General features: G+C 36.3%; 5 protein-coding genes and 1 long non-coding RNA gene across 7 annotated transcripts in view; 4 read left to right on the top strand and 2 right to left on the bottom strand.

Moving 5' to 3' along the window:
* Positions 1 to 10,974: 10,974 nt before the first annotated feature.
* On the top strand, positions 10,975 to 71,897 carry LOC133515542 (paternally-expressed gene 3 protein-like). Its single transcript, XM_061848092.1, has 4 exons — positions 10,975 to 11,098; positions 65,908 to 66,030; positions 66,883 to 67,044; positions 69,492 to 71,897. The coding sequence occupies exons 1-4, from the start codon at positions 11,081 to 11,083 to the stop codon at positions 70,755 to 70,757; spliced, it is 1,569 nt and encodes a 522-aa protein (XP_061704076.1). The 5' UTR covers positions 10,975 to 11,080; the 3' UTR covers positions 70,758 to 71,897.
* A 7,762-nt stretch (positions 71,898 to 79,659) lies between these two features.
* On the top strand, positions 79,660 to 87,210 carry LOC133534545 (cytochrome P450 6k1-like). The gene is made up of 5 exons (XM_061873710.1): positions 79,660 to 80,454; positions 82,003 to 82,227; positions 82,600 to 82,874; positions 83,164 to 83,344; positions 84,897 to 87,210. Exons 1-5 carry the CDS (start codon positions 79,821 to 79,823, stop codon positions 85,061 to 85,063), a joined length of 1,482 nt encoding a protein of 493 aa, XP_061729694.1. The 5' UTR covers positions 79,660 to 79,820; the 3' UTR covers positions 85,064 to 87,210.
* Positions 87,211 to 91,206: 3,996 nt separating this feature from the next.
* Positions 91,207 to 93,887, top strand: LOC133534544 (uncharacterized). The gene has a single exon (XM_061873708.1). It carries the CDS (start codon positions 91,635 to 91,637, stop codon positions 93,675 to 93,677), a length of 2,043 nt encoding a protein of 680 aa, XP_061729692.1. The 5' UTR covers positions 91,207 to 91,634; the 3' UTR covers positions 93,678 to 93,887.
* A 4,844-nt stretch (positions 93,888 to 98,731) lies between these two features.
* LOC133534547 (uncharacterized) lies at positions 98,732 to 114,013 on the top strand. Its single transcript, XR_009802052.1, has 2 exons — positions 98,732 to 101,913; positions 113,687 to 114,013. It is a non-coding gene; the product is annotated as an uncharacterized LOC133534547 (long non-coding RNA).
* LOC133534546 (uncharacterized) lies at positions 106,148 to 118,192 on the bottom strand. Of its 2 annotated transcripts, none has more exons than XM_061873711.1 (6): positions 118,052 to 118,192; positions 113,812 to 113,936; positions 113,030 to 113,153; positions 112,496 to 112,615; positions 110,196 to 110,438; positions 106,148 to 106,543 (listed from the first exon to the last, which is right to left on the bottom strand). In XM_061873711.1, the coding sequence occupies exons 1-6, from the start codon at positions 118,070 to 118,072 to the stop codon at positions 106,211 to 106,213; spliced, it is 966 nt and encodes a 321-aa protein (XP_061729695.1). In that variant the 5' UTR covers positions 118,073 to 118,192; the 3' UTR covers positions 106,148 to 106,210. The 2 variants fall into 2 exon arrangements, with proteins under 2 accessions (XP_061729695.1, XP_061729696.1); XM_061873712.1 differs by lacking the exon at positions 118,052 to 118,192 and adding an exon at positions 117,838 to 117,861.
* Positions 118,193 to 128,871: 10,679 nt separating this feature from the next.
* Positions 128,872 to 144,179, bottom strand: part of LOC133515547 (activating signal cointegrator 1 complex subunit 2 homolog) — a 26,167-nt gene continuing 10,859 nt past the window's right edge. The window contains exons 2-3 of the mRNA XM_061848098.1: positions 134,727 to 134,991; positions 128,872 to 132,575 (exon numbers count right to left, since the gene is read on the bottom strand). Coding sequence (XP_061704082.1) covers positions 132,019 to 132,575; positions 134,727 to 134,991 — 822 coding nt within the window. The 3' untranslated portion in view covers positions 128,872 to 132,018. The remainder of the gene's footprint in view (positions 132,576 to 134,726; positions 134,992 to 144,179) is intronic.

Here is a 144,179-nt window from a genome sequence, read left to right on the forward strand (position 1 = left end):
GAACGCTTTTTTTTACGGTTGGCAAGATTGAACGTCACTGCCAGTTTGTGATTTGTGTCCGAGGGATAAACCATGTCGATCGATGAGAAATAAAATAAAATATGTAAGTACTAGTTTTGTGTACTTTTAATAGCCTGTATAATTTCTAATGTAAAGTGTTTTATATAGTAAATACATAAATTTGATGCAATTCATTGAATCAGGCATGTAACGGCCTATAACATCGATTCTTGTTGCAAATCATAATCATGGCGGCCATTTGTATTTTTTCGGATTTTGTGGTATGGGGTGTCATTGATCGCTTATAAGGGTTTACTTTGATCACTGATCAATGAAACCCCGCGAAATATAGTTTTTTTTAGATTATTTAGTTAATTAATGGTTTCTTAACTGATTTTTGTTTTATTGTTTTAGAATAATGCCTCGAACATTTAAAAAACGATTAGGTTCCCGAGTATCAGAACTACTCTGAAAAAGTTTTAAACCTGTGACAGAAGAGATCGAAGGCAGGTTTTCGATACGCCAAGCATTCGAACATCATGATGTTGTCGATTACATATTGTTGGTAAAGTTTCATAACTTTTATTGTTCAATAATTATGCTTCTAAACATAAATAACTAAAATATGATACTGTTTTGAATTTTTGAAATAAAGTTGATTTTTCTTAAACTGTCCTTGTTTTTCTTTGTCAAAGTAACCCCAAATGCACAAAAATCGTTATAAATCCTAAACCTGCGAACGGTTTTTTTAAGTGTTTTAAAGTTTTACTCTCTATAGGGGTTACTATCGAATTCCGTCGAAAAAAGGGGGTATCAAAGTAACCCCAAGTTCACTTTTTTATTTTATTTCAAGAGATACATAAAAAATATAGTGAAATCGATATAGGGGCAAAAACCGATATTGTTATTTTTTTTTAAAGTTTTCTAGATTCTATATTCGGGAGATAATTACATATTAATTTTGAAATTGATCAAAGTAACCCCAATCCGCGGTACCCACAGAAATGTAGATGCTGCATCTAAAATAGCCTCAGATTAAGATAAAAATGCTCTAGTTAAGGTAGGTAGGTCATTTGAATGTCGTTTATTCTAACCTGTTTTATTTATCGTTAGTTTAACCTTGAAGTGGGTAATTAGTGTAAAAACTTACAACATTAACATAGAAGATGGCTAGAGACACTTAAAATTATTACACCTTCGAGTAAACTTGATCTGCCACCTTGATCGCTTGTGTAAGTAGTAACTAATACACCGTAATTACATGATATTGGATTTCTCGCCACCAACAGTAATGTAGCAATACTAATATCACAAATGTCTACGAGTAGGTATACATTTTAAACGTTAGGTACAAAGTTCTACTACATTCTAGAAACCGGACAAGTGCGAGTTGGACTCGCCCACCGAGGGTTCCGTACAAATGTATTAATTAATTTTATTGTTTATAAATTTATAGTTACGAGATTTTTCCCTGTATTTGTAGTGTAAGATGATATTACAAACTACCATATGAATTTTGGTACCCTTGAGACTTTCATAATATACGTCTTTTGCGGCATTTTATTTATTTATTCATATTAATTAACATAAACGGCCGTATCTTTTTTTAAGTTAACTTAGAAACTTGATTATTTTACAGCTTCAAGGAACTGTAGACCTGAGTATTTGGTTTTAATTTCAACTCGATACCTCCACGCGTTCCCGAGATAGAGTCTTCACAGACAGACAGACAGACGGACGAACGGACAACAAAGTGATCCTATGGGTTCCGTTTTTTTCCTTTTGAGGTACAGAACCCTTTGAACCCGGAAATTGATACATTACGTAGGTATAGGTATTGTAGGTTAGTTACCAACTCTTTTTAGGGATTATATGAGTAGCTTTATAGAATTTCAAATAAATAACAATGTTATTGTTTTATTTCATAAACTGACCATCGCGTAATCCTAGTCTCATCCGTTGGAAAGTAAAGACAGAGCCAAAGTCTACTCACTCTGACTACAAACTCAATGGTCCAGTAACAATTGAGAGTAATAGTTTTCAGAATATAAAATAACCAAGTAGTAGGTATAACCAAGTAGTTACTTACCAAGTAGTTATTTGTATCAAAAAAGTGTTCGATTACAGTGGTTATATTTAACATGTGATCATTATTACTTAGTTGGTTTAGATTTGAATCGAAGGTGACCAGGGGATCCCTGTATCTAATCGACGTAACCCTTATTGAGTTTGGGCTCTTTAGTATCGTCTCGCTTAGCGACAGTAAGTAGCTAATAATTTAAAGAAGAGTACAATCGGCAGTAAATCTTGTATAGGACATTATTGACAAATTTACGTTTTGGTATACCTACGTAAGTACGAGTACCGATTATCCAATATATAAAAAAAAAAAAATAGCCTTTATTATACCATAATTAGTTTTTTTTTACATTTCCTTTGCATGCATGATAATAGATTTTCAAAAACTATTATCATGATTATCCAATATACTCTACATATAATACGAGTACGTATATGAAGTCAGATCCATGTTAGATATACGAGTATAGTATCACATTATATTGTTGGAATTGGCCTGATAGTGTCGGACGCCACGGCCCGGATCCGGATCGTTCTAGCGTGAGTCGTCATTAAGTCTTAAAAGTATTGTATCTGTGAAAATTTGTGTTACGATCCAAAAACCCTGGTTGTACTCCGTCAATCATATCGTGATCCTAGATTACAACCCAGACGAAATCTAGGATCACGATATGATCGAGCGGCAGCAGTTGCATTTTATTGGCATAATCTTGCTTTTACTGTTGACATTGACATATGAATACAAAATACAAATACAAAATACAAAATAGTTTATTTGGCTTAACTTATAATACACATAACATAAAGGACTGGAATCTCCCATTAAGTATAACAATACTTGTGTCGGGAGACCCCGCTCTTCCATTAGGAAATAGGGTAAAAACAACAAACTGTACTTAACTTAATTAATATACAATTTACAAATCTGATTATTATTTACTATTACAATTTACAATAAGTATACAATTTCAGACCCGATTCAATTGTGTTATTACAATTAAGGATCTATAATATTTTATAACAATAGGTAACACTATTAAATTAGATTTTAAGAGTAAGTGTTTGTGTGTGTGTGTGTGTGTGTGTGTGTGTGTGTGTGTGTGTGTGTGTGTGTGCGAATGTGTGAATGTGTATGCGAGTGGGATTCATAATAACAGTGCCTCCGTTTCTTCATAATCTAGTGTTCTTAGCCATGATCTTACTCTATCTCTGCACTTTTGGTATGGCATTGGGTAAATGTTAAGTATTTTATTGACAGAATTATATAACTTAGCCGATTGAGTTGGAAATTGGCGTTGGGCGAATTTTGATTTGGTAGATGGAATTACAGCAACATTGGGTATTCTCCTACGTTGAGTCAAGGTGTCATTCACAAATTGTATGGCCTTGGGTTGTTTAAGAAGCAAAGCTTCTATATAGAGTTTTCTTACGGAGTGGAGGTCGCTAGTCCTATATAATTCAGTGGTAGGGAATCTAAAAGGTTTAGAATATATGACTTTAAGCAAACTACGTTGTGCCCTTTCTACCTCTATAAGTTTCGTTTTATTAGCCCCGCCCCATACTGGGATGCAATAGGTAATGGTAATGGTAATGCAATGAATGACATTACTGAATATTTATCATAAATAGCAACACATGGAAATTGCACATGGGGTTAATATTCCGTACCACAGTTTAAGTGCCAACCGTCCCTAAAAGGACCAAGACGAATCAGGTCGTAAAGCGACCAACATACAATACGATGCAACAAATTGGACCCAGTAGGCAGCTACCCGATAAATTATTTATAAGCGATTAGCATGCGCTAAGTTACGAGTGTGTTGTAAGCGAAACACTAATGACTAATTAATTATATTTGTTTAACTCTAAGCTTAGACACGATTTAAGTACTTCAGGCTGAAGTTAAAAACTTAAAACCCGTGTGTGCATATAATTAGGTTTGTATTATATCATGTATATTCTACAGTAAAAACTAGTTTATGGGAAAACGCAGTTTTCTAATTAAGTTTTCGCAAAGAGCTTTGGTGAATACTAGTTTTAACTGGGATTTCTCAGTAGTAGTTAGTAGTCAGTAGTAGTTAGTACTATATAGTTTTTATAGTGATAACCATTTTTGGCCATGGCCTACATGCATTAATTTTTGGAAGATGTCAATCGATTTCACTTCCAGTGAGATTCAAATCCAAAGCACATTCCCAGTTTTTATTTATTTACGCCATTGATAAATGCGTTTGAGTATACACGGTGAAATTTCATCGGTGATCATGAATCAATTTTTCTAATCCAGTCATCGATGATGATCACATTTATGAAGCACTAACACAATTATAACAATAATATCCAACAATATTGTATTTATAGCATGTACTTATGTATCTGTGTTTTATATTTATGGTATGTATGTGTGTTTGTACTTATGTAATATTATGTATTTAGTTTATAAGTATAGGGAGCGTGCATGAACTGTAGGAGGCAGCACAGGAGCCGTCAGATTTTTGGCGCGAGGCGTAAATGTGATGTTTATTGTTCCGATGTAGCCCACAAGATGGCAGAACTACTATGCACAAGAAAACACGTGACGTGTAAATGTACATGTTTATGGTTCCGATTCAGACCACAAGATGACAGACCCTCCAACGCGCACGGTCCCTATAGTTTGCTATTCTTATAGATTTATTGTTTTTTTCTCTCTGCACCAATTGTGAGTATCTCTGCTTGGCCCTATGGTCGACTGGTTTGGCCATTTGGTATTAAGTCCGCCATTTGGATAGGGTTTTCGCGCTGGTTCGATGCCAAACGTCTAAAATATGTAGCCCTCGCCGAAGACAGCATATTTGCGCCGCTTGTTTAGTTCCGCCGTTGTGGCCGCAGCCCCCGCCTTGACGGAGGTCGCCTGTAGGTGGGACGGTGCGAGTGTATCAACACAGGTGGCGTTCCACACAAGCGTACTCCCCAGCTTGAGCACAGAATGAGTGTCATCCTGTCGAGCCGCTTGCCATCTTTGCGTGCGATACTGTTCATCTCTAAATAGGATGGCCGGCACGCTGACAGAAGCAACGCCCTACGGATGATATCATTCAAGGACGCATAGCGAGAGATACGGTATGGCCCGCGCTTCTCTGGCACGATAAGCCGTGGTGACCCAGCTCGTTTACCATGGTGCCACAGGTCACAGCTTATTATAAAATATAACCTGATATTCCTGACAAAACCAAGAATAGAACAAAAGACATCAACGAGCCTCTTTTTGGGGTTTCGTAGTCACCTAGAAACCCTTAATAGTTTCGCCATGGCTGTCCCTCTGTCCGAGGCTTTGCACCGTGATCGTTAATGCTAGAAAGCTGCAATTTGGCATGGATACATAAATTATTCATTGTGACCTAACGGAAAAAAAAACTATAAAAATAAACTATAGGGTACCTCCCATACAAAATGATTTTTCTGACTTTTTTTTTTGCTTTGACACAATAGTTGGGTATCGTTGGATAAGTCTTTCAAAACGAATAAAAATATGTGTCCTCCTTCTAACTTTTGAACCGTGGGTCCAAAAAATATGAAAATAATCGTGAAACAAAAGCTTAGTAAATACTCTGAATGAAAACTATAGCGAACATGATCGGTCCAGTCGTTTTTGAGTTATTGCAAAAAACCTTCTCTTCTTAGTAAAAAGACGTACAAAGCGCTGCAAAGGCACTCTCTTATGCTTGTAATGTAAGTAAGTAAGTAAGTAAATATTCTTTATTGCACCAACAATTATACATTTTACATACATGTAAAACTACAAATGAATTTTAAAGGAAAATAAAACCAGGTAACAACAGGCGGTCTTATCGCTAAAAAGCGATACATACACACATACAATTACATACATACATACATGATGCTTAATAATAGGTTAGCCTATTTTGATAGAATGGTAACTACGAAACCCTACACTGAGCATGATTTTTCAGTAGATACGTTTAGGTACCTAGTTTTCTTTAATTATTTAGGTTGTATTGTTAAAAAAGTGTTATTTTAAATGACACAGGTGTACACAAGTGATATAATCAAGCTTTTCAATCCCGTACCTTACTTAGGCCACTTAATAAGCTTCGTGGCCTTAATGGTCTCGACTGAAAATCTCTCTATTATATCACGATTGTATAAAATACTTTTTTAATTCGAATACCGCTCAACGTCCATTCAACGTCTTATGTATTTTGCATGAATGCGCTACGAGCTTTACTTTAAATGCTACGCCGCGCCGTAGTACCCTTAGGATAGGTACATAGATATATAGACCCGGCAGATGTTAGTTCCCTGTGGGTTCAGGTTCTTCTTTCACTTTCACTGAACGTAAGTAGGAGCGAGATGGCTGTGCGTGCCCTGGATCGCGGATAGGATATAGGGGGCGTGCATGAACTGTAGGAGGCAGCACAGGAGCCGTCAGATTTTTGGCGCGAGGCGTAAATGTGATGTTTTTTGTTCCGATGTAGCCCACAAGATGGCAGAACCTACTATGCACAAGAAAACACGTGACGTGTAAATGTGCATGTTTATGGTTCCGATTCAGGCCACAAGATGGCAGACCCTCCAACGCGCACGGTCCCTATCATGTTTTTGAGATGTTAGTAAGTTTTACCAAAAAAACTAACTAATGATTTCAATCAAAAATAACATTGCGTATTTTAAAAATAAATTTCATATTTTTAGTTTTTGTTCAAAAATTATTATAAATTATTAAGTTGCGTTTTAGACTCAAATCGATGAAGTTACTCGAGAAAGGCCTTAAAATTGCTTTCATATTTTTGGAAACCGTATTATTATCTAAACAAGCGCTAAGATTAAATAAAGCTTTGCTGGCATAACCTGCTGAACCTTAAAAAAGATATGATATAAGGGAGCTCGTGAGCACCTAAGTACCTAATTGAAATAGCTATACCTACATACTATATATTACCTGGTACACAAATATTCGTTTTGACTAAATGCGGACAAAACCGTCTGCGGGAAATTCCGTACGTAAACGAGAGTATAAATAAATATGACAGGGACATTCTTACACAAATTGACTAAGTCCCACGGTAAGCCAAGAAGGGCTGTGTTGTGGGTACTCAGGAAAATTGACTAAATCAATAAGACAGATGAGGAAAAGTAATAGTATATTATTGCAGAGGACGGGAAATAGCAAAATGGTGAATGAGTTTCGAGGTTTTCGTTGGAGGAATTCATTGATAAGGACGACGCGATACGGAGTTCGACAAAAAAGACAAATCCACGAATTGGTGTTCCGGCCGAGGCATATATAGTGCATTTCTGCAAACAGGCGAGGACATACGGTAAAATAATCATAATTTAATCAACCAGCACTCAAATCGAACCTTCACATCAAACATGGCAAAAACAATGAGGAGGCAAACTGACATTTTTTCACGCCAGGTGGCGACTTCACAACAGTACTGCTGTCACTGTCAAATCACATACATTTTTTCAAAGAAATTGTAAACATTCTCCATTTTCTCCAAAATACTTCAATGTTGTGCGACAAATTGTGGAAATATAGGACCTCACTTTTTTCCATGGACCCGATATGCATAAATCGCGAGAAAAAGCTTTAAGTATCAAAAACTAAGGCAAATGACAAAGACCGATTTTATAGGCTGCATTTTAAGGAAGATACATATTTTGGAAATGAAAGTAAATACAAAGGTAAGTAAAATTTTGATGAAGTAATACATAATATAGGGCATGTGTTGGCCACACATGCTGCACTCCGTACGCATCAAGACTTAGTGTACCTAACTAATAATGTCGTAGGGCGGACGTATATGAAACGTCCTCTTGTCCATCCAGGTATACTCCAAAGCTTTGTTTTCCATCGAACATTCATAGTATAAGATAACCTCAAATATATTAAGTGATTACATTTGTATAAAATCAGCCTTTATTCCACCAGCTGTAGCATTTCTCCTTCGAAGCTCGGTTTGAATTTACTTTAATAATCGCAATTCATACTAAAACAATCGCAACTATACACTTGACACGAATCATAAACAAAGAACGGTTGAGGTGGCGACATCTGTTCTAACCTTTCAGTGCGCCTCCACATTTCCCTCTAATTATTTTTAAAAAGTTAAAGTAACAACTTATTCTCTATTCAGTACCATTCAATATTCGTTCGTTCAATATAATGAGATCCTTAAAAATATATAAAAGTTATATATTAGTCTTTGATTTTATTAAGCAGTATTCGCACGATCATACACGATGGTCTTGTAAGAACGCGATATGTAAGGTTGTTTATTTTACTATCTCTCTCTATCCTATAGCTTGAAATGATGTTTACCTGGTCGTGTAGACGCAGCCCGCGGCTATATTAATGGGTGTTTGCGTTTTTCTTAGTGGATATTTTTAAAAAGTAAAAAATAATACAGTAGTAACTTCCCGTCCGCTAAAACACGACAATAATGGTTTGAATTTTTTAAATTTGAGTTTGACCATAATGAAGGACTTCCCGTACTATTTTTGCTACAATAAGGTGAACATTTCCAAGCATATTGGAGAAAAAAATATATTTAGGACATGGCAAACCTGCATAGTGCAGCTATCGATCGTGCGCACTGGCCGGAGGTAAAAAATCTAAGCCTTTCCATGCGTCTTTTGTTTTTTCTCATAATTTTTCTCTCTGAATTATTGTATTCCTATTGTATTTATTTAATGTTATTCGATGTTCATGATTTATTTGTGATAAAAGTTAATAATTCTTATATGGGCTGCCTTTAACGCAGGTAAAATTTGTTTGATTTTATATAGTATGTATGTTTCTGTTTATGTTTAAGTGAACCTAATCCAAGTCTTCTTTGTACGTCACTAGTTTTTCTCACAAAATGAGATGAGAAATTTAAGCACGCACGCTCGTTGCAGCCTTTAATTCTTCTTTTATCTCGAGACGTACGACGGCCGCTACTTATTTGCCCGATTTTTGCTGCTTTATTTTTTATCTGAAGGTGCCTTGGTGAGCGCACTTTGTAGGACATACAAAGACATCCGAAGCCACATCCGTTCGGTTCCGAGTTACCTCAAGAATCTACGGATCTACGGACGTTAAGGCTAGTGACTATCTTTTACTTATACATAAACGGCTCACGTACTGAGGGGTATAAGTTTGTTTTATTCAGATATTTTTACTACTATATTGTTTTATTATAAGAACTATTTACTGCTCTTTTAGTCAGCTAGATATTTTCCGTCCTGAAAAATAAAATTATTTTTTTATTTATTTAAACTTTATTGCACAAAATATATACAACAATGTACAAATGGCGGACTTATTGCCAAATGGCACCAACTCTACCAGTCAAACAGAGACACAATTACAGTCGACTCTCGTTAATTCGAAGGACTTTTGAAATATTACGAATTATCGAGTTTGAAATATCAAAAGGTTCGAAATTTTTGAGAGAAAAATATGCAATTTTTTTAACAATATCAAAAGATTAGAGGTACATAACGCGTCGTTTTGTTACGAAGCCATGATCTTTTTTGTTCGAATTACCAAGTGCTAAAAAAATGTATAGATTTTTTTTTCGAAATAACAAGAGATGTTCTAGGGAACTCGTGATAACTTCGAATTATAGAGAGGTTTGAATTATCGAGAATAGATTTGAATTAATAATTGAATTAACGAGAGTCAACTGTATAATAAATGTTGAGGTAATACCAAATAAAATATCAACAATTTTATTATGACATAAATAGTGTTAGTCATGTAATACAAAACACCAATACATATTTATAAGTACCTTTTTTACCATATCCTTAATTCGATTTTTTTAAATTAGATCTGCGGTGAAAGACATTTCCACTTCCGCATTTTAATTACAGTATTCGGAAACTGATTAAGAATTTAACGCAATTATGAATTACGTAACCTAATTTAATCAGCAACAGTAGCATATCACAGCGTTAATTACGTTAAACACATGTGATTTAATGAGTGTGAGCACGCAATTCGTATCTTTGTGTAATACGGGACGACCATGATTATGCTAATGGTACTAATGAGCGAATAGTGGATTATATCCAGCATAGAGCGTTCATCCCACGCGTACGGGTGTATTTTCAGGACTCGACTCACCCCATCCGACATCCCGATGACCCTGGACGAATTAATTATAATCATGGAAGAATATAAAAAATGCGTTTAGTTGCTATTCATCACACTTGCTTGAAAAAGTTCTTATTTCATGCAGGTGTACTGAAGGACAAAGGCCTAAAAAAAAACTTTAACTCCCTAGGGAGTTATAGCTTTATTTAAATTATGTCACTTATTCATACAAACCAAGTAGCATAAATGAGTTTTATTTTTAAAATACTGTCGTTTATAATTAAATATATTGCTTATGTTTAAAATTAAATAATTTGATTAATTTAAAAGAAGTTTAAAATATTTTTACATAATTTTTAATCGTGACTGAATGCCGAATATCTAATCCTCGATGCTAACCTGTCAAGAAATTACAAAATGGTGGACGAATGTTTGATATGTCACCGTATTTAAGAATTATTTCGTTTTTTCTTCGTAAGTGTGATAGAAATCATTATGTGTAACTCCGGGGGTAAGAATATTGCAAACTCGGGTACCTTCGTATCCAGAATTTCACTTACCCCCCTCATTGCACAATGTACTATATCGCTGCCTGTAAAAATACAAACAAAGGAAGTGTGCCGTTATGGTACCTTGCCTTTATAGAAGCAACGACCGCAGCGTCTTCCTATAATGTATTTAGGGCATATGTTAGTTTTCGCAAAAAGCATGGATCCAAAATACTTTCATCCCTTTTTGGATAAGGAAGCGCTTAATCCAGATCGATCGACTAGTGAAAACGTAATTAATATAATAATTCATTGGGGGGGAGTTTATAAAGATGGCGCTGGCCGGCGGCCGCCATTCGCCGCGCGAACCCTACGCGCATGCGCCCGCCTCGCGAGTGAACCGATAATTGACAGTTAAACTATCATGGCGGCCAAATTTTACGTAAGTGTCAAACAAAACAAAATTAAAAGTGTATTCGAAATTTCAGAATTGTGGTTTGGAACACACCCCGGATATTTGAGAAGTGTTTTTTCAGTGTTTTATTGTGAATTTCGATGTGGTTCCGAGGTGGTTCGAAGCCACATTTCTATGGTCATTCTTGCGTGTGATTAAGATTGTGCATTTGGTTCTTGTGTGTATTGTAATGTAGTGTGGAACAGGGAAAAGTATAAACAATTTATTAGCGAGCTATTTTAATTAATGCAATTCTCAATAGTTGTATCGCTGCACGGGCTATCAAAGCCTAAAGGACTAAAATCATGACATATCACGAATGCGACAGTTAAGATTTAAAGTATGATTTCCAATCTGACGTCTTGTTGTAAAAAAGTTTACAATATTAGACTTTATTTGATTTCGTTAAATCATTTTAGACGTCTAAAGTTCCCTAGTTAATTCGAACAAGTAGAATTGATAAATAATAAGTATTATGAACAAGAACTTGACTGGTATAGGATAAACCTAACTTAAATGTACCTATAATTGATTAGTAATTTAAAGTTTAAACAGAGCATTCGTTTTATATTTTCAATTGAGAAAAATATATAGCATGTAGATAGATGTGTACATAAATTAAAAGGGTCTGTAGTTAAATTGGCACACATCGAGGCTGCAAGAGTTAGGCAACACGAATAATGCCTAGGTTGTCTAGGTTGGCTTAGAAAGGACAATAGTCACTCCGGGTCATTCACCCGCAGCCCTTTAGAAATGTATCAATTCACATGCAGGGATAAAATATTCAGGCGTATGCAAATGGGGAGAGGGGGCATTTTCGGAAACCCTGAAATGCAATCGATATAAACATCCATTGTTCAATACTGCAAAGTAAAGAGTCCGCAGCAAGCTTGGCCGGATTTCACCTTCTCATACAAACGGAGTTTCGTTACTACGTGTTGGATTAGATCTATGCCTGTAATTAGCTCCAGTTTATAAAACAAACGCAATACGGCAAAAACAAACGTTGTATAAAAAACTAAAATTCGCTGTATTTTTTTTTTATCTTTAGTATCTGAAGCTACACAAATTAATTACAAGCATAGATATACCCTATCCTATTGTAAGTAGAAAAAATCAGAGCAGTCGTTTCGTCTAGTCGTTTTAAAATGAGAGCGTTTGTATGGAGAACGGAGTTGTGGACTCTTAATGATCATAATTACATTGAGTAGGTGGAAATAAACTATGCACCTATAAAAAAGATATTTATGGTTTTCACGACAGATGATAAATTTTCATTGTAAAAATATGGGTTCGTAAGTACGGTTACGTGAGGCTATTTGGGGACCAAGACGCAGTTAGGAATTTTAATTATCATATGTATATCGTTGAAGATGATAACGATTAGGTATTTCTTATGATAATTTTCAATATGCAAAAAAAAAATTGTTAAGGAAAGAATGTGCAATTTGATATATTTGAATAGGGATATATACACACTTATTCAGTTAAAACGAAACACAGATAAGTACAGTAATTTCAAACAGCTGATTGTCCAAGCTGCGCTAACGAGATGAGTTCACCGCATTGAAAGTGAAAACACAAGTGAAACGCGAATGCGAGGAAGTCGAGAAATAATTATGTATAACCGGCCAGTCACCCTGTTCTAGTAAAGCGCTTGAAATCGAGAGTTAGCAGTACTTGCGATCGAGTTTATGGCGACGATTTACGATGGCTACGGTCGGTATCGTAATGTTTGTCGGTAACAGAATAGATTATTCTGTAAAAAATCTAGTCTCAAATAACTATTTTATACCGTAATAAAGGAATGTGTGATAAAGAACTCCGTACGAGAGACAAAATAAGGGCTTACAAAATAACGCATCAATAGTATACCTACAGGAAAGAAAACAATTTTAAACTATGCAAACGTTTTCAATTGATCGTCTTGGGGTCTGTTTCGTTAAGCTTCATAAACGAATGCTTTTATCGTAAAAGATAAACTTAACATTTAACTAAACTTCTGGTATGAAGCGGACATTGTCTAGACGGCCACGATCTCACGCTAATGTTAATAGGTGCGTTAATTAATTTAGTTAATTACGTTACCGCACGTTATGTTACTCCGTGTGTTACTGATATTGTTTAACGTACTAAGTAAAATTTTATAATAACAGCTGATTAGTGTGTATTAATGGAACCACTGGCCTAGATCAGCGGGCAAGCTTGACTTCACGTACTCATGGATTATTAGGGGAAAAATATCACTTCACAGCCAATTCGACATTATGAGTGGGCATTTGTTGAGTAGATATTATCAAAAATCTTAAATAATAAAAATGATACGTAGATGCGAGGTTATTATTGGTAGTTTTATTACTATATATTTATCTCTACAGTTCAGACAGTATCACTAAGTATTAACATGTTTTAACACATGAATTGAGAGTGTTTTTGTAGTAATGTTTCGTACCAGGTTTATGTTTTTTGTGCATCAGTGAGTTATGAAGATTAAATAGATAATAAATAAGAAACAATGATGTTTTATATAATAAAGAAATATTCTAAAATCATTTGGGTTTACATGGGTACACAAATGAACTCGAGCTAAAGCCCTTTTCCACCCACTGTCTTCAATCTGGATAATTTATTGCATTACACTCTATAATGGTTCATAATGCCTGTAAACTCAGGCAGGACCAGTTATCCTACGCAGTAAAACTGTGAGTCACAATTTGGGTTAGCAAACTACTCAGTTACATTTTTAAGAATATAATCAGTATTGAAACACATACATTGATTACTGACGCTACACTGGTCTCTGTTTAGCCCCATGATCGTGAAAATCCAGACAACCCCAACTTTTTCTAAATTGTGTTATTCAGATCATGTTTTAATGGTAATATTAGTAAACACCCCTATAATGAAAGTACCATAATAATGAAACGTGAACTACGAATCCTGTAAAGGCCTAAAAAGAAAATGGCGCCAATCTCATCTAGCATCCACACGTACACAATTTAATTTTAAAGGCCGAATTTTGCTCGGAAAACATAAAAACTCAAAAATGCGCGCTTTCCTAGAAATAAGACCTATGTAGCTAGATCGATATTTCGACCCCGAAACCCTCCATATAGCAAATTTTATCGAAATCGTAGGAGCCGTTTTCGAAATCCCCGAAACATAATATACCAATAAACAAGAATTGCTCGTTTAAAAGGTATACCTAATATATATAAATGAAAATTGTAGATTTTTCTACTCGTCGACTGTTATGGTTGAATAAGATTTCGTATACCAATTATACCAAACTATAATTGCGTACTTTTCATGTATGGGCTCCTAACTCAACTACTTATAATATTTGTTTCGCTACGCTGTAGTCAACTATAAAAAAATACCAATCACGTGCCGCCGCGCTCCCATAGAAAAGACTAAACGGGTGCGGGGCGGGACTAAATAGTCGCGCGTTTATGTATTATTAGTCCACGAACTGTCAAATCGTATGGGTTACCATAGCAACACACTCATAATATTTGACTGATACCGTTCCAGAAATGGGCCCATGGTTCGAGAAATGGGCCCCTGTCAAGTTGTATGGGTTACCATGGCAATACACTAATATATTAGACTAATACCGTTCGGCAAATGGGCCCGTGTTCTAAAAGAAATGGCGCCATGCTGTTCATTATTGGAGGTATAAAACATAGTTTTAATTTTTTAATTACGTTGAAATCAATTGCATTATCTTTCATTTAATACGTCGAAAACATAAAAGACACAGGACAGTCAACTTTGAACGCGCAAAGCGGTAGACATTTTACAGGTATCAGTGAAATATGACAATTACATTCTGATAAACGTTTCATGATTGGTGCCGTTAGTAAAGGTTTATGTATAAATTTACGTTACTATTTATAAATTTATACCATTGTTTTATTATACTTCTCTGTACCTATCCTATCGTCACTTGTCCCCGTTTGTTAATTTTATGGTACAACGTGGTGTAACTATTTTTAACTTATTGTCTTGGAAAATTAAATAAAAAACAGATCCTGCCGGCAAAATTGTGTAATGGGTAATTTGGAAAATTCTAAAGTTTTTCAGATAGGTATTTGTTTTCGATTGCTTCAGGCTGATGGAAGTCGGATAGCATAAAAATATGTAGAAAAACGTGAAATTCTTCATTATGGACAAACTGATATAAAATAAATAAATATAAATCATTCATGTACCTACTGTTTTGATGGACGGGAAGTTGTACGAAAAACCATAACTGTACTAAACAACCTTTATATTTTTTAAGTATCTCAGGAGGCTTAGCCAAAAAGACTTGCCCCTGACCTTTTAAAAAATAATTAACAAGGGAAGTTGGTTTTGACGTTTGTAGAATGATGGTTAAACATTTGATTATTATATTTTACCTTATTTCCTCGCATGTTTGAAAAAAAAAAACACTTAATATATGCCTCGGCTATACATATACAAATTGTACAATGGTCTATATACTATTCATCTTCGCTGTCGGACTCAGCAAACGAATTCCATCCACGACTTGCCATTTCCAAATTTCGAATTTCAATATGTACTGTTTTTGTAAGCGCGCCAAATACTCCGGGTTACAGGGGGCGTACGATTTTGTGCCCATTGCTGTTGAAACAGCCGGACCCTGGTGCAACGAGGCATCCGAATTGTTCAGGGAACTGGGTCGGCGGCTGAGAGAGAGGGGGAACGATCCCCGTTCTGGGTCTTGGCTTGTCCAACAGGTCTCCATCGCCATACAGCGTGGCAACGCTGCGAGTATCATGGGGACTTTTGGACAAGGCATGTCACAGGACTGGCTTTAGGTTAGTTAAATAATTTTAAGTTTGTGTTTGTATAGTGGTGCTTGTTTTTTTTTTCTTGTAATATTTATGATTTATTTAAGTTTTTTTTGTAATTATTTTTATTGATTATGTGTGTATTCCTAGGATTTATAAATTAATTTTATATACCAAATAACTAATTTCTGTAGAATTATGTATAAGTAAGTATATAGTGTCAGTCGGTGCAGCGCTCGCGCATTAGCCAGTGCTCCCGCGTAGCGAAGATCAACGCATGCGCCTTCCGCATCCCGCGTGGGAATCGGGCCGCTTGCGACACCCAGCGCTGGGACACGACCTCTGCTCGTGCGCTCAATAGCAGGGAAAAATATACCGCACTCTGGTACGCTGCATGTTACGTGCTCACAAGAAAAAGATTCGCTTTCGATAATATAAATAGAGTAATTCATTTTACATTTCAAATAGTCCGTTTCATAATAAACAAGGGTAAAAATATATTGCAGGTATGAAGGAAATTAGAGAGAAGAGTTATGAATGTTATTATCATAACATTCATAACTGTTCATTTTCCTGGAGGGTAACCATTGTATTAATTTAATCAATAAACATTTTTTTTCCTGTAGTGTGGTAACATATGAACATAAAATTATTTAATATCTTTTACTTATATTATGTATAAAATGCCAACTCATAGCGAACGGAAAACGCTCATAAAATTAAATTTATCTAAATATACCTACATGTTCGTATTAAATAACCGGTAGGAAAAATTCCACTAAAAACCAGCTTTGCTTTCATTCCATTAAAGAACTTTCAAAAATACAACGTATGTATTAGAATTTATCAAATAAAGTAAAATCCGTACAGAATAAACAGTGTTTTGTAAAAGTGTCGAGCACACGTTAATGAGACAATGTGCGGTTTCGCTCTTCCCACGCACGCGCAAAAACGCTCAATTATACCCATTATGTTCATTATTCATTACTTGTGTTTCCCTTCAGTATCAGGGCTTGTATGGTAACTTAGGATTGTTTCGGAACAGTAAAACCAACACTTTGTTATAGTTTACCTACCTGTGTTTTTTTGTGTTATAAACTTATAAGTTGAAAGGTGACACATCTACCTAATTAGGGAAGTTGCTAGCTAAAAATGTTAAAGATGGTACAAAAATATATGTCGTATAGCGTCCCGTATAGTTGTACCAAAAATAATAGTGTATATAAAACATTTTCTTTAATTTCTGAATTTTCCACTTAGTTGGAGTCGGGTCTCTGATATAATGATCGATTGGCATAGGTTCAGGTATGTAGTATATAGGTACCTATTTTTCTTTATAATCAAAAAAACATTTTTTTGTCATGAATTCCATATTTTTCAATAAATGAATGATGTAATGCAATGAGCATTAATATCATAAATTAACGGCATCGAATTTATATTATTGGAGAGTCGTCTAAATAAATAAAATTCTAAATACTTGGCCTAATTATATGTAAAAAGCACGTCCTCCCAAAAAACCAATAAATCTAAGTGTTAAAAGTCCTAACCCGCCGTATGTAAGTATTTTGAGCCATAGGACTAAAAACAAAAAAAAAATGCACTATGAACATTTTAAAGCTTATGTATCCCTCCATTTATTAATGAGAGCAGTTGCGTAAAAAGTTTAATGATTTTTTGTGATTGTTTAATTTTCACCATCGTCGTGATATGGCTCTAGGTTAACAGACGAATAACCTAAATTATATAAAATGATTGCACTAATCTCATTTTAACTATTAACATAATTTTTATTTCAACTTTTTTTGGGGTTTAGAGGTCAAGTGTTATTTAATAAAAATGCATTTTAACACTTGGTATTCAAGTTTTTACGTATCTACGCTAAGTATTTTATTTTAAGTTGCAATCGTTTAATAGTATCCTATCTTACCAACCAGTAAACATTAATATGTAGTTGATCTAAGTTTGCTAAAATTAATTATAGCAAGGAACATAATACATTATTATTATTACCTACATAATAATCTAAAATGTCAACGGCAAGACTTTTGACTCGCACAAATATGGTTCAGGTTAATTCAATTAAATTATTTATTTATTTCGAATGAAGAGATACATATAGTGTTAGTTGGCACAACACATATGAAATTTTAAGGCTAAATATCTAGAGGCTATAGATATAAAGTAAATATGATACTTATGAAAATCTGTAACCTGAAGAAATTGGGTCGAAATTATTTTCGTTGCCTTGTATATGTAGATGTAGTGTAGGGACGCCCGGCCGGAAGCAGGCGGGCTGTCGATCGCATGTTGCGTTCATTAAGCCCAATTCCCTGAAGTTGGAGCTACAGGTTACTGTCCCGGCGGCCCTCCCATACCAATCTCCTCAAATCTTCTTGTTTTCCTGCAGAACAGAAGGACATCTTTAAGTTCGACGTCCTTTAGTTCGTTTTCTATTAGTGAGTCTCTACCGAATGTATTATATCGCAGTGCCGCGTACATGATACATTCTGCTAGTAGATGGATGCTAGTTTCCTCCATACCACAGTGTGGACAGGAGGCGTCTCTATTTATTTTCATTATCTTGAGATGTCTGTTGAGAGTGTTGTGACCAGTAATGATACCTGTCAATATTCTCAGACTGCTCTTACCTAGTTTCAGAAGATACCTGGTTCTTTTGTGATCAATGCCCTTGACCATCATCTTAGACTGTCTGCAGCTAGTCTCTTCTTCCCATTCTCTCTGTGCTTCCATTTCTTTTACCTTTTCTATAACTTTTTCGTTGCTTTGCCTTGGACCACTCTGTCACGCTTGTATTTCTTTATTTTATCAATTAAATAAAAAATACGAGTGCTATTGCATGTATTTTTAGCTGTACATTACATTTACCACGAGATAAATCAAAAAATAAATTTCATCTCATACAAAAAGCTACACACCGTCACATTTTTTGGGGACATAAAACAAGATAACGAAACTAATTTTGACCCAATTAATATAGATTGTACAGAGGACCCTAACCGTACAAAACAAGATAGGTACAAATACTATGTACTTACTAATAGTTTTTGCAGCGCTGCGATGGTGGCCAAGTGGTAAGAGCGTGCCACTTGCAATCCGGAGGTCGCGGGTTCAAAGGTTCAAACCCCGACTCGTACCAATGAGTTTTTTGGAACTTAGGGCTTGTGCACAAATCATGCGAGGTTTTTTCGGCTATTAATCCCCTTGGTGGTATTTGTAGAGGTTCTTGGCTATCCCCCCCTTGTCACGAAAAAATCACGACAGTAGCCCCTATAGAACCTCGCGTGATTTGTGCACAAACCCTTATGTACAAAGTATCATTTGATATTTACCAGTCGCTTTCAGGTGAAGGAAAACATCATGGGGAAATCGGACTAATCCCATTAAGGCCTGGTTCACTTTCTAGGATGGGAGTGTAAACTAGTGCCTACGCCAGTTTTTGGGATTAGTTGGCAAGCGGACCCCAGGCCCAGGTTCATGAGAATGAGCCGTGACAAAATGCCGGGAAAACGAGAGGAAGATAAGATGACTTACTAATAGTTGTTGTAATAATGTACTTGTAATTATTTAGTATTACTTGATAAAAACAAACAGATGTAAAAAAAGTATTCATAAGCTCTCATACTATCGATTGTGTAGTAATGCGAGCGCAATTATTATCGAGTTGTATAATATTAATCGGTCCATCGATTGGGCAAGTAGGTACAGCATTAAAATGAGAATTGTTACAGTTTTCGAAATGTCGGGTACATGAAAGTATTAAGTACGTATTATGTAAATTGAGACACCATTTGCGCACAGGTAAATTTTGCAAAAGGCGACATATGCTGTCGGTATGCAAGTATGCACTTACAGCACTTTTTTGGGAGTTTTCAGAAAATAGTATACCCAATTAGCGTGAGTAGTTAAGAAAACTTAATCGCTGTCAGTTTTGTTTGTTGTTTTAAGCATGAAATCTATATGGGAATCAACGATTTACCTTTTTAGGGTTCCGTAGCCAAATGGCAAAAAACGGAACCCTTATAGATTCGTCATGTCCGTCTGTCTGTCCGATTCTGTCACAGCCACTTTTTTCCGAAACTATAAAAGCTATACTGTTCAAACTTGGTAAGTAGATGTATTCTATGAACCGCATTATGATGTTTACACAAAAATAGAAAAAAAAACAATAAATTTTGGGGGTTCCCCATACTTAGAACTGAAACTCAAAAAATCTTTTTTCATCAAACCCATACGTGTGGGGTATCTATGGATAGGTCTTTAAAAATGATATTGAGGTTTCTAATGTCATTTTTTTCTAAACTGAATAGTTTGCGCGAGAGACACTTCCAAAGTGGTAAAAAGTGTGTCCCCCCCCCCGTAACTTCTAAAATAACAGAATGTAAAATCTAAAAAAAATATATGATATACATTGCCATGCAAACTTCCACCGAAAATTGGTTCGAACGAGATCTAGTAAGTAGTTTTTTTTTAATACGTCATAAAAATTAAAAAAAAATTTTTTTTTCATCAAACCCATACGTGTGGGGTATCTAAGGATAGGTCTTCAAAAATGATATTTAGGTTTTTAATATCATTTTTTTCTAAATTGAATAGTTTGCGCGAGAGACACTTCCAAAGTGAAAAAAAGTGTGTCCCCCCCCTGTAACTTCTAAAATAACGGAATGAAAAATCTAAAAAAATATATGATATACATTACCATGCAAACTTCCAACGAAAATTGGTTTGAACCAGATCTAGTAAGTAGTTTTTTTTAATACGTCATAAATGGTACGGAACCCTTCATGGGCGAGTCCGACTCGCACTTGGCCGCTTTTTACATTGTAATATCATTTTCAACACACTTGCTCAAAACGACGTTTTTATTCCACCGATTTTTGGCACATAATCCTAGAATTAAACACGCGTGCTTTTTCAGTATATTATCCGTCTGAGTTAAAAAGGTAACTGATTGCTAATAATATGCATGGAAACGGAGCCTTCTTAATTTGTTTAAGTAATACAATTTTTTTTTTCAACTATAAGGTTTCAAATGTTAGTTCAAAGAGGTTTTATCACACCAAACATAATTTATAGATTAAATTATCTCATAAATTACATTAATGAATAAACATAACATTTTATCGATTTGATCTCCATTCGTCGAATAGAAATACGAAAATATTAGCTTTAAAAAAAAAAATTATTGGCTGTTTGTCGATTTCGTTCGCGTCTTTGCCTTGCGCGCGCATTGGAATCGTGCGTAAATTTTTTTTCCGTATTTGTCATAAAATTGGAATAGTTTTGCATGTTTTTAGTTTATATATTGACGAAAATGTCATTTTCAAGTATTGAAAATGAAGAACACATAAAATTGACGCTGCCAGTAATACTAATAGAGGCAAGAGCCGAAAACGATAGCCTTTTACCATCAAAATCGGGTGAAAAATAATTGGCGGCATATGAAACTTTTATTCAATGGAAAATCAGCAAAAACGCCCAGTCTTTCTTGGAAAACGTGTTGGTAGCTTACTTCAATGAACTGGCGAATTAGTGCCTACAAGCCCAGCACGCTTTGGTGCAATTATTCGATGTTAAAACTGTAAGCCACCATTTTGAAAATTGTACTTTTACTGTTTTGACAAAAAAAATCTAATTTATAAGTTTTGTTTTTTCCTCGCAAGTGTGTTGAAAAACGTCGTATGAAACGTGTGTGCTATGGTCATTACACACATCGGCTTTCTTATTGCGCGCTCGCTTACAGCTCGCGCGTACAATATCGCCTCGTGTGTAATGACCAACTTAGCACACTTGTATAATAATGTACTATTATAGTTTATGGAATGAGCACCAAAACCAAGTGTTTAAATTTAATGCTTTTACTTACTTGAGGAACTTGCTTGCCAGCCAGTCTTTAGTCGGAAAGTTTATTGCATATTGATTTGTGACGTGATGCTAGAAATAGTTGAAACAATGAATTACGATTGGTACAAAACAATCAAATATTCATGTATTGACATAATACAGGTGAAATCGTTTCTTAACTTTTTTTGTTTATATTTCTGATTCTATACACCGTGTTTTTATTGAATTCCGTTAACTCCGGGGTAAGGGTAAGTACGTTTAAGGAAACTAAATGGTATAGATAATTAAAAATTTAAAAACTAATTAAATGTTGCACATAGCGTTGTTGTAGCACGGGCATTACATTTAATTCAACCAAACAATTGAAAACTATGACATATCAATGTCATTTCGAACATCAATCGTCCGAGATAGTATTTACGTTTAGTAGCAAATGTACACACTCGTACTAAACACTAATCAATATGTATATAGACCCTAAGGCAAGTGTATACGCTCGTGAGGGCCTTATAAGATTAAATAAATTAATTAAAATACCGGTGTCTTTGAGAAAGTTACTTAATTTAAGCTCAACAATGCACCCTTGAAATGAACGGAAATCAAAACAACACGGTGTATACTTTACGATACATATACTTATAAAAATGTAGGTATATATTTAACATCTATGTAAATATTGTAATTACAGAACATTACACTTGGCTTTACTTACACAACACACATGTACATAAACACCACTTACACACTTAGTTCTGTTTTCATGAAAAAATAGTTTGTATTAAACACTTGACTGAGCTTAATTTAAATATACCGACTTACATTCATAAATTATGGTAGATAGGTGTTAATAAATAATGTTTCATCAATCAAGTAAACGCTCTACTTACTCGTATATATATTTTATTATACTCATTAATAATCTTAACTATTAGGTAGGTAGGTAGATACGCCGTATTCATGATTGCAACCTTGGAAAATCAATTTCCTAATCGGAAATGTGCAAAACTAACCCAAATAAGGTTTCTAAAGCCAAGGACAAGTGGTTCCCACGGCACGTCGCATATATTAAGTATGATGTGTTTACATGTTGACAACCCACGGCAAACCTACAAGACGCACGTATGCAGTAGAATGAGGTGGATCAATGTCGCACTTGTACTTGTACGTCCTTATAAGTTTGTGTTGAGAAGTTTTGAGAGAGTAATGCATCTGGGGTCATCATACTAGGAAGGACCTTTTCGCAGCGACCTCACTGCGGCGACCGAGAAGGGAGGGGGTCACGCCATGCTTGAGGTTTATTTGCGTCGTCTGTCACTGACTCGCCGTCGTATGGTGTCTCATTATTAAGATGATATTTTAGAATATTGCAAATCTGACGAGAAATATATTTTTTATAGAAATTTAATATATTGCAAGCTACGCTACATGCACTATTTTTATAAACTCAATCGTATTTTATATGTAAGGAATGGGTCAGCTAGCTATTAGATCACTTACTTATAATTTAATATTAGTCGGTTAAAATTTGTTTAAACACACACTGAATATGTTATTTGAAAAGTGAAAGGAAAAATAATAATTTTCGTCCTTTATATTAAGCGGTATAATTTAAAAAAGCCACCTTTCTTAAACCGTAAATAGAAGAGATAATTTGTAAGTAGAATCTTCGTTAAAATTAAGCGTGAATGCTGTAAGTACACTCACGGAAACTGTATTTAGTCAGGAATGGAATTAGTTACACGATAAACACATTACGCCTATTGTTGAAACTTCCTTCGTCTCGGATACTTGCAGCCTTCCTTAACGTAATCGTTCGCTTAACGGTACTAAAGGTTATTCTGTACAAGGCCAATTACGAGTATATGTCTATGTTACATTGCGAGAAGGGTGCAACTATTCCTTTACACTGTCAGTAGTATTGAACAAAACATCTTATATCTAAGCATTAATTACACTAATTAATCGATCTCGTCCCATTGTACTTTACGCTTTCAATTAACGATTTTATCAAACCTAATCAATCAATAAAATTAATTCAATCATACAATCCGTTTAGTTATAAAAGTAATCTTCATACACATTAGATGCAAAGTCCTAGTGCTAGATGTCTGTGTCTAGATGCTTATCACTGTCTGTCACTTTCTAAGCACCGTGGGACCAAATCAGTTTCTCTTTCTTTCACGTTCACACATTATTATGTGAAATATGCTATACTCAATTGATATAATAAAAGAGAAAAGAATTTGTGCATCGGTGGGCGCGTTTAGCGACACATTCCGCGTACAATTAAGTAGTTTCCTGTTTAGTAGAAGTATTCCCATTATTTACTTTCTAATATTTTTTTGACCTTTTGCTAAAAAAATATCACGAGACAAACAATTACAGGTTCTTTCAAACAAAATGCCCAAACTAAAAATGATGTATGAAGTAACCAGCAAAATGATACCTGGCCAAGGTAATATTAAATTTGAATCGCAGAATCATATCTGGCTCCATCTCCCAGGCGCGGGAACACAGACTATACTCCTTGCAAATTTTATGTAACATGTCATTATCACAGCTGCGTCTTGTCGGACATTTATCTGTCCCTACCGTCGTAGTGGCTGAGAGATTATTGACGCTTAATTCATGTGCATTTTATAAAATAACTAAGTGCTAAATAATTAAAAAAAAACCGACTTCAATGAGGGAGACCGGTGAAAGAACGATTATTGTTGATTTTGGATTTCATACAATGAAATTAAAAAGACAGCGTCCTACGCCTAATTATGTATGTATAAAAGGAGGTTACATTTTTTTTGTCACTGCACCCACCTTTCCACATTTCAGATATGCCCTATGGTTGACTGGTAACATACTCACAATAGGGTATTCGATTGTATTTAAAATAAATTATTTCACACCATGTATGAAATAAAGCACCAGATAATTATTAAAAAAACTAAATAGGATAGAAATATAAAAATGTGTCTTGAAAATCTGAAGAAGGACAAGAAGGAAAAGAGGACAAATCGCCAAACGTGTACTATGCGTGATGCGTCGTTGAAGAGTTCCATTCTGATCATCATCAGCAGTTCCACTTCATCAAATGTCACTTTTTAAATGTAAATGCTTGATTTGTTAAAGAAAATACTCAAATTACTATATGTATGCCTTTCACATTTGAAGAGGTCCCTCGATTTCTCATGGATCCCATCATCAGAACTGAGTTTTGACAAAAACGGGACCAATCTCTATATATATAAATTGAAAAAAAAAAAAATCTAAATCGGTTCAGTAATGACGGACTTATGGAGTAACAAACATAAAAAAAAAACATACAACCAAATTGATAACCTCCTCCTTTTGAAATCTTGAAGTCGGTTAAAAAACATATTACAATGCAGTTGCGTTGTGTGTATAATAAGTATTATTTAATCTTTTCAAGGATACAAGAGAAGCCTGCTTCGTGTAATAATATATTGTTTTGCAAGATTCCGGGGTCGTTTGGGCAATAAATCTTAATTTGCTTTTATACATGATTATTGCTGCTGTGAAATCTTAGATACGTGTAGGTACCGCTATAATGTTTGTTGGAAGGCTGTAATATAGTAAAACTTGTATACAAGGCAAGTTAAAATAATTAGTCCTTGGCGTGCCAAGAACTCCTAAAAACATCATTTATATGAAACTTTTCTTGAGTGCAAATGCTTGGTTTGTTGATAAAAAAAAAACAAGAATCGCTATATGTATGCCTATAACATTTGAGAGGTTCCTTCAACTCCTCATGGATCCCATCATCAGAATTGAGGTTTGGCAAGATTTGAACCAATTTGGAACTATATGTAAATACTTTCAAACAAAAAAATAATATTCCTCATCTGTTCAGTAATGAGTAATGACGGAGTTCTAAGGACTAAACATACAAAAAAAAGGTCAAATTGATAACTTCCCGTTTTTTTAAGTTGAATTATTAGTGTAAATAATTTTTAGTCCATATGCCTAATATATTGTATAAAAGGAAACCAGAAGGTGGAATTAATTAAGGAATCAATTGCATCTTATGGTTTCCTTTTATTCAGGTATGCATGAATATGACATAAATATATGCAAAAAGTTATTATAGCTACAGAACCGTGACTGGATCGGAAGTTGTAAAATATTATGATATACGCAATTAAAGCCAACTCTGTCACGAGTTCGGACTCGTGATGGCATTAAATCGCAACGCTTTACAATCGTTACATATTCGATTGTCCGCTATCGGAATTAATCGGAAATCAGTTGGTGGTCCGATAAATCAATCATATTAGAAAGTATTGTTCGTTACCTTTTGCTTGTGGTTTCTTTTACTTTTTATAGAATGTTATGAATTATCATAATGTTGTTATTTTGTAATCATTTAAACACACAATGCTGAGCATAATCTTGTCATTGACCATTAAGTTAAGTTAAGTTAAATTAAGAGGAAAACCATTAAGTTAAAAATTAAGATAAATCAAAAGGACATATAGTATGAGTGTATATAAATAAATAATAAATAAATATTATAGGACATTATTACACAAATTGACTAAGTCCCACAGTAAGCTCAATAAGGCTTGTGTTGAGGGTACTTAGACAACGATTATGTATAAATATTTATAAATACTTAAATACATAGAAAACACCCATGACTCAGGAACAAATATCCATGCTCATCACACGAATAAATGCCCTTACCAGGAATTGAACCCGGGACCATCGCCTTCATAGGCAGGGTCACTACCCACGAGGCCAGACCGGTCGTCAAAAAGCGTATATAGCATGAGTAAACCAAAATGTATTTTGAATTAATTTATTACTTTCTTTATTACAAACTGGTTTAAATAACAGCGGTAGTAGGTCATGTTGAAGTGTGAATGTAGTTGAAAGGAATTAGCAATTCATAATGAGACAGACGTCGTTTAAATTAGCTTAACTAATGTCACAAAGATGACAAAGAGGTCGAGGTCGTTCAGAGACATGCGATGCTAATTTCTTTTATTTCTTTGCTTAATATGTGGGTGGCATTACCATCGTGTATAAATCATTCTCCGTCGGTACTAATCTAGTTAATTTTCAGACATTCATGATACTCGTATACTCAAGGTTTCATGTGTTTGTATCTAGTAATTTTATCATTTTTAAGTAAAAACAATATCAGAACAGCACTTTTGCAAAATGAACAAGCAAACTGATGAAAAAGAAACATAATGAATAGCAAAGAAAACATTACTTCTTTTAGACGACCGGTTTGGCCTAGTGGGTAGTGACCCTGCCTACGAAGCTGATGGTCCCGGGTTCAAATCCTGGTAAGGGCATTTATTCGTGTGATGAGCATGGATATTTGTTCCTGAGTCATGGGTGTTTTCTATGTATTTAAGTATTTATAAATATTTATATATTATATATATCGTTGTCTAAGTACCCTCAACACAAGCCTTATTGAGCTTACTGTGGGACTTAGTCAATCTGTGTAATAATGTCCTATAATATTTATTTATTTTATTTACTATTTATTTATTATTTATTTATTTATTTACAAAAAAGAAAACAATTAAGGTTAATGTTTTACTGCTCGATTTGCTAAATGCCTAATGACGTAAATTCAATGGTATTAGGCGTCCAAATCTTTTGGATCTTATTCTTATACGTACGGCCCAATTCGAACAATGCTTAGTGCCAAAAGTGACCTTTTGGGTTGAAGAAATTTCACTTTTGATACAGACAGATCGGTATCGTATCGCTGTGACATCTTATAATCATTGTTCGAATTGGGCCGACAGGTACTTTATTTAAGATGACGTTAGACTAGATATTCTAGAGAAGCTCACAGAATCAGAGATTCTATACCCCTGCATTACTGACACATTACATTATGATGTGAAAGTCGCAAAAATGATTGTTGAATAAATGGGTGAAAATATTTTCTTCTTCGATATTTTATTTAGAACCAGGTTTGGAGCGAATAATTGAGAAATGTTAGATGAATGACAAATCTTAGATGGTTGGCAGTCCTCAACTGTGCGTTTTTCCAGGAACTTTCTGCCTCGCACAGCTAAACTGTGGAATGAACTATCGCCTGCGGTATTTCCGGACCGATACGACCTTCAAACCTTCAAGAAAAGAGCGTACTCCCATCTTAAAGGCCGGCAACGCACTTGCAACCGATCTGGTGTTGCAGGTGTCCATGGGTGGCGGTAATCGCTTACCATCAGGTGATCCGTCTGCTCGTTTGCCTCCTCTACCATAAAAAAAATGTTACTTATTGAGTGCTATTCTAAAAATGGCACTATAAAGAACCACTTTTCTTTCTGTCTAATTCTGTCTGGAAAGGAGCATAATGATTAGAAAATAATAAAATTAAATCTAAGTGAAGTTTCAAAGTTTTCGCTTCACAAGTTTCACAACCAATTGTTCACTATCAAAATAAAAGCTGAAACAGTATGAATAGCAGCATATTCTATACCTGCATAAAGAAGTACTTAGAAAACATGAGAGGAGGCCTGTGCCCAGCAGTGGGACGTATACAGGCTGAATTATTATATATTATTAAAACTATTCATCGATTTAAATTTGTACTTCTCGTATCAGTTACTAAATATCAACCTAATGTTTTACTGGCTGTTACAAAAGGCATTATTTTCTAAAATGCAAGCGAGCAGTTTTAGTAGAATATACCTTTGATAAATCTTATGCCATGTGATTAAATATCCAAGTTATTCATATGCGACGTGCTGTGGCGGAAATGTCTACCGTAGAGTCGCAGGCTTTGATGTGCGCGTTGATGTCTTTTAATGGATCACGTTCCGCGCGGAGCTTGTTATTAGAGTCGCACTGTGTTCTCGAAGACGATATATGAGTCGCCATTACCCGATTCTCAGATCTAATACTGGGTATTTTTAAGATCTAATCACCTAAAATCTTAAAATTTAAATAAATCTTTTGGCACTATTTCGGGAGTCGTCCACTATTCAAATCAAAACTGATCTTACGAATACAAATGTAGTTTAAAACGGCAATTGAGTCCGGAATCATTATTCGCAGGGTCTCTGCCAACCAAGTCAATCACGTAAAATTACACCCACTAATGTCTGGCACGTACTAGTTTGAATCACCGCCCTCGTTTAGGGTTAGCAATAAAGGTCTGTCCTAATCGTTACAGGGGACCGGTCTGTCCGTACATAACAGCGTTACAAAGCGTGCTCCACATAACGCCCTTCAACCGGTCCGTCCTTGCGTCACACAATAAACCTGGTTATATAATATACGTGTTGTCACTGGAAAGTGTCTCCTATCACCAGTATTTAAAGTGCATGTATATCTTGTCCACGCTTGCGGTTTGGATTGCGGAGTACGCTTGTAATTCCTTGCATACTTGATTATCAAATTGAATGAGAATACCTGGCTTTATTACTTAGTAGTCTAATGATTGTGTTGTACCAAATAACCACATTAGTTATGGCTGCATTTGACTACAAGATAATGTATATTGTGGGATTTTTATGTGTATACTGAAAATTATAATTGAGCTCAAAGTTACTGCTTTAAGTGGTTAAAAACGTATCTTTCTATTTTACTATGTCTCAAATTTTTAATTAAGTGTCATATCACACACAAACGTCGATCGTCGTAGAAGAGTTAATCCAAGATAATTCGTCTGTACCCGTGACACACTGAGAAAATATTAAATAATGGTTCAATTTTCAATTTAGGGTGAGACGCTCGATTTAATCGCAAGGTTAGCGAAAGTTAGGATAGGAAGGCGGTTTCAGACTTGGGTTTCATACGAGCGTGTAAACTCGTGAAAACTAAATGTAGAGAAATGTGACGCGCATATAAGCTTGTACCGCCGAAACGACCGTATACCTACGCGCGTAAAAATTCGCTAGTCTGAAACCACCCTTAGCTTCAATTTTGCATTTATTTCGACTTAGAAATACTTACATTTAATTTTTGATTTAGCTCTAGTTACTTTATAATAATAATAGATATTTTTCCCACAGTAATATTATTTTAGTGAAGCTGAAATTTTTCGACTCGATAGCTAGACGTCAGTGTGTTATTCCTTAATACTTTAGTGAATTGTTTATTTAGTTATACGTTGTTTACCGACCGGAAATGATTCATAGAGATACATAAGTTATGTTATGTACGTTTTGAGTGCTTTACCGCCATGCTAACATATACGTCTGTATACGGTGCTGTTAGGCAACTAATAGGACAATGAGTGCTAACAGCTTGTGTCGAAAGTGCTTGCGCAAGTGGTGACTTTTCAGCGGACGTAGTTCGATTGAAATATTGGAATATCGCAAAGATCCGTAGGCTTTAGTTGGGTGGTCTTGAATGACCACCGTGTCGTGTCGATCGTACTTATAAGTTATTGACTTTGTAGGCATTTTAGATTTCCTACTTTTTTGTACTACTTGTTTCTTGTTACAAAGTATGATGATAAACCTTTACAAGATAATAGCAGAGAATCTCTTAAAATAGGTTAGATAATTAGTTAGGTTAAGTGTTCACTTCTTATTGATTAAGCATTGATCAACATTTGTGTACTTTTACACGTACGTGGTACGTATACACGTATGGATGAAAAAATATAAAAAATCAAGGAAACCAAACTGCACACCACTCAAACATAACGATAAATGCAAAAAAAATATACCTACTCTCCCAATACAATAAAGCAAAGGTCAAACAAATCTGCTCGCACATTATGACGCAACGGATAACTGCATGAAACTTTAACAATAGTCTTTATTCGTAAAGCAGCAAGGTTTGGAACAGAGCAAAATTCAGTAGCAATTTGAGGTGTGGGCCATTGCGATTTAATCTTGAATTTGCTGGAAACACATTGCCTATTTAAAATTGAAGTCAAGTGTGAATTTGTTATTGAAACTAGTGGCTCTGTGAGCAGTAAATTTTGCATAAACCCCGATGGCTCCACCATTTTTTATGTTTCCAATAACAGAATCGACAAAAAATCATCCAAATAATTGGTACTTATTGAACCTGCTCACAAAAATTAGTTGAGATATACGACCTGTATAGGAGAACAGCCGGACACACAAGTAATTTTCTTCCTTCAGACTTCGCGCTCACTTGCAAAAAAATATTATCTCTACTTTTGTTTCAATAATGACTAATTTTTAGTTCTTATAATCTGACAAATCCAATATAAAAAAGCGGCCAAGTGCGAGTCGGACTCGCCCATGCAGGGTTCCGTACCATTTATGACGTATTAAAAAAAAACTACTTACTAGATCTCGTTCAAACCAATTTTCGGTGGAAGTTTGCATGGTAATGTATATCATATATTTTTTTTTAGATTTTTCATTCTGCTATTTTAGAAGTTACAGGGGGGGGGGGGGGGGGGAGGGCACACATTTTTTCACTTTGGAAGTGTCTCTCGCGCAAACTATTCAGTTTAGAAAAAAATGATATTAGGAACCTAAATATCATTTTTGAAGACCTATCCATAGATACCCCACACGTATGGGTTTGATGGAAATATTTTTTTTTTTAATTTTATGACGTATTAAAAAAAAAACTACTTACTAGATCTCGTTCAAACCAATTTTGGGTGGAAGTTTGCATGGTAATATATATCATTTTTTTTTTTGATTTTTCATTCTGTTATTTTAGAAGTTCCAGGGGGGGGGGGACACAATTTTTTTCACTTTGGAAGTGTCTCTCGCGCAAACTATTCAGTTTAGAAAAAAATGATATTAGAAACCTAAATATCATTTTTGAAGACCTATCCATAGATACCCCACACGTATGGTGTATAGTATAGTGTGACTTCTTCATTGGATTATACCATATTTGTTAAGTGATATCCACATTGACAACATAAAAAAACGGTCACGATACGGAATCGCTTTATTTTTATTTTTCTACATAGTCCCCGTCGAGTTGAATGCACTTGTTCCATCTGGATTCCAGAGCCATTACACCACTTTTGAAGAAGCTTTCCTCGAGACCTTCAAAATAGGCATCCACCTCAGCTTGGACCTCGGCGTTGCTTGAAAATTTCATACCACCCATATGTTTTTTTAAATTGGGGAACAGATGACAGTCCGATGGTGCTAAATCAGGTGAATAGGGTGGGTGGGGCAATAATTCAAACCCACATTTGGCAATCTCCGCCATCGATTTTAGTGACGTGTGAACACGTGCATTGTCCTGGTGGAAGATAACTTTCTTTTTCAACATTCCAGGTCTTTTTGTCTGCAGAGCCTCGCGTAATCTGCGTAATAACTCGCAATTATACTCAGAATTTATAGTTTTACCTCTCTGGAGATAGTCAACCATTATTATTCCCTTTGCATCCCAGAAAACAGATGCCATGACTTTATTGGCCGACAAAATTGCTTTGGCTTTTTTGGGGGGCGGAGATCCAGGACGAACCCACTGCTTCGATTGCTGTTTGGTCTCTGGTGTATAGTGGTGGACCCACGTCTCGTCCATAGTTACAAATCTGTCCAAAAAGTCTTGAGTATCGGCTTCATACAGGTCTAGACATTCACGTGAATTAGTACGGCGAGCGATTTTTTGTTCCACTGAAAGAAGCCTCGGGACCCATCTCGCCGACACCTTGGAAAAACCTAATTCGTAGACTATAATATTTTGAGTTCTTTCATAAGAGATGCCTACGATGTCAGCTATTTCCCGCACCTTTAATCGCCGGTCTTTCATTATCATTTCGCATATAATTGCCACATTGTCCGTGTTAGTCACCGTTGTTGGCCTCCCGGGACGAGGGTCATCTGCGATACTATCTCGTTCACACTTGAATTCAGCTGCCCATTTTTTCACCATCGTATATGATGGACAGGATTGCCCTAATGTACTTTGCATATCATCATAAATTTGCTTCGGTGTCAATCCTTTTTTATGCAGCACGCTGGTCTAATTTCTCAATTTTTACGTTATCTTTAAATATGCCGTAAAATTGCTTTTAAATATAGACGCCAATAGAAATTTCGCGGGAAGACAGTTGAATAATGACAGTTCAAAATGGCGGCAGAAAAAAAAAAGTTTTTTTTTTAATTGGCCATGCCGCGAATTTTTCAATCCACCCTCGTAATTAACGCATTATATCGCAAGAAATACACACTGAAACGGTTTACTGCAAAAAACTATGTTGGGGTGTCTGAGGTTTTAAGTTCTTAGTCGTAGGTGTCACAGGATAGCAAACTAATGTTATGCAATCTAAAAATGTAGGTCAGGTATTCTATTATTACGTAGCAGACAAAAGTAATGTGTTTCTTCTTTCAGCCACGGTTCAAACAATTATTTTCATAAACAAATAAAACGTTTCCATTGAGCTTTGGGAAGGTCTCGGTTGCGAAATGTTTGGTATTCCGAGCACTATCGCATTGGGACGCGCCATTGTTATCACTCTTAAAAGCAATGTGAATGAGGCTTTGTCTGTTCTTTGCATGAATAGTATGGAAATGTATGGAAATTTTATGGAATATTGGAGGTCATACTGAATGGTTTTAGTCGAGTTAAGACTAGTAAAACAATAATGACAGTCAATAGGCGTTATGACTGCCCGAGCAAAATATATGTTATATGTATATATCGGTTTGCCTGTACTTATGTTTTAAGGGTGTATAAAAATCATTTGCGTGCGCGTCGTCATTAAGCAACTAATCGTAATTAATATGTTTCCGTATGTCTGAATAGTGAATATTCCTAACCGACGCTAACTTTATGATCCAGGTTATCGTAGCAGTACTAGTGGTTAATGTTTAGTATGATAGATTAGCTGTTATAAAGTACTTTAGTATTTTCAAGACTTGGACAATACACTGCACAGCATAGCAAGACATCGTTATCATTATCAAATTGTTTAAGTTAAATAGCATAACTCCTCAAATTGTTTAATTTAGCATATCTCCGAGACACATTTTTTTTTGTTACGTAAATTTGTGATATAAACGTTTTTTTGTATTTTTTCAGGTAAGTACAAAAAGCAAAAGTTGGGTGAATATAGTAATCATTCAATTGCAGCGGTCTTCAAGCTGCGGCCCGAGGGTCTAAAAGTTTAGAAATCCCTTATTTATAGCATATAAAGGTAACATAATGTACTCTTATTAATAGAGGTTCTGAAACTTAGCCAATGAGACTGGTAGGTGTATTCTGATATGGCTAGTGAACTCGTAATTATGACCTAACATTTAAATTATTTTCTGTTTTGGACTTGCCGTATTGGCTTTTTTGAACTAACCATAATTACAAGTAGATAACATTTTAAACAAAGGTCATTCAAATGCAAAAATATTTTTAAATAATGCATCCAGCTAATTTTTGATTAACATCAGCAATTAAACTTGCCGGAAACAATTAAACATTTTAGCAGTAATCGACATAAAAAACAATACCTTAGATAAATAAGCCGATCACTAATGCTGTGGATAAAGGAAGCGGAAAGATTACATTGAATGAGGTAAACACCTACTTAGTATATGCATAAGAATAATTATGCTTTTAACCACCTTTGATCTACGTAAAGCAATGTAATGTAACTTAGGTACCGTATGGACCATATACTCGTAACATAAACTGTATAATTTAACATAAATATAGTCATAACTATAAACTCTTAAATGTTATTAAGTTCTTTAATAGTGACAACCACTATGCCATAGGCAAACATATTATGCAGTCGAGTCGGACTGAAGTAAGCGCGTGGACACGCTGGGCCATAACTCGGAGCGCATGAGTCATAAGTTCACAGCGAGACCTTTAGTCGTTTTCCGGTGATATTTCCAAACCTGTTCCAAAGGTTGGTCATGCCTGGGAGTAAAAATAGTAGAAGGCTGATGCTTCAGTAATATTCCTACTTGCGGTTCAATGAACGAACTATTCTTAATAGTAGTTTTAACATAAATTATTAAATAACTATATACATTATGCACACGTGTAAAGGAGCGTGGGCTAATTGGCCCTTATGTCCACTAAAGATAAACGATAGGTCACCGGACAGGTTATATTAAGTTGTAAAACTTTTACTATCGCAGGTAGTCCCAAATCTGTGTGAATAAAGTATCGGCGCATAAAAGTAGTATGAGTTGAAACGTGACTATATATGTTTTTTCGATACGAAGTTCCTGTGTTGCAGATTGTGAAGGTGTTATAAGTGTCAATGATTTTGTGTCACGATATTTTAGTTTTTTTTATGAGCTTTCTTATGTCCAGCTGCCAGTTGGGCACTTAACCCAGCTCATAATTGACGAACCTTGTGTTTGAAATATAGTAGTCATCTTTTAATTTGTATACTAATTAAAAAATGATGATTTAATTTTGTGTTTGTGTTTTGGTTGTTCGCTGATGCTTGTACAGAACTAAAACGAAATAACAATAAAAATGATCTAAAGGGCCGCCTAGACGCGTTTTCCCTACTTAAGACGAAAGTGCAGGACCCGTGCGAAATCGCCTTTTTATACGAATATAGCCCTCATTTTCCTCTCTGGATAGATAGATAGATAGATTTATTTATTTCTCATTGAAAATTACATGATATTTAACAATGTCACAATGTTTCTAAATAACATGAATTCACAAAAAGATCGTCAGATTGTATAAGATAATAATAATTCATTAAAAATAATTAAATATTAAGGAAAAAATAAATCATATACCTAAAACAAAAAAAAAAACAATCAAATAATACTAAATACAATGTGAAAATTACCTACCTATGTGAAAAATATAAACAATGTCAAAAAATTATCTCTTGCAGAGTATAAAGCGGTCAAGCTGTATATATGTATTGCTAGGGCCTAGTTATTATAATGTCAGAATTAATAATAATATAGCAAAGTCAAATTTAAATACAATTTCTAATTAACTGCTAAAAACAATAAGAAAGAAATAAAAACAATAAAAAATGTTAGATTAATAATATAGAAAAAAAAAAAACATTTTAATCGCGTTTCAAGTTCATATATTATTTTAAAGAATACAGCGATTTCGTGAGTACTCGTAAGATTTCTTTGAGTCGGCGTCCAAAAATATCATTCGACGTTTCATTTCTGAGACTAGCGGATAGACGTTCATAGAATTCATAGAATTAACATTATTGAAAATTTTTGACACAATTTGTTGTATATCTACCACAGCCAAGTCCAAATTCCTCGTCCTTGGAAGTAAAAAACAAATTTCTGGCTTTATGCAGTGTGATGATAACATTCAAATTGCTGGTATCCCAATTGAGCGAGTATATAAAGCTCGTAATCTTGGTATTTTAATGGATTGTCACCTTCGTTTCGAGGAACACGTTATTGACACGGTCCGCAACTGTTTCTATAGGCTGAAAGTGCTTTACGGAATGCGTCAATTCATTTCTGTAGACATGAGAATAAAACTTTGTGAAGCTCTTGTACTGTCTAAATTGAATTACTGTGACACGGTTATAGGCCCGTGTTTGTACAAGAAAACTCAAAAGGGTTCAAAATGCCTGTGCCCGTTATTGTTTTAACATTCCCCCTCGAACATCGGTTTCACCTTACCTATTCAATGCAAGGCTGCTTAAGATGGCACATAGGCAACACCTTCACTTAGCGTCTCTTCTGTTTGCTGTAATTAAAAACGGCAAGCCGTCCTATCTTTCGGAAAAATTAATCTGGCGACAACAAAGGCGGACAGAACGTAATATCGCTAACCTGAAGCCGCTTATCACCCCTAAATATAAATGTGCTGCATTCCGTGGCAGCTTCTGGTTCCAAGCTACCAAGTGCTGGAACGACTTGCCGCCGCCTATTAGAAACTGTGGTTCCAATTTCGGTTTCAAACGGAAACTGCGTGAAGTTCTTTTACACTTTCAAATTAAATCTGGACCCGCTGCACATTAATTATTGTTATTATTTTATAGGTATAAATTGTTATTGGCATGAATATTTAATATTTTAATTTAATCTTCAGTAACCATTAATTTACTATATTATTAGTTTTTTTTTAATACGCTATGAAAAAGTTATCTGATTTGTTAACTGATAATTTAATTACTTATTTATAAAATATTTTTACATATAAAATAAATTACCATTAAAATGTTACCTGTAAGTAACTTCCTATGTATGAAAACCAATTCGGAGTAGTTCATTTTACATGGAAGGTAATCGTTAATCATTCTACATATGTATCACTTAAGTAAACATTACCGATAAAACTGTCCTCAAATGCAATTAATCCCATATCGCCGAGCGTCCGAACATGGCGGCAGCCTTGTGCGGGCGCCTGCCTTTCTAATACCATTCCTTGGATACGCTCCGATCCACTATGTTTCATTCATTATTCAACGCTTAGGGCATAGCATAACATACATACGGGCCCTTTTGGCTAAAATCTCAAAGCGAAATTTTATATGTTACCCGTTTTTAGTAAAGACTCGTTTTCCCTTACGTTTAAAGAGTTTTCGCAAAGTCATTTCATCAGCACGTACACTTCTCGTACAAACATAATATATTTTCTGATTCACAAGAAAGTTGAAAACTTGACTGCTACATAATGAAATAGATGGCGCCCGCCAGAAAGTATGTTTCCTAGCGGCGACAGATTGATCATTGTTTTCTCGTAAGTACGTGTATTATAAAAATTCGTACATTTCGTGTATATTATTTTGATGTGAGTTTGAATTCCGTACCACATGACTAACATGTCACCGCTAGAAAGTATGACACACATAAAATTGCAAAAAATAAGACTTCGGTTTCCTTTTACATGTTTTACGAAACGACTGAACATTTGATTCATAGGCCAAAGTCGTGTATGTTACATATGCTATGCATGTTTTACTCTTTTACATATGCTCATATTTCTTATGTGTCTATGGCCATAGTACATACTTAATACTTATAAATATGTATCTCAACTAGCAAACTATGCGGATAGTTTCAGCGCTGTTTGTCCTAGGTAATTAATAAACAAAATGAATTGAACTAAATAAATTGAGTGAAGTTAAGTCATTTTGTGATTATGATATGATAAACAAATTTAGAGAAGTAAGTAGCAAGAATGTTATTATTATCCAAGAGACGTATTCGGATTTAACGTATTCTGATTGTAATAACAGGTTATAAATTTGAAGTTATTTATATTTGAAGTTAGTTATTTAAATACTGCGGAATGGAGTATCGAGACAAACCATTGTGGGATACTTTTTGATCAAATATTCTGTAATTGTGGTTTATCTCTAATAAATAAAAATAATAATAAGTGGAACTGTTATGGTTAAAAATTACATATCTTAATCGAGGAACGTCACTTTATTGACATTGACACTCCAATATTGGATCGATCGATCACGATCATCATCATCCTTGTCAGCGTTGTGCCGGCTTTTTGCTCACAGCACAGTTCAAAGGAATTTTGCCACAATTGACCACTCAAAATTTGTATCAGATTACTTTGTCACACATGTGGATAAAATGAAACTTCCTCATTAGTTTTTGAACAACCAAGAGGTGTTAACTGGTAAAGGCTTACCAGCTGGTGTGGTGAAAAAAGTATTTTACGTCTTGGGGCTGATAGTAGGTAATAGTTGTAGAGTGGTCGTAAATAACTTGTCGGTCGTAAATAACGTGTAATGAAGTCGTTTTTTCCCATAACAATATGAATTATGTATATTCCGCCTCAAGAATTTAATCAGTAATTTCCTCATTCTGTAGCCTTTCTCGGGTAGAAATGGTGGAATGCATGGTAATATAAGAAAACATGATCATTATCGTTTAAATTTTACTGAACCAGATCATGTTTTTTCTAATTAATAGTTGCCCCCGACAGTGTGCTGAGATAGACACGCGACTGTTACACAACGTGGAGATTAGATTAATGTGAATTAACGATTTGAGGCGGTTCTTCATGAAGCGATATTTGAAGGTGGGCTATGCGACGTTGTATGATACAACTTGTATACTGTATTCTTGGTTGTATCCTCCTTAATACTCTTTATTACAGCTATATGTTTTTGTTAGACAGCAACAGATCAGACATTTATTTACATATGTAAGAGTACCTTTATTGCCTACTCTGTCAAAAATTTCAAAGAGACATATGCAAATTTCCGCATCACATGAATAATCGCACGTCGGTATATAATTTTGTCCACGTGTGCATAACGTAATTGTAACTTTCAACCACATAACAATGCTCAGAAAGCTACAAACAAAGAATTTACATCTCATTTCCACTTTCGCCTAATTTCCGAGTTGCGCAAGAGAATTAGTTTTAATAATTTTAACGGTTGTAACTTCGTGTCGTAAAAGTTTACATCCGCGTTATAATCGTGGCCTTGGGGTTGCCAATTAGTTTAGAACATATTTTTAATTAATAGGCTTCACTATAAAAAACCGAACTTTGCCGATATTGTAAAATGTGAACAATTCTTAAAAATATAAAAAAGGTTTTGTAATGTCTAATAGGTAAAGTTTTAATATAAATAAAAGTTGAGAGGTGCCGGCAAACTTCTTGAACAAGTGACCTTGCCTGTAAGTTCATTTAATGCTGTCAGTATTTGCGCGACAGAGATGGAAATACATTAAAATATAGTGCAACAACAACAGTGTAATTTTGTACTGTATTTTCTATCTTTGTCGCGCAAATAATGATAGGATAAAACTAACTTACAGACAAGGTCACTTGATCAAGAAGTTTGCTGGTACCTATAATAGTATTTTATACAAACGTGATATAATGAGAGCTTGTAAGCTTGATATCACTATTATAAACAATACTTTTTCTACGAGTCATGTAAAATAATACGTTAATTATTTTAAAACCCAAATAATTTATAAAAATTGGTAAGTATCTCAGTAGACAAAAATATAGTACAAAAGACATAAACGCGCGACTATTGTCGACCGTTTAGTCTTTTCTATGGGAGCGCGGCGGCACGTGATTGGTCAATTTTTTTTTGTAGTTGACTACAGCGTTTCGAAATTAATATTATAATTGAGTTACCCATACATGAAAAGTACGCAATTAAAGTTTGGTATACGTAATCTTAATTCAACCATTACAGTCGACTAGTAGAATAAATTAATTATGTGGCTTTCTTGTGACTTGAAATCAAATGATTTCGGAAACTCAAGGATACTCGTAGCGCTGATAGACCTTATAGCTAATCTTGGAATATTTAGGTTCGTTTAAAAGTGGGACACAACAATTTTGCTATTTTGGTTAATCATTCTGAAAACCACAGTGCTGTATGTCAGTATAGGAGCACCGTGACAGTATTTCGCCCGTGAGACAGACTACCCGTCCCTCTAATAAATACTGTTAGAAAATGACGGCTACATAGTCTATCAAGCGGGTGACATACTGTCGTGGCGCTCGTGTGCTAAGCGTGTGAATATTTAAATCAGTGTTTTTTATTTATTTATTGAGAAACAGTCTTAAAATAGCAACATGAGCAACTTAGCGAATACTCGTAGCTACAAATTGATTTCGTTATAGGCCTAATTTTCTAATTTACAAGTATCGAGGTAAAATCGAAGATAAATAATAGTGTAAACTCATAGTACCTAGTAGTTACACATATCAAAAGTGTAAATGTATAAAAAAGAGAATTACAAGTACTATCGGGATGCTTTCAACATTTACCCGTTATTTTAGAATATAAGGCTCTTTGAATATAAAACTTTTTGAACTGCCAAACATATCTGTGTCCATAAATTTTTAATTGTACTGCTTACATGCATGCGCGCCCAATATACGAATGCTGTGCGTGATGTTCTGCTGTTAGGAATGCTAAATAATGCCTTACTGCGAAAATACGATCATTCCTACAGGGGACAAGCCAGGTTTATGTAATAAGATGGGGGCGTCTACAACATTATTATTAATAATAATTTTGAGTAAAAATACTAAATCTGTACAAGTCCGTCTAAGTGAAAACGGTTAAATATTATGATGTATAGTCGTGTTTAATGCATTAACTAAAAGCGAAAAGTCTTTCCTCAGTCAACAATAGTATTTCTCGTGATACATAGCAAAGGACGTAATTTAAAAGATTTAGTTTAATATTCATAGGTAGGTATACAAAAAATGTCACAAAATATAAAAATGTCTAAGGAAATATGGGCCGCCAGCTTTTGAGATTGGATTAATCGTACCTATAGAAAAATATGAATCGACTAATTTAAACTGTTTTTGATATTCTCAAAAGTTTTAGAGTTACCTATAACTATAGTAGTGCATGGAGTCTGCTTATCACAGTGCGGTCGATACAAAGACGAGGCATAAAGTGCACGGCAATAGTGCCACGTAGGGGAACTGGTTCCGCGGGGTCAAGAGTAGTGAAAGCCGTCCCTTGTACACAGACGAGTTTAACTCTTTATACCTACTCTTGTTTAATATGGTAGGTACGGATGCCTTTATAATTGCTACATTTTGCCGTGCGATGTACTCAGTCAGACTTCGTATTATTAAGTTCGTGTCAGAGCATACAACACTTGAGTATATTATATATACCTACATTAGTTTTTTTTTCAAAAGTGACTCGCTATTGCTGCTCTATTATGCGCGGAAACTACTAAAATTATTTTATCAAGATTTACCCTTGACAAAAAGGAGCCGGTAATGTAGTGCGAGGCTGTTTGTTTTTTAGCAGACTTCAGAAAAAAGAAGAGGTATTTATGTAAATATGTTCCTGATTACTTGAAGACTCTAAAGACCGATCTCGAATAATATATTTTACAGTATTACTACTGTACTGTACAGTAGTGCTACTTTCCCGCACGCGTGCTCGTGTTGATTTAAAACATTCCCTTCGGTCATGTTTTAATTTATCACCACTCGTTGCGAATTTCCTATTATCTGCACTTGTATCGTAAATAACTGTTGTTGTAAGGGTATCCTTTCTAGTTGGTCCCATTTGTCATTAAGTCAGGGTCTGATAACGGGACCTTGGAGAAATCGAGGAAATTTTAAATATTATAGGCACACCTATAGTGATTTGGATATTATTAATAGTATGGTGCATTAACTCTCGGAAAGCACCACTTGGTGAAGTGGGTCTGCTAATGAGGACCACAAAGTTATGGAACTACATGGCATGTTTACATTGATTCATATATTTGCTACTTAGTGTCATACATCGTAATATGATAGCTAATAAAATTGCCTTCTGATATAATGTTCTAGGACAAAATTGTTCCTTTTAAAAAGGGTCCAAACTATAATATATATCATTGTCGATGAATTTTTGGACACCGGACCGGAGCCTTCGTAAGGTCTTCAGAGTATAATATAGTTACATACGTATGTAATAATAGAACAATATAACACATGCATTCAGGTCAGGTCAAGCAAGTGACGTGACGACCTGACCACGAATCTGTCAAAACAATACAAAAACGCCGGCTCAAAACAAAACACTGACAGCTGACACGTTGACGTAACATATGGGAATCCGACCCAAGGGCAGGCGGTCACGCACAAACTGCCGGCTAATTACTGTAATTCAAGATGGTGGAGCCAAGGTCAAGTGAAAGCACGACGCCACGGGAAAAACAATCGATTGGGGTTTTGGTGGGTGGGATTTTATACATTATTTTCGTGATATTGTATGGGTTTAGTTGATGCTTATTTGTAGATGCGTAATTTTATCTCTAGACTGTAAAGGAAGAATTTAAGCTTAAATTTAATTCAAACAGTTCCTTAAATAGTCTTATTTCATTTCCTTACGTTTTTACTGGTTATTATCAGAATCAAAAAATCTCTAATAAGAAGTCATAATTAACAGGTTTTTAAATATGTGAAGCTAAATCGTCGACATAGTAGGTGTCATTCATTCGGGTTGCATTACAAGCTATAGTAATGATTATGATTTATGCCTTTGATTAGAAGATAAGTTTGCATTTCGTAGGATGTGATAGGTATAAATGATCTGATTTGATTGATTCAATAAGCTTAAAGGTTGAGGTCACATATCAATTGTATGCGTTGACACAGATTAATTTGATGAATCAGATCGATTTTATCCATTCCACTGTAAAATTTAAACCGCACTAAAATTAATAGGTCTCATAGGTATAAGTACTATTTAGATAATTACAATTTCAGCAAGTATCAAATTACACGAGGTTACGTATAGATAATAAGCGGCTATCGATAAGTAATGTCCACGTTAACCTTTAGTTCCTTCAAGTAAAGTTCATGCTAAAAGCGGCACTGGTGATTGATGATATTTTGTGATCAATTTAGATGATTAGTAACACATCGTATTACACTAAGTATATACAGATACCCCCTTATTCATAAAACCGTAGAAGCTGTAGAAGAACTTTAGAAGGTTTCTTACAAATACTTAAATCAAAATGACATACCTATACTACGTTTATAAATGACACCGTTAGTATATTACCTATCTTGCCCCTTTAATATTTGGTAGGTATTCTATATACTAACTTTTAGATATTTATAGATAGGTACTTATGGAGTATATATTTTTCTAATAGAACTTGGCAATTAAATAAATTCAAGTATATAAACAAATATAGGTAATGTCAATAGTTGCGCCATCTGCATTTCGCAAGTGCTAACTAGTGAGAGTGCCACGGTGGTCAGATTCACATGGCTTGATATGCGCGAAGGAAAACTACTACTGTAGCCTTTGCAGCACTTGGGTTTTAAATGTTTATAGCAACAGGTTTGATGACCAACCAATATTGCCTAGTTAAGGTTGAAGATGAGGCCGTTAAGGACAACCGACAAGGCATAAATTTACTTATAAAATTATTTATAGTTAATGAAATCTAGAATCTTACGAATACAGAGACAACATAAAGCAAAGAGCCTTCAAGGTTCTTTAAAAATATTAATTTAATTGATACAAATATTTTTAATGAAATTTATATTATTTTGGCATGCTTGGATTGACTATATTTATAAAGATATTACATCATGAGCTTCATGTATAATAAAGGTAAAACCATACAGCTCGATTGAAAATCGATTACCGATAAAAGCGCTTGTTAATTAATCCGGTTTTGAAACGTTAAGCTGCGCGTTGTACTTCCGATAGTTAATGGAACCGACATTTGAGTATTACATCATCACCTCAGTCTTTATTCTCCAACACCTGGAGATAAAAGATACAGGGTGACTGGTCAATCATCCTATCAATTGGAAGGGGTTCATTTAAGCCAGAGGTCTATATTCATTAATTTCCAATTTATTCGAGCATTTAATTTTTCTTGAAAAATATCCGATAAGTAAACGTTTTTTTTTGGAAAAAGTACTTAATTTTTTTATTATTATTTATTAACACAAAAATTTATACATACATTCTCAAGATAATTCCAGCGAACAAAGCCTCCTAAGGCTTAACTGCCGCTGTAATCGCTCTTACACTCTATAATATTATAAGTAGGTTTATTATTTACATTTTAAAACCATGGAGTGTTTCATATCACGAAGTCGGCAATCTTGATCCCTATTCTAAGGTGTTAGGATCTCGGTTCCGCTTATACCCACCCGCCTTCGTGAAATGAGATATTCTTATAAGTGTGACATACATTTAATTATCTTACCTAAGATATGCGGCTTTCAATATTTGTTTACATTTATGTGGGTTGTTACTAATGTTATTATAAGTTACTTCGGATAATTCGTTGAGGATATGTGGTAGCAAATGTTCCCATCGTCGTTTTCCATATGCATTGGCACACTAGCCAAAACATTTTTCCAATAGCTAATGAACGACTGATTTTTTTGATTATAAAGACTAAAATCAAAGGATTTAAAATCGAAAGCCATTGTTAGTTTTTTTACTATTGTAAAACCCTTGTGATCGTAAGATCTGGAAACATACGTTTAAAAAAAAGTATAACTCTGCGTAAAAAATACAGAAAAGAGTTCCTTAATTCTTAAGCTTTCTGAAATAGTATTACAATAATTGTCAATACTTACTGAATCATTGGAAATAATAATAGAGCAGGGTGCCTAGCCAAGATACCAATCGTTTACGCTCCGTAGCCTTATGTATTTAGGTTTGTTATGTTTAATTATTTTGATTATAACATTGACTTTAGTTTTGTATTCTGTAGAACTCGTTTTTAAGAGTCTGTTAGCTTAGCAGTATCTTGACGTGAAACATGTATTTCATTCATTTTTTTTATTTTTGTATTAATTTAAACTTTATGGCACAAAATATATACAACAAAATACAAATGGAGGACTTAATGCCAAATGGCTTTCTCTACCAGTCAACCATAGGGCCAAACAGAAATACCTAGAATTGGTGCAGAGAAAAAAATATATTGAATGAATAAAAAAAGCAAACCATACTTATAAACTACATAAATAAATAATAACAATAAACAACCACATATTTATAGAATACATACTATAAATATAAAAATGATGGATATTATTCGAGCTCTTGTTTTAGCAAATGCTTACGTAACATCCGCTTGAAAGAAAACTTACTTTTATACTTTGACACTTGGAGATCCTTTACACCTCCAAATCTTATTAATGGGTATTATTATCTTTCTTAGACCGCGGGGATCTTATACATCTCCTAACTTAATGTATTAACCGTGGAGACTATACGTCTCTGTAATATTGTATCATATACTTGAATTTAGATACATACTAGTTATGTATTCTGTAGTATTAGTTTATAAGACTGTTAGCTTAACAAAACACACACCTCGCGTCTAGACAGACGCGATTGATTTATTTAGTATAAATTTCATTTTGACACTTGGAGAGATTTTACACCTCCAAATCTTATTAGTATTAGTACTCTGACATTGGGGACCTTTTATAGCCCCAGATTTAATGTATTTTTAACCATAGAGACTATACATCTCTGTTCTATTGTAGTAATTATTTATTTTAAGATAATTATAATGTAATGTTTACGCAGGTATTGGCTGTTGTATTTACAAAATGTTTTTATGTATTTTTCATGTTACTATAAATGTTGTATTGACTTGTAAAATAGCCCTTGAAGCCTACTTGCATAATAAATGTTTGAATTTTGAAGCGAACGAAACGCCAATGTCTCTGTCTGTCGCACTGATATGGAAGCGTGATCAAGAGATTTGGCATCTTGGCTAGGCACCCAGGTAGCGGGGTTAGCGGAAATGTGAAAAGCTAACCTGAGGGCCGCTATATGTCTATCACTTTTCGATCTTAGTGTGATAGAGAGACATATAACATTTCGTTGTCGTAGGGCAAACGATTATCATCTTGGCAAGACTCCCTGACTCTTAATCGGTTTGTTGGGTGTATTCCCACTTGTCCCCGTGGCATACAGATACGAATAGATGTTTCCATAGAAATCATCCCCATTTGTCCCCGCCTCCAATACGACGGCGGTCACGTGAGGCGAGGACAAACAGGAATACTTACACCGTTTGTTTACGTAGATTTTAGGTGTTAGTGTGCTTTGTTTGCTTTTGATACTGATAAAAACATTGCAGAGCAGAACTACAAAAGCTAGACACTTGACATTTTCACATCAATCTATATTTTTATTGTGTACGAGGAATAAGAAGCGATTTTAATGGGGTTATCTTGGGAAGTTTGTTATGGTACCAGTTTTAATTTAAACTAGGAACTTGAAACTTCGTGTAAGTACTTCGTACATTTTATTATAATACTAAGAGTAAAATGGGGTGGTGAAATAAGGGCTTGAATGTTTGTATCGGGAACGATTTTTTTTTGGGTGAGTGCTTAATACTTCATAGAATGGAACAATGTATGAACATAAAAAATAAAAAAATCAACTTCTGTGCTTTTTAACATTTTTTGAGTGAAAAACTTGAAATTTCATAACAAGCCACACTATTGATATTTGTAACTAGAACGATTTTTTTAGTAAGGAACTTGAAACTTCATAGAGACAGAATATTAGAAAACTAATTTCAGCGTTTTTGAAAATTCTTTCAAGGCTAACGCTGGATGTATATTGGTACGAGTATACAAGTTTGTGCTATTTGTAGTATTCTATCTTCGGTCAGTTGGAAGTTGCGTAGTCTAGCCGGTCATATCTTTATACCATGTTTAATTGTTGCTACATATCATGGTGCCTGTGCAGTGCGTAGTTTGCTTCGTTTTGTTACAGCCGCGTCCATATTCAATGTAGTAAACAAGCCATCACCTATTTAAACATTAGGTAATTGACTAAATAAAATCAGTATCACTTTCTCTACGTGACACATGACATTACGCATGCTGTGCGCGCGTAGAAAGCCACTCCTGCACAGTTTCGTTTTCACAGGCGACTGACCGCCGGCGCCGGCGCCGCATCGGGCTGATGGGCCTTGGCAATGGGATAAACTTCACTAATAGTGATGTAGAAATGTACCTATTTGATGAAGTTTATTTAACTTCAATTTAAATATATATTCGTGTAGTTAAAAATAATTAACTACCTCTAAATTTTCCAGCGTCAGGGTAAACCTGTCTAATGTTGGAACTTTACAAGGAATTGGCACGTTAGTATTGGTAAAAAATCATGAAGTAAATAACTATAATAGTTAGGTGTCAATGTCTAATATAAAACCAGATAATGACGATCAAAAAGCTTATACCTACTTACTACATAAATTATTTTTCGGCAGTGCTTTGCCATCTATATCCCTCGGGAGATATAGGTGGCACAGCACTGTAACTTATAATTATGATTTACAATAGTCTTGAATTTGAGAATAGTTAAGTTTCGAAACATTAAATAAATAATAGCATGTCGTCGATTGGCCGGTATCGATTGCCAATCAGTACATTGATATTCTGCTCGATCATTACTGGACAATTACGAAACCGAATAATGATTAATAATCATTTTATTTTATTGTTATTTTGTTTGGTTTTGTAATGCGCTACAGTTGCATTATTATTATGTCATGTTTGGGTAAATTATAGACGTATAAGATTAGTCTGTAATAGTTTTACAACTATGCAACACTTTTTAAACAAAATAGGTGCCTGTCCCAGATTTAGCTCTACCTATGCAAAGCATAGCATATGTCGCATATAATTACGAATGTCTTGAATTCCTATGCATATTTGAAAAATAAAAATAACCACTTGCGGGCTTGCGGGTAACTGAGGGTATCCTTTTTTGTAGCTACTTTCCTACTCTACATGGTGATTTTATACCGTTAAAAAATGGAATGCCTCAAACGCTTTTTACATGTTGCATTCAACATTTCTGGCTCTCAAAACTTCTTGCATGTAGATAGACTGGCAGACAACTAAAGGTTTCTTGTTTGCTAACACTAAACTAAACGTAAAAAAGTTTCACAACTGTTATATATGCATAGGATACTAAATAGACATTGTATGTAAAGCTTACGAGTCCGATGATTATCTGGATCGTGGTTCGATACGGTTCGGTTACGACAGACGTGAGTCCGCCGTGGCGATTGCCGTGCTTTTTACGTTTACCAACGCCTAGACGAAAAAAGTTAATCTTAAATCTAACATCCCAAGTGCCAAATACCTATGCTAATCAAGAAGTTATTTAGTAATAACATACATATTTAGTCACCTGCAATAATTAATAAAATAGCCTGTATATTGGTGGTGTATGGTTTTAGCTTGATAGGCATTCTGTACTGATTTATGTAAATTCGACAGCTAAGCAGACAAATATAGTTCACTAAGAAGTAGTAATTTCAGATTGTCTACGTTGGTCAAAGTTTAAGATGAAATTGCCTTCTAGTCGTAAAGTTTAAGGAATTGCCTCAAATGGCTCACGCGCCGATCATTGCCGCCACGATCTGCTACTGATTTATAGAGCTAGTGGCGTTTATGGGTAAGTACCAATGCGTGGAGTTCGTGGCGTTCTTCCATACCCACCAGCCTGTTTAACCTTATAGATTTGAGAATCTAAAACGTATGTAATAGACTGCGAAAAACTTGATAAGCCATAATTGCTCCGGATGATGATTTTATTTGTAGGTACAGGTCAATTCAAGTAAGCCAGCACGAATTTTATATGAAAATTCTGACAGCTCAGCAGTTAAGTACAAATTTCGGGCCAACTCTTATGAATCTACCTAATTACATAGAAGCAGTGTCATTAATTAGGGCAGTGAGCGCTCCAATATTAGGTAGTACAATAATTAAAAGAAACTGCATAAAACTCTATTTACACAGGTAGAGTATAGTTTCAGGTTCGACTCTCACTCTCACTGAGCGAAAGCGTGAGAGAGATGGCTGTGCGTACCCGTGACCGCGAATATCATATTTTTAAATATATTTTTTGTCAGTTTTAACAGAAAAAAATAATGGATGAGTTAGTTCATATATAATATTGCTCATTTTTAGAATCAATTGTCATAATCTTAGCTTGTGTGCGGAAAACCGCTCAAAGATGGACGAGTGAGTTTGAGGGCCTCCATACGAGTCCTTTAGCGTTTCCGGCCGAGGCATTACGTAGTGCTTTTCACGACTACTGTGAGGAAATAAGAAAACATTTGCATAACTATACGTATATTAATAATAAATAAATAAATATTATAGGACGTTATTACACAAATTGACTAAGTCCCACAGTAAGCTCCATAAAGCTTGTGTTGTAGGTACCTAGACGACGATATATATAATATATAATTAAAATACTTAAATACATAGAAAACATCCATGACTCAGAAACAAATATCCGTATTCATCACACAAATATATGCTCTTACCAGGATTTGAACCCGGAACCATCAGCTTCATAGGCAGGGTCACTACCCACTAGGCCAAACCGGTCCTCAATAATACTTAATATGTACTATAATATAAATTAATATTTATATTAGCGTTAGGACAATTGTTGAAAGAAAGCGATGTATTATTGCCAAGGAAATTTATATTTTCTTCACTAGAAGAACTCATTTTTATAGCTACGTGTTTCTTGTATTTTTTAGTGAAACACAATTTACACTGTCCAATTCAGTAAGTATTTTCCGATCCCGCCTTTTTTTTAAACACTTTTAGTGTTTCTGTTGTTTGCTTCAAGCCGACTCTAAACTTAGAAGCGTTTTTGATAAAAAAACAAACAGCTACAAAAGTAAAAACGCCTTAAGCGTGAACTGATTGGTTTTGACGTTTTTTTTTATCAAGTAATTGACCCTATAAATAACCTAATTTTATTTTTGAAGGAAAAGGTTGCGCCAAAAAAAGACCTTTTACCATCACCAATGACAGATGATGATAACAATGAAACATTGTAGTAGTGGTGGTTAAGATGCTACAGCTATTTATTGTCCACTTTGCAGCTTGGTTTTAGACCATCTATTGCCACATTTCCGAACAGCGGCGTGAAAAAGTTTTACAAATGTTTAAAGTGTGGTTTAGACCCATATTCGTGATTTTTTTCTGTTGAGCAAAAGTCATAAAATCAGGATTCAAATCAATGAAGTTACTAGAGAAAGGTCGCAAAATTGAATAAAATTTTTGCCAACCGGGTTGTGTTCTAAAAAACCGCTACGATTTTTCAAAACTTTGTTCTCTGAACCTACGGCACCTTAATAATACGTGTTGAGTTGAGTCAACTTAATAAAAAAAACGACCTAACGGATACCTCTACCCTGGTCAAATTTCGAAATATCTAAGTATACCATTTCATGAAATCATGACACATAATTTATATTCCTTTGTCAAATTTCAACCCATCCGTCTTGTGTGCGACATACGAATGTGACAAAACTGTTGCAAAGTTATCTTTGCCATCAGACTGGTGAGTCTGTCTAACACTGACAGGAAATTTCCACGCTGGAAACTTAGAATCGGAGTTTGTGACAGATATACGCAACTTTGTAACACCATATCTGTCGCAAAGAAAAGCCAAATGACAAATAAATAGCTACAATCAAATGGCAATTTATGTTTCCGTTGTGCTTTCAACTTAACTCGTATTTCTATAACAATGCGTGAGTAAGCGGACCCCATTCAAATGAATGGCGATACTATAAGTGTAGACTTTTTAGTTTCAATTTGTCTTTTTTGTTACTATTTCATCCATGGAATTTTCAATATGTTTTCATTCCGATTTCATATTACTGGATATGTAAAAAATACGGTAATTATAAGAATAAAGATCAGTTATTTCAACTTATGGTTACAGACATATAATTTATAATTCTAGGCAACTAATTAAATAGCAGTTCTCGTGCTTTAGCATGTTATATACATCTGTTATACATATTGAAATCATAACGGCTATGTAACGTGGCACCGTTGGGAATATATAATAATATAATGGATTAACAAACCGAGTGACTCAATAAATTATAATTTCACGCACAATTGTTTATTCCTAAAATGGTAAAGCCGAGGCGTGTTAGCCAGTCCAATTAACTAAAAACAAACACGTAAATTGATAGGTACATATTAACCCTTTATATACGGTTCAAGTATTTCGTTTTTTGTCCGTTGCAAAAACAGTAATCAGTAGCCAACTAGAAGTGTTCAGATAATGCAATCGGAATGCGAGGCTATCCGGTCAGTGAAGCACGCTCCATTAGATTCTGTTATACTTTTTTGGGTAGATAAAGCTAGAAACATTCTTCTTTTTATTTCAATGAATAAAAATGCTAGTATAACATAATATAGCATTGGCATAATACATAATATATAATTATCTATACATAACTATACAGCTGAGATCAGTAATAGACCTACCACAGGCGATACTCTATAAAAGCTAGTTAATGACTAGATAAGTTTCTCGGACGTCGATCTACTTACCCCAGGGCGACCACCCACAACAGTCAATAAAAATAATTACATTCTACGCAACATCATGACCCGATCGTCTACGCCGCTGGGAAGATGTGGCAACCGAGAAATGTACAGAACAGGTGTCCGAACTGGACCGTACTTATTGTGAGCTCGTACATTCATACGCAATGCAATGAGCTTGTCGCAAGGTCGACTGAATATAAAAGCATACTGCGAAATTGAGCGGAAAATTTTGTTGTGACAGAACTCGCAAATTATAAAATATAACAAGATACCTTTAAACGAGCAATTCTTGTATATATCGTCTGGTGACAAGCAAAACTCATTAATTACCATCACGTTCATAGCTACAATGAACCATATTAGTACTAATATTAAGGTTGATTTTTGTTTAATATTTTTTTAGTAATATGTGAGTTTTGCTTGTCACCTGACGATATATTTCGGCGATCTCGCAAACGGCTTTAACGATTTCGATGAAATTTGATATAGGTATGGGGGTTTTCGGGGGTGAAAAATCGATTTAGCTAGGTCTTATCCCTGGGAAAACTCACATGTTTGAGTTTTTATATGTTTTCCGAGCAAAGCAAAGCTCGGTCTCCCATATATAAAAATATAACAGGATTCTCAAATAGGGTTACCTACATTCGTTCTTGTATACAGAATGAACATTCAAATTTCAATAATCTGTTCTTGATTTGATATTACCATCAGTGCATCGCTCACGCCATAAAAAAAAGATAATGGTAAAAAATATTGCCCCATTGTGAACTTCTAAACTTTCTTCTTCTTCTTTCTATTCATTTATACGCACCTAAAATTACCGTCATCAGTTTTTATTTGAATACCTCTGGTACAAACAATAATGCATCACTTTTGTACTAAACAAGTAATGATTAAGTAAGTAGGTTCTGCTTAGTTATCACAAAAGTAGGTATTAGCTGCAACATACATTTTGTGGTCTTATTCAATTTATGAACTGTATGCTAATTAGACTACGATTACCAAATGGAGCAAGTGACCGTAAAAAAGCGGTTTTTGAAACTGTGATTTAGATTTAGAAATATGTGTTAATTAATCGGTTTTATTGCTAAGTTGATTGATATCGCACAATTTGTTGTGATTGAAATTTAAAAAGCCTTGACTCTAATCTAAACTATAAATTACGAGTTGTTTTCGGGGTGGGTTTGCTTAAGTAGAAAAGAAAGTGTTCGCGCCCTTTTTCATTCATTATCATTCATATTCATCCATCTCGCTCGCTTTTCTTTCATACTATCTACTCTATTCAACCTCATTTTTATTCTCATATCACCCGCCTTTTTGCCGACCTACTTAAACGCAAAACAAAGAAGCTAAAAATTTAAATACATGTCAGTTGATGGACAACGTCAATGAAGTGAAAAATCAATATACTTTTTTCCTGATAATATGAATTAAATAATACAATGAAATAATTATTATAAACGAGAGTGATAAACGTGAATGCCGAAGGACCAGAGGAAAAGCGCAGTCCAAGAAATACAGAGGGACTATGGCTATGAGAAAATTAAAAATGAGAATAAAATTAAAAGGATGTTAATTATGAGGCCGACCGTACCTGGGTATAGATTCCGATTTGATAACGGCGGCCGCCGTATTTAATTTTTGGTTCGTTCTTCTCTCTCCTTACTCCTTCACACTCACGTTTATCACTCTCGTTTATAATAATTATTTCATTGTATTATTTAATTCATATTATCAGGAAAAAAGTATATTGATTTTTCACTTCATTGACGTTGTCCATCAACTGACATGTATTTAAATTTTTAGCTTCTTTGTTTTGCGTTTAAGTAGGTCGGCAAAAAGGCGGGTGATATGAGAATAAAAATGAAGTTGAATAGAGTAGATAGTATGAAAGAAAAGCGAGCGAGATGGATGAATATGAATGATAATGAATGAAAAAGGGCGCGAACATTTCCCCCCGACCTTAAAGGGTTCCTTTAAAGGAAAGAAAAACTAAATATAATAAATAATAACCCTTATCATCAAATTAAACGAACATTCACAATAATATAGCGAAATAATGAACTAAAGAAAAAGTATTATTCTAACGAAGTATACTCCTATTAATTATTGGTTAGGCAGAGGGCATAATCGCACGACAGGACGGACGAAACTTCCTTTATTTGTCCTGACAGTGACAACGCGGGTTGAGCCGTCCTTCGAAGGATGTACTGCCTCTACGACGCCTAAAGGCCATGAAAATGGCGGCGCATTATCTACTTTTATGACAACCACTGTACCAGTTACGATAGGAACTGATGGCGTGGTCCATTTAGCTCGAGACTGCAACTGATGCAGATATTCTGCACGCCAACGTTGCCAGAAGGACTGCACTATCTTATCCAGAAGTGCATGTCGGTCACGCAAATTACCTGACTCGACCAATGGAGCAGGTAAGGACAACAGCGGAGCAGTGTTGAGGAAATGAGCCGGGGTGAGAGCTGAAGGCTCAGCGGGATCACTACTCAGAGCTGTCAGTGGTCGCGAATTTACAAGAGCCTCTATCTGCGCAAGCGTAGTCAGAAGCTCCTCATATGACAGTATTTGCGTACCGATTACCTTGAAAAGGTGATTTTTTACTATTTTCACCATGCTTTCCCATGCGCCTCCGAAGTGTGGAGAAGCGGGAGGAATGAACTTCCAATCAATGCGGTTCTCCGCGAGCTCCATCTCCAAATGTGGACGATGACCGTCTAAAAACTTGTAGAGGTCACGCATGTAAGAGTTGGCACCGGTAAAATTAGTCCCATTGTCCGAATATATGCATTGTACGGGGCCACGCCGCGCCAAGAAGCGCTTTAAAGCAGCCAAAAAATTGGCGGTACTCAATTCCGTCGCTATCTCGATATGAAGGCAGCGCGTCGTGAGGCAAGTGAAAATGCATAACCAAGCCTTGCGACTCTTGACTCCTCTGCCTCGAGTAGGAGTGTACTGCAAGGGACCTGCATAATCACACCCCGTATGTGTAAACGGTTTATTCACTTGATTCACGCGACAGCTCGGTAGGTCTGCCATGAGCGGGAGAGACGATTGTGGATTCGCTCTGAAACACGTGTTGCATTTGGCAACGCGGTCGCGAATGACACGACGAGCCGACAGTATCCAATACTGAAGCCTAAGTATAGTCATTAATGACTCAGGACCAGCGTGCAAATGTTTTCTGTGGAAATAGTCGACGATCATATTGACTACATGATCACGTCGTGGAAGCACAATTGGGTGTTTCTGCGAATATTTCATGTCAGCATTTGACAGCCTGCCTCCAACACGAATCAGCCCGTCTTTATCTAAGAATGGTTTAAGCTTTTGCAAGGCAGGTGAGCAATACCTTTTGCTCTTTATTTTATCAATGTCGTCGCTAAAGTGTTCACTTTGCAACGATGAAATAATTTTACCCTCAGCGAACTCTAGGTCATTTCGGGAAAGTGCTGAGAAGCGCGGTTTCGGTTTAAGAATGCGGTACACGTATACCACGATGCGCAATAATCGAGACCACGACGATATTCGCTGAGCGAGTGAATAAAGTGGTGACTCTGACACATCCGTAGTTGCAGCGTGTGCAAGAGGCTTAAGCTCCGGCACTTCACCGATGGACTCTCGATCGAGCTCCCTTAAAGGCCATTCCGATGGATGCTTGGAAGCCCAAGCCGGTCCCGTGAACCACAAAGGATGGTCCACGAGCTTAGAAGGCGTCAGGCCACGGGACAAGCAATCCGCGGGATTTTCTAAGCCCGCCACATGATGGAAGCAGTTGGCCGGAATAGCTTCGATAATCTTAACTACCCGGTTGGCAACAAACGTTTGCCAGCGGTGGGGGGATGACTGAATCCAGCAGAGAGCAACTTTCGAGTCTGTAAACGCGTAGACCTCGTTAATGTTATAACGAGGTTCGAAGTTATCTTGCACCTTCCGCATGAGCTTTGCCAGGAGGACCGCAGCACACAGTTCCAATCTCGCGACGGAGACTGTTTTAAGGGGACAGACCTTCGACTTGGAACACACCAGCCGAACTGCCACTTCGTCTCCCTTTAGAACCTGAAGGTATACGACGCCTCCATATGCACGCTCGGATGCATCACCGAAGCCTAAAAGGTTTATAGTACAACCCTGTGCTACTCCAAGATGGCGCGGTATTTGGATTCCATTGAGCTTTGGCAACTCCGAACAGAATCGTTCCCATAAATCCACAATATGGGGTGGGGGAGTCTCATCCCAGTCGCATTTGATCAACCAAAGCTCCTGGATGAGGAGTTTTGCGTATAAGACAACTGGAGCTACTAAGCCCACGTTATCCCATAGACGTGCCACTGCGGACAAGATCGTCCTTTTAGTGCACGTTGAGTCTGGCTCTGTCACCTTGAAATGAAAGTAATCACCAGATTTATTCCAACATAAGCCAAGGACCTTTTGGGAGACCCCTGGGTCGATTTCAATGTCTACGGAAGCCCGATGCGAAGCAGGTATTTCGCGTAGCACGGCGTCTGAATTGCAGGTCCATTTCACAAGATCAAATTGACCGCATTTGAATAAATCAATCAGCTCCTTAGCCGCGGCGATAGCAACAGACTCATCCTGCTGCTGCGAGTCATCTGACATAATGCTAAAGCATACGTCATCCATGTATGTACAAGAGGACGCGATCGCCGCTGCCGTTGGGTACTTATGCCCGTCGTCTGCAATTAGCTGACGGACGACGCGGAGCGCGTGATAGGGACTCGACTTCATACCAAAACACACGCGATTAAATTCGTATGTGGTAATGGGATCTGCCGGGCGGAATCTATATAAGATTCGTTGAAACTTGCGTTCCGCTTCGCGAACACCAATTTGTAAAAACATTTGGCGACAATCGGCCGAAAGCGCTATTTTGAATAAGCGAAAGTTCAGAAGGATTGAAAACAAATCCCCTTGAAGATTGGACCCTGAGTGCAAAACGTCATTCAGCGACAGACCTGTGCTTGTCTTGCTACTCGAATCCAGGACCATGCGCACTTTGGTCGTTGATTTGTCCTCGCGTATGACAGCATGGTGAGGAATTATGTATGCGACAGCTGGAGAGGCCTTCATGGAGATAGTTACCTCCGATATGTAACCCTTACTGACGTATTCACGAATGATATCGTCATAGGCGGCACGTAACACACTCGATGACTCTAGCTTTCTTTCAAGGCAAAGAAAGCGCCTCTTAGCAGCAGAATGCGACTCTCCGAGCTTGAACACGTCATCTCGGAAAGGCAATGCGACAGTATATCTACCACTAGCGTCGCGCGTAGTGGTGGCGCGAAAATAATCCTCGCATTCAAGGTCATCTTGACTTTGAGCGGGCGGAGCGGATATTTCCTCAAGTTCCCAAAACCTTTTGAGAAGGTTGTCTGTGGAGTCTTGAACAGAAGTACAACATGCCGAAGTATATTTACGCGGTGACTGTAAAGCAGGGACCGAACCCATTAAAATATACCCCAATACTGTCTGAATAGCCGGTGGCAGATAGTCCACATCGCTTTTAACAATGTGCGGCAGTAACAAATGTGGAAATATAGTTGCACCCACCAGTACATCAATTGCGACGGGCGTATCCAACGTGTCGTCAGCCAAAGGGAGGCCATGAACATGTGTGAGGGTTGACATGTCCACCGGCACTGATGGCAAATCGTCGGTGATGCGATCGACCACAAAACTCGAAACGTCAAAGTTGATGTTTTCGTCGAATCGCGAAAATATTTTAATATCTGCGTTACCCTTAACAATTTTTTTAGTTTTTCCAATGCCAAATACAGCGCTTGGCTTTTTATCAAAATTCAAACCTAAGCGCTTACAACACTCCTCAGTAATGAAGTTACTTTGTGACGCGGTGTCAAGTAAACATTTGACGACTTGCGTGCCACCCTTATTATCGCGGACGATAACCTTTGCGGTGGACAGCAATACCGTATCACACGAAGATGTTGAGTTTTGTTTTGACATCTTATTGTTAGAGGCACTAGCGGCTTGAGTCACGATAGACGTGTTACAAGATGTGCTTTCCGGCGGCGGTGAAGACGACTTAGCTACGGCGCTCGCAGATACACTTGACACATCAGACGTCGTAGCTCTTTCATCCTTGTCTTTGTCAAAATGCAACAGAGTATGATGCTTTTGATGACAAACTCGACATTTCACCTCGGAATTGCACTCGCGGGTGCGGTGTTTGATACTTAGGCAGTTAACACATGCCTTAAGCTCTTTAGCGCGTTTGAAGCGTTCGGAAGGCGTTAAACTGTTGAGGGACGGACATTTAAATAAATGTTCATGAACAATATTGTCACAAATACATTTAGTAGTGCTCGCGCAAGCAACATAACTTTGTAGTTTTGGTGCGGCACTACGCGGCTGAGACGACTTAACACCTTTTTCGCGCGATGGATTTGCTGCGGCGGAGACGACGACGGTGCTTGGTTGCACATTTTGATAAATCCTAAACTGACTCTTCATAAAATCTGTCAAATTGCGGAAGGTAGGCAATTTCGTATCTCGGTGTAACATTTCAAATGCTCGAAGAGTTTCCTGGTCTAGCTTCTTTAATGCCATATGAAGGAGCATGAAATCGCATAAATCATCGAGCTTAAGCGACTTAAGCGCATTCGCAGCTGTGACAAACTTATCGATGAATGTTTGAAAATTAGACGAGGAAGCGGGACCATTAATCTTTAAATTGAGCATTTGATCCATGTAGGTCGAGGCAAGAGTGCGCTTGTCTTGAAATCTGTCAATTAGACTATCGATGATAAGCTGATAGTTTTCAGCGCTCGGAGTTATACCCGCGATGACGGCTTGAGCTTTTGGTGACAATTTCCCAATAAGATAGAAGAGCTTCTCTTCATCAGTAAGCGACAGATTTTCGTGCACTCTGGATTTAAAACTAGCGTAGAAAAGCGGCCAGTTACGTATATCTCCATCGAACGCTACCAGTTCCATCGTTGGCAAAGAAGGTCTGGCTCTCTCCACTATAGAAGGCAGCGAAGAGGCCGGCGGTGCGGCTGGTTGCAGCCGCTTAACCACTCTCCTGATGCGGCAGTACAAATCTTCGAAGGCTATAATCGGCTGATAATTAGGGACAGCAGCCGCCCTAGCTCTTAGCAACGTACGATTATACTCATTAACCACCTCTTTGAACTCTGATCGGAGTTCGTCGATAGTGTCAGCAGCATCAAGGAAACTCTCGCGACTGGCTAAATCGGTATCGACAACTAGCGATTTTTTGTAAATACCCTGGACGAGTTCAAAGAAGATATTGCGTTTTGCTTCAAGCATCGACAGCTCGTCTTCATAATACGCGCTGTCGACGCTTTCGATATTTCTTGTATCTTTCGCCATAATGCAGGAGACGGGTTAAGTAGTTTAATTTTATTTATGCGGTAAAACAATTTATGTTCCTATGAATAAGGATTAACTCTTATAAACGTATACCTAAATTGCGGGTGCGATTAAGAAATTATATTTAGGTAATTAATTTATAAGGGCGGCGCGGCGAATAGTAATACTCATATAAATAAATACCTAAACTGCGGGAGCGATTAATATAGAATAATTTAGGTAATATTTATAAGGGCGGTGCGGTGCGGGAGGAGAACGATTAGCAATGAATGTATGAGGAGAGAAGAGGGAAAAGAAAAGAGAATCCGGCTCGAAGACCAGAAATGTTACACCGAGATACGAAATTGCCTACCTTCCGCAATTTGACAGATTTTATGAAGAGTCAGTTTAGGATTTATCAAAATGTGCAACCAAGCACCGTCGTCGTCTCCGCCGCAGCAAATCCATCGCGCTTTTCTTTCATACTATCTACTCTATTCAACCTCATTTTTATTCTCATATCACCCGCCTTTTTGCCGACCTACTTAAACGCAAAACAAAGAAGCTAAAAATTTAAATACATGTCAGTTGATGGACAACGTCAATGAAGTGAAAAATCAATATACTTTTTTCCTGATAATATGAATTAAATAATACAATGAAATAATTATTATAAACGAGAGTGATAAACGTGAGTGTGAAGGAGTAAGGAGAGAGAAGAACGAACCAAAAATTAAATACGGCGGCCGCCGTTATCAAATCGGAATCTATACCCAGGTACGGTCGGCCTCATAATTAACATCCTTTTAATTTTATTCTCATTTTTAATTTTCTCATAGCCATAGTCCCTCTGTATTTCTTGGACTGCGCTTTTCCTCTGGTCCTTCGGCATTCCTCGCGTTAACAGAAAGGTTAGTGGTTAATGTTATTACTCAAAATTTCTGTGTGTTTATATATCTCAATGCAGGATTATCTCTTAAGATTAAAACAAACTTTATTGTGTTTGAAGTTATAAATAAAATATGTGTGTATGTATACTGTAGGGATACTTCATTATTTACCTTGAAACAAAAGCGTACACCTATCTTAAATGCCGGCCACGCACTTGTAACCCCTCTAATGTTGTGAGTGTCCATCGGCGACGGTAAAAAACTAGTTTTTTGTTATTGTTAAGTATTTACTTACTATCTGCTTATAATGTCCTTTTCTAACGCAACATCTTACCTAATAACATTGCCTAAACAATGTATAATAAAACATAATGTTTATACAAGCTTTCACAAAAGCGTATCGTATGAGGTGACGGCATTTGTCATATTCTCCCAGTTTGTGTATTATGTGCGCGTCGGCGTGGCTAAACTAATTTAACGTAACGTTCTTGTTCGGGTTCTAGATTTCAATTCGATTCAATTAGAAACCAAGCATATTCTAATATTATAAGCAGAACCCGTACATTTCATGCCGTTGACAGAAAAATGATGTCACGCTACATAGAGTATGATTCCAATTAGTATTTTCGTAATAATTTATCATTTGTCAACCTCTTTAGGTAACGGATACATATACTTGACAATCAGTATAGAAACGTCTAACTGACTTTCATTTTATTGTCACACAAATAAATAATAGATTATTAATTTATGAAATAATACATATTTTTGGTTTTTAACAGCATAACAAGCTTTTATTCACGTAACAAGTATTTATTATGATACCCATCAATAAGTAAGTTATCTAAATTTGTAGTAACTCCCTGTATGTTAAATTACGTCATTTTTGCGTCAACGGCATGAAAAGTACGGGCTCTGATTATAAGATATTATGACAAATTAAATGGAGCTAACGAATGGTGATTTAAATCTAAGTAAAATTAAAACATTTGAAATGGCTACTATAAAATGTGATTTGTGTCAAACGACCATCAAACTACACTTATTGTCGTCAGTTGAGTACAACATCGCGATATTTTATTTAAGTTTTCAAGTAAATTGATGGAGCATGATAAAGCTATTAAAATGAATACGCGTCAGACATATATTTCATTATGATTAATTCATTTCCAGAAAAACAAAATGAGGAAGTGATAAAATATACTAAAAAAACCGTATACTTATATCAGATATCATAGATTAGTACGCCGTAGTAATTTAGTTTTAGAGCGGAGGTGGCCGCTTGGATATGACGTCCGACTCTCAAACCCTCAGGTCGCGGGTTCAAATCCTGGTGCGTACCAATGAGTTTTTCGGAACTTATGTACGGAATATCATTTGATATTTACCACTAGCTATTCAGTGAAGGAAAATATCGTGAGGAAACCTGCATACATTCGCGAAGAAATTCAAAGGTGTATGTGAAGTCCACAACCGCAATGGGCTTGCGTTGGGATTATAGCTCGAACCCCCTTGAGAGGAGGCCTATGCCCAGCGGTGGGACGTCTATAGGCTGAATTATTTATAGTAATTTTGATACATGAATATGTAACATATTAAGTAACCATTTCTAAAAATACGAGTGAATTCGCTTTTTTCTGCGACTAATTTGGAGTAGATAAAACGGTAGTGTGCGACCGTATGTAGGTACGATTAAGTCACACGATAGGTATAGTCGCCATCAGATATATCGGAGCGGCTAAAATGCTCACAAATATCTGAACCCTACTGTGGCGTTAGAGTGAGTATCCAGATATTTTTGAGCACCTCGGCCGCTCCGATGTATCTGATGGCGACTGTACACGTAAAGGGAGCACAGTACAAATATCTAGCATAATAATTATAAGTTCTGTATGAGATTTGCATACAATCTTGACCGAAGATATTCCCTCATTAAAATCGATTTATCGGCTTAGCCATGAACTTATTGTAGGCAGATAAGAGTCAAATTCGCAAGTCTTATATGTATCAAACTAAAAGAAGTAAATTGTTCAAGTATCATTATTGCTTAATACACGGTGTTGCAATACGCTGTTTTTTGTTTTTATTTGCCGCCATTTTTTTATGTCTACTTTAATAAGTCCAAATCTAATTGATTGATTTTAAAATAATAGGTTCATGAAATGGCGGTCTTTCTCGAATTGCACGTTGAGCCTAGGAATTTTAGAATATACCTACCTACTTGATTTTACGATCGGTCGAGGGCAAATATAACTATAAAATTGACGGATAAACTAAATTTAGCTCGTTAAATAGTTACCACCAGCTTGACACTGACATATTGGCTAGCGTGAGCGTAACTTACTTTCTATGCATTTCGTTCGTACTCGCATATTAGTGTTAGTGAGAGCGAGATGTATAGAAAGTAAGTTACGCAGACGTTAGCGAATATGTCCGTTTGACACTGCAAAGGCAGTTTGCAGTAAATTATCCGAATACTTACTTTGTATAAGCTAATATAATTTTACCTAGCTACATTGTAATCGATAAGTGATAACTACTGACAGTTAGACACTTACACATAATAACCTTCATGGAAATTTACAATAATTTCACTCTTCAATAGTCAATAATCAAGCTTGGAACTTGCTTTTCTCGACAAGTTATGTCATATGCTCGCAATACTCTGGAATGCGGTCGATTGCAATTAGACTGAGGTTACGGAGACACGGGTGCGTTCGTGACGAACGTAACGATTCTCACTCGGTTACTAATAAAAAGTAAAAAGATTTTACGCGTCATATGTTTATAAAGTCGTAGTTTTTTTTTATTAAGTGTGGTGTAACAGCGCCGTTCCCGTCGGAGAGTTTTAACTGCGGCGTTAATGCAAGAGTTGGGTCCAACAATAAACAATTGAAGTATAAGAATAATTAATGTTTTGCATTTTTCACGTTACAATTTGCGGACTAGACGCATGTGAAAAATATTATGTATTAAGGAACTTAGGTAGGCAGGTATATGGAGTCAATTAATTTGCTTAAGGTATTTACGGTCGTCCATTAAGAGTGAAGTACACACAAAAAGAGAAAAAGTTTTTCCACTTCTAAATATCTTCCAATCTCCATAATTCTTTAGTATGTTATTGACACAATGAAAAGCTATGTTTATAAGTTTTCCTTTTTTTTTCAAAATTTGCAATACATTTTTTTTAAAGCGAAACCTTTAGACCCAGAATATAAGCTGAAGCGATCGTCATCGAAACAAAGTTAAGATTTAGTAAGTGGAAAACGTTTTCTCTCGAAATCACAGAAAAAGTACCCGTTATTTCGCTAGGATCGCAAAGCTATTCTTCCCTCTTAATGGGACGGGATATTTTGTTTCACATATCGGTTTTACGATAATAACAAAACACTAATTCTTATTAATACGTGGCAACTGAGTGCTCGTGTGATATTTAAAACAAACAACAGCGGAGACTCTGAACGTTATAGGTATCACATTATGCAAAGAAGATCATATATTATTAAATGACCAACGCATCATTACATAATGTTTAAGTTGAACGGCCGGCATGTGACCTCCTGACCATGACACTCGTCCATTTATTGCTTCTATTTATTTAATCTCAATGTACGATGACCATCATTTAATGAGAGCCGACAGCCCGACATGAAGTATCGCTACCTTTGCGTACCATTGCTTAAGGGTCATTTTTGCTGAGCATTGATTCATATGTGTATGTACGATACTTTTCCGCCTCATATAGTTTGTAATGGTTGACACCAGACTTCATTGACCGGGTATTACTACCTACCTATTAAAATTTCGCAATTTTTTTAAGTCTCATGTCAAATTAATTATTTAGTTTTGTTGCTGTTCCTAATCATTTGGAACAACGTATCCCACGTCATTTTCAAATTAAGCAAGCTTAGACAGAGTCAGACCAAGATAAGTTGGCAGTGATTTTGATAGCCCTCCAAATTTTGCAGTCTGTGCAAGTGTTAAGTAAACGTCATAGTTTTATAGAAGTTTGACGTTTAAAATAACACTTGCACTGTCTAGGTTGCTAAACACGTTACTATCTTATCTTGGTCTGATTCTATTCGAAAATGAGCGCGAAGTCCGAGATGAATGGCTTGACTACGGCAACTGCTTTTAAGTAAACAGCTTATTTTGATTCAAAAATATTACTAATATAATTACATGTATTTATATTGTCCACGCATTTTAAACAGCTAATAGTTTAGTTAGCATAAATTATGAATTTAATAGTCTTAATGTCGGCGGCTGATCCTAAAATTCTCCAGATATTGTTTATTGTTTTTTATGAAATTCCCAGGCATACTATGAAACGCCATCGCCGTAAAAAAAATCTGTATTTCTGTAATTCCGTAGCTACCCGTCCGTCACAACAGACTTGCATCGGGTGCTATTACTAAGTATCATGTATGTCAGTCTGCAAAGCTACTATCTTGGTATCCCTGGATATACATTTGTATGAAGGGAGAGGGGTGGGGGGGGGGGGCTAAGCTAATAGTTTTGCGTACATAACAAGCAAAGGGAGCACCTTCACAGCGCTTTGTACGTCCTTTTACTATGAAGGCAAGACTTTTTGCGATAACTCAAACACGGCTTTTACTGATCATGTTCGTTTTAGTTTTCATTGAATGTGTATGCTAAGCTCTATTTTTACGATTATTTTACGTTTTGGAGTCCTATTCTTCAAAAGTTAAGAATGGAGGAAACCAGTTTTTTTTTCTTTAGGAGCATCTTAGGCATATCAGGAAATATCTGTGTATCATCATATGCCTAGGAATTCGATGATCTGGCAGATTTTACGATTTACGATAGATTTTACCATACGTTGACACTTGGTGAACTTTACCTGATAAGTTCAAGAGCCGCTGTCACCACGAGCACAATGTAATAATTGGGAACGTAATTAGCCGCACAAGGACGGTGTTGATGTTTTCGTGGTTTCATTCTGATTGGCTAATTTTGAGAACCCAAATGAGTTTCTTGATTATCATGCTATTAGGGCAACGGGAGGGAAAAGTGATGTTCTTAAGTCTTTATATATATAATAAAGTTAAAATGACTGCTCTTTGCTTAAAATCTGTATATTTACAATATTAATTACATTGTAATTGTGTGACTGTAGGTAAATATAACTTGCGCATACATTTTTTGGGTAGTCGCGTTTAGCAAGTATGATAAGTAAACGTAAATGTTACGAGTAAAATGCTAAATTCTCTAACAACAAATTAAGTGATTGTAGGTTTATCTCTGTACAAATGACTCACTCAGGCTCTTGAGTCTCAGAGAGAGCAAATTATGTTTTTATCTACTTATGTAAAGAAAACTTTTAATGGGGAATGAAAAGCTGTATTACTGACCTGTTGGTCCAAGCTATGGTCTGTCGAATCAAAGCAAGTACCTTTGCAGCGCTTTGTACGTCTTTTTACTAAGAAAAGAAGATTCAATTCAATAACTCAAATACGACTGATCACTGGACCGATTATATTCGAGATTTTTTGGAGACCCTTACTCGTTATGTAAGACCTATCCAACGATAACCCAGTGTGGGTCAAAACAATAAAAAAAAATCAAATTATAGGGTACCTATCCTATAAAAAAAATCTAGTTTTTATTTTACCGTTCCCTTGCAATGCATGATTTATGTATCCGTGTCAAATTGCAGCTTTCTAGCACTAACAATGACGAAGCAGAGCCTCGGACAGACGGACATGGCAAAACTATAAAGGTTTCTAGGTGACTACGAAAGCCTAAAAAGGCGCGGAATTTAATATTACCAGCTGTACACACTCGCCGAGAGGTCCCAAGACAGACCGAAAACGATCCGAGTGTGTAGATATTGTTCCCTCGCTCGTACTTACTCATCTTGTATCGCCCTTCTCCGATGTCGAACCGGCGATGACACTCTGGGCGAGTGGCTCTCGACGAGTGTATACAGCCGGCATATAGAAAATTGAAAGGGATTTCACGCCTGACTATTATTAATTTTACCGCCATTTTTGTTGACAAAATTAGACTGGCAGACTATACGAAGACCTGTTTATATTTGTCACGCGCAAATAGTTTTCACTTTCTGCTTATTTTGTAGAAAAAATAGTCTGGGACAAGTGGATAAAAGAAACTTAAAATGCTATTTGTCTGGTTACAGGTTGTATGTTTGCTCGTAGCGACGGGCCTGGCGGCGGGAGCGCGGCCTCGCCCGCGCCTGCAAGTGCAGCCCCAGGAGTACGAGTACAAGCCGCAGGCGCAAGAACGAGCTTCCAATGATCAGGTCAATATAATACAATGAAGTTGAACCCTACGATTCGATTAAAATATCTGGTTTAATAAACAACTTTGATATCTACTTTTGACAATTTATTTTGCCATTTAACTTAATCTAGTCAGAGATTTGATCAAATTGCTTAACTGTAGAGTAAAATGTTGTATTCGGTACTTGCTTTCGTCATTTCACTAGACCAGTTCAGGGATTTAATCAAATCACCATATACATAATCATCTTCCAGTTGAGACTTTATTATTTGACTAAACTTGTTTAGCGAAATGATAAAATTTGTTGACTTTTGGAGTTCGTTTTGTCAATTTACTGTCGTGGTTAGGGATTTTGTCAAATTCCTAAACAAATCTAGTGACATGAAAAAGCGTGTTGCATTTCTTGGCCGATTTTGTCTTTTCACTAAACAGAGTCAGTGATTTGGTCAAATAACTGATTTTTTTCAGGGAAATGACGATATGGATTTAACATCCTGCGTGATTTGATCATATCCCTTAGAGATTTGTTCAAATCTCTGTTTTCATCATTTCCCTGCGACATATATATATATATATATATATACTTAGCTCCAGTTTATAAAACAAACGAAATAAATAAGATGATAACTACGTTTGTATGGAGAACTGAGCTTGCTGTGGACTTTTAAAGGGACAATTCAGCAACATACATATATGACATTGACATTGCTGAATTTTTAATGGACTATGAGGTACAGTTACCGCTAAGCATCATGCAGGCCCTACGCTCGCCTACGTTATAGGATACAGAATCAAACTGAAAGCCAGATGTGTCTGCTTCATACTTACGAGTAATAACTGCAGTAATCATATGTTAATGATGAATTTCCAGGTGGTCCTGGTGTCGGCAGACGAGTACGACGCGCTGTACCGCGCCGACGATCGGCTCGACGAGTACGAACCGCGCGGGGCGCCACGCGGGCCTGCGCGCCTCAAGACCCAGCCGCAGGAGCCCAAGCAGCCGCCTGTGCAGACCATCAGAAACTACAACAAGGTAATAAAGGAACAGTTACTTAAACATTGTATCATATAAATTGTACACGATGATGTTACTCTTAAGAGCCCGGTAACTATTTTAGAGCATAAATGTAAAATTGATGGATTTAGCCGTTGAAATTGTACTCCTTTCGTTACGTAATACCTAAATAACAAGTATTGGTTTCTATTAGCACGTCTTCTCATCTTGCCTTTTATTAATGAGGTCGCAAGCGTGCGTCTCCGGTAATATGTGACACGAATTGGGAGTTTTTAAAAATTCATCAAAAAATATGGTGGTAAATTATACGAAATGATGAATAAGAACAGTTTCAGCAAATGTTGTAGATTGTTTAAGTATCAAAATTACGTTGAAAAAAAGTCGATTTTCAGAGAAATTGGCACTTGTTTTGATGGAGAAAATTGATTTCGTCTAACTTTCATTTACACGACTTCAAATTTATAATAACAAAAATTTTCATTATTAAAGTTGAAGTATAGGATATGTGTAAGTAAAACAAAATAGTACATTACGATACAAGTGCGAAAAATAGGAAATTCGAAACGAGTGGCGATAAATTAAAACACGACCGAAGGGAGTGTTTTAAATCGACACGAGTTGCGAATTACCTATTCGCACATGTATCGTACAACGTTTTACAGTACATATGGCCCTTTAAATGTTCGACACAGTAACGTAATATGCTACTTCTCGCACTAGTGCTATAAAGTAGCCCCATATGTACTGTAATAACCATTTTTAGCAGTCCAAACTTTACGAAATTTACAAATAAGATCGACAAAATCAGTGCTTTACGCGCTATTACGTCACTTTCTATCACCGCACCGCTCGCCGTCGGCAGGGTGTTCATCCTCATACCCGAGAGCCTAAAAGGTCGCGCACTGTGCGGTTTAAGAGGAATTTCCTCCCGCGGACGCTCCGGCTGTGGAATGAGCTCCCTGCCGAGGTTTTCCCGAGGGTATACAGTATGGGGTTCTTCAAAAAAGGAGTGTACAGGTTTTTAAAGGGTCGGCAACGCGCATGTAACACCTCTGGAGTTGCAGGCGTCTATAGGCTACGGTGACTGCTTACCATCGGGCGGGCCGTATGCTTGTTTGCCACCGACGTGGTATAAAAAAAAGTCCATCAGAAAACTAATCATTACTAATTAATTGAGTCTTTTTTCAAAAAAATATTTATTAAAACGAAAGATAACAAGACGTACGAATAGAAACCAGTACTTGTTATTTCTAATAGTTAACAAAAGATGTACAATTTCATCGACTAAATCTATCAATTTGAAATTTCTGCGACTAAAACCGATAACGGCCTCTTAAGCCCGTTCGCCCACATATATAGTACAATATTTCTGGACTAAGTAGATTTCAAGGATTCGTTCACATTTGTTTAGCGATATACAATGACTAATGCCACTTACTTAGGTACTTAAAGGTGAAGACTTGTATGAGTTAAATTCTGAATTGTTTTATTACTGATACATGTGAGAAATATCGTGTGAATATGTAAAAACTATGGAGGCTACGTTGCGCAAATTTACAGGCTGGTGCCTCGGGTACTGATCTGGCGCGTCTTAAGGCCGCCTCCAAGCCTGAGTCGGGTGAGTGGTTGCACGCCTTGCCATCCCCTCATCTAGGCACACTGCTGGACAATGATTCCTTAAGGATCGCAGTGGCCTTAAGGTTGGGGTGCAAGGTGTGCATCGCGAACCGTTGCATTTGCGGCGTGATGGTGGAGGAGAACGGCCATCATGGGCTCAGCTGTCAGAGATGCGCCGGTCGTTTCCCCAGGCACCATTCTCTTAACGAAATAGTTCGACGAGCGATGCTCTCGGTAGGTGTTCCGTGCCTCCTGGAACCTCCAGGGCTGTCTCGAACAGACGACAAAGTCCCGACGGGCTGACGCTGGTTCCCTGGCAGAGAGGGTGGTGTCTTATATGAGATGCAACCTATGTGAGTACATTTGCTGCATCCCATGTAGCTCCCTGCTAAGTCGGCAGGCTCAGCGGCAGAGACTGGCGCTAAAAGTAAGCGCCTGAAATACTCTGCCTTGGAAGCCACCTACGACTTCGTGCCCGTCGCCGTCGAGAGAGCCGGGCCCTGGGGGCGGGAGGCGCGTGAGCTCTTCCGAGAGCTTGGCAAGCGACTCAGGGAGAAAGAAAATGACCCCCGTTCTGAGTCATGGCTTGTCCAACATGTCTCCATCGCCATACAGCGGGGTAACGCTGCTAGTGTGAAGGGACCTTTGGACCCGGCATGGCTCAGAACGGGTTTTAGCTTTTTAAGTTAAATCATTAAAAAAAGTTATACGATAGATTAGATTTTATATATTTTATTTTTATATTTAATAAACATTGTATAATTTTAATATCACCAGATGTATTTTATCTATAATCTGATTGTATGTACATATGTATTGATATTAATTATTGTTTTTTGAATTGGCAGGTAAACGATGACGGCAGCTTTACCTTCGGTTACGAAGCCGCCGACGGCTCCTTCAAGGAAGAGACACGCGGCACCGACTGCGTCGTCCGCGGCAAGTACGGTTACGTGGACCCCGACGGCAACAAACGAGAGTTTACCTATGTCTCTGGCAACCCCTGCGACCCCAACAAGCCCAACGAGGAAGAGGAGCCCGAAGCACCTGCCCCAGACTCCGCGGAACGTGACGACGGCGTGCCTAACTACCCGACCAGGCCCATCCATCGACCGACCACAACTCGACCTACTACGACCTACTTCCAAAACGATTTCAGAGACGCTGACGAGGATGAAGCTGAAGAAGAACCTCTTCAACACATTAGGCAGAGAGTGGTCCAGCGCCCGACACCGAGACGGCCCTCGTATCAGTCTCAGCAGATTGCCATTACTCCGAGACCTGTGCCAGTAACGACTCCACGCGCGCTGCCGCCTGCGACGACATTCCGGCCCCAGTTGGTTCAAGTAACCGCGAAACCTCAGTACAGCCCGGAACCTGAATACTCGCCGTCTCCGATACCTAACTACTCGGCATCACCTGCTCCCGCCGCGTACTCACCTTCTCCAGCTCCTGCTGTGATCACCACGGCTAGACCTAGCTCCGGACAAATCGACTTCGCTGCCGAATTTGCCAAGTTCCATCGTGAGAACCAAATCCAGTCCACAGCGTCAACTGCTACGAATGGTCCTTCGAAAGCTGCTGTCGCTCAAGCTCCTAGTGGTAACCCTCTGTACTCTACCGAACTGGTATATGATCCTTCGAGTGGAAGTTACAACACTCAGTTGTTCCAGTCCCTGCCTCAAACTAAGGGAGGAGAATTGAATCTCAACCAGCGCCTTCAACCTTACGTAGCCCAACCTCAACTGCAGCAGCAAAGACCGTTCATTCCTTCACCTCAACTGCCATCTATACCATCTTCGCCCGCTTCGAACGTACCATTGTTCCGTCACCAGATTCAACACCAGAACCCTCAGGAGATCTACCAGAGGCAACAAAATGAGGCTCAGTTCCAGAACTCCCAACAGTTATTCGCTCAGCAACAGCAGCTACAACAAACACAGTTGCAAAGAGATAGAGCTGCAGCGAGGGCTCAGGCGCAGAGGCTCGCGCAAGCACCGCAACCCCAGAGGGCCGCAGCTGGCCCTCAGTACTACTATGTTGCGCCGCGTGGTGAATCTGCCTCTTCAGGGCAGATTGACGCCTTCCTTAGAGGGCATGGCATCCAGTTCTAGTTTCTCTATTAGTAGAATATCTTTGAGCTAGGTAAAAATAAAACTATCGACCAATTTTGGCCTAGGTCACATCCAATCCATTATTAATGTCATCCATAAACGATTTTATGACGGTATAATCTCCATTAGTAAGTACATGTATACAGACAGCACCGGTCTCAAGATATTTGTAGTCATTAGGTTGGTTACGCTTAATATACGTGTTCTTCTTTATTTTGTTTTTGTTATTGTACCTACTTTGATGGATGGATGACCTCTAAGCTGATGACTGATATTTTAATCTTTCATATTACCGTAAATATCGCTCGAAAGGCCATATCCGATTAAGTTAAGAGCTAACAATAAAAAAACACTCACAATTATTTAATTGTAAATAACTAGTCCAGCAGGGCTACGATGGACGGCTGTCTATCATTTGTCACCATACCTGTCACGCTCTAACAAATACGTAATTGCGAAAGTGACGCATGATATGACAAGTGACAAAAACACGACTGCTGTTGCTTAAATTTTTGTCCCAAACTGTAAGGTTCTTAGCTTTAATTTTAAAATTTTCTTGAAAACTTTGAAGCTATCTACTATTGTTGTTTCTGTTAATTTTTTGTATAGAAATTATTAATGCAACGATTATCTTGGTATGACAAAATTTAAAATAATATTGTGGGAGGTTTTTGGTGTCAGTTCTTAGTTTAGATCACATTTTTAATGTTTGAGTACAATTAATTGGTCGATACGATGGAAGTATGTTATGACAATGGAGTCTGTCAAATTCAATACGTATATGTATGAGGTATATCCCAATATCAATATTTTTTTTTTTTTTAAACCAATAATATTTTTTACCAACATTCAAATCTTGAAAATTTCCTCCGTCGGACTTCTAAGTTCGATTTAGAATCATTATTTTTTATAAACACAATCTTCAAATGGGGGTGTATTGACAGACTCCTGATGATACGTTGCGTGGCCGCACTGTACATATGTGACGCTGTGTCTAATCAGTACCTAATCGTAATTTTATAGTCATAAGTATAAAATGTAAAAATCTGCGCGTTAAGTCGACGACGCGCGGATTGATGTAAAAATCTGAGTAGTATGTTTTGTAATTTTTGTTTTAATATTAAATTATATTTTTTACAACCTATTTGGTTTTTTTTCAAATGAAGTGTGTGTGAAGTTTCAAGTGAAGTGAAATTTGACTTGAAATACACATCTTAGCCGGCTAAGGGTCACATCCTCCCATTTCGATTTTATGTTTATTTTTGATAGTTTGTTCAGTGATAACTGAACTGATGACTAAGGATCCGAAAATCCAATTAAAAAGGAACAAACGTTATCAATTTTTCAAATTTCTTCATTTTGGACTGATTATGATACCTGAAAATACAAAAGAAATAAAAACCGGTCAAGAGCATGTCGGGCCACGCTCAGTGTAGGGTTCCGTAGTTACTCTTACGTCACAATAAGCTAAACTGGAGCTTAAAGTATAGTAAATTGTTAACCAAGGGATGAAACGGTACCTTTCACCCGAGTTAAACAAATAGGCAAATTTGCATAATCAGTACCTAATTAAAGTAAGTCTTTTTACTATGAAAGGAAAACTTTTTGCGATAACTCAAAAACAGCTAAACTGATCATGTCCGCTATAGTTTTCATTTAATGTCTTTCTTAAGCTCTACTTCCACGATTTTTTTCATATTTTTTGGACCTATGGTTCAAAAGTTAGAGGGGGGGGACACAATTTTTTTTTCTTTCGGAGCGATTATCTCCGAATATATTCACTTTATCAAAAAATGTTTCTTAAAAACCCCTATTAGTTTTGAAAGACCTTTCCAACGATACCTCACACTCTAGGGTTGAAGCGAAAAAAAAATTTCACCCCCACTTTACGTGTAGGGGAGGTACCCTAAAAAAAATTAAATTTTTAGATTTTATTGTACGACTTTGTCGGCTTTATTGATTTATATATCCATGCCAAATTTCAGCTTTCTAGCACTAACGACCACGGAGCAAAGCCTCGGACAGACAGACAGACAGACAGACAGACAGACAGACAGACGGACATGGTGAAACTATAAGGGTTCCGTTTTATGCCATTTGGCTACGGAACCCTAAAAAAGACCGCAATTTTTTTTTTTTTTAATAAATATAATAGGACATTATTACACAAATTGACTAAGTCCCACAGTAAGCTCAATAAGGCTTGTGTTGTAGGTAACTGGACAAAGATACATAATATATTATAATTATGAATACTTAAATACATAGAAACACCCATGACTCAGAAACAAAGATCCATGTTCATCACACAAATATGTGCTCTTACCAGGATTTGAACCCGGGATCATCAGCTTCATAGGCAGGGTCACTACCCACTAGGCCAGACCGGTCGTCTATTCTTCGTCTAATCTTGAATTTCTTTATTTTTGGTTTGATCATAATTAAAATTGATATCGGAGGATTTAACACAAGTTCATAGTCAAAAATTAAATTGATATCTATGAATCTGCTCTATATAAATCTATAGACAAAAGACTAGCTTCTTCAATGTTGAGTGTCATTCCCCTAGCTATAGAGCAAGATCCATAATACCTACCCATAGACCAGAGCCGCCAGACTTTACTTATTTTCTCATGAATAAAATGTATGGGATAATATAGTGTTAGTATGTACTTTTAATGTAGGTATGCATACTTGCTATATTAGCCCGATGGCCAATTGTCCGGTACAAGGTGCTAAAGTTTGGTAAAAAATAATACTAACTTTTCTTAAATTCCCATGGCTGATTTTTATGTATGATTTAGAAAATATTGTAAAAAATTGATAATCAACATTGCCAAGCCATTTCCGCCGGCAGTAACTTTTACCAGCCGCATTAGAGTTGTCAATAAATTATTGTAACCTTACTTATATTCTCACTCTTGATTTTTATATATGATACTAAGGGAACTATTACAAACCATTTTGTAAGTACCCAGACCAATTGGATGGGCCCAACCATCCCCCAGACGAAATAAAGTTTTACACAGACATACATATAAATAAGAACATTAGTAAGGTCTGGCGGCTCTGGGATCTTGGACTACTATACCGATTTGCTAATTCTCAGGAGATTCCACTTAGCTGTTGTGGTTGTAGATGGAATTTGGCACGAGTTATACAGTCACCAAAAATTAGATGCTAATAAAGCGGAAATTCCTGGGAATTTGCGAATAGGTATGCTCCACCGTAGACTGCATCATCACTTACCATCAGATGAGATCGTGGTCAAACGCCTGCCTATCTTAACATAATATATATAATATAACATTTCATAACATCAAATGTGGAAGCACCTCTATAACTTTGTGCAAGGTTATTGTACCTCTATAACTTTGTGCAAGGCTTCGAAGGATGTTAAGAATGAATTGCTCAATTTGGTATAATTGTTAATTTAGTTTTGAAAGGGGTCACTTAACATACAATTCTTTTAAAATACCTATAGGTAAACTAATTATCAGAAGCAAGTGTGATGAAAAATATATAGGTGCAGCTATGACCTATTTATATTGTATCGTCCATTAAATTTTTAGCGCAATATACTCATAATTATTATTTACGGACGTGGGACGTTGGGTAGGTACTTATAAAAATAGTCTGATTTAATTTGTAATTAGCATTTGTATCCGCATTCCTTCGTCTAGACTGGTTTTTCACTGTTCTGATAATATGTATAGATAGTTTGTAGGTATCCTAATTAACTAACCTCTACCACTTATTTCAGGCGGATGATAGAGAAGTTACCTATAGTATTTTCTAGCAAAAGGTGGCTGAGTTTTGGGAATGATTGGTTTATACTTTACCTGTTTAGTTAATTAATTTTATTTGATAAGCCTTCATTCAGTCCGTTGCTGCCCATGCCCAACAGATTCAGTTTAAATCGTAAACCTATAAAGTAGGTAACTAGGTTTGATGCAGTCGTAAGGCTACCCACCGCAACTAGGTACGTCTAAATTCCAAACGGGATTATCTAACGGCACTGATAAATCTGACATCTATAGGTAATTCTGAATCTGGTGACACGGCAGTGCCCCTGCCAAATTAAGCAAAGCAAATAGCCGTACCATCCTTTTCTCGAAGCCATTCAGGCCAATTTCTACTTCCTGTAATTTTGAGCTGGCTAAAGCTAGAACCCTTTTTTCGGTGACATATAGGCCATAATATGGCTTAGATTAGATATATTCTCAATACAATTTAATTTGAACTTTGCACGTCAAAGTTCCTTAGTTGTGTGTATAATAGTATTTATAAGTCATATTTTTCTTGTTTATTGTTTTTTTATTATGTGTGCTCATCGCCATCTCAATTAAAAAGTAGAAACTAAATTGTAATGATAGTTAACCTTTATTATGTTTAAGCATACGAAGGGTTAAAGAAAGTATACTCAACTCTAGCGTTATTAAAGTAGCGGGCTACATGTATTGTAGCAATAGCAACATATTCTGAGATTGTCCTCTCACTTTTAGTTTACGCTGCAGTTAGTTTACGCGAGATGGCGCTCTTTACTCGAGGCGAGGTGCTATAGTTATAGTTGTGAGCTATTAGCAGTATGAGCAGAATAGTGATACGTCTTAAAAATTGTCTATTAGGTACCTAGTATTGGTATTTAAGCTTCGACTTATTCCCTATATGCACGACCGTCACGCAACCTAACAGCCGCAAATCTAGGGGAAAACGTCAATTCCCTAAGTACATCTTACTCGTATAAAAATACTCCAAAACTAAAAACTAGTGAACGGATTTTCATACGACTTTTATCTATCAATAGAGTGATTCTTGAGGTAGGTTTATTATGTATACATATAACTTGTTAAGGTTTTGTGTAAATTGGTTGAAATATAACGATGTTGTCGGAAAAAATCACGCTGGCTAGGAGCTTTAATCGAAAACGCTGCCTAATCCGTTTGAGCTATAACAACACAATGTATGGTGGGGTTGTTTCTCTTTCATGGGTCTACAAAAAAGTCCGCGATGTTGAATGTCTATCTTTTAAGGATAACTTACTATACCCATTGCCGTCTCAAGTGGAATCCCGCCATGATATATGAAATGAGGTATAATAGTAGGTAGTCTTCCTCGAGCTATTTTGCTCGACACGTCAGTATCTTCCTTATGTGTCCGTGCGACTGGTGCGTAGACCGTTTTGCGGGCGTCGTGTCTTATGCACTGACATATATGTGTTATGGACCAAGTGATAAATTGGGCATTTTTCATAATGCCCGGGCATTTTTAAAAATGCTCAATTTGAGATGGCCATGTGATAATAAATATGCAAATAATTAAATTGCCCGGGCATTATACATACTGCCTCTCACCTATTGGGTAAAGTAATAAAAAAACATTTTTCAATACTATTATTTTTAATTTTAACATTAAAGTGAACGTAAAATTCCTTCGTTTCCTAAGATGCATATAGCTATGATTATACATCATCTGCCTGCGTCATTTCCCATCATCTGGGGTCGGCTCTCCTTGTCCGTTTTCTCCATTTTGGGCGATATCTGGGTTCATATTTGCTTGTTTCAGGTCTTTTTGGACCGTCCTTAGCCCTTTCCGCGCCCATGCTTCGTCGATGGCACCATGTGGTCTTCAGGGTGCCTGAGGATGTGCCCATACCAGTGTGTCTTAGAATAAACATTAAAGTATGAAAAATCAAAATACAAGTTATTTTTAAAAGTGGCTGAACGAATGTTGGTCAGTTTGAGGAGTACAGCCTACGGTTTAATTTTTTGCTCGTGTTACAGGCCACACCTGGTATTTTAGCAAATTTTGCCAGGTTTCAGTAATAATTTTTTTCTTTGTATCTTAAAGATTTATATTTACATTTCTTGCGCAGCAGAAGTCACAAGTCTACCCATAGATGATATTTTATTTTGTATAAATTCCAGGGAGTTCTATTACTGGCTATACAAGTGGCTTTATTGGTTTTGTAAAAAATAAGAGCTCCGTCAACGAAGTTTTGTACGGAGCTCTAAAAATGCATTAATTGTCAAACTTTTATATAAAAATGAGTTTTTTTTTCATTGTATGTTATAATTCCCTAGAATATAAAACTACGATGAGTACTCAACGGTTAATACTAGTATCTTATGAATTGGCAATAATCAACAATTTGGTTAGAATTTCTTCCGCCCTAGCGTGTTCAACCCAGAAAATCAGAATAATCGACATTTCTCTGAGACAATTATCCTGTATTATAATTCTTTATTTAATATTCAAAGATTACATTGATTTGCATAACTATGTAATTTCGAAGTAGAATTGTATTTAATGCCATTATAAATTTTAAAATTTTCCGGACTTGTGCATTTCGGACATAGTCAATTCAAAAATGTACATAAAATAGCTATTACAAATAGAGTCATGATTCTTCTTTGTAAAGATAGCAAATTTTATGAACTTTTTTGTAGCTTTGCATAACTCAACACCTACAAAGTGGTACCTTACCACGTTCAGTCCCACAAATATAAGTTCCCATACTCGAATATAACCTTATTAACGTAGTAAAAACAAGAAGGTGAACTTTTTACTAATGACATAATGATAAGAGAATGTTTATTATGCGCGTGCGGCACCTTATCTAATACTGCGTAACATGCGCATTGATAGAAATAAGATTATGTATGAGTATTATTATCTTATTAAAACGTTCATGTAATGATGTAGGCAGTTGTTCGAACGCTTTGAATTATCTCGTGTAAAGGCGAAAGACTTTTGAACTGAAGTACTTATACTAAGTATAGTTATGTACAGCGCCATCTATCGGCAAATAATCTAACTAATTTGCGCGATGTAATGCAAGTATGTTAGTTTTTCGAGGATAATTCTCTGTCATGTGAACCGATTTCAAAAAATGTTGTTTTATTTGAAACTTACAAAAATAATTACACAATTACTTACATTTAGTAACTAAGTCATACCCGCTCCTTATCGCTTCCGGTGCAAAAGTGCCCATAATGCTCACGGTATTACCCCGCTGAATGGCTATGGGCAGATGGCTTATTTGAATGTATATTTAATGTAATCCCATAGAAATTTCAAGTTTTATAAAGATCCGTAACGTTGGTTAAATTGCAAACTGAATTTGGAAAGGTTTTTTGTTACTTTAAAAAAGTTATCAAGATAGAGTTCTGATTATATTTTTCCTGTTAAATTTATAGTAATGTTAATATTATGTACAAATTTATTTTTTTTGTCGGTAAACTTTGGAGATAAGGGGTGGTATTTTTTTCACATTTTCCTTCATAAATCAAATTTGTAATTGTTATGAGACGCACAATGGCCACAAGCCATATAATACATGGAAAACGTATCAAAAAAGAGGTGTTGCCTTTCATCAAATGAGGTAGTTATTTTATATGTATATATATATTGGTAGTGATGAAATAGTTAAAATGTTAAACCTAAGTTTTTCACCTCGGAAGCTCATCGGATCTTTGTGTGTATAATATACAGTACAGTGAGGGAAATTGATATATTATAACTCGTATCTCTTGTAAATCTTTCACGGACCAGGCTGGTACTCTGAATCCACAGCACTCCTTTTGTGGTAGCATTTCTTCATCGACCTGGTCAGGCACCTCGAAATCAATTAAGGGTAATTCCATGAGACTGTAACGTCAGCAATTCGTTCTTACATTCATTAAGCAAATTTAAGGATCCAGATATCTACCTGTAGGGCTACGCCAGACATACAGACACTTAGATTTGCTTAATTAATGTAAGAACACACGAAAGAATTTGTAACTGACGTTACAGTCTCGTGGAATTACCCACAATGGTTTTTCAATGTCGGTACACATCTCAGGTCTGGTATATTCTAGCAGGATTGACCATTGCATTAGTAGTTGCAAACAGCTGAGCATTTGAGTCCTGCTGTCCTGCATTGCAACCACAACTGCTGGTACAACCTTTATTGCAGTTACAGTTACTTCAAATATTTGCAAACTTTTGAGAAGCTGTAGGTTAGAAACTACCTATTTGGCTTACTAAGACTAAATTATTGTTTCTTAAAAGTGTGCATTGTGACTTTTGCCGTAACTCCGGTTCTTGGTAGAAAAAAAATTACAAAAACTGAAAAAGTCCTAAAATTTAATGGATTTTCATATACTTTACAATGACCCTAAGGCAGTCCCAAGGGCTTTCGAGTTGGAACACTTTGATTTGTTATTACCATTTCATAACTACCAACATATCAAAAAACAGAACTACCTTATTTGATGTTAAGTAAAATGTACCAATTCCATAGGCTAATATTAATGTTATCTAAAACTGTTTTGTTAAGTACTTTTTTGTTAATCTTGTTGATAGGTATGATATTACATGTATGTCTTTTTCATCATGGAACAATGATGTTCTGGACCTTTGGGAGGCGTGCGCGGAGCCGAAGCCAATACGTATAGCCCCTTTTGACACTTTAATGAAATGCAAGGGGTACAACGAGCGGATGCTGCCCTTGCCCGTGTCATGGGAGGGAGATGTCATTGAGAGTTGATAGAATCTAAAGTGAACTAGGTTATTGGGTGAAAGCGATGGACTTAAGTACTGGGCTTTGGGATAAAAAACCGGACGCCTGCCTAATAAAACGGTATGCAGTTTTATTTCCGGCAGACGGTAACACAACCTCACAAGATGGCCCCCCACAAAAAAGTGACATCTATATGTAGGATGGCTCAAGAGCAACACTGGTGATTGTACATAATTATTTTTATTAAATTTTCATCTTCTAAATCTTACACGTAGACTATAATTAATTAATTAATTATCGACATTCTACATTTATTTCCAATGTCAACCTTGTGCAGCGTTATTACAATATAGGTAACTAGAACACCGTTTAATGAAAACATATGTTGATTACTTTATAATAATTATCACTCGATCTCGATGGTCTTGTTATTATGAGTCCTTATGGGGATCACTTACTAGTAGTATTTATCCTGATATTAGGGTCAAGTACTTGTCCTTTTTCTTTATAAATAAGTCATTCGGTCAGATCAGTCCGTCATTCAGTTACCATTCAAGATGGAAATAAGTAACATTTTTTTAAATGTTATAATTTTTCTATCGCTTGCAGTTGCCTACTTTTGTTTTTATTTACGTAAAAAATTATCATATTGGTCAAAGCGAGGCATCGAAGAATTACCGGCTACTCATTGGTTCTTTGGACACTTTAAAGAGGGTATTTTGTTCCAAGCAAGTCCTGGGTGGCATCTCGGACAACTATACAAGCGAGCAAGGAAAAATGCACCTTTTGTCGGCTTCTACATATTTCACAAGCCATGTCTTTTAGTAAAGGATCCAAAGATAATCCGACAAATACTAATAAAAGATTTTGATATTTTTCCTGACAGAAATTTTGCTGGAAATACTCAAAAGGACAGTATTGGCTTAAGGAATCTGTTTGCTATTAGAGGTCCAGAATGGAAATACATGAGACAAAAGTTTGCTCCGATAGTAACTAAATCGATGCAGCACATGCTAAGGCTTATGCTACAAACTGGAAAACCAATGTTGGAGTATATAGATCGCCAGAAAGAGAAACAGTTGGATGCTCAGGATTTGAGTTTTAAGTATGCGGCCGATCTGATCGCGAGCGTGGCGTTAGGAACGAATACAGATTCTTTTAGTAATCCTGATGGAGAAGTTCCCCGAATTTGTAAGTATAGTATATATTTATTTTTACCTACTTATTACTTACTTTTTACGTAGGAGGATATAGTAAAGGTGTTATCTCACATCTCCATATTTTAATAATATAAGGGTGTATAAACTGAATGGTGTATTTTCGATCCAGTGGAGGGATCGACAAAACTTTTCAAACATTATATAGGTAATATATTTTTCAACACACTTGCTCAAAACGACGTTTTTATTCCACCGATTTTTGGCTCATAATCCTAGATATTAAACACGCGTGCTTTTTTCAGTATATTATAATATAACACTTGGGCTTTTTCATTATATTATCCGACTGAGTTAAGAAGGTAACTGATTGCAATAATATGCATGGAAACGGAGCCTTCTTAATTTGGTCGAGTAATACATTTTATTAAACCAACTTTTAGGTTTCAAATGTTAGTTCAAAGAAGTTTTATCACACCAAACATAATTTATAGATTAAATTATCTCGTAAATTACATTAATGAATAAACATACAATTTTATCGATTTGATCTCCATCCGTCGAATAGAAATACAAAAATATTAGCTTTTTTACAATTTTTTAATTGGCTGTTTGTCGATTTCGTTCGCGCCTTTGCCTTGCGCGCGCATTGGAACCGTGCGTAAAAAAAAAACGAATCGTGCGTAAAAACGCGCCAACCATTTTCCGTATTTGTCATAAAATTGGAATAGTTTTGCATGTTTTTAGTTTATATATTGACGAACATGTCATTTTCAAGCATTGAACATGAAGAACACATAAAATTGACGCTGCCAGTAATACCTACTAATAGAGGCAAGAGCCGAGAACGATAGCTTTTTACCATCAAAATCGGGTGAAAAATAACTAGCGGCATATGAAACTTTTATTCAATGGAAAATCAGCAAAAACGCCCAGTCTTTCTTGGAAAACGTATAAGTAGCTTATTCCAATGAACTGGCGAATAAGTGCCTACAAGCCCAGCACGCTTTGGTGCAATTATTCGATGTTAAAACTGTAAGCCACCATTTTGAAAATTGTAGGTACCTTTACTGATTTGACAAAAGAATCTGATTTATAAGTTTTGTTTTTTCCTCGCAAGTGTGTTGAAAAACGTCGTATGAAACGCGTGTGCATTGCTCATTACCCACATCGGCTTTCTTATTGCGCGCTCGCTTACAGCTCGCGCACACAATATCGCCTCGTGTGTAATGACCAACTTAGCACACTTGTATCATAATGTACTATTTCTAGAGTGTCTTAAGTTTATTTTTACCCACTTCTCGAAAAGTATAACCTTTGGTATAACACACCAACACTAAGTATATCAAATATAGTTATTTTTCACAAGCTTTTATATTTTTTCAATTAACCATTGTAGAAATATTTCGATAAACATTTTAACTACTTTTTTCCCACTTGGCACTTGATTTAACAAATCAATCCACGTGCAATTTCTCAATGTAGTTATGTACTAACATATAGTCTTGGTTTGAATCAAACAACATGTGCGAGTAGAAACTCATATAGTATAACTACCTATATTTTGTTTCGTTGTTTCCAGTATCGTCATACTTCTACAGCTTCCGGCGCATGCTGGCGCTAGTGTCTGTGTTCTTCATGCCGGATGTCGTGGACCGAACAGGCTCTCTTCTGTTTTTTAACTCCAAGTTTATGAGGAAGGTGTTCTGGACCGCTATGGACGAGAGAGAGAAATCGGGAGAAAAGCGAGGCGATTTTATAGACTTTGCTAAACACCTTCAGAGTGAACAGCAAAACCCATTATATGGTAAGTAAGTATTTATTTATTAAGTACCTAATTTTAATTTGTATAGTTTAGAGTTACTTTTTTAGTCTAGTTTAAAACCTTTACTAAGTTAGATGAATAAAATATATAGGTAATACAAAAAAACTTACCTAATGAAATATTACCTCATGATATAACATGTAATACTTATTAAAATAGTTACCTAATTTGGCAGGACTTCTTTAGGATTACGATTAACGACACGTGTTTTGATAAAATCTGGAAAAACATAGACCTAAAGTATTACTCGTGTTTGAATCAATGCTATATTTTTGTAGCCGTGATGACACTATCAAAACACATATTGCTACAAGTCTGATTACAATGCCACTCACCACACTCCATCCCCTTCAGAATTCTCTGGTGATAATCTCGTGCATCAAGCGGGCACGTTTTTCTCCGGTTTCGAGTCCAGTGCCACTACAGCGGGGTTTACTTTGATGGAGCTGGCTCGACACAAGGCATTCCAAGACGAAGCTAGGGCGGACATTAGGCAGGCAATCGAGAAGCATGGTTGGACTTACGACGCTTTCAAGGAGATGAGGGTTCTGGAACAATGCATACGCGAGGCCATGAGAATGCACCCGCAGGTATCGACTCTGGACCGCGTTGGCAAAGAAGACTATAAGGTAAGTTTTCTTTGCATTGTAATGGTGGTAGCACTAGGTCTGATTGGTACCGAGGAGTCATGTAGCCTACCTATAGGCAGATGACCATGTATTCTTATTTAACAGCTTAATGAATAGATAAAGATCACGTACTACTAACAACTTTTATAGCTTTAGTCAACAGTCCATACAGAGCAAGTAGTAGGTATTTTTTAACTGCGGGTTTCTGTAAGGTCACACTATTATTGAGTAAACGTTCTTAATTAAAATGTGTTCTTCATATTTACTTAATTTTTGTTTTTTCATACAGATCCCCGGCACTAATTATACAATTGAAAAGGGAACTGCCATCTACATTTCTATCTACGGTTTGCATGAAGATCCAATGCACTTCGAGAACCCCAGAACCTATGATCCTGGGCGATTCAACAAGGACCGGGTGGTATCAGACGCCTATTTACCCTTCGGAGCAGGACCTAGGATGTGTCTTGGTTAGTTTTACCAAAATTGTCAGCTTTGGGACCTCAGTGGCTAGATTTAGCGCAGATCTATCCTTGTGGAAATAAATATGAGATCGGGATTGATTATATTCTCTGTGTTAGTCGTTAGGTTAAATGATAAGTTGATAATTGTCTATACCTACGTCAAAATTTGTTAAAGCAAATGTGTACGAGTATACCATGGAATTGCTTTTGGGTGATAAAGTATTTCAGTCGGAAATTGCGTATACTGAGTTTGGTTAGTCTCAAGTTTTGTTATTTTTTATGTTTTTTTTTTACACTGACCTAAATAAATTGACTAATTATATTTTTTGAAATACTGAGATTTAGAGAGAGACCTAAGACCACTAGGTATGTTTTTACTCAATATACTCTGGTTGTTATATCTATATTTTCTGGTAATAATAAGACGACAGCAAACAACATCCAACTATGATAAGTAAATATTTTTTTATATATGTAAATTTTTATACTTACCTACCTAAAGTACGTTTTGAGTATAGTGAGGCCATAATTGTAAAATCGTAGGGATATAGAGGGAGCTACTGAACTGAACTGGGCTGTGTGCTCATATTTTTCGTGAAACCATTTTTAGGGTTCCGTACCCAAAGGGTTAAATGGGACCCTATTACTGAGACTCTGCTGTCCGTCCGTCCGTCCGTCTGTCACCAAGCTGTATCTCATGAACCGTGATAGTTAGCCAGTTGAAATTTCTACAGATTATGTATTTCTTTTGCCGCTATAACAGGAAATAATCCCATACAAAAAAGTGATTTTGAGATAATGGTACGGAACCCTTCGTGCGCGAGTCCGACTCGTACTTGGCCGATTTTTTTATGAATACATTCTTTTACCCGACTGCCAAAGGGGGAGGGTAATGTTTTTCGAGTGTATGTATGTATTGTCTGTTTCTTTGTGACCTCCTGAAGCCTAAACGGCTTGATGGATTTTGATGTATGAGGTATCGTTAGATTCGTCTTGATCGCGGGAGTTTATTTGGGGGTAACTAAAAATTTATAAATAAAGAAATTAATTATTATAAAAAAAAAACAAAAAACCCGACTGCTCACTAAAAAGAGGAAAACAAGCCCCACAAGAATATGGTTGTTGCTTGTTAAGTTCACCATTTAGTAAAGTGTTACTTAGGTAGGCATTTTCGTTGGTAGCGGTCAAGTTGGTCCCCGCCTGCGATACTTACCATCAACGACAATATTCTTGTGGGGCTTGTTTTCCTCTTTTTAGTGTGCAGTCGGGTTTTTGTTTTTTTTTTTATAATATTTTTTTTTTCTCATGTACGGAATATCATTTGATATTTACCACTGGCTTTTCAGTGAAGAAAATCGTGAGGAAACCTGCTTACATCTGAGAAAATTTTAAAGTGTATTCAGTCTCCAACCCGCATTGAGCCAGCGTGGGGACTATAGCCCAAACCCTCTCGCGCATGAGAGGAGGCCTGTGCCCAGCAGTGGGACGTATCGTATATAGGCTGAATTATTTATTATCATTATTACGATTTTAAGGCTAATATAACTCTTGGTTCCAGGTACGAAAATTGGCTTATTGCACACTAAGGCTGTCGTGTCAATGATACTAGCTCACTATGAAATACATCAGAACCCAGAAGAGGAGCACGTGTTGGATTCGCGATCCACATTCACAGCAGCTGCCGATGGACTAATGATTCAGTTTAGGAAATTAGATGAAAATTAACTTATTTAATGGAATGGAATGGATTGGCATAGCCTAAGGTATTAAATAGTTACTTTACTTAAGAGGGAATAATAACTTTGCGATCATAACGAAGTAACGGTACTTTTTCTATGAAACTCCATTTCGGGAGAAAACTTAACAAATCACTTTGATTTTGATGTCGATCGCTTCACCATAACATATTCTAGGTTTATAGGTTTCGCTTTTTTGAAAAAAAAAATTGTTTTAGTTTTGCAAATTTAAAAAAAATAAAAACCTATAAACCTAGTTTTTCATTGTGTCAATAACATACCAAAAAATCAAGGAAAATGGAAAATGTTTAGAAGTGGAAAATATTTATTTTCTTTTTGTATGGACGAGTTCTTCCGTCTTAATTAAAGGTAATAGGAGTAGGTACCTAAAATATTTTATTGCAAAAAGATTGATATATTGGCATATATAGATTGTTGGGGATACACAAGTTCCTATTAAGAATTAATCTTGTGTACCTACACAAGATTGTTACTTTATATTATACCTGAGGGTTCTCAAGTCCTTACCTTTGGTTATGCCCTTCGGAGACACATGAACCTAATTCTTGTGTACCTAATTTCCGAGCGATATACTCATATTGTACAAGCCCTAGCACTGTTTTGTACAATTTTGTTAGTACCGACTTGGTTGCTTCGGCAACTCGCAATTTAACTAAATATACTGTACAGAATTGTAAACTAATTTCAATTACTAATATTAAAAATACATTTGCATATTACAGATACACAAACTAAACAATAGTAGGTAAGTAAGTATCTTTGTTCAATACGAATACAACTTTACTTAAGGGTCCTCTCACTGCTACACTGGGCCACTACTTTGACTAATTATTAGGATTTATGAAGAAAATGTAGAATTGTATTTTGTTCAAGTTATAGTTTATATCGAATATGCTAAAGGCGTTACGTACTTTCAACTATTTTAACGTTTATTTTTTATATTGTATATTTCACATGGCATGTTGCGTCTATATCTCAACGAGAGGGGGAGGGTTTAGGCTCGGCAACGCGCATGTCTCCTCTGGCGTTGCAGGCGTACATAGGCCACGGAGACTGCTTACCATCAGGCGGGCCGTATGCTTATTTGCCACCGACGTAGTATAAATAATATCTACTGCGCTTTTTGTATGATTAGAAAGAACTCCACAGAAGTAAGCAAGTTCGTTTATTACTCAGAATTTACTTCAAAATTTTACCGCATTACATTATATAAATAAATATCTTCATATTTACTTCTGTAGAGGCCTTCCTAATACTAATAATGCTAAGTTTAAAATGAACTACCTATAATTAATATTTATTGATTAATACTTTATTGCAATTAAAGTTATGTACGTAGTATTGGACTAATAAAGTATTTTTTTAATACAGTTGCTCAAAAAGTGCTACTTTACGTAGCTGTTTAGCGTGCGGAAAGTTGCATTACGCGAACTAGTGCTTTTTACTTTTCCACTTGTTCCAATTCATGACTACTTATTGATGAGTGTTAATGTTAGTTTCCTTTAAAAGTCATAATCAACATAAAAACCTGCTGTTAATGTAAAAATAGTAAATATGAGCATATTACATATTTTATTACTTACCTCTTCATCATTATAACACGTTAATTTTTAATATTGAATATTGAAAAACCGTTCTTAATAATTTGTCTGAATGGAACGGAATAGCTGCCGAAACGCCTGTAAAAGCAGAGGCGTTTTTCTTACTGCAAGAATGTTTTAAGTTTCCAAAGGCAACATTCGATATTGTTTTTATTCAATTTAAATATACCATACACAAATAATCGTTAATAACGATACTTAGGTAATAATAGTATAATATTTTATATTTACAATTGTGTCTGTCTTATAGAACATGCATACAAAAGTACTTGTTGATTTTCTTATTTTTTCGCAACTGTATCAAAAAATGTCGTTCGATACACGTGCGGAAATGTCTTTCTTCACTCGCCTACGGCTCGTGGCAAGATCTCTCGGTACGGTAAAAGTAATGACATACTTTCCGCACTAGCATCGAAATGTACTATTTTTGCACCGAAAATACATGGATATTGTTTTTTCAACAAAATATATACCATGTAATGAGAAGTAATTAAATTACACTTAGATATTTCCACTAACTTACCTCATTTCTCTCCATTTTTTGCTACGGGACCCTAAAAGCTACATCGCGAGAAGGTCTTTTAATTCATTAGTCTAACAGAAGGGACAATACGAACTTTAGAATAGGTCTCACTTCCCACGAGGTAATGACTTGCATTACGCGGCCATATTCGAGCCCACTGCAGAATTAGCGGCCACAATACTAGTCTTAGAATCAGTACATATACTATACACTATTAAAGAACCTCATATATGACTTGGATGCTTTTCAAATAGTCATATTCCCTTCTCGAATATAAGAATTCGTATATTAAAAAAAAAACTAAGCATGTTAAAACCTTTGACCTTTGAACCTTTGTTGTGTCTTTGGTAGTAATTTAATGTACAAAGTAGGTATAGAGTTTTAATTTAAACTTTAGTATATGTATTTTTTGTCACCCTATTATTTGGCTAAAGCGTGATAAAATTCAGCTCAGCTCCTATGTTTGTGAATTCATGGCCTCAGTATCGGAATAAAGTTTTCCAAAGTGATGATAATTTATTAATCTTAAATATTTAACACACACACACACATGAGAGCCTGTGCCCAGCAGTGGGACGTATATAGGCTGAATTATTATTATTATTATAAATATTTAACGGGCTTACTTAACTAAGGTCAACTTAATGATAATATTAAAAAAACAACGGGTTGCACTCCGGGAGTGCCGGCGGAAGTGAAAACTTGAATATTAACGTTGTGCATTTTTGATATTTTGGAGAAATTGAGTAGCAGTTTTATAAAAAGAGATAATTCTCTATTATACCAACGTAAATAAATTTGAGTGTGGAAGATATTTTGAAATGCGAATTTTAGTGTTAGGTAATATACTCGTATAACATATACAGAGTAATTCATGAGACGTGAGCAGGACTACAGCCTACACAATCAGTAAATGTTAATGAATCCTTCACCATCATATTAAGTAAAACAATCACGCTTCTTTTCTGTTCTTTAACTTTTTGGTAAGGAACAATTTGAGTATCTACAATCATGGACACCCAACAACACAAAGATACAATACAACACAATTAACAAAGATTAAACCTCTTTAACCTTTATGACAGCACTTTGATTATGAAGAAAATAAAATGTCACACTTTAATGAGATACGATTTTTCAAAAGTAACCAGGCTTCGATTGCATTCAATTTGCACGTCACCATGATGTCAAGTGTCCGTCTTACGATTTTTTTATCTGACGGTCACGTGACACCTGACGCCCTGACGCGAGTTTAACATTTTTTCCCCATCACAAAAAGTGCAAAGCGCCACTAAAGAAGTTTTCACTTCAAAAAGTGTAAACTAGAAATCTAGTTTAAGGCTTTCATAGTATAAAATGAGGTTATTTATGATTTTTGAAAAAAATATTATATATTCTTTTGAAATAAGTATTAAATGAGTGGCCGTTGCAGCCAATGAAATACGACGGGTCGTGAAACGAAGATTTCCTTTGGCAGGATTAGTCCTTAACAAAACCTTTTTTTATTCCTCTTTACGCTTAAACCGCTGAACCGATTTAGTTGATTATATGGTATAGAGATAGTTTGAGTCGCAAGAAAGAATATAGGATAGTTTTTATCCCAAAATCATCTCTTAAGGGTGTGAAAAGGGGAGTAGAAGTTTGTATGGGGAATTAGCCGCTGAACTGATTTAGATGAAATTTGGTATGGTCTACACATTTGATTTAGTTGAAAATGATAAGAAACATGAATTGGAACCTAAACTTCTAGAGTTATTGACCTCAGAAGTCGCCGAATCTGAAATACATAGTTAGTCATGTATCTTAAATGCACACAGTTGAAGTATATTTTACTTTCCTCGTATTCGAAATGAAAAGTAGAGTGTTAATCCCTTAGTTAACAATCAACTATTAAATATCCATTCTGAACTTACCGGTATTCTGCCGCGACTTTAAATTTCAACGGACAAAAAACCGGCCAACTGCGAGTCGGACTCGCGTTTCAAGAGTTCCGTACATCTCACAAAAACATTGAAATGTTTCACTCGGTAGCAAAGTTTGTTTAAAGTGTTTAAACCTCGTGCCTTGAACCCTCACAACGCTCAATTTCACTTTTCGAACCACTCGCTACGCTTGTAGCTCAATTTTGGAACTTTTTGCTTACTCGGGTATCAATATTAGCACAATACAAACAATTCCCCCCCCCCCCCCTTTAAAACAAATAAGTAACTATTTATGTCACCTACAACATGAACGAATTTCGCGGCGTTGTATTTATTTACAAGACTCCGCTACGAACTCATCCCATAATGGGCAAAGTACTGTTTCGAGGAGCTTTATTTGTGTTGCGGTGAACCATAAAATCACTCACTCTTTTAAGGGCAGATAACTTATTTAATGAAACAACTCTAAATTAGAAGATAACCTGAAATATGAACTAAATTAGATCGTATTTTTTATGGCAAAATTGAATCGTTCCAAACATGTTGTGTGTGAGTTTTAAGCACTTGAGTTTTTAAGAGTTTTTACTCGTACGGCTAAAACATATATATGACTTCACAAGTTATTTACTATTACGTATAGTATTTACCAGTGTAATCAGTGTAACATTTTGAGTATATTTAGCCAAGTAACAACGTTGGGTATCATGGTGTTCAAGTCTTCAGCTAAACGGACAACGCTAAATAATGAATAGTTATTTGTTTTACAAGGGGGCAAAGTTGTTGTTTAACCACTCGTACTAATATTGATACCCGAGCAAGCGAAAGACTCAAAAATTGAAGCACGAGCGTAGGGAGTGGTTCGAGAAGTGGAATCTTGGGCGTTGCGAGGGTTTCAAGGGACGAGGATTAAACAAACTTTACCTCCGAGTGAAACACAACATTTTTCACCACATCCACGCGAGGAAAATACGTTAGTATGCAATACCAAAAAAAAACTAACTAAATCAAATCCAAATGAACTTAATATAAAAATTATCATTTAAAATAATTATTTAAAAGTCAATTCTACCACCTATCACTAGATGTAGGAAGTAAGATCTGACCTTACCCAATCAGTAGAATTGGGCGATACTTAGATGATCATCACTAATCAAATTCAATCTGATAATCAGGTAACTATGTCGGTATCGATTTGACTTTGTTATGGACCGACTAGTTTTACGCAACCAACACACTATTTATATCCAAACATACATGAAAAATAGTCAGCGCGAAGGTTTGCCCTAAAAAGCGCGAGCCAAACTGACAGTCAAAATAAACCGCAATATCCATTAAAGCCGCCCCAAAACTAGCGCGATGTTATTATCGTGACATTGACTGGGTAGGTGGCTATATAAAGTCGTTCCGAGGGAACGTGGGAACAGTCATAGACCCTGTAATAATTAACAAACAATATTTAAGAAACAAAAGAGCGATAAACCAAGCAGATGAGGGCAACTCGGGACTAAGTAGTTGATGGGTACGTTGTGTGCAAGTTTCAAATTCAAATATGTCAAAGTAAAATTTTCAATATTTTCATAGTTTTCCTTCACAACTTTGGCAGGATATATACCACCGTGCATGTTGATTAAAATATTACTGCATAGTAACTAGAGCTATTGGGAAGGGTTTATTTTATTTATTTATTTAAACTTTTAACCTCCTGACGACCGACGTCCTATACGTAGTAGGTACATACATATACCCCAATTAAGGTTTGACTCTTATTCGTGACGTCAATTTGACAGAGTTATATACGTGTAAACTGGCAGATTTCGATACCTAGTCATTAGGAGGTTATTTATTATACCATATAAGAATAAAGTACAAACGGTAGATTTATTGTATTAAGTCATTCTGTAACAGTTAATCATAATTTAAGTTTGTATCGAATTAACCACTATTGTATCGATGCACTCTCTAAGGAAATACTTAAACAATATGATATTCATATTAAGTGAATAAAAACCTAATTGGAGAATTTGACTCAAAGGTACGAATTAAATTTTTGAATAGGTACGACTTTTTTCTACGATCCAATTAGGTTGGGCCTAGTGATAGTAAAAAAAGTGAATCCTTAAAACCCGGTGTTTATCATGTGCCATATTACATTGTTTATAAAAAAGTTTATTATAAAAAGAAAACATGTCGGGGTGTTAATTGTAGGTACATTTGACCATTGGCCTACTAAAGCTAGTATAACTAAACGATGACTAGAATGTATGACCACACGCGCACCTGCAAAATGGCTCGGACAATTAAACAATTGGGATCTTACAGCATAAGTTGATGTGAAGAAAAAAGATTTTCCGTTTCAGATAATGAAATGACAACAATAGTCGTTTTGCGAAACGTTCGCACGCCGAGGACGCGAGTGGGGCGATATTTTATATAGGGGACTGGCGTGTGCCGGCGCAGCCTTAGCAACGACATGCCGCTGTTGGTGTCCTCACGATGCACCTCCTCGTGATATTCGCGTGTTTCGCCGCCGCGACCGCCACTAACACCACCAAAGATGAAACTACTGAATTACCAACCACTACTACTACTACTACTCCTACCAAAGAAATTTTAAAGGCCAGCGAAACGGCAGATCCTTCTAAAGTTGAAATTGTCAAGCAAATTAGACGATTGAATGATGATGGCTCCTACACTATAGGATACGAAGCCGATGATGGTACATTTAAAATTGAAAGTAGAGATGTTCGCGGAAATGTGAAAGGGACATTCGGGTATATAGACCAGGATGGTGAAATTAAGCGCGTGACATACTCCTCGTCGAGCGATATGCCTACGCCTGTTCCTGTGACTACAAGTACGACGCCTAGTGTTCCTACAATGATTGTTCGAATGAACAAAACAGTGTCTTCAACCACACGAAGACCGTTAGCGACTGTTGTTTACCCAACTCGGAGCAGTTTTACTACCAGAGGAACTGTGATTCAACCTATACCAAAACGGAGATTACCTATTACTTCTTCACGATCTAGTGCTGATACAACCACAGATAAGCAAAAGCCCGAGGAAACAACTAGTAGCATTTTGAATCTTTACAAGCCAAAAACAGAAGACAGTAAAACAAGGACGCAGGTATTGAAGCCTAGTTCGGATGTGAAGGACGATCTTGTGACGAAACAAACGACAACTAAATTACCCTCAACTGTGAAACCAGTTTACGAAAATACAAACGAAAAAGAAGACACGGATCCTTTTAAAGCTAACACTATCAGGCGAGAGTTAACAGGGACCAGTCCTAATCCTCACATGATTAACCTGCAGCAATCAGCTGGTGACGATTCCACTGATGTCTATGGAAGCCATTTATCATTAGGAACTGCTCGGCCGCTGTTTACTACAACGACGCCTCGACCTAGACTTATACCAATTCACTCGTTAGTGGCAGCACGACAAAAGATACAAGAGCAGTACCAAGAGCTGCCGGAACAGGAAACGACAATAGAAGCAAGTACTGGACGTGTATTTGACCAGCAAAATGTAGTGACATCTAATCCAGTGCCAGTAGTGCATATACCCCAGAGGGAAGATGACAGAATTTATCAACCTATTTACCGAAGACCAGAAGCAACAGTGCAGTTCCGTACGAGAGAATATTTAAGAGACAATCCTGGATCGCCGGTACCTATTGGAAACCAGCGGCCCTTTCTCCAATATGAGTACCAGAACAAAATATTGGAGCCGCAGTTTGTGAAAGACACCACTTCGCAGATTAAGGGGACTGCACCCGAGGCGGTCACAGCTTCGCCTTATGATGTGCGTCCTGTCACTAGAATAATTCCCATAGCAGTAGATGAAAGAGGCATTCCAATCCAGCAGTATCAACCACAACAACCAAGGTACATACACCCTTACAGACCTACACAGCCTCCTATCTACCAGCAACGGTACGAGCCTATTATCGATGAAATGAGCTCGATATCTGCTCCCGTGAGTACTAGAGATCTTAAAAAGTTACTCCAGATCCTGATCTACAGGCAGAACAGATTGCAATCTTTGATGGATCAAGTTGTTGCACCGGGTCCGCCATACCAGCCTTTGTTCAGACAAGAACAACCGCAATACGACTATAGATATCAAAACGCTCGTCAATACCAAGAAGATGACAGGTATGATTATAGGTATGATCAGCAAAAATACAGGCAACAAGAGGTATATTCAAATCAAGTAGCTAGTTACGAGAACCCACAATATGAAAGCCAGCGATTCGTCCCAAGGCGACGGTTGTACACTAGACCTTACGATGCTGATGGAAGTTCATCAAATAGAGTCGAAGAGGCTCCAGAGTTTCTCCCGCAAGATATACGAGAAGCTCTTCTTTTGAAAATGCTTATGCTTGCGATCAGTCCTGACTTCATGCCAACGCCGGCACCTGCCACAGAATTAACAACTGCATCCCCAAGTAGGAAACAAGTGAGAAACGTCCAGATATTAGGCGAAGAGGGTTCTATCGATAGTATGAAGCGAACCATGAGACATTAAGGTACACCTTTATAATTTGGCTTAAATAGTATGCAAAAAATAAATCACACTTCAGAAGCTGGTATTGGAGGTATCTTTAGTTTATGGAGATATTTTATAGAGTGAGTAGTTAGACAATTTATAGAGAGTGTTCGTAATACTCAGTTATTGTAAATATTTTTAATTTTTGTACTAAACTGATTTTTCTTCATAAATTGTGTTTAATTTCAATATTTTTATCTCTTACGGCCGCTACATTTGCCTCCGACTTACTTACCTGTTGTGCTGTTATCCATAGCTAGCATAGTTCAAGAACATAAGTAATTTAAAACATTACAATACAAATTCGTAGGCGTAAAAACACCCAGTTTGACAAAGACTTATGATAAGACTAGTCCAATTTTAAATTTAAATGGAACCATTGTTTCAACGTCTCGGTCACACACGCCTACAATATGAGGACATACTAAAAATGCATTACCATTGCTACACATCGAATAATAACTCTGTTGAAAATTTCATCTTCAAAAAGACTAATTTTACAAAGATTCGAGACAAAATTGATCGTTATGCAATTGAACAGTCGACTTCAAAAACCACACCAGTTTACAACTACCAGTTTACTATTTTGAAACCTTAGCGTAAAGTAATATAATCTATTTTAGTATGGTTATTCATGCGGTTCTGAACGAGGTTATCCATTGACATCATAGTCGTAATCTGCTTAAGTGCTATTACATGCTTTTCTGCATCTTCATCTAATTACAGTCTATTCACTATTGTCCATAAAATAGTTTTCAACTCTTTGTGGGAACTAAGTATTAACATCTTGACTTGATTTTTATTACAATTATTACCGCGATATTTTTTTACGAGTTAGCCACTTAATTTAAACGTTGTGAGGTAACAGTGTCGCCAAGCGTGGCAGTGTCCAAGGCCCATGCAGTCAGCGAAATGGAGGACAATCGAGCAGCCTTCACGGCAGGGAGGCTTCATAATGGGGGAATAAATGGACAACTTTGTTCTTGCACGAATAACGGCCCGATTGGAACTTTAAAATACATCGAATATTTGTTCTAGATATGTCAGTGTCAAATATGACGTTTTTTTCAAACAAATACGTCACTTTTGACACTGACATATCCGATCTATATCTAGACCTAATATTTGACGTATCTTAAAGTTCGAATCGGGCCGTGTATCAACTACTAAATAATTTAAATTTAAAGAAATATTAAGGCTTGTAAAAAGCGGCCAAGTGCGAGCTGGACTCGCCCATGAAGGGTTCCGTACCATTTATGACGTATTAAAAAAAAACTACTTACTAGATCTCATTCAAACCAATTTTCGGTGGAAGTTTGCATGCTAATGTTCATCATATATTTTCTTAGTTTTATCATTCTCTTACTTTAGAAGTTACAGAGGGGGGGGGGGGGGACACATTTTAACACTTTGGAAGTGTCTCTCGCGCAAACTATTCAGTTTAGAAAAAAATTATATTAGAAACCTCAATATTATTTTTTAAAACCTATGCATTAAATACCCCACACGTATGGGTATAATGAAAAAAAAAAATTTGAGTTTCAGTTCTAAGTGTTTTTTATTCTGTGTGAAAATCTTAATGCGATTCACATATTACATCTACTTATTAAGTTTCAACAGTAATAGTTCTTATAGTTTCGGAAAAAAGTGGCTGTGACACGGACGGACAGACAGACAGACATGACGAATCCATAAGGGTTCCGTTTTTTGACAATTGGCTACGGAACCCTAAAAAGCGCGTTAATTTTCTATTTAAGTCCTTTGAATAGAAGGTTAGGTAAGTACCTACTTTCATTATTAACTATTTTCTATATGAGTGACAATATTTTTATTTTAAAGTGTGTCTACGAGTAAAAGTATCAAAAAACTTAGTTGATGTACAATTTTTAAAAGATAGTACAGTCAGCATCAAAAGCAACGGATCAGACTACGCATCAAAAGTAGGTACCTATAGCACTACAGAGATGTTTCTATGTGTAGGACAATTAGATTTGTAAAAATACTTTTTAACACGAACTGTAGGGATATATAGAGATATATCCCTAATCTCTTCCAAATAGAGATTTGGAAGAGAATTCTAGGATGGCATTGGCATATACTTTTGGCGTGTTGTTTCAACCGCTACTACTGATGCTGACTGTACAACTTAACGATAGATATCTCTACTTGGATCGTACCAAGGTCCCATTTACTGTACACGTATCTAAATCTAGAAAATCTACATGTGCTTAGTTTAGGATTAGGACCAAACTAAAAGCAAAACAACAAATAACTGTTTTGTAATAAGTAATTCACTATTTATCTCAGCGACGCCACGGCTGTGCTGGCTGTGCAGTTGGTACCACGTACAGTCACGTCTGAAAATATCGGTACGTAAATCAATCAATCAATCAATACGAATTTATTTCGAACAATGTCCATATTGTGTTAGTAACATACAAATACTTAAATCTAGGGTTAGTATGACATGATATTACTACAAATTCCTACATAAAGGGGCATGTAGCTGCACCCAGTGCTTCAGCCACGGTGAGTCCCACCGGTCGGCCAACGTGCACAGGATGGTATTCGAGCTGGCGCGCCACCGCCTCAACAGCGAGCTACACCTCTTCCTGATGATCGCGTGGAAGCCATCGATCCGTCCCTCCGTGAACGAGGCGCTACAGTGCCGCGGCAGCCCGAACACCACCCTGTACGCGTTGTTGTACTGCACCCTCAGAGCGCTGTATGCCCGCTGCGTATAGCTGATTCATAGGCTGCACGTGTAGAAGGACTGGCAATATGCTTTAAAAAGCGTAGCCTTCACCTTTTCGGTACATCGTGCAAACCTACGAGCCAACATATTGCAGCGCACAGCCAGCGCTCTGCGTTCCCTCTCAATATCCATGTTGTCACACATGTCATCGGTGACCCAGTGGCCCAAATACTTAAAATGCTGAACTTGTGCTAAAGGAGTTCCACAAAGAGTCACAGGGGGCACGCTGTAGGTTTTATTACCCGCTTTAAACAGCATAAACTCGCTTTTGTTAGCATTGTACTTGAGCCCATGGGCCTCCGCGTACGACTCACATTTGCGCAGTAAACTAATTAAATGCGCCAAAAATATGTATACACCACCTTAATTTGGGCAATAAAGTCGTGTATATATATTTTTAGCACTTTTTTCGTATCGATAATTCCAAACGTGACCGTACCACTATTATTTGACCTGATAACTGACACGTAATAATTGATTAAACTTGTACGTGGATCAAAATATTCAGTCGTGGTCAGCTTTTACAAATAAAGTCTTCTGATTGTCTGCTCCACATTAGTACGGTCAAATTAACTCAAATTTCACTAAAGTCAGGAACTAATTCTAAGGACTAATAAAATCACTACGGATTGTTTTGTATGGGCTAAAAATCGAACTTTATACAATCGTTACTAAATTCACCCCCCCGGAAAGGGGTGAAATCGGCTGAAAATAATGTAATGGTTATAACTAAGAAGAGAAAAAAGGTGTACTCGGTGTAATTTGGCGTACGTTTTACAACACTTATATCTAAATTCGCACGTGTTATTTATGTTAATTTAAGCTACGGAACAGGCAAAAAAAAAAACAACATTAAAAAAAATCTATTTTGGCCATTGCGGGTCTGGGGAAAGTAATGTACTCGGTGCAAATTGAGTAAATAATTAGAAAAAATATCTAAATCCAATGTCAAATTCGCACCATGGTGCGACACCCGGAAAGTAGTTTTTCATGTTTTACTGTCGTTGTACTTCGGGGGAAATTTTAATACTATTGGAAATTGATGCAATCATATTCATTTGATTTTGTTTACATTCGCACCCCATAAAAAATTGGCATTTTTATACGGAACATGCAGTTTTGTAATCAAGTACCAAAAACGTAGAGCAATATATACACAGAAGCGACAAGCGCGTGATTAGTGGCAACTTGGCAAGAGAAGGAACGCGCGTAGATGCACCGACGAAGCACGGCTCTTGAGGCACGAGTAGTGGCATGTACTGCAAAAATAGTAGGGTTTCTGAGTATGCAGACAGACAGTCAACAAATTAAATACAGGTACGCTCAATGTTTGTTAAATTCGAAAAATCGCGTTTTTCCATATACTTACGAAAACGTTAGACTACTTAGTTCACTCAATATTGTTTAAAACAATAGTTCCGTTTTAATGCCAGAAGAAAGATTTGTGCTCGTTGCCCGTCAAAAGTGTCAAACAAACTGTCTCGGAACAATCGCTGCGCGTAGGGTTTGAGATCCGGATATCCGAAATATCCGGATATCGAGTCATAAGATCCGGATAGTACGGATCCGTTAAATATGGTTATTGACCTATAACCGGAACAATTTTCTAATGAAATTTATGAATAATTTCATACCATTTTGTCATTTAAATATAGTATTTTCATATATTTAATCAATTCAAATACTAACAGCACATCAATTTTGATAGGTACATCATGTCACGCAGTAACTTTATACAATGAATGCGAATGTTGCTTAATGCAATGCAATTAGATCATTGGATATCTTGATGACTTGGGGCTATAGGCTCAAAACAAAAGCAACCTGAAGGCCAAGGCTAGGATAGTAGAGTAGGAAGGAGAGAAAATTGGTCTGATAATCAACCACTAGAATATCTCCAAATGAATAGGGCTAAGATGGTCGGCTCTTTATCATTTGTCATGAAGGGCATAGTGACAAGTGATAAAAATAGAACCATGCTGCCACCGCAGATCGAAAAGAAAAGACCTACCTAAAGTAATCGGGAAGAGGAGATAGATGTTCGAATCCAAAATGCCCTAAGATGCTCAGCAGCGCTTCGCCGAGTTCTAGTGTCCAAGCTGATCAGTAGACTGTCCATGATTCAAGTCTATAAGACAATAATTAGATTTTGATGAATAACATCGGTAAGTATTACACTTGGACTCTGAATCAGAAAAAAAAGAACAAGTTCTTAGTGAAGAAGACGAAATTCTGGCGGAATATTCTGGGACCTATCAGAGATGAAGATAGAGAAGATGAAAGCGTAGGAAAAATAGGGAGCTAGAGTAGCCTTAAAACGCCCTCGGAGTATCCAACTAGCGTGGAGTTATGAGAGCATAGTTAGTATTTCATGACGAATGAACACGAGGTGAGGCATTGGATGTATTTCCAACTATGCACCAGCTAATCCAGATATAAACCCTCCTTATTAAGTACGGTTTTAGAGATAACATTATGTTAGCTATTGTAGTAATCAAGTAATCATTTAAAATTAGTTGGGGGTGATATCATTGTATTAAAACATAGTTAAAAACGTTATTTCTGTGTTATCTAAATCAGTTTATTCGGATATTTATTTTGGTGGATATTCGAATAATTAGAATATCACAATATTCTAATTGCAAACCCTACATATAACTTCCCAGTAGGGACACAAATAGGTAATGTAAATACTGCGAGGAGGATCTTGTTTAGGAAAAACCAGAGCGATCGAGTATATTCCTTCAACAGGATGCTCTCCTACAGCATATAAAAAGGGCTTAACAGACCCACATTGGGACCAATTTACCTGAATAGCGACCCACAAATGCTAGATTCTTGCAACTAGGCTTGGCGAAAGAAAAATGATGGACCAGCGTACACCTCTGCAAGGAGCTATTGTCTTGCAAGTGCAAAGAACGCTGTACAGGGTGTGGGGGAGTAAAACACGGATTTAAATACACTATGCTTTGCGTATGCGAAGGTGCATGCTCTGGGACAAAATAATACGTAAAAAAAAAATATTTTTGTTTAATTAGTGTGTAACTTTAATTAGCTAGATCCGGAGTAAATTACAATAAAACGATCTCAGTATTCTTAATTTTGATAATAATACTTTTATCGAAAATATTTTAAGTTACCTTTACTTAAACATCATTTGCCTTGCAAATTGTATTGAAACAGCCCTCCGACTCTTGGTGGTGTCATCCGGTATGGAACAAAAATAGTGTAATTTGCTTGTTTATAAACCGATTTTCAAAATTTTAATGGAATTTTATAGCTTATTAATGTAGCATTCATATCTTGATACAACGTCTTCCTGTAAAGTTACTAGTAAAGTTGATGAAAACAAAAAACGGATTTTTTTTCGGGAAAATTTAAATAAAACTTAAAATTTCTCGCAAACTATGGTATTTACAAGGTCAAATGTATAAACGATATTGTAGCGCATTTAATTTTGCTTTTTATGACACCCCACACAAGCTTACATGTGATATAATTCCTGTGGTATACGCAATATTCTGAACACGGCACCGGCCATTTTGATGACGTCATAACTGGTGACTTAACCACGTTAGAAACTGTCTCCCGATGGTTTTTTAGTCAGAATAACATGCTTAACAACATACTAAAATATGATGCTGGTTTCATCAAAGGCACCTTTTGGGCCCTATATGACCATAAGGGAAGCGACTTCATACCTACTCGTATAACATTTTTTATACAATCAAACACATTTGAATAAGTAGTCGATAAAGCAGTCAAACACCGATAGATTATTAATATGTTGTAACATGACATCACTATTTTTGATCTCACATAGACAATTTAAAGGTGTATGTCAAGTCCCCAATCCGCATTGGGCTAGCGTGGGGACTATAGCCCGAGCCCTCTCGCGCATGAGAGGAGGCCTGTGCCCAGCAGTGGGACGTATATAGGCTGAATTATTATTATTATTATTATTATAGACAATTTACGCACAAACTTGCATTTCATTTTTGGTCGCACTTTTGAAGTTTGACAGTCGTTCTTGATATCCTATTTCTATGTATCCGGATCCGAAAAATTGTCGGATATTGCAAACCCTAGCTGCGCGCTGCGCTATCTCCCCGCCCCGCGCGCCCCGCGCCGCGTGCTGCCAACCACCTTCGCTTGCAGTTCGTTGCGATTAATTCTATTTACTTTTTGACAAACTTCCTGTAAAAAAAAACTATTTTTTATTTAGTGCAAATGTAGTGTCTTTAGATAAGTACCGTTTTTAAAATTTTCACGTCTCTCTTAATTTCCCCCGAAGCACAATGTACAAAATAATTAAAAATACATGTTCCATAATTTGCCCAGGCGTGCAAAGTTAACTGAATGTTTATAATGCTTTAAAAAGCTTAACTTGAGATTGCACCAACCGACTGACTTATCCTCGAGCCGCAATCGAAAAAAAAAATTTTTTTAGGGTATCATACATTGCACATCTTTTTAATTAAGATATACTATGCACCAAGGTGTTCTCTATACACTACTTAGCTTGAACCTAATAGCTTTTAATTTACTCCAAAATTACGGCACTTTATAGTTTATACCTAAAATTTAACGGTCTTCCGTACATAATAGAAACGGTGCAACTCGGGGGAAACAATCTAGTTGCGCCATCTAACAAATCCAAAAAAAGCACGACTACACGACTTACTTCCATACTTTTTCTTAACTTGACTATACTAACATACTAAAGGTTATATTTCATCTCGACTCCTGTCAATGTTCGCCACCGTTGAGAACTCTTTAAAACATTTTAACGGACCTAAACATAGCCAAGTGCAATTAAAAAGTCTTGGCTGGTTATAATGAATTGTTTTAGTGTTTAACCTTGGTGGCGTGTAAGAATATTTAAACAATGGGTATTGTTATCAAAATAGATTTGTAATAACTACTGCTTGTTAAAAATATTTATTAGTATATAAAATAATTAATATGCAATTTTGTAGATCTTGCATCTTAGATAGCTAATCTAATTAGTAACAACGCAGACTTTGGTTTGATGTTGAAAAGAAATCCGTCAATTTTTTCCCAAGGGTTTGACAACGCGATAACAAATCATAACGTGTTGTGTTTTTACCCGCCCTCCTAATAGTAAGCGACAACCGCAGCCTATGTAAGCCTTCAACTCGAACGCAACTCCTTCGCCAGGCCCCCTTTACGCGCGCAATTCGAACACTTAATCGAGTAGCGATTAAATTTGTTTCTTTGTTCTTTGAGCGAATTCACGAGGGCCACGCTATATGTATTGTGTTACTGTAAGTTTTAATAATCTATGTACTATATACCTATGTTTTTTATTTTCTTTTGTGTTTCAAATTCCATACTGTCGAATTAGGATAGCCTGTAATGATCGTTGTGTGTGTGTAAGTTTAATTAAAAAAAAAATCCAGTGCCAGTTGTGATTTCAGCACGTTACCGATCTTATAAGTAAGTATACAATTATGTACTGACTGATCAATTGAATTGGAATATCTACTTATCGCAAACATTATTCGTTCGAATCATACGTAATCCGCCTACAACTTACAACTTATCTGCTTTGCCCAAAGGTTGACTAGTAGAGAATACCTGATGGCATTCGCCTTTTGTACGTTATATTTATTTTGTGCAATAGATTAAATAAATAAGTTAGTTAATTTTCTTTAGTAGGTCCACTTAACCAAATTATACTCTCTGTGTACGAGTAGGTACCATACTTCGATCACACAAAGGACTTTACTAAATATGTACCTATGGCCGCTAAATACGGACAGTTGATTTCTTTATATTTCAAGCAACTTGTGCACCAAGATCAGATTTGACTTCAATTTTAACCTGTAGGCATGAGATGGCTGCTGCTACATAAATGCTATGTAAAATAAGTAGGTACTTATTATACGCATAGTCAAAGCATGTGATATGAGTGAAGAATGTGATACACACATCATCTCCGACGCATAATACTTGCACAATACCCCTGGGAATATGTGTGTAACCGGTGGAATTGTGGCTGGCTCCCACGGCCTTAGTGCTAAAAACAACAATGGTGGTGCGTTATTAAGGATCCGTTGTGAAATATGTGGCGTGCTAAATGCTGCCTGATGAGGTTCCGGGCTGTGACACCTGGTGTGTTTATTTTTGTAACTACTTTCGCAGGTGTGAGAATAATTAAGTAGGGCGTTTGGATGAAGCGCGAAGTGATGATTATCTTGAAATAGTGACCGATCTCGAGGGTGTGAATGTTGTATATTGACGGTGATTTCAACGGCAATCTTTCAAATAAATAATACTACTGTAATAATCAATTTAAAAAATTTAAACAAAGCAGATACAGAACAAAGAATCTTAGAATAAGCAAATATGTACAATATTTTGTCAAAAATTACTTTTTGGTTTTGAAAATATGTAATGAAATAGAATGGTTAAGAGAGGATAAGAAATATAGCTTAATGGAAGTCAAGAATTAATTTAAAAAAACTTACAGAGCTTACTTTGACTTTAGCTACCGTGTATTATTATATTTATTATTGTATCTCCTTGGATTTCACGGGCCTATAAATCCCGGTCTTTTGATAGGCTTGCATGGTGATATAGATCCAACACGTAGAGGCCTCTTGGAGAGCTTTAATGTCATGTAGAACGCCTGCTGGAACCCGTTCACGGGCGCAACAATAGACACCAATGAACCGGTCGCAACAGGCATTGGGACTGTTGTAGTAAAGTGAACAGTATAACGGTCTATGGATTGAAATTTGGGAGGACAATGAGACTGGGTTATTGCAAAGACGTCCGGACACCTGCCATAACAATGTTTTCACTAGTTATTGAGGCAGGCGGTGACTCGCCGCCCACTAGATGGGCCCCTGAAAATGCCGTCGTGAAGACGACCAGGAGCAACACCGGTGTGAGCGGCTCAGGGGTCTCGAGAGGTGTACGCCGCTTTCTACCCAGTGGCTGATAACAGCCACTGTGCCAACTCGCGTCTTATGCAAGTTTTCACTTCCACCCCTGGAGCATTTAGCTCTAACGACTCCTCTCTGGACGGCCAATGAAGGCAAGCCAGAGCTGAGAGTCCTGCGGGTCCCCTTGGGGTCCACTCCGACCGACGAAGACACGCCGGAGACGGAGACCCTGACCGACTCTCGGGAGTACTCGGGTCCGTGGGGTCGTTACTCCCCAACAGCTCGCCACAAGCTGCCCTGTGGTTTTATATTTATTATTATTAGATTTATCCCTAATGCCCACGATCAGTCTACTTTTTTTTTTAAATAGGTGTACACCTGCATAATTGCATATTCTAAATATTAAATTTAGAAAAAACATGGAATGAGGTGCATAGTATAAAATTGTTAAGAATGAGCGCTGTCTCGCCAACAAACTGCGTAAGCCGTTTGGCGAGTAACTTTAATATTGAGTATGTATTGCCTTTGAAGAAAAGATGAAAAGAAATGTTAATCTAACAGTTCTCAAATTTCTCGCTTCAACTTCAACATTTATTCAGCAAATAGGCCACAAGGGCACTTTTACACGTCAACATGGAATTTACATACAAGCAAAAAAAAAAAACACATCAAGAATTATAAAATACAATTAACTGGAAATATCAATGCAAATAAAAGTATTATTATTACTTGGAGATGTATAAAGTCTCTTTATGTCGAATTCCAAAAAAAACTAAAATAAAATATAAAAAAGAAACACAAACAGATACAAAAAAAAATCAAAACAAAAAGTGTCAGAACTAAACTTATATAGTTTTTCAAATTATCCTTAGAGATGTATAGGGTCTCCAAGAGGTAAAATTCTGCATAATTAAAACATTCATTAGGATAAAAGAAACATACGAGAACCGAATGAGGTATCTCACTGTAATTGTATAATAGCCCGTGTTATCTTAAACAGACTAGTCTCCACAAACAGCACCCGTTCTCGAGTATGACGCGTAGGTATCTCAGCTGTTCGAAGGGCTTCAGGAGAGAACAGAATGGGATTGGTAATTACTTTAAAAAATACGGCCGTGAGCATGTCGTGTTACGCTCAGTGTATGGTTCTATAGTTACCCGTCCGTCACAAGTCACAATAGCCTGCCTTCAATGAGGGCTACTCGTATTAGTGCGTATCCTGTACATAACAAGAGGAACTTCCAGCACTTATACTAAGAAGGAAAGACTTTTTCCAATTACTCAAAAACGTTTTAATCTACCATGTTTGCTATAGTTTCCATTGATTTACCTAAGCTTTACTTTAACAATTTTTTTTGACCCGTGGTTCGAAAGTTAGAGGGGAGGGGGAGCACATGATTTCTTTTCTTGGAGCGATTATTTCCATTGAAAGACCTATCAAACGACTTCCCACACCCCACACCCACACCTCACTTTTCGTGTAGAGAAAGATTTTTTTTTAGTTTTTACTAAAGTACTTTTTATTATTTTTTATATTTTTACTTAATATGTATATGCAATTATGCATATATTAACTAAAAATGCATCTGAAAGTCCGTTTATAGACCATTTTTGGCAAAAACCAGCTCAGTTTTTTTTCTTAAGTTGTTATAAAAACAAATTGTTATTTGTTTAGATCAGTGGTGGGCAAAGTACGGACCGCGGGCCAGCTCCGGCCCGCAAAATCATTTAATCCGGCCCGCCGCCTAGGGTTGCCACACATACTATAATATACATATAGTATCGTACTATGTTTTAGCCAGTTGTACAAATATTATACAAACACAATATAGTACGAAAAATACTTTATTTTCATCACTAAAGAGAGTGGTATCCAAATGTCACTGATGTCGCATCGTATGTGACTTGGAATTTTAAACGCCGCAATTCGCCTTAAGTCGGTGTCCTATTTTTTTATATGTTGGGGAACAATATATTTTTTTCAAAATTCTGACAATTTTTTCTCTAGAAAAAAGGTGGCAACCCTACCACCGCCTGTCCTTCGTAATATTATAATTTGTACATAGACCGCGAAATAATAAAAATACATTTTTGCTGCAATTCCAGAAAAGACATACGTATGCATAAAAATTCTACTATAAAAACGTTTGAATAGAAAAAAAAGTGGCTGTGACAGAATCGGACAGACAGACGGACATGACGAATCTATAAGGGTTCCGTTTTTTGCCATTTGGCTACGGAACCCTAAAAATAGGATTCTTGCATATAAATATTATCTAAATTTATCGAATTATATTGAAAAGAATATATAAATAGGCTATTATAATTTAATGTTTTGTGAAACACACTGGGTATATATAGAAGTATCTGACCCCCTAGCATGATTTGCGTTGTCACGCGCAACTCGCGCGAATCATATGAATAAGCATGACAACACGTAGTATATATATATATAGTACTAGATACTATTGGATTTATTGGATTCTATTTTCGGCTTTACTTTTTACGGAGATGGCGGGAACTAATAAAATTAATAAATCAGATATTCCCCGAAATTATTTCTCAGGTAGTCAAATTAGGAAGCATATATTCATTGCCATTCATTATTTCCATCGCTTAGTATTTTAGTCAAGAAGCCAGGCATCCTATTTTTTATACCACGTCGGTAGCAAATAAGCATGCAGTCTGCTTGATAGTAATCGATCACCGTAGCCTACGGACGCCTGTAACTCTAGAGGCGTTATATGCACGTTACAATGGTTCAAATAAAAGTCAATGCATAATTTTCCATTTTTTATATTGTTTTACAAAACTTTTCCTATTATTTACAAAATTATCTTAGCCTAATAGGATCCGAAGGTGATATCGTGGAGAGGGGCAGCGCCTCCCTGTGGCAAAGCGTATTCTTTAAGGAGCTGATCCAGCATGGAGAAGGGTTGGCTTTGACTCCTCGGTTGTTGGAACTGGTTCTGTTGGTACCTGGGCTCAGCAGGGGCCGGGGCGAAGTTTTGGGAGTACTCGACCTGGGGCTTAGGAGCGAAGGACTGGAACTGGGGAGCCGGTCGGAAATCCGGCTGCCTCTGGGGCTGCGGTCGCTGGGGTTGCGGCTGCGGGGCGGGGTTGAAGAAGCTGTCACGGTCGATTGGGGCGGGGGCCGCGCCGGCGAAGAATGCAGGCTGAAATTGACATATATTGTTTCAATATACGATTTTAAGTTAACATACAGGCCAATTCGAACGTACACTGACATCAAAATGATATTTGAATCATGTTATTTAGTGATCGTGCATCTCGTCCGAGTCAATACATGTACTGACAAGTACGAGCGATATGCTCGGTAACTGAATGACATCAGCCCGCGTAGCCAACATGTCAATCGTTAACGCTCCGTAGCGTAGCGTAGTCATATCTCTCTATTATTCGTCCAAATTAGTGTGACAGTGACAGTTGCATTTCGTTCGCTACGACGCGTTAACGATTGGCACGTTGGCTACGCGGGCAGTTAGATGTCATCGTGATAACAGTGTACGTTCGAATTGGCCTGATAGTCATTTACATAATAAATATCTAATAAATCGGGAAATTCGGGAACTCGCAAAAACAAATATAACAAACAGGTACAGGATTCAGTGAAATTGGAACAGAAGTGAGCAATTTAATATTTATCACAAAATACAAGACCTAGTAGTTTCCAAATTTAAGGTAGATTTATATCCAAAAGAAGTGAAAAATTGTACCATTCAATTTCTTACATTTTATTAAACAATAGATGTATTGTAAGTATATGAATTAGGAGGAAATACCAGCTGAGCCCCTTATCAGATTTGAGAATTTTCTTCATCGTGCTGAGGGGGGCGGCTCCTAAAATTAGTACGAATTTAGCTTAGGCGAAAAATCCTGCGTAAATATCTCAGTAATCGAGGTTTCGTTCTTGTAACGAAATTTTGGGAACGGAATGAGAAAGAAATAATCTGTGTGTGACCGTTTTGATTTTTGCGTTTATTGTTGCCTGCTAGGCATTTGTTTACGGCGCATTTGTTTGGCGGTTTTAGCGCTTTATAAAATAATAAGTATAAAGATAAGAATATAAAAAAAAAACAAAACGTACAGACACAGAGCCAAAACCCGGAGAGGAAAATGAGAGCGTTTGTACGGAAAAAATATCAGTAATGTTTCCTCTTAACGTAATAAGTATTTTCCCGTCTAAGGCTCTCTTTATTCGTTAAAAAGTGGTGAAAAAGCTGCATTTTATCCACAAGTGTGGCAAAAAATTAGATGCAATTTTGAGTTGTTTTCTCATGTTGGCTGGTGGAATTTACTCTTATGTGATGATTTTTAATGATAAATATTTTAAATCATTCATTTTATTTGATTTGTAACATTTTATGGTGGAATTGAGTATTTTCCTCATGTACGTCTTGTGGAACAATTTGTGTTTCACTCGGTAGTAAAGTTTGTTTAACCCTTTAGCCTTGAAACCCTCGCAATGCTCAAGATTCTCCTTGTCGCACCACTCGCTACGCGCTTGGTTCAATTTTGGACTCTTTTGTTTGCTCGGGTATTAATATTAACACGATGAGTTAAATAATAACTTTGTCAAATAACTAACTACCTTTTTCTAGGCAATCATTCAAAATCATCACTTAAAAGTCAATTCCACCATAAAACTTTCTCATCAGTTTTTGAAGTATCAAAAGAGCCTTTACCAGCTGGCGTGGTTAAAATAAATATTAAGTTCACCGAAATTCTGATTACACCTAAACATCTATTTAGAGGAAACATTAGTGGTAATTTTCGCTCTGGATTTTGGCTCTATATTACCCGTACCTGTGTCTGTTCATTTTGCTTTTTTTGATATAATTGTTTTTATAAGAAGTAGATTACTTTAGCACGTTAGCGTCCCACCATACTTCACCTAAAGTGTTGCTTCCACGCCCCATTCAAATTTAGTGATCCCACCGGTGATGCTCATGGCCACACAGAGAAGAATACGTGATCCCACCGGTGATGTTAATGGCAGCCAACGTGTCGAAAAGTGCTAAAAAGAGCTAAATAAATGCGCCGTAAACAAACGCCTTGCATACAAAATCGGAGACAATAAACGCAAAAATCAAAACGGTCAGACACAGATAATTTCTTTCTCATTCCGTCTCCAAAATTTCGTTACGATTGGACCAACTAAACCCCCAATTAAGCAATAAACTAATATTAACACGTTCACTGCGGGTTGAGTCAAATCCGCCTCAATCTCGACTTTACGCTGGTGCGGGGCTAAAAGTTCGTGTTATCTCTCTCGTGCGGGAACTGCTGCCGTTTAACTACAAGGCGTACGACAGAGTCAAATATACATTTCTTTATGTTTTCCAAAGCCGGACTCGTTGGTACAAAAAAAACGTTTGAGGTCTTAATAAGCCTCAACCGCACTAGATATATTTTATTTTCACTCAGTGCGGGTTGAGGTTTATTAATGTCTCAAGAAAGTGACCTCAAGGCCGCACTGAGCGGGACGCGGGCGGCGCGGGAGTTGACCGCTTCACGTTAGTGCGGCCATAGTTATCGATATTGAACCACGCGTGTTTTACGTAAATAATAGGTATAACCTAAAAACGACAACGATCGTGATAGTGATAGTGTTTTTTTACAGATAGTCTTTGCAATTGTGAATTTAATTGTTTTTAATAAATTTTAATAGTGTAAGGCATAGATTTTATAATTAACGATGGATAACCTAAGAAAAAAACATTGTAGGAAAAGGTTGAAGATGGACGTCGGAGGGTTTTCCAGTGATTCGGAATCGCAAACAGAAAGTGATAATATTGTTAAATTCACTAGTGGAATTCGAATTCTTAGTAACGTGCAAGTGTGTCCACCATCGCATAGCATCGAGCGTACAAACCCAGCAGATTATGTGTGAATTCCCTCCTTATAGTGTCATCCACTGGGCCGCTAACCTTACTGGGATTCGAACTCGAAATAATAAATACAGGGTGTAACAAAAATGGTGGGGATCCGTTTAAGGGCATATTCGGTATCGTGTTCTGATCAGGAAAAAGTAGAAAAAAAAATTTTTTTGACGCGAAACATTTTTGGACTTTGCATGGAGGGTTGGCCGACTCGGACGACCTGCCCCATAGAAAAAAAAATTTATGCCCTTAAACGGATCCCCACTATTTTTGTTACACCCTGTATAGCATAAATGCATTAGATTAACTTAAAATGGCGTCTGAAATATTGTATCGAAGATGGTCGATGAGATGATGATCATCGATAGTTTAGCGATAACTGCCATTCCCTTCACTAGACTTAGATAAAATTTAGTGCGTTTTGAGGCCTAAAAGACCTTAAAGATTCTTTAGGTATTTTTTCTTTAACCAAAGGTCAGAACCAAAGGCGAAGCTAAGGGTATTTTAAGCATTTAGTGACGAATGTATAGCACATAACAAAAAACACCTATTCCGAGTACAGGCAAAGTTATGAAGAATTTAATTACCTACTGAAATTCGAGATCGATTAGGCCTCACCCGCACTGAAAAAGAGCTTAGCTTTGGGCTGATTCGATCTCAACCGCACCAGTTGAAAGTTCTTTAAGATTTGTCCCGCAGTGAACGTGTTAAGCTTAATCAAAGTGTTGGGGGAGGAAAATGTCGATAAAGAAACCTCGAATTCTGAGATTTATACGTAGGATTTTTTGCCTAATCCGCAGTTGTCCTTACTTTTCGCACGTCGCACTAATTTTAGTAGCCACTCCGTCAGTGCGACGGAAATATTTAGCTAAAATTCTCAAATTTGAGAAGGGGCTCAGCTGGTATTTCCTCTTAATAAGCTTACTTTGGGTGGTGCAGGCGCGGACTGTTGCGGCCTGTACTGTGGCTGAGGCTCTGGCCTGTACTGTTGCTGGGGCGGCTCTGGTCTGTACTGCTGTTGAGGCGGCTCTGGCCTGTACTGCTGCTGCTGCTGCTGGGGCGCTCGGTACGCGGGTTGAGGGCGCGGGGCGGGGCGCGGCGCGGGGCGCGGGGCGGGCGCGGGCTCTTCGTAGTCGTAGTCCACGGACTGCGCGGGAGCGCGGCCGCCCTAGAAATAATAATATGGATTTACTGCTACTCACTTTTTAAGGTAATAATTTTTTACAAACATTTATTTCGGAAATGAAATAATAACAGTATTATATTTATGCTGGCCCCCATACTAGGCATAGCCTGTTCTGTGGTAGACATACACAATACTACAATGAGGTTTGAAAAAGAAACAATTATTTAGTGTAAACAATTAAAAAGAAACGATGGAGAGTGGGATTGACAGAGATAACCAAAAAGAAAAGATCACGAAACGAAATATTAACACAAACTAAATTTTTCAATTAGTAACAAAAAATATATATTCTTCGTGAAATAAAATCCAAAATATAATAACACGAGACGTAACATGTGTGTGTGTATGTGAGTTGAGTGTGTGTGCCTGCTTGGAAAGTGTGTGTGGTTATTGTGAGTTTGTCAGGGATATTTATAATACCTGTAAAAACTAAGCTTTAGAAAAAAATACCTCCTTGCAGAATACCTTGCTACCTACATTATTTTAAATTTATGATTACCCTCGGATAGTTAGTTAATGTACGACAATAGTTAACTTTGTGTCTACATAATTTGACACTTAAGACGAGAGGGCACGACCGCTTCTCCATACAAACGTAGTCCACTGACATAGATGTACTAGACGGGCTATCGAGAACAAATTATGTCCGCCACTTTCGGCGTTTGACGTCTGTCACTAAGCTAAAGAATAAGTGCAGCAAAGAAGCGAAACTGTTATGACAACTGTTCATTTTCTGCCTACATATCCAATGTAAAGAATCTAGATCAATGTATTTATTTCCTTACAAGTATATTATTATTATTTTTTACATATGTGACACTGACGATGTTAAAATTTATAAAAAATAGTCATAATACACTTTCTATTTAACTCTCGTACTCATAGCAATTTTGAACAAATTGCGCTTACAGCATAATATACTCTTTAAATAGAATAAAACCACTACGAAAAATTACGAGATAAGGAGTAATATATTATTATTGTGTATATATTCTGCAGAAAATAAGGTAGGTAATCATTAGAACGTACGTGTGAAATCTGCGAAATGTAATCTATGCGCCAAAGAAAATGGCGTACCACCGCGAGTGTTTAAAGTGCCGTTTCAAAATAACCTAAATGACCTTAAAACAAAAGTTTTTCGTAGTGGATTGTTATTATATTGCTTTTATTATGTTTCTTGATATTATTAGAATACTTTTTCATAACGGACAGAGGCATTCTTAATTATTTTATTTTTTTAATTTTCATCACATGCGTGGCATCTCACCAGGCCGCGTAGCCAACGTTACAATCGTTAACGCTCCGTAGCGTAGCGTAGTCATCTCTCTCTATCACTCTTCCATATTAGTGCGACTGTGACAGTTGCGTTTCGTTCGCCACGGAGCGTGAACGATATGCACGTTGGCTACGCGGGCAGTAGTCGGAGACGTGTGCTGGCACTTCATTGAGGTGCGGAAACATTTTGTTAGGATGCCGACTCTAGCTAGTACTATACCTCAATGACGTAGTCACCATTTTCCTCGTTAGATATTGACATTTAAGAAAATCTTTTTACACAATCCGATGTATCTTGTTATTCTTTTTTTTTTTTTTTCGTTTTTTATTATTATAAGAGGTAGGAGCATTTAAAAGTTGTATGTAATTTGTTTTTCGCTTCTACTTTTATGAAAAATAAAAAAACAAAAGAAGGGGCATAGGTATGTTTAATATACATCAGATGGTGTAAAAATATTTTCCAAAATGTCAACATCCAGAGAGGAAAATGGGGACTACGTTTTTATGGAGAAGCGGTTGTTCATTATCCTCTTAGTCCGCTACAAAACGATATACAGAAGCCATAAATCATGTTCAATCATAGGTATCCTTACGATTTCTGTGGCTGATTACCGCTGGCTGGCTGGAGCTTTTATGTACCTACCTACTTGTACCTACTCTATTACGGCTGCTGATTTAGTAATGAATAGTAATTAATAATTAACTAATCGTACCACGGTGACGTACTTGTTTGTACTCCATCACTGCTGCTGAATTAGTAATACCTGTGATTTCGGTGGCCGATCACGAGTAGACTCATCAACAAGGGTGGGTGGCGCTACAGTGATGCCCTCTCCCGAGGGCTGGAATCCATACTTGTTCGCGCCGTACTCGATCACGCGCAGCTGGAACCGGAGAGAAAAAAGTTTATATACTTATTTTCGTATATGAGATGTGGACAAATGAGACAGATGGAGACAAATTTGAATTATACTAGGTAATTAATTTAAAAAACGCTGAGTAAATAATTTAAACATTCAACTTTGAAGTTTTATTTAGTTAGTCGTATAATACTCGTAATTCAAAATTGGCAATTAGTTGTGAGGTATAGGTGCATCTTTAGCGAATGTGTCAATAATTATACGACCTCACAATAGGTAAACTAGGTATTCAGTTTTACTTAATTACGTTCTTGTTTTGCCAATTTAGTTATAGTGAGGATATTGCAGCAGATCTAGACAAACCAAGCATTTATTTTTGTGAGCCGCGAGACGAAGGTCTAAGCCACTGTTTAGCCGTCGCTTTAAGGGATAGTTTACCTTGCCAGTGTCATCCTTGTATCCGTATTTGCCCTTGACCTCACCATTTTGAGCTTTGGTCTCGATCTTGAATGAGCCATCGGCGGCTTCGTACCCATATGTATACGACCCGTCCTCATTGTGCCTGTAATTATAAAATTTAATAATGTTCAAGCTTGGAGTCTTGAGTATTAAATAAAAATCGCAGAAACTTAAAACAGATTCTACCTATATTTTTTGGTCCACAGAGGTACTTAATATTATGTTGTATTATGTAAAAAAAAATAAACGCGCACATGAGCGCGTATCTCAGAGCCTACTGGCTCGCTAGGCGTCTAGAGGCGGCGGGGGGCGCGGAAGATGGGCCAACTGGTTTAGTGGTGTACAGTCCCCGCTTCTCCTTCGTTAGTAGGAGCCGCAACAATAATATAATTATGTTTTCTGATAGAGGTTGTTTTTCTGAAAAGGGACTTTCTTTTGGGGGAAGTGTCTAAATTTAAATAAAAGTGTACCAGGATTCCGGAATCATATGTGGCTCTGTATCGGAGAAGGCCTCCTTCCTTGCTTTATGTGCATAAGGAACTCTCCATCACTAAATTGTCCGCATACTCCATGTGTTGGTATCAATAGAGTGACTTGAGAGTGAGTGCACGCTAGTCACCTGTTGATCTGTTTCAGGATGGCCACTGGCATGGAGATCTGCTTAGACGCAATGTAACGCGGCAACGCTCGTCCGCCAACAGCGCGCTCGCGCATAGCGCTAGGAACGACTGGTATCTGGTCTGCAGGTGTTCGTCACTCACCTGTTGATCTGCTTCAGGATAGGCACGGGCGTGGAGGTCTGTTTGGGCTCGGATGCGATGTAGCGCGGCGCGCGCTCCTCCGCGTACTGTGCGCTCGCGGCGCACGCGCACAACGCCAGCATCGACTGCAAAACGTAAGGTACACATTAAGTATTCGTTTATATGAGATTGTTTTACAAAATAAAAACCTGTTCTTATATAATTTTCTTATAAAATCAAATCAGTCACTTATTACACTGCTTGTTGCATTAATGAAATGTCGATTATAATGCACCACACATAATGTTGAGTCAATGTTGCAAAACTTAAAAATTATATGTCACAAAACTTAATTCATGTACATACTGTAAGCGGTCGTTTAGTTACCAAACAAAGCGTAATGTTTTCCAATAACCTAAAATTGGTTAAATAACGAAACAATACCAAACACTGTGTTGTAACGGCTATTTGGTTCAATATAGTATTGTGTAAGGAAGGAGCCTTGACACTGTGCCGCCGCAGCAAAAACTCAAACTATTAAATAAAAGTAAAAAGTTTAGTGATTTGATCCACAAGATACAGCGATTTTGAAACAGGTATGTTTTATGAATTATAATTTATATATATGTTGTTATTAAGTACATGTCTTTACATAGAAAATATGTTCACGTGATGCCTGCTTGCTAAAAACTATTTTATTTTATTTTATGTATATTGGAAATTAAACCTATTGTGATATTTTTATTCTCGCGGGCATCGTTAAATTTCAACATCGCCTAGCTTACTTAGGGAAGGGATCTAAATAGTAATTTGTTCTCTGATTTGATAATGATCTGCAGCCTGACCACGACTGCCTTAGCAGTGTCAAACTTACTTTATATACATCTCGCTCGCACTAATATGAGAGTACAAGCGAGGCACACGCTAACGAATATGTCAGTGTGAAACTGGTGGTAGGCGTATTGGTGTTGTTATTAACGACAAAGTAAATAGCGGCGGCGCGCGCCGGTTTTGTGTTATTAACACAACATAATTGAACGCAGTAAAAGTATAAATATTGTTACTAACACTCAATGTGTATTATTCTTACCAAACGCTATAAATAAGATACAGATTAACAATCCATTATATTAATAGTATTATTTAGTGGTTACTTAAACTTGTTTTCTGTAGGTAGTGGAAAATAAATGTCACTACCGGGTTCTTTAAATGTTAAGGCTTATTTTATTTAGGTACTTACGCGGCATTTGTTCAACATTTTAAGGACGAAAGGGACTCATCAAAAGCTATTTTTTGTGCAATAAAACTATGAAAGATCTACTTGTCATTGTAATCGGGACCTAAGCGTATTTTAGTAAATCCCTAAATTAAGTAATTTGAAATTTAATGATTTCATACCTACCTACCTCCTTTCTAATTACCAAATCCAAATATGTATCACTAAATTGCAAAATTCGAATCTTGTCACTTGCGCCAAATCTGAACTGACGAAAGGTTACGCATTGGTGATTTTAATATTTTTGTCTTGATTAGAATAATACTAATTTAACATAAAACCTTGTTTTTCTTTCTAAATTTAGCGTGTTTCCGGTTAAGATTGCTAAAAAGATTATAAGTTACACCCAAGCAAAAATGAAAATCAGTAACAGATCGCTTAGTATATTTATTTGTTTTAGTATTCATTATGATTATATATATATATATATATATATATATATATATATTACTATTTTTTGTATAAATTGGACCATTAAAATATATTGGCAGGTGAACATGATTTTACACATTCAATAATTTAACAAAAAGTTTGGCAATAACGATAAATAATGTATAAATATATCTGAGTTGAGTTGATCAGACAGACAAAGGGCAGGAGCGGCTCGAGGCCGCACACCGGTCCACATTCACTGCCGGACTCGGCAAAATGTCATCTATAAAAATGCTATAACTCAAACATCAATGCATTCCAATATCAATCTTATCACGACTCGATTAAGTGTGAAATGAAAGTAGTTTATTACCCTGTTTAGTCTCACTGTTCAAATGAAAATGAATACTCTGAATAGGCATCAGGTATGTACGTAATAGTATATGTACAACCTGAAGATACAAGTGTAATCTAATAGAGGAATATGTAATTTAAACATACAATGATAAAACATGAGATATAGTTTGACAGTAAATCTTGTGACTTGACTGTTTTACATTGCCATATATCTACATTTTGTAAAATAAATGTTTTCAGATCTCATTAGGTATTTAAATATATTTTAAGCAACCCTGCCCGCGTAACCGACATGCCAATCGTTAACGCTCCGTAGCGAACGACACGCAACTGTCACTGTCGCACTAATATGGAAAAGTGATAGAGAGAGATGACTACGATACGCTACGAAGCGTTAACGATTGACATGTTGGCTACGCGGGCTGTTCATTTAGGTACCTTAAGCCAGCCGAGATACGTTGAGATACATATATAAGATTTTTTGGTCATTAAAATATTTTTTCCTACAAGACTTTATCGCCAACTGAATATTATTTTCAATAGGTAGTCATCTAATCAAAGCGACGATTGCTGTCAAATACGTCGAACAAACGGTTGTAAAATATTTTTGGCACAAAAATATTGTTAGTGCAGGCTTTTATCACTGACTATCCACAGGTAACTAAAATACTCATCGAGTCAATTCTAACCACCCCAAACACAATTAGTTCGCGTTGTTTTATCACAGAGTTCCTATGGCCATCTCCTGTCTCAATCATCAGATCAGCTCGATGGTACCATAATAATGCACTGTCACTCGACTTAGATATGTATGCAAATTATTCAGCTCAATCTGAAATCGAGAAGTGGGTCAAACTTAGCTTCCAAAATTTGATCCACACTAACGAACAATCTTACATACTAACAAGGCAAGTTACATAAAAGCTTGTAAAAAGGGTTAAGTTACCGAGTTTGATAAGAATAACAAAAGCTGATTAAAACAACAAAAATAAGTTAAATCATTAAATACACACACGAGGGCTGTCAATCAATTTAGACTAAACATCTAAAGATCAAAGAAAAAACAGTATACCTAGGCAACTTCCTTGTATGAATGTGGAGCGGTGCAGCTAGCAGTTTAATTAACAAATTGTTAACAAAGAAACTGGTTCACCGTGGAGACCTTATCACTGCTACTTTCATTTTTATGTCTAAACGCACTTAGATCCGTTATTTTCGATCAATTCAATAACAATCACATTAAATGTTACAATATTAGGTACTGACTTGGTATATGGGATTCTTAATAAATTTGTTTGAACCTAAATCAATTTGATGAAAAAAACCCCATAAAATTCAATATGAAAGTTCGAAATAGTAATTGATAAACATTAACCTTGAAAATAGAATATCTTATGGAAATGGAATGGACACCAAAACACCAAAACCAATATCGGTCATTAGTCATTACACTCAAAGTAGGTACAGTGCCGGCAACAGGTTCCCAGTCACGAACGGAGTATGAAATCTTGCTAATGCACTGATAGTGTATCGGCGGGAAATACAACCAATTGGCAAACCGCACCACGAAAACTTAAAATTCATATTCATAACTTCCCGATTTGGCATTCAGTTTTGAAACAGACAACACCATCTAAGAAATAAGAACGATACACGACAAACCAACTCAATGCAACGCATCATAAACACTGATAAGGACATTATTTCGAAGGAATAAGAACTAGTTTCCTACAGCGGACTTGTCTTATTGCAGTGCTCGAGGTGGAGCAGGTATATATTTTAAGCTTAACAGGTATTTTAAGGTTTAGATAACTGCCCACGTGCTAGTACTGCTAGTATTGCACTGAATGTATACGCAAGTATTTAACCTAGTTTGTGGTTAGATTTGTTTTTATCTCAGTAAAACGTTGTTCATTTCCAACTTAATCCTTATTTTTTTATATTACGAGCAAGTACCGACACTTACATAGAATGATATATGAAATGTAAAGTTGATATGTACTTAATATACATATACAATAAAACAGACAACTAGTATTCACATTTGTCATAAGCTTGTTCACACTGGTGGCTGATGTTTTCCGAAACAAAACCAATAATTACACACTTTTCACTAACATAACCAAAAGATAAATTAAAGACATATTTTAATTAGCGCAATCACTTCAAATTATCAATCACAATCGATCGATACAATCGATCGCCCATCCCTATCCCCGAATAATTGAATATAAATTTAAAACGGAGTGAACGTACCAATCGCACTAGAGCCGCCATGTTGCAAATACTGTCTGAGTGCCTGCAAGTTGCTTATATACGGAGTGCAGGGCGGCCTTTCACCGAGTTACATATTTTTTTAGAGGGTGAGTATAATAGGGCATCTCTGATTTATTGGTTGATATGCTTATTTTTCATACGGTGTTTTATGTTATAAAGAGAACTTCACTACGGTAAGCGCAAAACCAGTCGATGAATTAAATGATGTAGGCAATGTTTACAATCATATCACTCTAATTAATAAATTTAAGTATGATTTACTTTTAAATCATTAAGTACATAAATCTAATTAAAACCTTCCTAATTTTTTAAGACTCCAAAGATGTGCCTAAAAATATAATAATACTGACCTGGTGAACTTCGTATCACCTATCTTATTCGTATTATATAAATCTATATTCCCAAATGTCTCCTTTTAGCACTTCACGGATTATTTAATCATTCCTTTACCCTTTGGGTACGGAACACTAAAAATGTATACTCGGCCCGATTCGAAAAATGAGATACGATAACGATAAATTCTGGTTTAAATAGTTTAAGTTCTCATTTAGGTATCGTTTGTATGTCGTATGATTGACAGAAGCAGCTCGATTCGGGCAACCAATGTCACTTTGACGTTAGAAATATCGTAGATAGATCTTATTGGGATCATAGCGGAATCAAAATAAACGTCAATTTTGACATGACTGTCGTTTAGTTATCGATCTTTTAAAGATCTTTCCAAGATCTTAAACGTGTTTTAATCATTTTTCGAATCGGGTCGACTATAAGAAAATAACGCAAGTAAATGACCTTCAAAATGACTTCTTACACTTAGTTACGCATTTAAGACGTCTAACATCATAGTATCATCCCTGACCCCAGACAATATAAAGTCCATAAAGAATAATAATTAAGCTACGCTAGTAGCATCATTACGCGTGCGCATCATCGGAGCTCTACGAATGCTACGACCACTACACCGTAGCGGCGTAGCGTTTGGCAATATATCATTATTAGATAATTAAGTAATTATAATTATAATAGATAGTTTCAGTGATCACTGATCAATTAACTGACAAACATTTTACACGCCTACATATTTCGAATACTCTGCAGATTCCGATATTTAAATGATATTTATTCCATAATCATTTCACTCCGCCCCTTTCGCATCATTACAATCAAATGAGTTTCTTTTAAATCTATATTACCTATATGTACGCCTTTTGTACCTTCATCATGAAAGTACGTAGATTGGTATGAATACCATTGGCACAAATAGTGCATTGGCGATTATGGTTTTGAGATTTATCAGTTTTAAATACTTACATCTAGGTAATATAAGAATTAATGCATATTTTAAAAGCCATTGCAGTTCAGGATGTTATTTTTGTTTTGTGCGCAAAGCCTGCATACAAACTAAAGCGCAATTCAGTCTGTCGTGGACAGAATATATTGTTAGGTTTCCACACTAACTTAACTCACTTTACACAGGTCACCTAGGTACCAAGGTTTCGTTTACGAAACATCAATAAATGTAGGTTATTCTAAACAAGCATAGTGCCTAAACTCTTAGCACGATGCAATTATATTTTTTTATCAAGGAGGCAGGCCAAAGTTCAAAAGGAACGAAATACTTTGCTCGGCGAGAAGCCTGAAAGATATTTAAATAAGTAGTTATGTATATTACTGGTTTAAGCTGCCTTGTGGCTGCCTTCTTGCCATATTTAGAAATAGGGGGCCTTAATGGGGGCCGTACGTTATGGATAGCACTAATAAAACTGTTTTCAATCAGCTCTCTCAGTACCTAATAAGATTCTGTGTCAAACAAAGTGAGCATGGATTCATAAACAAATTTTAATTTGTAAAACAACTCACGCCCTATTTCATTTAACTTTAGACCTTGAAATTGGAGACATACCTATTTACTATGAACAAATTTTATTAAGTCTCAACATTGCAAAATATGTAATACCTACACATATACAGTCGCCAACAGATATATCGGAGCGGCCAAGGTGCTCACAAATATCTGAACACGCCTCTATTATCAAGGCGCTATAGTGCGTGTCCATATATTTTTAAACACCTTGGCCGCACCCATATATCTGATGGCGACTTTATCTCTGCAGATTACATGTACCTTACACTTCGCTTTTTAAATAGTAATATTCTAAGAGCAAAAACAGACAAGTTGGACCCTTTATACAATAGAACATGTTAATGCTAGCTCACCAACCAGACAGAATTTTTAAGGTCGCCTACAATACAGCATTCCTGCTCCACAGAACAGATAGGCACGCTAGCTCACTGGCTTTATATTAAGTTGAAGGTAAAGTCATAAACTTGATTTTAGTATAGAAATTAGCGATGACTCACAGATAATATATACTTCGTAAATATGAACAAGATATGAATTACCTCAGTCTTATTGTGGTGTTCAATTCGTGCAAATTGTACTTCGAGTTCAATATTCATTTAATCCGAATTGTTATTCAAAACCAATGTTTGTCTGTCCACTACCATTACTACTGATGTGTTCATTCCAACACTCCTTTACACTCGGATTGAAGTAAGCGCGAGGGTTTATGATTTTATTTACAATTTCAGTAATTCTTAATTATATTTATTTTGTTTGATTCCGTACCAAATGGGATAAACCGGGTTTATATTACTAAGACTCCACTGTCCGTCCGTCTGTCACCAGGCTGTATCTAATGAACCGTGATAGATAGTTGAAATTTTCACAAATTATGTATTTCTGCTGCCGCTGTAAAAACAAATACTATTATTAAAAACAGAATAAAATAAATATTTATGAGGCTAATGCTAATTTACATCACGAGCTCTTTCGATCTCAATATGAGATTTTATCGTTCAAAAAGAACGAAGGTCCATAGAAGTTGTATTACGTTTATGTCATACAACTTCTATGGAAAATGGCAACAAAACATATATTACTTTTTCTGCATACTAAAAAAGTTAAATATACATTATACCTAGTCTAAATAAATTTTTAACAAGCAGGAACGTCTGCGAAAGATGCTATTAAGCTTAGAATAAATTTAAAAGTGTGAAATATTTACTTTCTTGGGTGAGAAGATTTTTTCCATTTTTAAATTTATTCTAAGTTCAATATAGTCACCACCAATAAGTACGTGGAAGCATCAATAGTACAGTCACCTGCATGTTACTCTTCGAAGGCTGCAAAAATATGTGATACATATAGCTCTACAAATAAGATCGTGACAGATATTTTTGCGACCTTCGTTGTGTAACATATTATTGCAGGTGACTGTACATAGTGGATAAAAAAAATGCGCCAAAAGGCCCCTAAAGTATCTGCCACCCTGGATAACTTTTCCAAATAGAGATAAATCTCTACTATGCGTGTTCAAAAGTAACTATATGTTACACAGGCCAATTCGAACGTTCATTATCATCAGATTGATGTCATTTAGTTCTCGTTCGTCTCATTTGCGCAAATATATGTACGGACAAGTTAAATGACATCATTTAAATATCTGATGTCAGTGTACGTTCGAATTGGCCTCACAGTCTGATTGTAATACTTATAGAGACATTTATTTTTGTTAGACAATGTTACACAAATGGATCTAGTCCTATGGTAAGCGCAAAAAGGATTAAGCTAGGCTAAAGATTAAGTTAATTAAATGTACAGTCAAAGAATTTAATTTCCTACTCATCTCGTACCTTGCCACAGTGACAATAGTATGAGGTCTCTAGCGAGTTTCATGTTGTTTGTCACTGTGATAACGTACGAAATGGGTAGGAAATTAAATTCCTTGACCGTATGTATCAGTTAATTTACAACGGCTAATTTAGACTGGATCTATTAGAAACGGCCCGATTCGAACTTTAAGACACGTCAAATATTTGTGTGTGTCAAAAGTGACGCTTGTTCAAACAAAAACGTCACTTTAGACACTGACATATCTAATCCATGTCGTATCTTTAGCAAATGTTTGACGTATCTTAAATTTCGAATCTGGCCGTTAGACACTTGCTAGTGACTCGGCCTTAGCCGTAATTTCTCGCGATCTAGATGTCACAGTTGGCAGCCCTTGCGGCCTTGGCAGGGCGATGTGCGTGCTGTTAGGAAACCGTTATGTCATGAGGTTATTTGTAGAATCCTTCGAGCAACACCGGCTTCCGAAAAGTCGGAAGCGAGGAGCCCAAGCGACATCTTACAATACAAATCGTACTGCCATTTGGGGGGGGGGGGGGGAACTCACTCACTACATACAAAATCCAATCTGTAATGCCGTCTTCCTTCCCGGTGTTGCTCGAAGGTAGGATCACTTTATTTCTTTTTGAATAACTACCATACTTTTAACAATGTACATATAAAAATCGTCCAAGAGCATGTCGGGCCATTCTCAGTGTAGGGTTCTGTAGTTACTATTCTGTCAGAATAGGCTAAACGGAGGCTATTGGCAAGTATCATGTACATCAATAAGCGGTGGTGGTCTAGTGGATATGACGTCGAACTTTAAATCCGGAAGTCGCGGGTTCAATTCTGGCTCGTACCAATGAGTTTTTCGGAACTTATGATCATTTGATATTCACCACTAGCTTTTCGGTGAAGGAAAACATCGTGAGGAAACCTGCACACATCCGCAAAGAAATTCAAAGGTGTATGTGAAATCTCCAACCCGCATTGGGCCAGCGTGGGCCGTATACAGGCTGAATTATAATATTAACTATTATATCATGTACATTACAAGCATAAAGGAGTACCTTCGCAGCACTTGGTACGTCTTTTTACCAAGAAGAGAAGATTTTTTGCAATAATTCAAATAATTCTGAACCGATCTTTTCGCTATGGTTTTCATAGAAAGTTTTAATTGAGTTTTGTTGTATGAATTTTTTCATGTTTATTGGGGGGGGGGGGGGCACATATATTTATTGAAAGACCTATCCAACTATACCTCACACCATTGGATGAAATAAAAGAAAAAAACGTTTTGTAGACCCCCTATAAAAAAAATCTTGTAGTTTGTATTCTACTGATCTGGCATGCATGATTTATGTATCCATGTCGAATTGCAGCTTTCTTGCACTAAATATCACGGAGTAAAGCCGCACGGACGGACAAAACGGACACACGGACGGACATGGTGAAACTATAAGGGTTCCTAGTGGACTACGGAACCCTAAAAATGCTGTTTGTGGGTGGAGAAAAAAATATCGTCTCGTATATTTATGTTGGAATTCACAGTGACCTGCGAAATTGCATGGAGAAATGATGAATGAATTCATTGATAAAAACACTATGTACTGTAGTATTGTACCTACATAATATGGTTTTGTATTCATCTATACATAATACTCGAGAATAAATAATAACTATAGTTCAAGGTGAACTAAAATGGACACCGACAACGACAAAGCGCTTATAGTTGACGATGATAAGAACATAATATTTTTTTAACTAAAGAGTTGGTTATAGAGTAGAAATAATTAAGTAATAAGTTATTTTAGTTACAAATATTCTTTAGTATTACTAACCACATTCTAAAAAACCGGCCAAGTGCGAGTCGGACTCGCGCACCGAGGGTTCCGTACAAACCTGTAAGTAAAAGTTCACCCATCACGACAATCGAGTCATATCAATTATTAAAAATATTTTTATTATATCAAGTAACTAAAATTTACAGTTTTCACATTTTTTCCTTTATCTGTGCTATAAGACGTTGCTTTGTACCAAATTTCAAGATTCTGAGTTCACGGGAAGTAGGTTTTGATTCCCTTGCGAGTGTCGAAAATTTGCGGCATAAGCGGCTGTATCTTTTGGTTGCGTTGGCTTAGAAGTTTGATTTTTTCACAGCTCTAAGGGACAGTATAGACTTGAGTATTTGATATAAATTCCAGCTTGATACCTCCACGTGTTCCTGAGAAAAACGGTCTTGACAGACAGACAGAGGGACGGACGGACGGACAACAAAGTGATCGTAAAAACACCAACGACACTACTTATTTCATACCTACATAAGTTTATTGTATCTTAATATTTCTTCCGAAATCTGGTTATAGCAAAAATACTATCTATAAGACCTTGACTAAATGAGATTTTTTTTGGCCAGCGTTGTAAACGGTCATACTTTGTCTACAGCAATTAATAACTACTTTAAATTTGGTTTGAACATTTTACATCCATATTATTTTTCTGTGGGTTATTGCATGTTTGCGGGTAACAAAGAAAAAATCAGCAAAAATGTGATAAAAATAACTTTGTTATCAAATGACTGTTTTCCATTTCATATATTTTCCAAAGGCAGTCAAAATTCCTTCTACCGTTAAGAAGTTATGTTTTTTATTATTTTGCACGAAGTTTTTTCGCTCTAATGTAAACTTTTGATTATGTGGGTTACAGCATTATTAATTTCATGTGACGATAACTTCTTTATTACGTTTATTAATCCCTAAATAAGTACACGTACTCGTACATAAACACAACGTGATGCATTCATTGCGTTGTACGAGTATAAAACGTAACATCACTCTTACTGACCGGAGTAGCATGCGCCTTAAGAATGCAATTGGGGTGTCGTTGTCGTGTCGGTACGGAGACAAGGTCCCGGCTCGCACGAGCTTCCGCGAAAGCCTGCGCTTGCACTTGGTGATTTATCATGCGTTAAATCACGTGCAACGCATATGGTGAATGTAAAGCTAGATGAGATATAAAACAAAACATTTTGTTTTATATCATTTGAGAAACAGACAAGCCTGTAGTAAAGTGTTGTACGCCAAAAATACCAGCACCAACTAAGGCGCATATGAAGAATATGGTGAAAATATTAGGTGTCAACGGGTCAATCTCGGTAGCTAACTTAGTAGAGCAGCGGGCGATGTAAAGGGGTAGTTCCTTTCCTATGCAAATATTAATAAATTGTGTGAAAGGAAAATGAGGCTACGTGGTTCAAAAACACGTGTTGCTTTTACTAAATCTATTCACTTATAGTTTAGCTATCATTAATAACGAAACTATAAGTGTTCATATTTGATTACGGAGCCCTTTAAAAATTATTTCCACTGCAGCCTCTAAATCACCCCATAGTATACTCTGTAAAGCGGTATGCAAAAAGCACCGCGTGTGTGCAATCAGGCCCAGATTTAGGGTCCTAGGGCCCCTAGACACTTGGTATGGCATTTGGAATTTAGGGGGGCCCCTTCATCATCTTAAAACCATTGCTAGGTTGTCTGGGCCCCTAAGCCCGGGTCTTGTGGGCCTAGGCGGAAATCCGGCGCTGTGCGCAAGTCGCCGCAACAGCGACGAAAACCGTCCTTGGCACGACCTAGCCACAGCTAGAAAAAGGTTGTTATTGTTATTTATTATTATTATTTATTTAAAAAAAAGATATAATTACTAGATAGCATTGCAGCCTTATATTCTAATTTGCTTGAACATTCATAGCGGAAATATTCTGCTAAAAAGTTGAATAAGTATCATGTGCACGATGCACATATCTGATAAATTTCAAGAGTAGGTATTCACATTTCCCTGTAGATAAAGGTCTTCAGTTATGAACCTACAAATCGAAATAATTAAAAAGGCGGAGCAAACCGGTTCGGCAAAATGGTAGCACTTGCCTTAAACTGTCGCTCGAATTCCGACCTTGCGCGACTCCACAGCTCCACACTTGACATTTTAATAGACGGCGCCATGTAAAACAGAGCCAACCGCTGAATCTTAAATAGATCTCAATTTACAAAAAAATATCGTACTCTCCATATTTGCTGAGTTGCTCTATGAGCCCTGTTATCACCGCGTCATGAAAACGTATATTTATTTATAATTTATATAATACTATTATTAGACAACATGAGATATTATGAAATGCACAAAAACATTAAGTTTGTGTGTACATCCCGACCTTTGCAACCATTAAAAGTATGTACTTAGTATTTATTAGACAATTTTTAAAAGCTAAATTCTTGAATTCAATTTATCTGTACAAATCCTGACCCCAAGGACACTACAAATGTTTTCGTATTTCCCCATTCTAATTTCATAATTTTTAGAAAATTTTGTTTCCAGAACATTACAGTAGGGCAACGGCACTGCACCAATTATAAAACATTCAAGAGGAAAGGGGACGGCCGCTTCTCCATACAAACGTAGTCCCTATTTTCCTTTCTGGATAATGACATTATGGAAAATATTTTAACATAATTTGACGTATATTAACCATAGCTATGCCCTTACGTTTGACTTTTTTCGATATTTTGATTATTGTAAAAATTAGGTACGAAAATCAAATGTCATACAAATGTTTAAATGCTCCTAACTTTTATAAAAATAACAATGCGAAAAAAAAATCAAACGTAGGGCATAGCTGTGGGTGATATACAACAAATTGTGTCAAAATACTTTCAATAATGTAAATATCCAGAAAGGAAAATGAGGACTATGTATGAAAAGGCGATTTCGCGCGGGTCCTTCACTTTCGTCTAAAGAGAAAATTCGGAGTATTTTTGCGCATTAAAAGTTGAATTTCGTATTCATGTTTTATGTTTTCGACGTATGTAATGTACTGCAATTTATTTCCACATAATTAAAAAAATTAACTATGTTTTTTTTCTCCAATCCGGACATTTAATTTAGAACAAGCCGAAATAATGAAACGTGTAACTTAAGCAGCACCATGATTCTTAAGTATAATGAAATATGTTGTTTATTTTTCAGGATTTGTGGTTAGAACCACGTCCATTATAGGGATGGTTACCATTTTTAGGGTTCCGTAGTCAACTAGGAACCCTTATAGTTTCGCCATGTTCGTCTGTCTGTATCTGTCTGTCTGTCCGAGGCTTTGCTCCGTGGTCGTTAGTGCTAGAAAGCTGAAATTTGGTATGAATATATAAATCAACAAAGCCGACAAAGTCGTATAATAAAATCTAAAAAAAAAAATATGGTACCTCCCCTACACGTAAAGCGGGGGTGAATTTTTTTTTGCTTCAACCCTACAGTTTGGAATATCGTTGGAAAGGTTTTGATAAAGTTAATATATTTGGAGATAATCGCTCCGAAAGAAAAAAAAATGTGTCCCCCCCCCCTCTAACTTTTGAACTATAGGTAAAAAAATATGAAAAAAAAATCGTGGAAGCTTAAGAAAGACATCAAATGAAAACTATACCGGATATGATCAGTTTAGCTGTTTTTGAGTTATCGCAAAAAGTTTCCCCTTCATGGTAAAAAGACGTACATCCACAGTTCATCCCTTGGTTAACAATATACTATACTTTAAGCTCCAGTTTAGCTTATTGTGAAGGAAGAGTAACTACGGAACCCTACTCTGAGCATGGCCAGACATGCTCTTGGCCGGTTTTTTTAAAATCACTTACTGGTTACTTCAAGCATGCTCCATCCAGTTAAGGCCACACACTCACAGTCACAGCCGGACGCGCCTGCGGCGTTTCCGTTCGTCTGACACATGCTGCCCTTTATTTACGATCGTTTCCTTTACCCAAATATGTCAAGTAGGATCCCCAGTTATTGACATGAACCTCATTTCAGGAACTCTCGCATTAAAGGTCGTGATTGATTATCTCTTAAAGACTTTTTTTAAGGTACTCACTTTGTTCATAGTATATTTTTACCAAAGATGATTAAGTTAGGCATAAAATAGTTAATCGCAGAAGCAGCAAAATTGATCAAAATTACTTGAACCCAACTGTTGAAGAAAGAATAAAAGCGGAGCCAGATAAATATGAATACTGTGATACCATTTTTTTGCATGGTGTCCTGCACACAACAAAATAAAACTAGTAGAGTGTGCATGAAATATTTATATAATGTGGTCCTCGCACAATACGATGACTAAATGACCTTTACGGCGCTTTAATTTAAATACAGTTGGTGTTTCAGTCACTCATTCTTCAAAAGGTAGGCGTTCGAATAAAGATATTATTATGCACTCATATCACCTAGAGTGTCAGGGATTAATCATTCAACCATATTATTTTGGTTGAATGATTAATCAAACATACTGTAACTAAACTAAACTAGGTATAGTATTATGAATTTATTAGTTATAGCAAATTATTATAAAGAATGTTTATGTATTATGTGTATTCAAATTAATTTAGTCTTCAAAGTAAAAGATCTGGCGACGTAGGCCATCTGTTATATTACAATTATTACATTACACGAATCATTGACCCCTACGTATCTCAAAATCTATTCAACATAAACATATGAAATTTAGTTCATTTATAAATACCTCGAGGTTTTAAGTTTTCTTTAACTTGCATAAAGCAAAAAAACAATACGTACAAACGTACATACCATTTCAATTCTAAAATTTTATAAAAAAAACAATAGATTTTACAGCAACTATATATCGCTCTTTAGCGATAAAACCGCCCGTTGTCTGTCTCTGCATTTAATAGTTTTTTTCTTTTCTTGTATCTTTTTACTGAGGTGTTCCAATAAGAGTATTCTATCATCTACATATCTATACTTACTCGTACATAAACGCAATATGTTATCATCAAAATCGCATTGTCAGGCTTTTGACTAACATGTCTGACTTTTGTATTGCTTTAATGCAATGGTTTCTCGATACACATTTGTACCTCAAAACAAACGATCGACTGACATCATTATTAAAAACTGATATAAAATTCTAGTACGTAGGTTAAATATTCCCCTTCGATTGCAGTCTGCACCTGTTCAGCAGTTAAAGCACTCTATTAGCAAATCATCCGAATTATATCATTTATCTTTAACAATATCAATGACATTGCATAATAATACGTTTCACTGTTCCCAATTAGGAAAAGAAAACAACAAATACACGTAACATTTATTTAATCGATATTTACAATCGGCACGCGTCTCGTCGGCCATTTTGCGTCATGTGCAAACGCAGCGTAGAATAATTGATCGTTTATTGGTTGTTTCATAAGAAAGCATTGCAGTGGGAATGTTAGCTTGTTACAATAACTATGTGATAAAATATGTATGCTAATTACAGTAATGTGACAAGCCTGGTTTATGTACACGCGACTATATTAAATATACGTATATGTAGACTCTCCTATTATACAACACACAATATCTTGCAAATTTAATTTCTTCGTGCTGTAGTAGATACCCCTATAATGGAGCTGGAACCGGTAATGGGACATAAACCCACAAGTTTTGTAAAATTAGTATCTAAAACCAGTTTATAAACACTAGCAACATTTTACCATAAACAAGTCATAGAGCTACTTAAGTTTGGTGTTTCATTAAATTTGCTTTTTTCTTAAGAAATTGGCGTCAAGCCAAAAGTTGTCGTGGAACTGAAAAAATAATCAGTAAGAATTCTTAACAACTCCGCTAAGAGAGGTGAGAACGTATTTTAAATTATAATAAATTATTTACTCCGTATAAATTAGAATGTGTTTTGTTAATTGCATTTACCATGATATTAGGTATAAAACACATTATGTTACTGTTACTCCAGAGATGTAATAAAATATATATAAATTTTGCCCAATCCCATTATAGGAGCTGTAAAACTGCATATCTCACATGATAGGACAATCTTATATATGTTTGCCATGCCGTAATTTCATGTTTAAAGAATACATAAGTAAAATGTAGTGAACAAACATGTCAGCTATTTTAAAATTTGACAATTGTGGCAGTAAGGTATGATAGTCAGCAGCAATACTGCAGCAGCATTGCAACGCGACATTACTGCTGGCCGCATTTCTGCGGCAGCAATGCAGTCGGCAGTCATGTCGCGCTGCAATACTACTGCAGTAATGCTGGTGCAGTTTGAAATGTCTAAATACGAACGGTACCTTAAGGTCTTTTTTAGACGGCGCGCAAACCCGCATGGGATTTTAGCTACATTGCGGACTATTGAGGTTATAATACGAGTATAATACATTGACTACTGCCGACCGATCAAATACCGCAATATAATGAATCGACTCCTCTCTCTCCGTCTAAATGAGCCCTAATATATTGGATTATTGAATTAAATATATTTATTTTAAATTAATATCGATTTTTCATCAGTCATGAACTCATGTCCCATTATAGGGGAACCATCACTGGTTCCTTTCGGTTACCGGGTTTCCATCACTGGAGCTTTGTGGTCCATGACTGGAGATAAAAAACGTAGTTTTAATTTGTTGATTATGTGGAAACTAATTGCAGTATCTTTTGTACAATACACCTGAAACATAAAAGACGGATAGGACATTCAACTTTTAACACGCTAAGAAGTAGAATTTTTACATGTATCAGGGAAATGTCACAAATACTACAAATTTGCTCTTAAATGTCCCATGACTGGTGCCGTTACCCTAGGCGTTTTGCGTGTGGTTCGAGACAGCTTTATATTATATTAACAAACCTTTTATATTAACATATACGTAGCGTATCAACTTGATATTATATCCTACTGTTGTGAAATATGTTCCAGGAATGAATTTTAATTACTAAACAGAAACGCCTACTATTACGTTAGTTAGGGAACATGTATACTTACAGCTTCAAGCGGGATTCTAACGCACGACCTACTGGAAAACAAATCTAAAAGTACTAAGTTTTGCTCATCCCTTTCATATAATATTTATAAAATCAACGTAGGGAATATTTAATTGAAAGCATTGAAATATAGATTGTGCAATAATTTAATTAGTGTATTAATGTAAACTGAGTGTAGGGACCTACTGAGTTAGGTTACATACATATATACCTACAATATTCTATGTGCTTCATAATACTCGTATGCGTAAACACCTATAACACAATACAAATGATAATTGATTACTTTACATTAAAGTTAGTTTTTTTAACATTAGACAGAAGGTAAGCGATCTAAATGTGTCTTTTTCTTAAAAAACACTTTCGTAAAATAAGTCACAGCAAATATGTCACAACAATTAATTATATCTCATATCCGATTATTTACATTATTTTCTTTCATAAGTAAAATAAACTAATTTTTAAAAAGCATTTCTATGAAGATACATGTCAAGATTGTTTACCTTTTTTCTAATGTTAAAAATCGAAGTATAGTTACAGTAGAGTCTGTGCGGAAAGAGAAGAGTCGTGGAACGCATTAGGCCCAATAGATTCCACGACTCTTCTCTTTCCGAACAAACTCTAATTAGATTAAAGCCAAAATTAGATCTACTCATTATAATTGACTAGCACTAAATATACAAAATAAAAAAAATCGGTTGTATTGCTTTGGGTAGATAACACCTTATAACATAAGTTTAAATGTAGAAGGGTCATTCAGATTTTAAAAATGTGGGCTTAATTTGATATTACTCATAGAGCGTATCTTCATCGAGCTCATTTGTTGGCCCGAGCTCGATGCGTAGAGAGTTGATATAATATCATTATCAAATCAATAACAGATTTTTTAAATCTGACTGCCGCTTTGGGACACATTGTCAATGGCGCAATTTACAAACTGTCGGAAAGCAGACTGCCATGCTTTGGTACCAATAGCTTAGTAATGTCAAGATGATTTATTTATCCAATATTTTAATAGGTAAGTACGTGTTTCGGACGAGAACAATCTAATATCAATTTAAAAAAATATTACAAAAAACAACCCTTTTTCAACATTCCAACTTATTCAGAAATATTTTCTGATCAAAGATTTAAATATCGAGACATGCGCATTTCCCCACCACAGAAATAAATTCCGACCGATTAAAATTAATCTATTATGTCAAACTACTTGCTCTTGTCAAATCTGATACGGGTAACCAGAGATAACCAATTCATAAAGGTACTTATTTTTTTCTTAAAATATTCTTACGTACCTTTTCTAGAATATCGTATGTATACTCTAACAATTTGTAAAGGCGTATCAGTTCAGAGGCAGTGTATTTAAAACCGTTCTCGAATTTTGTAAATAAACCAGCCTGATAACATGCCGAACATGATTTTCACTATTAGGATATCCTATCTCTTACTAAAATTAACCAGTGAAGTCAATAGTGTACGACCCCGTGTTGGGGTCGAAATTCTGCGCCGGGTGTCCTGTGAAAGGATTGTAGTTTTGTGTCTGATAATTTTGGTAGTTTTGCGGTTGCTGGTACTGCTGCTGGTATTGTGGTTGGTACTGGTTATACTGAGGCTGCGAAGTGATCTGGTAAGAGAACTGGGGCTGCTGATGGAAGATTTGGTTCTGCTTTCTTTCCTGAGGGAAAGTTTGAGGGGCCTGGTTGAAAAGACTGGTCTGCTGGGAGAAAAGTGGACCCGAGCGGAAAGCAGATGACTGTTGAGGTTGGTACTGCTGCTGCTGGTATTGTTGAGGCTGCTGATAAGTCTGCTGTTGGTATTGAGGTTCAGGCTGGGATGGCTTCAAGAATTGCCTGATAGCGCTCGGGCGGGATTGGGAGCGGCCGTTGTACTTCGGGTCTTCGTAAATTTTCGGGTCTTCCCGGTATTGTCCGTCATCCTCCTGGCCGTCGGTGAGAGCGTTATGGGACGATGGGTCGTTTAACGTCGGAGGGGGGACCATGATTCCGGTTCCTGAAATTGAAAAAATAATACAAGTTAATTAAAACCAAAAATATTTTTAATAACCAGTTCAATTGATTTTCTAAACATTAAATTGCATAAGTATTTTACATAAGTACAATAATACTTAGTACGACAATTTAACATATAACCTTCACGGTCTAAATGTGTTAACTATATTTTGCTGAGTAATTAGTTTTGCAATATGTTATATTGAATGAAGCACAATCATACTTGTATATCCGAAATTGCATCAAAATAAAACACAAGTAATTATGTTAAGAATCATGAATCTTTTTGTGCGTATATAAAGTCCATTACTGTTTGATTAATTTGTATATTTTCGTAGTTTTTAACACTAGGCATATTCAAGATCAAAGCTATTAACTTGATTAAATCATGATGGGATCACTGGGCGTGAGATTTATTAATTAGTTAATTTCAAAAGTGTGAAACTTCTAAGTAGATTCATGGTGATCGTAAATAAAGTTGTAGTATCTATATAAATCATTTTTACAGAAATTATACGTTTATTTGCTGAAAAATTGTCGGGTAGTCCGAGATAGTAACATTCCGTGTAGATTTATGACCAATGAACATGAGTTCTATCCAGGGAAATATCCAGATAAATACTCATTTTAGGTAAATCAAAAGTAGGTAAACGGTGGGCAATATACCTTAGAGCATTCTCTACGAATAACTAGGTAGCCTTTAACTATCCAACTATTGTAAGACTAGGGCCCGGACGCTATTAAATTCCAGTGCCGTTTAAAATACTTCCAATTAAATTCTAACACATTTTCTAGTTCGCATTATAGCAACAAGATCAATACGGTATCGGTTTCCCAAGCTCTCCAACTATGCGAATAAGTTTCTGAGCATAACAATTTAATTTGGGCAAGCTCGTATCTATTTTAAAGTGTTTTAAAAAGTAAACTTAACATGTTTTAGGATTGTTTTTGCATATGTGATGTGGTTCAAGGTACGTAGTTAGTGAAGTAAGTAGCCGATATTATGCAGTAATGGTGCCCTAGATACGTTTTACTTGTTTGGTAACTGCCATGAACGCGTAACGGTCAGTGCCATCCAGTGTAAGTAGCCGGAGTTATGATAAGTAGATGCGAAAATTTTCATCATTTTGAAGTATAACATGGTAATTACCTACATATATTATATCTGGCTGACCTAGCTTTAACTTGTTACTCGGTTTGTCAATGCGATCCATTTAAAGCACTTTATTAAGGACAACTTATACAATAAAACTGATATTATCAAATAATTTTAGTGCAGGGATGAATTTAGATCCTTATTTTAGATAAAAATATTTTTTATTAAATGTCTAATATTATTTGAATAAATGATGCAACTATATATGCCATAGTTATTTCTTTATTTCCAAAACCAGGGTAATGAGTTACAGCATAAGTTTCTTTAGGTAATTTTGTTATGTTATGGACTCTTACTAATATTAAACAGTGTTTACCCAGCGTGCTTCACGGTTTTTTACTAGCTTTTGAAGAATATATATATGCCTGTTTATAATGCTCAATGCCACTGCTCTCGGTTTTAGTAACTCAGAGTTAAAAGTGGGTAAGTATTACCAATTTGGTAATATTGTAACTGAGGTGTTATACGTGTTATACTATAGGTTGAAATAAAATTTACTATTTCCAAAACGCACAAACTTAATTTTGCACTGGTCGCACTGTGCACAGCAGTAAGGCCTCTAGTCGTTAAATACAGTTTTACACATATTTTTTTCCAGTGAATTTTTTTTTCTATGGGGCAGGGCTTGCTAGTCGGCTAACCGTCCGTACAAAAGCCAAAAATTTGGCTCGTCAAAAATATTTCTTTTAGGTACTTTTTCCTAATCAGAACACGATACCGATTACCGAATATGCCGTTAAACTGATTCTCACTATTTTTGTTACACCTTGTATGTGTTTCTGTTTAAATTTTAATACTTTTGAGGCTCTGAATTAAAGAGGATTTTGTATGTAAATATATTATGAGCGTATTTTTAGTCCTAGTGATCGTAGGTGTACACGACTGTACGTAGAGAATAATGATTCTTTTGAAAGTTACAATGCCTAATTTAAATATCTAGTCTGCGCGAGTTTTTTTTTAAATTTTAAGCAATATTGAAAATAATGATCGTCTTACCTTGCGGCTCGAATCCTCTTTTACTGCTCGCGCCGTAAGAAATCTCTCTCAGCTTGCCTGTCTCGTCGACATAACCGTACTTCCCGGCGACGTCTCCGTTGGGATACTTGGTCTCAATCTTGAAGGAGCCGTCGGCCGCTTCATATCCGAAGCTGTAGGAGCCATCGTCATTCTGCCGGTTGATCTGCTTGAGGATGGGCACCGGGGTCGTGGTGGGGCCCTGCTGGGATGCGGCGCAGGACAATGCCGCCAGCAGGAGTGCAGCCTGGAAAGAAAAAAAGTACACTATTTAGTACTGCTATTTACCACATATTACGGAGCTCGTATATGTTTTAACAAATTTGCTCTAAACATATATTTACATAGTTTTAAGCACGGTTTCAAGTTCCAAGACCGAATTTGAACTTTATATATATTAACTTTCTATGTATATTGGTCTCACACAACTAATATCCGCATATTGATAATATTAAATCAAAATAAGGTTGTAACACCGCATTTGTAATGTTGTACGTCATATGCAAGGCTCGAAAAAATGCCCGTCATTTTGAAAACTTAGAACCTTACGTTAATCTTTGACTTAGAACATGTTTAGAACCCATTTAAGAATCGGAAATATTCTTTTACAATCTACGGACGTGCGGGCGTCATTGTGGCATATTTAGTCGTTGATATAAGGAAGTCGCTGTTGGACGAAACACGGTTGTCTTTAAAATAACGAGCGTTTTTCCGAGCCTTGGTCATATGTCGGGACAGTTACGATAGCTTCTTAATAGATATAACGTATTAAATATCGTACTCGGTATCAAATTAAACCACAAACCACAATACATATGTATATAGATACAAATCTTGTCACAATTTAATTTATTACCTACATATATCAGCTAAACAAGTTTTGTTTAAATTATTAGTTATTTTACCCTATAGTATAACTACAATCTTCAAAATAGTGTCGGCATGTAGCCCGAAGGGGTTATAATAAAGGTACTTATAATATACTTATTCTTACATAGCATTTGATATTTCTACATAGGTATTCCATGGCATATAACCCACATGAGGAAAAAATCTCGACCAAACGTACTGGTTTGGTCGAGATACTCACCATATTGTGTACTCACCAAGGTGTTTTATTATTATGCAAGTGACTGAAATGCGAGCGACCTTGATCTTGCTCGCGTGCTGCTCCACATAACACGCCGCGCCGTGTATCAAAAAAACAACCGCTTTAATTGTTTTTCTATACGCTGTTCTTGAGGGGCACCAAAAGTTAGATTTATTTGTCCTGGTGGCTGACTGATAGACAATACTTCGTGGCATTGAGTCCGTCTTTTGTACATTACGTACCTATTGTGCAATAGAGATTATAAATACATAATACTTAAAAAGGGTATCGGTGAAATCAACACTGAGTAACCTATTCAGTACAGTCACTGCAGAAAAAATGTATGAATGCAGTCTCTTATGTTTATTTGCTAACTGTACATTTATGCATTAATAACGCTGAATAATATGTAAGTACCTACATAATTTAACAATGTGCACGAACATCTTGAACCCATGGCAATCAAGTTTTAAAGAAACAACGAGATCATGCAGGTGCGTTCGTCGAAGAAATAGCTGCATTAAGAATAAAATTGTTACACTTCCTCATAAGAGTCATAATACCCATTATTTTAAGCTTCTCATGCTGTGTGATGTGAGAATTTTAAAGCAAGTAATGCAATTTAACTTAATTATAATAATATGTATCTACCTACATAAGATAGACCCTTGTGGGGAAAAATCATATTAGGTACCTGCTTTAAGAGCATAGTAGAGTCAGACCAAGATAACTTTACAGTGATTTTTATAGCACAGAGTTATCTTAGTGTTACTCTAAATCAATCCATTGTCTCGAAAACTATTGCAACTGAGCAAACTTGAATCTTTATCGAATGACTGTCAACTTTTAGATTCTTTATCTTTCAAATTAATAAATCTGTATCTACTCACTTCACATTGAAAAAGTACCTCTGTTATAAAAAGTGATAAACAAAGAGCCGGTCTGGTGAATGGCCACAGCCTTGGTTCCTATATCGCACTTATAAATATAGCTATAGCTGGTGGGTGCCAAGTTGAGACTATTTATTTACTTGTTTGAGTCAAATAATGTAAAGGTCAATGCACCTTATTGTTGAATTAGATAAGTTGACTCGAACATTCAGTTATTTGGGTGAATTGCAAAAAAAAAGTACATAGTTAAGGAGCTGGAATTAATCTTAAGTTAATTATAAATATATAAGGTAATTTATCGTTATGAAAATAAATGAATCAAATCAATTGATTCCATTGTGTTACGACAATTAAGCAATTTCTATTTAAGTTACATGGGTGAAAGTGTGTAGGTGAATAGTATAAACTTATGTGTAAGTATATAAATTGAGTATAAACGAATATAGGTAAGACAATACAATTTACGTAGTTAATTATCGTGACACAATGAAGTCAATTAAGGTGCGGTAGATTCAGATAACGGAGTTTATGAAAAATCTTACTGCTTTTTTATATATCAATACAGTTGCCAAAAATTTAATTAGCAATCTTGAGAATTTTCTCTAGGGCCTTCAGCGGTTCGAATACTAATTTTTTTACTTTCGGTGTATAGAAAAAAATCACTTAGGTCTAAAACACACTTTACAAATTTGTTACAATTTATGCACAAAAGCTAAAAATGTGAAAATTACATCTAAAAATTATAACAAAATATTTTTGGCGGAACTCAGCGGTTACTTTATTAAAAAAAAAAACATCAAAACAATTTAAAATTTAAAAACATAATATCCGCGGTCCCGAGCACGCACATCCATCTCATTTACGCTTACGCCCTGTGAGAGTGAGAAGAGGTCCGTAACCTATGGGGCCTTAACTTAAAACTAGTTACAGGACCTTAACGACGCTTAACTACGTACATTTATTTATTCAATTCACCTATTTATAGATTTGTAACTGTTATGTTAGCTAAGCGTACTTGATACTGATTAGAAATTCTGTATCATATTAGTCCGAGCGCGATGCATTAGTTAAGACTAACATGAAATTAACATTATGTTTATAAAATTGCACCAGAATGCAATTATCTTTTCCTTTCATTAGTTCGGTGGGGTTTTATTATTTTTGGGAAACGATTCACAGTTCACAATTTTATTGCAACAATCTAGATTTAAGTTAAAGTCAACCACGTTGCAGCCCTGCATAATTAATACTTGATTTATGTTACAGCTTACGAAGATTATGTAGTATGTAACTTCTCACACATTGCTAGTGAAATATTTCCTAACTTGCCTCATTAATATCAAATGATAAATTCAAAAATTATACAAATTTTACGTAAAACTAGGTACATTACATTCTTAAGTATCTAATTTTGTTACATGATGCCAATTAAATATCTAGCTGAGTGTAAAAATGTAATCATTAACCTGTTTAAAACATGTCGACCTTACTTAGGAATCAATTAAATTGCCATTGCAAAATGGACCTTCAGCATTTGAAATTAGAGCATAATTGTAGGTATCTATGAGTAGAGCCGCACTGGAATGCGATGTCATTACTCATTAATTGAAACAAAAAAAATGTATTTATTCGAATCATGTAATTATCATACTTTGTTGTAGAATACGGCCAAGTGAATCTAAATATATATTTCTTGATCTTATCTAATTGGCATTGTAGGTAACTTATGTATATAAATTTGTTGTATTTGTTAGGCTTATGTACATTATAGTGGTAAGTACTTTTTACTCATTTTCTTCTCTGAGTATTTTTGTCCGCTGCTTGGCATAGTTATTAATTACCTATGCGTTTTTCCATGGGTGCCCTTGCTGTTCCAGTTGCGGCGTTTCTATTCCAGATCAAAACAAAACCTGTATAACTTTAAAGGAACCCATTGGGAGTTCGTACCATTTTTTTAAGCAGACACTGACTAGTGAACAAGTGTAGTCATGAATAAGTTATAGCTACTCAAGCTTCTGCCACCGAATCTAATTCAAGACAATGCCTTGACAAGGAGTCTCATTACTATGCCAATGGCCGGGCTATATTTCCATTAGCATTCCGTCATTGGGGCGCGTGCCCTACTTGTGATTGCGCAATCGGGTGTGAATTGCAATGTTTATGAGCATTCCGAACTAAGCAGAAGCTTATCGACTGCTCACTTTTGCAATGAAATATATTTTCTCTACGTACCGGTATAAATTTTGCATATACGCTCTGTATAAATATTTATAGGTATATATAAGGATCAGTATATTTGTGTGTCTACTTAAAAACCTTCAATTGATGAATGTGACGTGTGCACTGCCACTTGCGTTTGTGACTAATAGACATCAACGCGCGGACACAAGATAACACAGATATTTACAATAGTAGATTGTTAACCAAGGGATGAGATATTGCTTCATATTTAAAATCGTTAAAAAAGAGGTAGTGGCAATTTAATAAAAAATATAAACCTTCGTCAGTCGTATGATTTTTTTGCCATCTTAACATTTTTATTTTGCTTTTTAATGCGGCTCAGGTTCATATATATAACACACAAATAATACTGAACATTGAACTGTAAAATCATTATTATTTCCAAGAACGGTATATTTTGTCGCTAAATGACGCCTTTGCCTTTCACGTAGCTTTTCAAGACATTTCTGATTATGTTGTCGACATTTTCCCAGTGTCCCACATGCAGTATTATCTATGTGCATTACTTAATACGCTGTGCTCTCAATTGCCTGGCTTTATGCTTTGCTGTCAACATTTCATACATAAGTATACTATATTGTTATTATAATTGGTGAAGGTTCCGGAAAATACTTAAAGAATTTTCTGTTTCGGTGAAGGAAAACATCGTGAGGAAACCGGTCAGATAAGGAAGTCAGATGGCAGTCGCTTTCGAAAAAATTAGTCCCTTATGCGATTTCTTAGGATTGGTTGCCAAGCGGACCCCCGGCTCCCATGAGCGGTGGCAATAAGCATGCATAAACGCTAGGAAGCAGAAGAAGACTTAAAGAATTTACCATGATTTGAAATTAACGCTTGTAACATATGTACATACCTATCCAGTAAACTTGTGTTGAACAATATGAGTTCTCATATGGCTCACCAAGACCAATTCAATTTTAAGGTCTAACACCACACAAACCAAAACCGGCCAATTATTAAGACGCAAGTTTAACGTTTTTGAAAAATAGATTCAAAAACACACATAAATACCATACCGGTCAAATTACAACTTTTTTGATTTGTCGTAGTCGCGTAATAATATAGAATGGATGGCCTTTTAAAAAGACACTAGGCTAGCATCCCTTTAACTCTAAACATAAAGCTAAATAAATAATAATGACAGATATACACCGTGTTTTTGTTGAATTGCGTTAACTCCGGGGTTTCGGTAAGTACGTTTAAGGAAACTAAATGGCATAGTTAATTTAAAAAAAAAAATGTTTTTTTTTTACTATTTTTATTTTTATAAAAAGTAACTAAATGTTGCATATAGCGTTGTTGTAACACGGGCATTACATTTAACTCAACCAAACAATTGAAAACTGTGATATATCAATATCATTTCTAACATCGATCGTCCGAGATAGTACGTAAGTTAGTAGCAAATGTATGAACTCGCACTAAACACTAATCAATAAGTAAACAGGCCCTAAGGCATGTGTACACGCTCGTAAGGGCCTTATAATATAAAAAAATATGATTGATTATCTCCGAAATGGAGTTAATTAGAATATCGGTGTCTTTGAGAAAGTTACTTAATTAAAGCTCAGGAATGCACCCTCGAAATTAACGCAAATCAAAAAAAACACGGTGTATAGAGGCTAATTCAAAGTCACATTTTGACATCATAAGCATATCATTTTGTTATTATTCGGCCGTGCATCTCGCTCGCGCCACTATACACATGCATTACGCGGCCAAATGATAAAAATGACATTATTTAGATATGAAAATTTACGTTACTCACATTAGCCTCATGGACTTTTCGTATATTTTTTATATTAACGATAATTTTCTAGTCTGTTTCTAACGGTTTTAAGTTAAATTCCCACATAATCCTGTGCAATACTTAATGCAGTTAAACCGTAATTAACTAATTGAGCGTGAGATAACTGCATTGTCCGTTTAAACACAATAGAATGTAGTGACAAATTACTGTTTGTTTATTGTTCACTGATGTTTACAAAGATTCCGGTAAAAACTCGGAAGCGTTTTCCAAATACGTTGCAATATGAAGGATATATACAGTATGTACATACTGAGCAACTTTTACTATAGCACCAACGTCGAAACTGCGAAAAAAAATTTGGCATAGGTACATTTTTCTGGTCTCAGGAAAGTCAATCTTTTTTTTTTCGCCATTTCGGGGTTGGTCATATAGTAGATTGTAGAAGTTGCTCAGTATGACTTAAATATTAACAGTTTTGAGTAATTGCTTTTCGTTCAGTTACATACTGTATATTGATACCACAAACACTTCTAAGGTATTTACACTCGGCAGCAAAAGTAGCGACTCAGACTACGTGTCAAAAGTATCTTCCATTCTCTAATAGCTTAACAAAATAAGATATGATTATATCTGTAGATGTAGAACAAATTAGACTGTTGCAGATACTTTTGAACGCGAACAGTACAGATATAAATATCTTTATTTGGAAAAGTATTCCGGTGGCAGATACTTTTGGCCCGTTGTTTTTTACTATTAATAATGACTGTACTCATAAACTCATAAACCCATTAGGAAATAAATAAGTTAACTGAATAAATGAATTCGGACCTAAAGACAAATCTGTATGAAGTTATACATAATTTGAATTGTGAATATTTATTGCAATAAACCTAATCTACAATATATGTATATGGTACATTAAGAAAAATAAACTAAGTTATCTATTAAATAATACTAAATCTAAACTAAAAACTAATACTCAATAAAATTTAAATACGTCTATAAAGGTTCGCCCCGCTGTATTGCGATGGTAATACGTTGTGCGAGAAAGCTGCCAGCTCTTCGTTTACCTGTGAACTTTACCAGTATTTTCGATAACTCTTTAAAAAGTTTTAGAACATGAATGAGAACCCCATGGGCGAAGCGTGAATTTAGTTAAATAAATACCACCGAATGACACTGCTTCTGTTGTCCTGGTTAAAGTACTTGCTTTATCAGCTGTTATCAAATACATAACAGCTGATAAATTATACACTAGGAATTTAGGGCTTCTGGGTACGAGGACATGTTATTCTGGTTCTCTATGCTTCCTTGTCAAAGTCTAGATCCAGTCGGTTACCAACTCGGGGGCCAAATTAATATTTCTTCCTAGTCCAATCTAGAGCAATGGCTTTCGTAATGCCACGCCCGCTACCTGTCTATGCATTTTGCATTCCAATGCCGGCCATAGGAATTCCTTCAAACCCTACTCAAATTATTTCGAGAGTCAGCTATTAACAACTCTAATGCCTTTGCGATAAGGCTATTATTGTTAAAATTTATTTAATAGAATCTGATTGAAAGCAGTTATGTTCTTTATTGCAGAGATCGATGTTTTCGATAAGATTGTGTTATATTTGTTACAGTTTTCGAAGCATTGTGTTACTTTTAGCAAAATGGTCTCCAGTAAAATAACTTGCTCTGCACACTGAAGAAAAGTACACTATTAAAAAACAACTAGAAACAAATCACACTATTAATCTATTTATGGAGAAATTTGTTCCGCTCAACAAACGAAAAGTAAAGTTAGCAAAAATACATTTGCGCCAGTACCTAATTAATTATTTTAATATTAAATTGATTTCCCAAACTTAGCAAGTAGAATAATCAAACAACCATTGACGCGCAAAGGCTGTAGCAGGATAGCCTAGGAAAAATTGCCCCCAGCTATTTTGGGCCGAAACTGTAATCAAACGATGCCTTTTGGGGAGGTTATACTCTGCACAAAGTTTCATCCCTCTGTTACCCCCTGGGGGTGAAAAACACCCGATTAACCCCAAAACTGTTTTAATTATTTTTTCCTAAACTATGAAAGGGACGAATTTCAAATTTTGTACAAATATTAATAAGACTAAAAGCTATGTGCAAAAAAAATATAAACCCCCTAACCATTGAAATTCTTGTAAAAAAAACAAAAATAAAAAAAGAATCATATCCTGTATATCAAGTTTGGCTCATGGTACACACACCATTTTTTTTTCAAAAATGAACCAATTTATATTCTACATTATATAAAAGTTTCATGGACCTAATCCAGAAGGAACATTGCGAAATTAAAATAAACGTACTATTTCGTAGCCACTAATCATTATACTCGTATCATGCTTAATACGCAACGTCTCGGTCGCGAAACCAAAATAATTTAAAAAAAACCGGCCAAGAGCATGTCGGGCCACGCTCAGTGTAGGGTTCCGTAGTTACTCTTCCGTCACAATAAGCTAAACTGGAGCTTAAAGTATAGTAAATTGTTAACCAAGGGATGAAACGGTACCTTTCACGCGAGTTAAACAAATAGGCAAATTTGCATAATCAGTACCTAATTAAAGTAAGTCTTTTTACTATGAAGGGGAAACTTTTTGCGATAACTCAAAAACAGCTAAACTGATCATGTCCGCTATAGTTTTCATTTAATGTCTTTCTTAAGCTCTACTTCCACGATTTTTTTTCATATATTTTGAACCTATGGTTCAAAAGTTAGAGGGGGGGGACACTTATTTTTTTTTCTTTCGGAGCGATTATGTCCGAATATATTCACTATATCAAGAAATGTTTGTTGAAAACCCCTATTAGTTTTTAAATACCTTTCCAACGATACACCACAATGTAGGATTGAAGCAAAAAAAAAATTCACCCCCACTTTACGTGTAGGGGAGGTACCCTAAAAAAAATTGATTTTTAGATTTTATTGTACGACTTTGTCGGCTTTATTGATTTATATATCCATGCCGAATTTCAGCTTTCTAGCACTAACGACCACGGAGCAAAGCCTCGGACAGACAGACAGACAGACGGACATGGCGAAACTATAAGGGTTCCTAGTTGACTACGGAACCCTAAAAATGTTTTTATAAATACAAATGAGTTTGATTCATACTTCTTTATACCCACCTTTTTCAAATCGGGCACGAGCAGCGGTCCCATCGCAAGCCATTGTTTATTAATAATGCAAGGCTCTTAGTGAGAGTTCAATGAATAGTACGCACCAAAGAGCCAATACATATTAATTTCGCAATGTTCCTTCTGGAGTAGGTCCATGAAACTTTTGTATAATGTAGAATATAAACTGGTTCATTTTTGAAAAAAAAATGGTGTGTGTACCATGAGCCAAACTTGATATACAGGGTGATTCTTTTTTTATTTTTGTTTTTTTTTTTACAAGAATTTAAATGGTTAGGGGGTTAATATTTTTTTAGCACATAGATTTT

Source organism: Cydia pomonella, chromosome 2, assembly GCF_033807575.1.
Source record: "Cydia pomonella isolate Wapato2018A chromosome 2, ilCydPomo1, whole genome shotgun sequence".
NCBI lineage: Eukaryota > Metazoa > Arthropoda > Insecta > Lepidoptera > Tortricidae > Cydia > Cydia pomonella.

Excerpts from the sequence above, each read along its gene's own strand:
- LOC133534546 (XM_061873711.1), bottom strand. The coding sequence starts at position 118,072 with ATGGCGGCTCTAGTGCGATTG. Across the intron at positions 113,937-118,051 it reads TGGCGGCTCTAGTGCGATTG|TCGATGCTGGCGTTGTGCGC; the intron begins GTACGTTCACTC and ends TACGTTTTGCAG. Across the intron at positions 110,439-112,495 it reads ATCGGCCACCGAAATCACAG|GGCGGCCGCGCTCCCGCGCA; the intron begins GTATTACTAATT and ends TATTATTTCTAG.
- LOC133534545 (XM_061873710.1), top strand. The coding sequence starts at position 79,821 with ATGGAAATAAGTAACATTTTTTTAAATGTTATAATTTTTCTATCGCTT. Across the intron at positions 82,228-82,599 it reads ACAGCAAAACCCATTATATG|AATTCTCTGGTGATAATCTC; the intron begins GTAAGTAAGTAT and ends CATCCCCTTCAG. Across the intron at positions 82,875-83,163 it reads TTGGCAAAGAAGACTATAAG|ATCCCCGGCACTAATTATAC; the intron begins GTAAGTTTTCTT and ends TTTTTCATACAG.
- LOC133515542 (XM_061848092.1), top strand. Across the intron at positions 66,031-66,882 it reads AACGAGCTTCCAATGATCAG|GTGGTCCTGGTGTCGGCAGA; the intron begins GTCAATATAATA and ends ATGAATTTCCAG. Across the intron at positions 67,045-69,491 it reads CCATCAGAAACTACAACAAG|GTAAACGATGACGGCAGCTT; the intron begins GTAATAAAGGAA and ends TTGAATTGGCAG.
- LOC133534544 (XM_061873708.1), top strand. The coding sequence starts at position 91,635 with ATGCACCTCCTCGTGATATTCGCGTGTTTCGCCGCCGCGACCGCCACT.